The 103374-nt window shown below is 45.4% G+C and overlaps 2 protein-coding genes and 1 pseudogene across 3 annotated transcripts; all 3 read right to left on the reverse strand.

Moving 5' to 3' along the window:
• Positions 1-7254: 7254 nt before the first annotated feature.
• Positions 7255-17933, reverse strand: LOC135532518 (mortality factor 4-like protein 1; annotated as a pseudogene).
• A 1983-nt stretch (positions 17934-19916) lies between these two features.
• LOC135532521 (relaxin-3 receptor 1-like) lies at positions 19917-20983 on the reverse strand. The gene has a single exon (XM_064959999.1). The coding sequence runs from the start codon at positions 20981-20983 to the stop codon at positions 19994-19996; it is 990 nt and encodes a 329-aa protein (XP_064816071.1). The 3' UTR covers positions 19917-19993.
• A 3945-nt stretch (positions 20984-24928) lies between these two features.
• On the reverse strand, positions 24929-75151 carry LOC135532520 (E3 SUMO-protein ligase PIAS1-like). 2 transcript variants are annotated; one of them, XM_064959998.1, is made up of 13 exons: positions 74577-75151; positions 50617-50701; positions 48694-48741; positions 42208-42298; positions 38596-38730; positions 37846-37951; positions 37489-37562; positions 37012-37172; positions 32380-32516; positions 31889-32078; positions 31470-31609; positions 30584-30624; positions 24929-30452 (listed from the first exon to the last, which is right to left on the reverse strand). In XM_064959998.1, the coding sequence occupies exons 1-13, from the start codon at positions 75055-75057 to the stop codon at positions 30051-30053; spliced, it is 2091 nt and encodes a 696-aa protein (XP_064816070.1). In that variant the 5' UTR covers positions 75058-75151; the 3' UTR covers positions 24929-30050. The 2 variants fall into 2 exon arrangements, with proteins under 2 accessions (XP_064816070.1, XP_064816069.1); XM_064959997.1 differs by having other exon boundaries at positions 37846-37969; positions 74577-75150.
• Positions 75152-103374: the final 28223 nt, after the last annotated feature.

The raw sequence follows: 103374 nt of genomic DNA on the forward strand, positions 1-103374 counted from the left end.
ACCATAGGTAGAGTCGGGTTACCAGTCACTTCTCAGCCCTGTTTACATGTGTATTACCATAAGTAGAGTCTGGTTACCAGTCACTTTTCAGCCCTGTTTACATGTGTATTACCATAAGTAGAGTCTGGTTACCAGTCACTTCTCAGCCCTGTTTACATGTGTATTACCATAAGTAGAGTGGGGTTACCAGTCACTTCTCAGCCCTGTTTACATGTGTATTACCATAAGTAGAGTCGGGTTACCAGTCACTTCTCAGCCCTGTTTACATGTGTATTACCATAAGTAGAGTCAGGTTACCAGTCACTTTTCAGTCCTGTTTACATGTGTATTACCATAAGTAGAGTCGGGTTACCAGTCACTTTTCAGCCCTGTTTACATGTGTATTACCATAAGTAGAGTGGGGTTACCAGTCACTTTTCAGCCCTGTTTACATGTGTATTACCATAAGTAGAGTGGGGTTACCAGTCACTTTTCAGCCCTGTTTACATGTGTATTACCATAAGTAGAGTGGGGTTACCAGTCACTTTTCAGCCCTGTTTACATGTGTATTACCATAAGTAGAGTCAGGTTACCAGTCACTTTTCAGCCCCGTTTACATGTGTATTACCATAAGTAGAGTCGGGTTACCAGTCACTTTTCAGCCCTGTTTACATATGTATTACCATAAGTAGAGTGGGGTTACCAGTCACTTTTCAGCCCTGTTTACATGTGTATTACCATAAGTAGAGTCGGTTACCAGTCACTTTTCAGCCCTGTTTACATGTGTATTACCATAAGTAGAGTCAGGTTACCAGTCACTTTTCAGCCCTGTTTACATGTGTATTACCATAAGTAGAGTCGGGTTACCAGTCACTTTTCAGCCCTGTTTACATGTGTATTACCATAAGTAGAGTGGGGTTACCAGTCACTTTTCAGCCCTGTTTACATGTGTATTACCATAAGTAGAGTGGGGTTACCAGTCACTTTTCAGCCCTGTTTACATGTGTATTACCATAAGTAGAGTGGGGTTACCAGTCACTTTTCAGCCCTGTTTACATGTGTATTACCATAAGTAGAGTCAGGTTACCAGTCACTTTTCAGCCCCGTTTACATGTGTATTACCATAAGTAGAGTCGGGTTACCAGTCACTTTTCAGCCCTGTTTACATATGTATTACCATAAGTAGAGTGGGGTTACCAGTCACTTTTCAGCCCCGTTTACATGTGTATTACCATAAGTAGAGTTGGGTTACCAGTCACTTTTCAGCCCTGTTTACATATGTATTACCATAAGTAGAGTGGGGTTACCAGTCACTTTTCAGCCCTGTTTACATGTGTATTACCATAAGTAGAGTCGGTTACCAGTCACTTTTCAGCCCTGTTTACATGTGTATTACCATAAGTAGAGTCAGGTTACCAGTCACTTTTCAGCCCTGTTTACATGTGTATTACCATAAGTAGAGTCGGGTTACCAGTCACTTTTCAGCCCTGTTTACATGTGTATTACCATAAGTAGAGTCGGGTTACCAGTCACTTTTCAGCCCTGTTTACATGTGTATTACCATAAGTAGAGTCGGGTTACCAGTCACTTTTCAGCCCTGTTTACATGTGTATTACCATAAGTAGAGTGGGGTTACCAGTCACTTTTCAGCCCCGTTTACATGTGTATTACCATAAGTAGAGTCAGGTTACCAGTCACTTTTCAGCCCCGTTTACATGTGTATTACCATAAGTAGAGTTGGGTTACCAGTCACTTTTCAGCCCTGTTTACATATTTATTACCATAAGTAGAGTGGGGTTACCAGTCACTTTTCAGCCCTGTTTACATGTGTATTACCATAAGTAGAGTCAGGTTACCAGTCACTTTTCAGCCCTGTTTACATGTGTATTACCATAAGTAGAGTCAGGTTACCAGTCACTTTTCAGCCCTGTTTACATGTGTATTACCATAAGTAGAGTGGGGTTACCAGTCACTTTTCAGCCCTGTTTACATGTGTATTACCATAAGTAGAGTGGGGTTACCAGTCACTTTTCAGCCCTGTTTACATGTGTATTACCATAAGTAGAGTGGGGTTACCAGTCACTTTTCAGCCCTGTTTACATGTGTATTACCATAAGTAGAGTGGGGTTACCAGTCACTATTCAGCCCTGTTTACATGTGTATTACCATAAGTAGAGTGGGGTTACCAGTCACTTTTCAGCCCTGTTTACATGTGTATTACCATAAGTAGAGTGGGGTTACCAGTCACTTTTCAGCCCTGTTTACATGTGTATTACCATAAGTAGAGTCGGGTTACCAGTCACTTTTCAGCCCTGTTTACATGTGTATTACCATAAGTAGAGTCGGGTTACCAGTCACTTTTCAGCCCTGTTTACATGTGTATTACCATAAGTAGAGTGGGGTTACCAGTCACTTTTCAGCCCTGTTTACATGTGTATTACCATAAGTAGAGTCAGGTTACCAGTCACTTTTCAGCCCTGTTTACATGTGTATTACCATAAGTAGAGTCAGGTTACCAGTCACTTTTCAGCCCTGTTTACATGTGTATTACCATAAGTAGAGTGGGGTTACCAGTCACTTTTCAGCCCTGTTTACATGTGTATTACCATAAGTAGAGTCGGGTTACCAGTCACTTTTCAGCCCTGTTTACATGTGTATTACCATAAGTAGAGTGGGGTTACCAGTCACTTTTCAGCCCTGTTTACATGTGTATTACCATAAGTAGAGTCAGGTTACCAGTCACTTTTCAGCCCCGTTTACATGTGTATTACCATAAGTAGAGTGGGGTTACCAGTCACTTTTCAGCCCTGTTAACAAAACATTAGGAACACCTGCACTTTCCACAACAGACTGACCAGGTGAAAACTATGATCCATTATTAATGTCACTTGTTAAATCCACTTCAAATCAGTGTAGATGAAGGGGAGGAGACGGGTTAAAGACGGATTTTTAAATCTTGAGACATGGACTGTGTATGTGTGCCATTCAGAGGGTGAATGGGCCAGACAGAAGATTAGGGTCTTTGAACAGGGTGTGTGCCAGTTACACTATTCTGATACTGAATACTGCACTGTTGGGAAGGGCAGGTCACTCATTTCACTGTGATTGTGCATGTGCCTTGAGTGAAAACCATCTAATGGGGAATCAATGACCATTATTCAATCTCAGTCTCATCAAATCAAATCAAATCAAATTTATTTATATAGCCCTTCGTACATCAGCTGATATCTCAAAGTGCTGTACAGAAACCCAGCCTAAAACCCCAAACAGCAAGCAATGCAGGTGTAGAAGCACGGTGGCTAGGAAAAACTCCCTAGAAAAGCCAAAACCTAGGAAGAAACCTAGAGAGGAACCAGGCTATGTGGGGTGGCCAGTCCTCTTCTGGCTGTGCCGGGTAGAGATTATAACAGAACATGGCCAAGATGTTCAAATGTTCATAAATGACCAGCATGGTCGAATAATAATAAGGCAGAACAGTTGAAACTGGAGCAGCAGCACGGCCAGGTGGACTGGGGACAGCAAGGAGTCATCATGTCAAGTAGTCCTGGGGCATGGTCCTAGGGCTCAGGTCAGTTGAAACTGGAGCAGCAGCACGGCCAGGTGGACTGGGGACAGCAAGGAGTCATCATGTCAGGTAGTCCTGGGGCATGGTCCTAGGGCTCAGGTCCTCCGAGAGAGAGAAGGAGAGAATTAGAGAACGCACACTTAGATTCACACAGGACACCGAATTGGACAGGAGAAGTACTCCAGATATAACAAACTGACCCCAGCCCCCGACACATAAACTACTGCAGCATAAATACTGGAGGCTGAGACAGGAGGGGTCAGGAGACACTGTGGCCCCACCCGAGGACACCCCGGACAGGGCCAAACAGGAAGGATATAACCCCACCCACTTTGCCAAAGCACAGCCCCCACACCACTGGAGGGATATCTTCAACCACCAACTTACCATCCTGAGACAAAGCTGAGTATAGCCCGCAAAGATCTCCGCCACGGCACAACCCAAGGGGGCGCCAACCCAGACAGGATGACCACATCAGTGAATCAACCCACTCAGGTGACGCACCCCCTCCAGGGACGGCATGAGAGAGCCCCAGCAAGCCAGTGACTCAGCCCCTGTAATAGGGTTAGAGGCAGAGAATCCCAGTGGAAAGAGGGGAACCGGCCAGGCAGAGACAGCAAGGGTGGTTCGTTGCTCCAGAGCCTTTCCGTTCACCTTCCCACTCCTGGGCCAGACCACACTCAATCATATGACCCACTGAAGAGATGAGTCTTCAGTAAAGACTTAAAGGTTGAGACCGAGTTTGCGTCTCTGACATGGGTAGGCAGACCGTTCCATAAAAATGGAGCTCTATAGGAGAAAGCCCTGCCTCCAGCTGTTTGCTTAGAAATTCTAGGGACAATTAGGAGGCCTGCGTCTTGTGACCGTAGCGTACGTGTAGGTATGTACGGCAGGACCAAATCAGAGAGATAGGTAGGAGCAAGCCCATGCAATGCTTTGTAGGTTAGCAGTAAAACCTTGAAATCAGCCCTTGCTTTGACAGGAAGCCAGTGTAGGGAGGCTAGCACTGGAGTAATATGATCAAATTTTTTGGTTCTAGTCAGGATTCTAGCAGCCGTATTTAGCACTAACTGAAGTTTATTTAGTGCTTTATCCGGGTAGCCGGAAAGTAGAGCATTGCAGTAGTCTAACCTAGAAGTGACAAAAGCATGGATTAATTTTTCTGCATCATTTTTGGACAGAAAGTTTCTGATTTTTGCAATGTTACGTAGATGGAAAAAAGCTGTCCTTGAAATGGTCTTGATATGTTCTTCAAAAGAGAGATCAGGGTCAGAGTAACGCCGAGGTCCTTCACAGTTTTATTTGAGATGACTGTACAACCATTAAGATTAATTGTCAGATTCAACAGAAGATCTCTTTGTTTCTTGGGACCTAGAACAAGCATCTCTGTTTTATCCGAGTTTAAAAGTAGAAAGTTTGCTGCCATCCACTTCCTTATGTCTGAAACACATGCTTCTAGCGAGGGCAATTTTGGGGCTTCACCATGTTTCATTGAAATGTACAGCTGTGTATCATCCGCATAGCAGTGAAAGTTAACATTATGTTTTCGAATAACATCCCCAAGAGGTAAAATATATAGTAAAAACAACAGCGGTCCTAAACGGAACCTTGAGGAACACCGAAATTTACAGTTGATTTGTCAGAGGACAAACCATCCACAGAGACAAACTGATATCTTTCCGACAGATAAGATCTAAACCAGGCCAGAACTTGTCCGTGTAGACCAATTTGGGTTTCCAATCTCTCCAAAAGAATGTGGTGATCGATGGTATCAAAAGCAGCACTAAGGTCTAGGAGCACGAGGACAGATGCAGAGCCTCGGTCCGATGCCATTAAAATGTCATTTACCACCTTCACAAGTGCCGTCTCAGTGCTATGATGGGGTCTAAAACCAGACTGAAGCATTTCATATACATTGTTTGTCTTCAGGAAGGCAGTGAGTTGCTGAGCAACAGCCTTTTCTAAGATTTTTGAGAGGAATGGAAGATTCGATATAGGCCGATAGTTTTTTATATTTTCTGGGTCAAGGTTTGGCTTTTTCAAGAGAGGCTTTATTACTGCCACTTTTAGTGAGTTTGGTACACATCCGGTGGATAGAGAGCCGTTTATTATGTTCAACATAGAAGGGCCAAGCACAGGAAGCAGCTCTTTCAGTAGTTTAGTTGGAATAGGGTCCAGTAAGCAGCTTGAAGGTTTAGAGGCCATGATTATTTTCATCATTGTGTCAAGAGATATAGTACTAAAACACTTGAGCGTCTCTCTTGATCCTAGGTCCACGCAGAGTTGTGCAGACTCAGGACAACTGAGCTTTGAAGGAATACGCAGATTTAAAGAGGAGTCTGTAATTTGCTTTCTAATAATCATAATTTTTCCTCAAAGAAGTTCATGAATTTATCACTGCTAAAGTGAAAGTCATCCTCTCTTGGGGAATGCTGCTTTTTAGTTAGCTTTGCGACCGTATCAAAAAGGAATTTTGGATTGTTCTTATTGTCCTCAATTAAGTTAGAAAAATAGGATGATCGAGCAGCAGTAAGGGCTCTTCGGTACTGCACGGTACTGTCTTTCCAAGCTAGACGGAAGACTTCCAGTTTGGTGTGGCGCCATTTCCGTTCCAATTTTCTGGAAGCTTGCTTCAGAGCTCGGGTATTTTCTGTGTACCAGGGAGCTAGTTTCTTATGAGAAATGTTTTTAGTTTTTAGGGGTGCAACTGCATCTAGGGTATTGCGCAAGGTTAAATTGAGTTCCTCAGTTAGGTGGTTAACTGATTTTTGTCCTCTGGTGTCATTGGGTAGACAGAGGGAATCTGGAAGGACATCAAGGAATCTTTGTGTTGTCTGTGAATTTATAGCACGACTTTTGATGTTCCTTGGTTGGGGTCTGAGCAGATTATTTGTTGCAATTGCAAACGTAATAAAATGGTGGTCCGATAGTCCTGGATTATGAGGAAAAACATTAAGATCCACAACATTTATTCCATGGGACAAAACTAGGTCCAGCGTATGACTGTGACAATGAGTGGGTCCAGAGACATGTTGGACAAAACCCACTGAGTCGATGATGGCTCCGAAAGCCTTTTGGAGTGGGTCTGTGGACTTTTCCATGTGAATATTAAAGTCACCAAAGATTAGAATATTATCTGCTATGACTACAAGGTCCGATAGGAATTCAGGGAACTCAGTGAGGAACGCTGTATATGACCCAGGAGGCCTGTAAACAGTAGCTATAAAAAGTGATTGAGTAGGCTGCATAGATTTCATGACTAGAAGCTCAAAAGACGAAAACGTCATTTTTTTTTTTGTAAATTGAAATTTGCTATCGTAAATGTTAGCAACACCTCCGCCTTTGCGGGATGCACGGGGATATGGTCACTAGTGTAGCCAGGAGGTGAGGCCTCATTTAACACAGTAAATTCATCAGGCTTAAGCCATGTTTCAGTCAGGCCAATCACATCAAGATTATGATCAGTGATTAGTTCATTGACTAGAATTGCCTTTGAAGTAAGGGATCTAACATTAAGTAGCCCTATTTTGAGATGTGAGGTATCATGATCTCTTTCAATAATGACAGGAATGGAGGTGGTCTTTATCCTAGTGAGATTGCTAAGGCGAACACCGGTCTGCAAGTCATGAATACAAATACAGAAATAATCCTCATTATTTTGGCAGAGTACAGGTTGTCAGGGAGAATGAAGGATATTTACCATACAGAACTTGTGTAGAAACATCTTTATTACAAAATGATAGCCAACCATTACACAGCTAATGTATCCCACCAAAGACATTTCAACTCGATTGCTTTGCACAAATTGTGGTTAGCATCAAATATCCATAATTCAACACATGCAAAGTCGTTGAGGTGAAAACAGACAAACAAAAACCCCAGATCCGATGGAATGCACAGAAACATTACAGAGCTGTTCATGGTAAAAAGTCCCCGATATTGGGAGGAAAACATGCCTGTCTCGCTTGTGTTACGTACCCAGTGGGAAAGAAAAACACTTTATATCTTAAAAGCTGCCACTGCTCCAAAAGACATAACCGACTCCAGGGAACCTCCAGAAATAGTTCAAGTGAAAAAAATAAAATAAAATCCAGTCCAGCTTTCCACTCAAACGGGTTTGAGATGGTTCCATGTAGTCTGGAAGAGGCTTGGTGTTTCCGAACGGGTCGATCGCCCCCCTGCACATTCCTCTCAGACGGCTTTCCTATGGTACTCTGGGGGCGCCACCTCGTAGTCGCTGGCACTGAAGAGGGAGGAGTTCTTCATTAGATACCTACGACACACAGGAGGAACAAGCAATAGGAGGTCAATTACCAGCCATAGAAAAATGGACAAAAACTTGGCATCTGTATTTGTAAAGGCGATCGGCCTCGATGAAGTCTAGAAATATTACAGGCTGCAGAAAAATGAGGAGCAGATCAGCTCATCCTAACAACTTATAACCTCATTTCTATTTGGACCTTTAAAACAGACTTTGTCCAGATATCCTAATGGCTGCAGACGGTTAAGGCCACATGTGTTTACAGGAAATAACGACGCGTGGAAAAGGCTAAATGAATGTGGCCTCCGTTTGAACCCATCCCAATCTACTACGGTTGTTGCAGGTTGAGGAGGATCATGATTATGGCCACATTCCCAGATGGTTTCTAGGGTACACAGACAGTATCCTGCAGATGCACGGCCAGATATTTAGGCCCACTGCAAGGAAAACATTCATGGCAGAGCAACAGTGAACAAAGGAACTGCTTCATCGGCATGACTGAAATAAGCTGTACGATGAGGCCTACTCTGGAATCCAATGGTCTTGATACCACTCTAAGGAGAAGTTATCACAAAGTCTGTCAGTGTCAAGACCGAGCCCTGACAGCGAGATGAGGACAGCAGCATTTCACGGTCAGTGGGCTACGTTTTCAACGGTGAAATCCTTCTGATGAGAATATATAAATATGATAGGCCAGCCAGGTTAGGGAATGCTCTGCCAAGCCAGACATTCAATTTCACGAGTGGGGATGAAGGAGAGGCGTCTTACTTGAGAAAATCCTGCAGGTAGTTGAGCAGCAGAGCCAGGCTTTTCTCATCCAGGGGAGTGTAGGCCAGCATGGAGCCAATTCTCACTGCACAACACAAAGAACTGCACTGTCAGGGACCAGATTTAACCATATGTACACAGACATTAATCTATATTAGCATTGGCTGATATTTGAATAAATACTGTCTCAATGCAGGTGTGGACAGATGACGGTTCACTGAAACTCTCCCATGGAAACTGCTATACAGTTTTATTTAAATCTGTGAAGAGTGTTGTGACTTTGTTAAATGCACTCCTTAATAAATTGTGATTTCATTTTATTTATCATTTCAAAATAAAATAAAATGTTATTGGTCACACACATTTAGCAGATGTTATTGCAGATGTAGAGAAATGCTTGTGTTTCTAGTGCAGTAATATCTAACAATACACACTAATCTAAAAGTAAAAGAATGGAATTAAGAAATATATAAATATTAGGATGAGCAATGTCAGAGTGGCACAGACTAAAATACAGTAGAATAGAATACAGTATATATGAGAAATATGGAAACATTATTAAAGTGGCCAGTGATTTCAAGTCTATGTATATAGGCTCAGCAGCCTCCAAGGTGCAGGGTTGTGTAACCGTGTGGAATCCACCCGAATGATGGCTATTTAACAGTCCGATGGCCTTGAGATTGTAAACACAACCTGCTTCTGACTGCACCACCCAATTGACGCTTGGCGTTTGCCCTTCAAGTGTTTGACACAGCCATTGATGACACAAACGCTTTTCTAAATGGTTCTTCATCGACTAACCTCAGTTCAACCTGGCTGGGAACGAGACGCTTTCTCAAATGTCCCTGGCACTTTGCCCATCTGATGATCACACCGGTTGAGATCAGAATCCCAATTGTCCGTAGTTAAAGATCCGCTCAATGTTAATTAACTAACTAATGGGATTCTGGATGCAATTTGTGGCAACGGTAGACGCTTAACTTTCTGGCCTTCCCTGGGTATTACACATTACACATTCTCCTACACCCCAGTGACTCCAGAAAGTTCACTTTCATCCCTGTGATAATGGCCGATAATGAAATCTATTAAAGTGTCCTTCATTAGCAATATGGCTGAAGATGAGCTTTCATGGGTGCTGTGACGGTGCACCAATGACAGAGCAGTGAACAGTCTTAAGGCTCTAATAACTAAAGAGAACCATTTCCCCCCTGGGTCCTCACCTCTCCCAAAGAGAACCATTTGCCCCCTGGGTCCTCACCTCTCCCAAAGAGAACCATTTGCCCCCTGGGTCCTCACCTCTCCCAAAGAGAACCATTTGCCCCCTGGGTCCTCACCTCTCCCAAAGAGAACCATTTGCCCCTGGGTCCTCACCTCTCCCAAAGAGAACCATTTGCCCCTGGGTCCTCACCTCTCCCAAAGAGAACCATTTGCCCCTGGGTCCTCACCTCTCCCAAAGAGAACCATTTGCCCCTGGGTCCTCACCTCTCCCAAAGAGAACCATTTGCCCCTGGGTCCTCACCTCTCCCAAAGAGAACCATTTGCCCCTGGGTCCTCACCTCTCCCAAAGAGAACCATTTGCCCCTGGGTCCTCACCTCTCCCAAAGAGAACCATTTGCCCCTGGGTCCTCACCTCTCCCAAAGAGAACCATTTGCCCCTGGGTCCTCACCTCTCCCAAAGAGAACCATTTGCCCCTGGGTCCTCACCTCTCCCAAAGAGAACCATTTGCCCCTGGGTCCTCACCTCTCCCAAAGAGAACCATTTGCCCCTGGGTCCTCACCTCTCCCAAAGAGAACCATTTGCCCCTGGGTCCTCACCTCTCCCAAAGAGAACCATTTGCCCCTGGGTCCTCACCTCTCCCAAAGAGAACCATTTGCCCCTGGGTCCTCACCTCTCCCAAAGAGAACCATTTGCCCCTGGGTCCTCACCTCTCCCAAAGAGAACCATTTGCCCCTGGGTCCTCACCTCTCCCAAAGAGAACCATTTGCCCCTGGGTCCTCACCTCTCCCAAAGAGAACCATTTGCCCCTGGGTCCTCACCTCTCCCAAAGAGAACCATTTGCCCCTGGGTCCTCACCTCTCCCAAAGAGAACCATTTGCCCCTGGGTCCTCACCTCTCCCAAAGAGAACCATTTGCCCCTGGGTCCTCACCTCTCCCAAAGAGAACCATTTGCCCCTGGGTCCTCACCTCTCCCAAAGAGAACCATTTGCCCCTGGGTCCTCACCTCTCCCAAAGAGAACCATTTGCCCCTGGGTCTTCACCTCTCCCAAAGAGAACCATTTGCCCCTGGGTCTTCACCTCTCCCAAAGAGAACCATTTCCCCCTGGGTCTTCACCTCTCCCAAAGAGAACCATTTCCCCCCTGGGCCTTCACCTCTCCTAAAGAGAACCATTTCCCCCCTGGGCCTTCACCTCTCCTAAAGAGAACCATTTCCCCCTGGGTCTTCACCTCTCCTAAAGAGAACCATTTCCCCCTGGGTCCTCACCTCTCCTAAAGAGAACCATTTCCCCCTGGGTCTTCACCTCTCCTAAAGAGAACCATTTCCCCCTGGGTCTTCACCTCTCCTAAAGAGAACCATTTCCCCCTGGGTCTTCACCTCTCCTAAAGAGCTCAATCACCACAACGTTAGACTCCTGAGATTCAAACGGAAATATTTGTTAAAAGTTCCAGTCCAGAAACTACTTCCGATCCTCCTCATTCAGACAGCCCCCCCCCGTGGCTACGTACCAAAAAGCCGGAGCAGGTGTGGGCCCCCGTAGACCTGGGACATGGGTGTGTCGGGGTGATCCGCCAGTATCTCTGCATACTGGGGCCTCTCAAACTTATAGAGCAGCTGAGTGCCCAGCATGACGTTGAAGTACTCCTGATCCCTGCCACCACCTCGTTCACAGCATACTCCCTGAGGGGAACCAGGACAGGAGACATAAGGCAACAGGCACTGCTGAAGTGTTCACAGCTAGAGCTGAATGAATGCGTGATGCCTGGGTTGAACTTCACCAAGCAAGCGAATTACAGCTATTCCACTTTGATAAGCAGATACAGGCCAGGCTTGTCTGGTTTCTAGTCAGATGACCTTCTTCATTGTAACTTCACTCGTAATGCAGCATCGAGAGGGGTGTGGGTTTACTCACTTGCTTTCTGAAGTTCCTCTTGATTTCTTATAGCTTGCATAGTCCTCCAAGACACTATCCACATTCTTTCTCGCGGGCAGGTGAAAAAGCTACAATTCAAGAAAAATGTCATGTTTACGTGTTTGTCAAGCACCTCATAAAATAAGCTTAAAACACAAACAAAATCCTGTAAAGAATGAACTTGTAGAGAAAGCCTGTCTTGCCATTAAATAGTTGGCATCTTCTGACCATGGTAAGACAGCAGGGTTGGGGTCAATTTGAAGTGACGGCAGCCAATTCAGGAACTGAAATTCCAATTCAATAATAAAAATTATTTTCAATTACTTCTCAATAAAACTTAAAAGTAAAACTATTCATTTCAAATGTTTTTTTTTTCCTCTCAATATTTGAAGTTTAAAATTCAAATTCCCGAATTGACCATTTTCAATTGGAATTGAGCCCAACCCTGATAGACGGCTGTCTAGACCCCCACCTGCTTCTGTCTGGTAATAAGGTCCCAGTCATCCACAAGCCAGGGCTTCAGCTCCTCAGGAATCTTCACCTTGACCTCCACGCGGTTGATGAATGTCTCCTCCTGGTTACAGTGAAACCAAATGGAACAGTCAGACTCATTTACAATAAGAGATGTGAAAACCAGTAAAAAAATAAGCCCTGGGTCTTGTTAAAAAACACAATTCCCATCTGTGATTGGCTGACTGCTGCAGGACATATGTAACTGGAGCTGTTGTTTCAGAGTATGAGAGGACAGGCCTGCTGTATGTGAGAGACAACACAGAGTACGGGCCTGCTGTACGTGAGCGAAAACACAGAGAACAGGCCTGCTGTACGTGAGCGACAACACAGAGAACAGGCCTGCTGTACGTGAGGGACAACACAGAGAACAGGCCTGCTGTACGTGAGGGACAACACAGAGAACAGGCCTGCTGTACGTGAGGGACAACACAGAGAACAGGCCTGCTGTACGTGAGGGACAACACAGAGAACAGGCCTGCTGTACGTGAGGGACAACACAGAGAACAGGCCTGCTGTACGTGAGGGACAACACAGAGAACAGGCCTGCTGTACGTGAGGGACAACACAGAGAACAGGCCTGCTGTACGTGAGGGACAACACAGAGAACAGGCCTGCTGTACGTGAGGGACAACACAGAGAACAGGCCTGCTGTACGTGAGGGACAACACAGAGAACAGGCCTGCTGTACGTGAGGGACAACACAGAGAACAGGCCTGCTGTACGTGAGGGACAACACAGAGAACAGGCCTGCTGTACGTGAGGGACAACACAGAGAACAGGCCTGCTGTACGTGAGGGACAACACAGAGAACAGGCCTGCTGTACGTGAGGGACAACACACAGCATCCATAGGTGGACATACACTCTCCACAGTTGGGTCGCAACGAGCCCTCTTCTTCCGCGGTGGCTGTGGCATCTCTCCTGTGCTGGTACCTTCTCCAGCCGCTGGTGCTGCACAACGACAAATGGGACAGACACACAATCAAACTCTATCCACAAAGAAATGTTAAAGGGTTCATTTAACTAGTAGCAGAAACTAGTGGGACTAACACTAACTAGTAGCAGAAACTAGTGGGACTAACACTTTTACTAGTAGCAGAAACCAGTGGGACTAACACTTTTACTAGCAGCAGAAACTAGTGGGACTAACACTTACTAGCAGCAGAAACTAGTGGGACTAACACTAACTAGTGGCAGAAACTAGTGGGACTAACACTTTTACTAGTAGCAGAAACCAGTGGGACTAACACTTTTACTAGTAGCAGAAACCAGTGGGACTAACACTTTTACTAGCAGCAGAAACTAGTGGGACTAACACTTACTAGCAGCAGAAACTAGTGGGACTAACACTAACTAGTGGCAGAAACTAGTGGGACTAACACTTTTACTAGTAGCAGAAACTAGTGGGACTAACACTTTTACTAGTAGCAGAAACTAGTGGGACTAACACTTTTACTAGTAACAGAAACCAGTGGGACTAACACTTTTACTAGCAGCAGAAACTAGTGGGACTAACACTTACTAGCAGCAGAAACTAGTGGGACTAACACTAACTAGTGGCAGAAACTAGTGGGACTAACACTTACTAGTAGCAGAAACCAGTGGGACTAACACTTTTACTAGTAGCAGAAACTAGTGGGACTAACACTTTTACTAGTAGCAGAAACTAGTGGGACTAACACTAACTAGTAGCAGAAACCAGTGGGACTAACACTTTTACTAGGAGCAGAAACTAGTGGGACTAACACTTTTACTAGTAGCAGAAACTAGTGGGACTAACACTAACTAGTAGCAGAAACCAGTGGGACTAATACTTTTACTAGGAACAGAAACTAGTGGGACTAACACTTTTACTAGTAGCAGAAACCAGTGGGACTAACACTTTTACTAGTAGCAGAAACTAGTGGGACTAACACTTTTACTAGTAGCAGAAACCAGTAGGACTAACACTTTTACTAGCAGCAGAAACTAGTGGGACTAACACTAACTAGTAGCAGAAACTAGTGGGACTAACACTAACTAGTAGCAGAAACTAGTGGGACTAACACTAACTAGTAGCAGAAACTAGTGGGACTAACACTAACTAGTAGCAGAAACTAGTGGGACTAACACTTTTACTAGTAGCAGAAACCAGTGGGACTAACACTTTTACTAGTAGCAGAAACCAGTGGGACTAACACTTTTACTGGTAGCAGAAACTAGTGGGACTAACACTAACTAGTAGCAGAAAAAAGTGGGACTAACACTTTTACTAGTAGCAGAAACTAGTGGGACTAACACTTTTACTAGTAGCAGAAACCAGTGGGACTAACACTTTTACTAGTAGCAGAAACTAGTGGCAGAAACCAGTGGGACTAACACTAACTAGTAGCAGAAACCAGTGGGACTAACACTTTTACTAGGAGCAGAAACTAGTGGGACTAACACTAACTAGTAGCAGAAACTAGTGGGACTAACACTTTTACTAGTAGTTGAAACTAGTGGGACTAACTTCTACTAGTAGCAGAAACCAGTAGGACTAACACTTTTACTGGTAGCAGAAACCAGTGGGACTAACACTTTTACTAGTAGCAGAAACTAGTGGGACTAACACTTTTACTAGTAGCAGAAACCAGTGGGACTAACACTTTTACTAGTAGCAGAAACTAGTGGGACTAACACTTTTACTAGTAGCAGAAACTAGTGGGACTAACACTTTTACTAGTAGCAGAAACCAGTGGGACTAACACTTTTACTAGTAGCAGAAACTAGTGGGACTAACACTTTTACTAGTAGCAGAAACTAGTGGGACTAACACTTTTACTAGTAGCAGAAACTAGTGGGACTAACACTTTTACTAGTAGCAGAAACTAGTGGGACTAACACTTTTACTAGTAGCAGAAACTAGTGGGACTAACACTTTTACTAGTAGCAGAAACTAGTGGGACTAACACTTTTACTAGTAGCAGAAACTAGTGGGACTAACACTTTTACTAGTAGCAGAAACTAGTGGGACTAACACTTTTACTAGTAGCAGAAACTAGTGGGACTAACACTTTTACTAGTAGCAGAAACTAGTGGGACTAACACTTTTACTAGTAGCAGAAACTAGTGGCAGAAACCAGTGGGACTAACACTTTTACTAGTAGCAGAAACTAGTGGCAGAAACCAGTGGGACTAACACTAACTAGTAGCAGAAACCAGTGGGACTAACACTAACTAGTAGCAGAAACCAGTGGGACTAACACTAACTAGTAGCAGAAACTAGTGGGACTAACACTAACTAGTAGCAGAAACTAGTGGGACTAACACTAACTAGTAGCAGAAACTAGTGGGACTAACACTAACTAGTAGCAGAAACCAGTGGGACTAACACTAACTAGTAGCAGAAACCAGTGGGACTAACACTAACTAGTAGCAGAAACCAGTGGGACTAACACTAACTAGTAGCAGAAACCAGTGGGACTAACACTAACTAATAGCAGAAACCAGTGGGACTAACACTAACTAATAGCAGAAACCAGTGGGACTAACACTAACTAATAGCAGAAACCAGTGGGACTAACACTAACTAGTAGCAGAAACCAGTGGGACTAACACTAACTAATAGCAGAAACCAGTGGGACTAACTAACTAGTAGCAGAAACCAGTGGGACTAACACTTTTACTTACTCTTTAGTTTTGTCTTTTTCGCTTTCCTGAAGAAAAAAAAGATTGCATTAAAAGGCGCTGTTCAATTCTTTTTTGTGAAGGTTTGAAAGTAGGTCCAACTTTTAAGACGGGATCAAACTTACAGATCAACATTTTTCTGCTGCACAGCAGCAATCTTCTTGCTCGGTGCTACACCCCTCATCTTTCCCTCAACATCATAATGCCTGTAAGAGGAAGGAACACCGCCAAGAAACCAGGCCATGAACTACAACAACCTTCAAAAACACTTGTTCTAACATTTCCGTATGATCATTTTAGTGCTTACAAGTAAATGCACCGTGGGCTGCAAGTATTGTATCATAGGTGCTATATACATAAAGATTACTATTGTGGTTCATGATTAAAATAAGTGGAATCACTTTTTATGTTCTCCCATCTTCGAGTCATCGTCGGCATTTCTGGGGAGACATTGATTGACATATAGAATCTCATTGTTGTATTTCGTTCAATGGCAGCTTGAATACAATGTTGACACAGTAGGTACATTCCATACACTAAAACACTGCCCCCCCAACACAAAGTCTGTCTGTAATGAGATGAACTCACTGATTAGCCTTTTGAAGCTCTTTTTGTTTCTGCAGGTTGCTGTCCACATATTTGAGAACTCTGCTTTCAGGAACCCATTCATCCCAGCTAAAACAGAAAGAAATCAACCACATTCAGATTTCTGACCATTTATTTTTATTGAATCAATACAAGAATGTTAGGTCTGTGGCTGTGCGGGAAGCATTCATAAAAAAATGTTCATTCTAAAAAAAAGATGGGTCCATAGCTAACAGTACTGTCTAAATAGAGACAGTACTGGTCCTCTGCAGCTCAAAATGTTAGAGCAGCGTTTCACAAGGGGTGTACGTTTTGGTTTTTGCCCTAGCACTACACAGCTGATTCAAATGAGGAACTCCTCATCAAGCTTTGATCAATGGAATCCCCATGGGGGTCCCCAAGATTTTGGGTAACGCTCTGTTAGAGTACGTTACTTGCAACGCCAGAATAGTGGATTCAAGTCCCAGGACCACCCATTCATAAAAAACGTATGCACCATAACGAAGTCACTTTAGATACACGTGCCTTATTTGAAAAGCCAACAATGCAAAAATGACTCACTTTTTGTTCCATCCACTGTAATGAATGAAGTACTTAATTTGCTTCTCCTTGATATTGGTTTTCACAGCCTGAAATACAACAACAATCATTACGAATTGTAATAAATATGACTTTAGGTTTAGGCTACTGCAAATGGTGTATTGTTTAGTAAACACGAGCCGAAAGCCATTCAGATTGGTGGAATGAATCTAAACCCACCTTTGCTTCGTAAAGCAATGGCCCATGAAAACACAGAACTCTTTCACCTAAAAACAGAAGAAATAGACAAATGCTGGATGGTTATATTAAACCGTGAACACCAGTGGTTGGCTAAGGTGTAGCTAAATGTATTTCGTTGATATGTAGCCAACGTATAAAACAAATACAATAGAAACACAATTGCATAGTTAGCTAGCTAGCTACATTTGCTATTCAAGCCAAGGCCCTTGGCAAGGGATTGTTTACCCGTTAGCAATTAGCTAACGTTGGCTAGGTAGCTTATTGTTTCAACACAGCCAGTTAGAGCAACCAGTCTAGTTAGTTGGCTGAATGAATACGAAAGGTACGTGTATTAGTACACTACTTATGGTAGATGACATTAAATTATTCATGCAATTTTCAAATTGATGAGATCTCTAGCTAGCATGTAGCAGTGTTTTAGCTAACGTTAACTGGCTAACGTGCTCTGCGCGAGAAGCGCCATACCGTCGATGCCTTTTCACTCACGAGACGACAGGGTCTAGCTACGTTTCTAATTTTCACAGTTCATCATCACGGTGCACATTACCTTCTTGAAATTTAGGTTTAGGGTCCTGTTTTGGCGCCATTCACAGACTCAACTGTTCGGATCTCTGAATGATCAAATTCGTGCATTGCCAGCTTCCATTTCTTCCTGACACAACACGGCAAAGGGCTCTTCTCTCGACGCGCGCAGCCTGGCAGCGCGGTCAGGTGACCACGGTATCGCACTGCGCTGGGGCGGCCCCTGCGGACCACACCGGACATGATCATTGTTTTGTGAAGGGAACCGTATTCATTTACTTTATTTTAACCTTTATTTAACTAGGCAAGTCAGTTAAAAACACATTATTATTTACAATTACATCCAGGCCAAACCCTAACGACGCTGGGACAATTGTGCGCAGGCCTATGGGACTCTTACTTGAGTTTATTTAGTACATATTTTCTAAACTCTATTTCTTGAACTGCGTTGTTGGTTAAGTGCTTGTAAGTAAGCATTTCACTGTACACATTTTGTATTCAGAAAGTGACAATGTTTTTCCCCTAGTTCTGCCAATGAGAATCCTGTACCAGATCTGGATGTATGTTTAGATTATTATAATAAATATTTTAATTTAACTCAGTTAAGAACAAATTCTTATTTACAATGACGAACAACACCGGTCAAACCCGAATGACGCTGGGCCAATTGTGTGCCGCCCAATCACAGCCGGTTGTGATACAGCATGAAATCGAACCAGGGTCTGTAGTGACACCTCCTACCTAGCACTGAGATGCAGTGCCTTAGACCGCTGCGCCACCCAGAAGCCCTGTAGGGTACTAGGCTGTTTAGAATATTCATACAATCTTAACATGAATTGGTTATTTCAGCCACTAACTAATAAATCAGCTATTGATCTTGTATCTCATGTGATGGTACACAGATGGCTGTGGCCAAGAAGTTTGAAGATCATGAATAAGTTAATTCATTAGTCTGAAGAGTATAACACACATATCAATCATTCTGTCCTGACAAATAGGATAGTAGGTCAATATCAAACTGAGATTAAATGTTTTATTGATATGGGTCAAGTATGTGATGCATAAGTGTCGCCTATTGGCACAATGCCTCTCCCCTATTTGACCTAGATAGTTTGTGTCTATGCATTGATATGGAGGCAACGTGGTGCCTTTTTAAAAATGTATGTAGTTATGTCCTTGAGCTGTTCTTGTCTAATGATGTTCTGTATTATGTTATTCTGTGATATGTTTCGTGTTGAACCCCAGGAAGAGTGGCTGCTGCTTTTGCAACATCTAATGGGGATCCTAATAAAATATCCCCAAATACCAAATAGATAGGCATGTTAAGCAATAAATGCAGTGTTTTCGATGTAAAATGCATTGTTTGGGAAATACATAGGCCTACCGGTAAAAGCTGTCATCAACTATCAAGTTGTACTCGTAACACTGCTTGTGGGCTTCAGAGAGAAAATTACAATTTACAGTAATCGGTGTCAAGACGGTCATGTTTTTCGTTGTCCATTTTGACATGAAACACAATGATGCAATCATTAAGGCAACGGGGTGAGATTAAATATATGGATGTTTATTTTGCATGAACACAATTTAAGCAATATGGTTATCTGTTATCATAGGCATAATATTTACACTTCCCTCCCACTGCATGTAATTTGTGACAAATGCCATTGCACACAATGAAGACTAGACGTGCAGCTGTGAAGGAGAACATAGGATCATGGGTACGTTTATCTCCACTAGGCTACAATTATGATGGAATGATAAAGACACTATCTAGTCTGCCTCTGTGTCTCTATCGTTTAATGATGACTTTCCGGTTTTTCTGTCGTTTAATGATGACAGTCCAGGTGGTTCCCCTATCGTTTAATGATGACTGTCCGGGCGGTTTCTCTAACGTTTAAAGATGACAGTCCGGGCGGTTTCTCTATCGTTTAATGACGACTGTCCGGGCGGTTTCTCTATCGTTTAATGATAACTTTCCGGGAATAAAACAGCACTTGGATAGGAGGAATCATAACAGGCAGAATTGCCTCATGCGCAATTTTAGTAGCCATTATCATTGTATCATTGTGACCGTTTGTTTTAGTGCTTGTCCATGCCTGTTTTGTGATTTTTTTTCCACCAACAGAACATACTGCATTCGCCTATTACAGTACACCCATGTCGTGCGCCCTATAGGGTACATTATGCAACAGGGAGCGCGTGCGTAATGGCAACGGCAACCGATTCTTCCACTGCGTAAAGTGACTATCCGCCATATAACAAATCTTTCAGTTTCTTTCTAAACTCTTCCCTCATTAGGCAATAAATTACAGGGTTTAGACAGCTATTGGCGTGCGCAAGGCAGACTGTCACAGGGAATACGTAAGTGTGAACTAGGTAGTACGATTTATCCCAATGCACAGCATTCAATTTCACAAGGACGCCCCAGAATGTGATGGCGTGATTTGGCATCCAGCAAAGAAAGAAGGAGAGCACGACGATGGTGACAGATTTGGTGACTTGTGATGTCCGTTTGGTGTTTGTTTTCATACTACGGTTGCGGACGAATCGCAAAAGCATGATGTAGCTGACTGAAACAATGGCCATGGGTAAAACAAATGCAAATATAATTTTCTGAAGGTGATAAACTGCTAACCAATATTGTCCATCAGGGAACTTAAGCAAACATAGTTTTTCCCCCGCTACATTTGTCACGGTTGAGAACATGGATGTTGGTGCAGTCGCAATTGTTGCGGATACCCAAAGAACCACGCTAATCCATTTGGCAGAGCAGGACTTTTGCCTAGTTCGGTCCTTTAGAGAGGAGGCGACGGACCAGTATCGGGTGACGCTCATTGCAGTCAGAAAGAACACGCTCGCGTACATGTTCATAACCGTGACGGAGCTGATGATTTTGCACATGGCGTCTCCAAACGGCCAGCTGAAGTCAAGTGCGGTGTCCACTGCCCAGAACGGTAGAGTCAATACAAACTGGAAGTCCGTCACTGCCAAGTTAAGTACAAAGAAGTTGATTCTGGATTTTTTCCGCTCTTGTTTCACTCTGATAAAGAACAGCACCAGTAAGTTGCCCACCAAGCCCACAGCGCACACCACCGAGTAAACGACGCAGATGAACACCCTCAAAATCGGAGTCCCGTCCGCTGTCACGTCGATGTCCTCTATGCTACTGAACCGGTCCAGATCCGTCAAGGACCGATTCAGTAGGCCTACACTGCTGTTGTTTCCTTCAGTCATCGTTTCTATTATTAAATTCAAGTGATTCATGTAGGCTATCCAACTTCAAATCAGGGTTGGAGTCGCTCACTCTGCTTCCAATACATCCTCAGGTTAGTTTGAAATGATAAGAGCGCAGCGATTGCTATGCGCCATTCCCATCATCGCATAATCACACACATTGACAATGTAGCTGTCTTGGTGGGGTCGCTCAAAGCGTCTTGACAATTGCAGTTCTTACAGGATTTATATTGTGACCGCTTCTAGATGCCCTGCCCTGAACGCACAAGGATTGGTGACAATGTTTGATTGACATTAGGCTATATCCTATATTCCCTATTTGCATCACTTTCTTGATATTGACCAATTGGCTACGCTGGAAGTAATGGGTTTTTATAATGGAATAAAATGTTTTTCTGGGCAATAGTGATTTGGCTACTCACCGAGAAATAAATGACCGGTAGGCTTAAACCTAATAAATACTATTGTATTGATTGGAAACATTATTTAGATCTTTCATCGACCATCCCATGTAGAGATCAGCGGAGGCTGCTGAGGGGAGGACGGTTCATAAAAATGTCTTGGAAAGGCGCGAATGGAATGGGACCAAACCATGTGTGGTTTTTATAAACATCCATATATTTAATCTCATCCCGTTGCCTTAATGATTGTATTATTGTGTTTCATATCAAAATGGACAACGAAAAACATGACAGTCTTGACACCGATTACTGTAAATTGTCAATTTCCCTCTGAAGCCCACAAGCAGTGTTACGAGTACAACTTGATAGTTGATGACAGCTTTTACCGGTAGGCCTATGCATTTCCCAAACAAAATGCATTTTATATCGAAAACACTGCATTTATTGCTTAACATGCCTACCTATTTGGTATTTGGGGGTATTTTATTAGGATCCCCATTAGATGTTGCAAAAGCAGCAGCTACTCTTCCTGGGGTTCAACACAAAACATGAAACATAACACAGAATGACATAATAGAGAACATCATTAGACAAGAACAGCTCAAGGACAGAACTACATAAATACATTTTAAAAAGGCACCACATAGCCTTCATGTCAATACACACAAACTATCTAGGTTAAATAGGGGAGAGGCGTTGTGCCGTGAGGTGTACGAGATGGAAGGAAGTTCCATGCAATAAGGGCTCTATATAAAACTGTACGCTTACTTGAATTTGTTCTGTATTACAGACACAGAGTGTTAAGACATTAACGTATCCTACTGGATATTCTAGAAGCATTAATGATTAATTGAGGTCTTTATCTCCACACGTGAGGAGCGCGTGTAAATAATTAGCATTTTATTATAATTCCAAATGCTATGTAATGGAATCCTTTGATCTTCATGTCCCTCTTTGGAGCCGTCAGCCGTCTTCCATCGGTAACCCCGACACGGCCGACCCACGGTTACCCCGACACGGCCGACCCACGGTTACCCCGACACGGCCGACCCACGGTAACCCCGACACGGCCGACCCACGGTAACCCCGACCCACGGCCGACCCACGGTTACCCCCCCGAAACGGCCGACCCACGGTTACCCCGACACGGCCGACCCACGGTTACCCCGACACGGCCGACCCACGGTAACCCCGACACGGCCGACCCACGGTTACCCCGACACGGCCGACCCACGGTAACCCCGACACGGCCGACCCACGGTTACCCCGACACGGCCGACCCACGGTAACCCCGACACGGCCGACCCACGGTAACCCCGACACGGCCGACCCACGGTTACCCCGACACGGCCGACCCACGGTTACCCCGACACGGCCGACCCACGGTAACCCCGACACGGCCGACCCACGGTTACCCCGACACGGCCGACCCACGGTTACCCCGACACGGCCGACCCACGGTTACCCCGACACGGCCGACCCACGGTAACCCCGACATGGCCGACCCACGGTTACCCCGACACGACCGAACCACAGGGCTGTACCAAGGCCGTGAGTTCAGGTGAGACATTTCTAATTGTATTTCTTAATTGTACTCTTCAAAGTCAAAACTTCAACAAAAAATAAGAATATAATTTTTTTTAACGAAAGAAAAGTTTAGGTAATCTCCATCTCCTTGGAACTGTTCAATAGTCAAGTCCAAGATCATAGATGTTGACGGCACCATCTCCAAAGCCTCCATTCAACCCAAAGTAGCAAGGCCGTGGTGCATGTGGGTGATGTTTCAACCCAAAGTAGCAAGGCCGTGGTGCATGTGGGTGATGTTTCAACCCAAAGTAGCAAGGCCGTGGTACATGTGGGTGATGTTTCAACCCAACATAGCAAGGCCATGGTACATGTGGCTGATGTTTCAACCCAACGTAGCAAGGCCATGGTACATGTGGGTGATGTTTCAACCCAACATAGCAAGGCCATGGTACATGTGGGTGATGTTTCAACCCAAAGTAGCAAGGCCATGGTACATGTGGGTGATGCTATCTACCATCCTACAGCACTCTGCCCTCTATACCAGTGATGGCCTCAGCATTGCATCTGTAGCCAAGCAGAGGAAGAAGGGAAGCAGCTGCTTCTAAATCACACTGGAGAGCAGTCCTTCCTCTTCACTCCAACCCAATCTACCCACCCCAACACAATTCCCTTCTCTCACACCAATCCCTTTCCCTCACACCAATCCCTTTCCCTCACACCAATCCCTTTCTCTCACACAATTCCCTTCTCTCACACCAATCCCTTTACCTCACACCAATCCCTTTCTCTCACACCAATCCCTTTCTCTCACACCAATCCCTTTCCCTCACACCAATCCCTTTCCCTCACACCAATCCCTTTCCCTCACACCAATCCCTTTCTCTCACACAATTCCCTTCTCTCACACCAATCCCTTTACCTCACACCAATCCCTTTCCCCTCCCCCAATCCCCATAATTGAATCTTCAGAAAACGTTTTGTCAATACATTTGAATGCGTTCGGTTTTCGATTGGAACCACAATAAATCTCAAATTAGGGGAATTTTCATTGTCACTTTAAAGATAAATCAATGGATTTATCATCAGAGATCATAGAACTCACCACAAATACAAGTATATACTAGTTCAACTACTTGTCAATCAATAACTGAGTAACTTTAATTAAACTGAGGCAACTGAGCCAGAGAAGCAAGCAGGAGGGCAACAATGACCGTCAGAAACTTTTAACAATACCAAAAGATTGCCAATGCAGTTCTAGTATCTCCATATTTTGACACAAGCCTTCCCACACATGGCTCCTCCTAGACGGAGTAGTGTGCATAGTTATGACGTTTCCCTGCATGCTGCTATAAGCTGTTGGCTTCCATAACGAATATGATCCTTTTAAATCTGTTCACTAATATGTGGTGAAGTATTTCCATCACATAATGTAACTTCTAGAATAGAATAATGTAACTTCTAGAATAGAATAATGTAACTTCTAGAATCGAATAATGTAACTTCTAGAATAGAATAATGTAACTTCTTGTCATTGCATCCCACTCCTTTGAGGCGTTGCTACATTAGTGACTAGTTGTACCCAAGAGTGTTGGGTACTGTTGGAGCTAGGAACACAAGCATTTCTCTACACCTGCAATAACATCTGCTAAATATGTGTGTGTGACCAATACAATTTGATTTGATTTAGACTCTGCCTCGTCTAACGCGGACTACAAAATGAGTGTCTACTGCCACCCAGTGTATGGTTGTGGTAATAACATACCCTATTGTATATTCATGTATTTTGTAAGCCACTTATTGGCAGTGGAAATTAAACATGTTACCATTCCACATGAGTATTTAATACTGTATGTATATGTTCCTGACAAAGAGGTTAAAAACGCCACAGATCAGATTCCATTTTGACAAGCTAATATATGGTACACATAAAATCGTGACGAGAGACAAGGAACAAAATATGGATGATCGCATACCTTCAATCTATTTGTTTGTGAACTAAAATGAAGATAAAACCCAGTTAACAAAAATGCTTTTTATTACATCTAAACTCCTATACATTAGACAGAAAACATTCAATAAGTAAACCATTTCTTCCAACGCAAGTAATAAATATTCTGTTTTCACCTAGTACTCTCTACAAACTGACATCGGTCTACTGTACAACGTTCCATGTTCCTTGAAAAGCCGTTTCATTCTCTGTTTGGAAATGTGAAAGCAGAACCCGGGGGTTAAGGCAGTGAGGGCAGCTGTCAACTTATTCGCTCCTGAAATTCATTTAGTAAATTTGACCTTTTTTTAGGTTGAAGTCCAATTTATTGTACAGCTTTTCTTTTTAAAAATATATAAATTAATTTCATCTGATGTTTTTGGATGATGCAAAAACACAAACTAACACTGGAGGAACTGACACTGTTGAAACACATGGGATTGGGTGGGGGGGGGGGTGATACGGACATCATAATATTACCAATGGGGGGAGAGTGGGAGAGGACTTCACAATAAGGCCATTCCACGCCCATGTTAGGCTACACATAGCATTTGAAATGGGAACACATTCTATGATGTCTGCTCTCACCTCGTCTTAAAAACCAACAAAAAGAGATCACAGAGATCTAGAGCAATGACATCAACAACGAATCTGAAACAAAAAGAAACTCGATCATCTAAATAAATAAAGACATTTCTGATTGGGTCAACTCTTAACCTCCAACCCCAAATCTTAGTCTCACTTTGTTGGTCTACCCTAAACGAGGGTTACCTAAGACCAGCGCTTCCCAAACTCTGTCCTCACACACACAGACACACATCCATGAAAATCAAACAGGTGTAAAAATAGATCCGATTTATATATATATGTATATATTACAAAATAAATAAAATACTGCACAACATTGTTTATACAGAGAGGACATTTTCAAAACACGTCTGATGCTATCAAAGAGTCAATCAGTTAAGAGTAGGAGAGGGGGGGGGGCAGGAAGGTCTCCATATCGACTGGCTGCAAAGTAAACCTACTAGTTGCTCTGGTTCAGGATACTAGATGGAGAGTGATTGGGGAAGCTGTCACAAGCAATTATCTATCCCAAGAGGGGAAAGCTAATTAGGCTTGAAGTGAAGAGCTGTGGAAGAGAAGAGGACTGAAGCACAAACACCTTGAGAGAATGACACTGCAGAAAAGCCTGACTGGCTACAAAGACACTCCGCAGAATGACCTCACGCTCCCTCTCTCTCTCTCAAAAGCATCTGTTTTGACTGTAGGTGACTGTGATGATTGTGACTATCACTGAAGCAGGGATTTTTGGAAAGTTGTAAAATTCAGTACAGTAGCCTGAACAAACCCTGTATTTTACTTTCATATTGTCTATGTTGGCGGAAAACTGATTCAGCAGGAAAAAGTGACAAACATGGCTGTCATTGTTTCGATCCCGACACATTCTTTACTGTCTTCTGAAAGAGCTTTACATGGCAGTCGTTGACTTCCAATGACTATAGAGTCTCCTGTATATTTAACCAGCAGTGACTGTTGAGTCTGCGCTTAGTTTCTATACCTTTATATCCTGACTGGTAATTCACTCATTCTATTATAGTTACATGTTCACTGTGTAAAGTCCTCTGTCTGTATTCTGGCTCTATAGTCTATCACTCGAAGCATCATTTCACCATGTCACATTCTGACTGAGTCAATGACAATGACACAAATATTAATTTCCACAAAGTTTGCTGCTTCAGTGTCTTTAGATATTTTTGTCAGATGTCAATATGGAATACTGAAGTGTAATTACAAGCATTTCCTAAGTGTCAAAGGCTTTTATTGACAATTACATGGCATGCTGTCAATTAACTTCTGGGCCACATCCTGAATGATAGCAGCCCATTCTTGCATAATTAATGCTTGGAGTTTGTCAGAATTTGTGGGTTTTTGTTTGTCCACCCGCCTCTTGAGGATTGACCACAAGTTCTCAATGGGATTAAGGTCTGGGGAGTTTCCAGGACATGGACCCAAAATATCGATGTTTTGTTCCCCAAGCCACTTAGTTATCACTTTTGCCTTATGGCAAGGTGCTCCATCATGCTGGAAAAGTCATTGTTCGTCACCAAACTGTTCCTGGATGGTTGGGAGAAGTTGCTCTCGGAGGATGTGTTGGTACCATTCTTTATTCATGGCTGTTTTCTTAGGCAAAATTGTGAGTGAGCAGAATATCAGTCTGTCCCTGATGTTTTTCCTGGAGAAAAGTGGCTTCTTTGCTGCCCTTCTTGACACCAGGCCATCCTCCAAAAGTCTTTGCCTCACTGTGTGTGCAGATGGACCTGCCTGCTGCCATTCCTGAGCAAGCTCTGTACTGGTGGTGCCCTGATCCCTCAGCTGAATCAGCTTTAGGAGACGGTCCTGGCGCTTGCTGGAATTTCTTGGACGCGCTAAAGCCTTCTTCACAACAATTGAACCACTCTCCTTGAAGTTCTAGATGATCCGATAAATTGATTGATTTAGGTGCAATCTTACCGGCAGCAATATCCTTGCCTGTGAAGCCCTTTTTGTGCAAAGCAATGATGACGGCACGTTTCCTTGCAGGTAACCATGGTTGACAGAGGAAGAACAACGATTCCAAGCACCACCCTCCTTTTGAAGTTTCCAGTCTGTTATTTGAACTCAATCAGCATGACAGAGTGATCTCCAGCCTTGTCCCCATCAACACTCACACCTGTGTTAATGAGAGAATCACTGACATGATGTCAGCTGGTCCTTTTGTGGCAGGGCTGAAATGCAGTAGAAATGTTTTTTGGGGATTCAGGTCATTTGCATGGCAAAGAGGGACTTTGCAATTAATTGCAATTCATCTGATCACTCTTCATAACATTCTGGAGTATATGCAAATTGCCATCATACATACTGAGGCAGCAGACTTTGTGAAAATTAATATTTGTGTCATTCTCAAAACTTTTGCCCACAGTTGAGTTGGATGGAAACTGCCTCTCAAATTAGCAATATCCCCATAGCATTTATAACACAGTAGATATGTCTGTCTTTATCTCTATGGGGTTACTCCCCTCCATCTCTACGGGGTACTCCTCTCTGCTATGACTTTAGCTGGAGTGTCTCACAAACAACCAGGTGAAAACAGAGAGGAAGAGTGTGTGATAGGTGGAGGATACTTGACTTAAAGCAATGTAGCGCCCAGATACACATGCACTCTGTGGGTTGAGTTCATTTTTGGTTTTGTGCAAAAGGTGACAAATGTGGTTGAATAAGCAAAACCAAAGCAAAAACAACAGAATCTAACGAGGTTTCAAATAAAAGCATAAAAAAGTAAAAGTATTTCTCAAGTTAAATAGGCATTCTGTGTCTACCATAGTTTTCATAACCATACAAATGTGAAAACATTTTCTGCTAAAATGTTGTCAAATTGAAATATTGTGCATAATGATAATGACTGCACAGATGGTCAATTGAAGGGGGGTGAAAGGCCCAATGCAGCCGTTTATATATCGATATCAAATCATTTCTGGGTAACATGAAGTACCTTACTGTAATAGATGTCCATAAAAATGGGCAAAAATGGCTTTTTAGGAAGAAAAACCCCCACTCTAAAGCAAGAATTTTGCCGAGACTGGTTCGGGAGTGGTCTGAGTGGGAAGGGGGGAAACTGAACACGAGCTGTTATTGGCAGAGAGGTTTGGAAGTCTCTTTGCTATTGGTCTAGCAACCAATTTACCACATGGTGATGTCACCATGTAAAGAGGGGAAACTGAAAACGAGCTGTTATTGGCAGAGAGGTTTGGAAGTCTCTTTGCTATTGGTCTAGCAACCAATTTACCACATGGTGATGTCACCATGTAAAGAGGGGAAACTGAAAACGAGCTGTTATTGGCAGAGAGGTTTGGAAGTCTCTTTGCTATTGGTCTAGCAACAAATTTACCACATGGTGACGTCACCATGTGAAGCCGAAATTCCCGCCCAAACAAACCTGCTGATTACAAGGTCCTGTGTAGATTATTTTCATCCAGCAACTATCAGGAAATAAAACTGATTTACGTTTTTTTCTCACACTTTCACCATGTTAGTTTCATCAGCCATTATGCACTTTGAGAAAAACACCTGGAAACAGAATTCTGACGGCACTGTCCCTTTAACAGAGACGAAAATCAGAAATGTCTAATATCACCCACCCAGCTATACACTCCCCACAGCATCAACCTGAAGTCCTTAGGGAATGCATGTTCACGTCATTTAGCAGATCCACTTATCTAGAGAGACTTATTCATATATATCTTACATATAACTTAGAACGCAGAATAACAAAACAAATTATACAGTAACAAACAAGTCAACCAGGGAAAAGATATTGTCTTGGAGAACAAATTAAACTGTGATTTCAAAAATGAAGAGTAGAGAGAGATCGATAAGTTGAAAATGTCAAGAGGTAATGCCATGAATGTGTGAGGAAAATCCCCATCAGATCTAACAGGATAAAAACCAAAGAAAAGTAAATGAGATATTAAAGTTCATTTTATCGAGGGGAAACGTACGTATAGCTGTGTGGATACATCTTCAGTCTCCACTTCAAAATAGCAACTGAAGTTATTTACGGGACAGAATTTTTTTCCAGTTAATTAATATACAAAAGTAAAAAGAGAAAATATACTTTTTGTTCTCTGTACACAGCGTTACTCTTTTCCTACAAAAAAAACAACAACCTTCCTCCGTTTTTGCACGGCTAGCGTTTCTGGTAGCTATCGGCAGGGAGCTGATCTAGGTCCAGTCTGTCGACTTCAGAGATGAAACCCATAGACCTCTCTGATATCAGTCTAGTGGAATGATGTCAGGGAGCCAGATACCAACCGGTAACTGTTCTGGAGTCAGTCTAGCAACACTAGGTGCCAATCCCATCCATCTGTGGGGTGTGACTTTATAACTGTTCCTGGGTCAGCCCAGTCAAACGACACCTCGGGACCGGCTCCGCCACAGACAGGTATTCCACTGTTCTGGAGTCAGCCTTAACGACACAACTAAAAACCAGAGCTGTAGACTGGGTGGGACCGTTAAACTGTTTCTGCGTCAGTTTAGTAGTCATGACTGCATCCTCCATTAAACAACCAACAAGCCCTCTGTGTTTCGGAGTCAGTCGTCGAAAACGAAATCGTCAGTCTAGTGAGATCACGTCGGGGACGGCCCCATAGAGGGCTGCGGCCGCCGTCACATCAGCACTGGACCGACCTCCTACGCCGGGGTGTGTGTGTGAGTGCGTGGGGTGTGTGTGTGAGTGCGTGGGGTGTGTGTGAGAGTGCGTGGAGTGTGTGCTGTGAGTGTCTCTCAGACTGCTAGAGGACACTAGGCTACTGCTGCTGCCACCACTGCTGTTTCCTCCACCATCACCACCGTTGACGGGCGCCAGCGAGCCAGAGGAGGGCGCCCCAGATTGGTCCAGGAACAGCTGGGAGGAGGACGAGGAGGAGGTGGTGTAGGGACGGAAGTGGTTGAGGAGCAGCTCGTGGTCGTCTGAGGCCGAGGCAGCGGCGGCGGCGGCCATCACCATGTTGTAATGCTTCAGAAGAGGACAAACAGGTACATTCACTTATATTCATCTTGTTACCAAACCCAAGTTCTGGGGACATCTTTAGAGGCTATAGTGTTGACTTCAGGAGGCCTACAGGGGGGGTTCCATCTAAAACATACCTGATGATTGTCCCCTTGTAGAAAGGAGAAGAAATTCAGATCTGTGAATAAAACAATGAACCAAACACAACATACGGTCATTCCTTTTATTCACAATGAACCATGATCAGTACAGGTTCTACTGACTCAGACAAGTTAGTGTGGACTGGATACAGGGACATACTGGTCTCCACAGACCCTGAGGAGACTCCTGAAGAAACGTGTCGAGGCAGTGTGTTGTACTAGGTTGGTGTGTGTGGTTGCGTGTGTGTGGTTGTGTATGTGTGAGTGTGGTTGTGTATTTGTAGTTGTGTGTGTGTGGTTGTGTATTTGTGGTTGTGTGTGTGGTAATGTGTGTGGTTGTGTGTGTGTGGTAATGTGTGTGGTTGTGTATTTGTGGTTGTGTGTGTGGTAATGTGTGTGGTTGTGTATTTGTGGTTGTGTGTGTGTGGTTGTGTATTTGTGGTTGTGTGTGTGGTAATGTGTGTGGTTGTGTGTGTGGTAATGTGTGTGGTTGTGTATTTGTGGTTATGTGTGTGGTTGTGTATTTGTGGTTGTGTGTGTTTGTGGTTGTGTATTTGTGGTTGTGTGTGTGGTAGTGTGTGGTAATGTGTGTGGTTGTGTATTTGTGGTTGTGTATTTGTGGTTGTGTGTGTGTGGTAATGTGTGTGGTTGTGTATTTGTGGTTGTGTGTGTGGTAATGTGTGTGGTTGTATATTTGTGGTTGTGTGTGTGGTAATGTGTGTGTGTGGTTGGATATGTGTGTGTTACCTGTGAGCTGGTTTGGGGCGTGGTAGTGTGTTACCTGTGAGCTGGGTTTGGGCGTGGTAGTGTGTTACCTGTGAGCTGCGTTGGGGCGTGGTAGTGTGTTACCTGTGAGCTGGGTTGGGGCGTGGTAGTGTGTTACCTGTGAGCTGGGTTGGGGCGTGGTAGTAGGGACGGTAGTCCTGGATGAGGGGAGGTACAGGGGGGATGTAGCTGGTGTCCACAGACGGCATGCTGGGGGTCCGGCTCACTGGGGACACCTGGTGGTGCAGGTTCAACACTCTGCAAACAAACACACACACACACAGCACAGAGAAAGAGAGACAGACAGAGAAAATATTAACACACACAGAGGAGTGTGAGAGGTGTGTGAGAGGTGCGTGAGATGAGGGGTGAGAGAGGGGTGAGAGGTATGAAAGGGGTATGAGGGGTGAGAGGGGAGGGAAGGGAGAGAGGGAAGGGAGGGGCGGGAGGGGAAGGAGAGGTGAAAGGGTTGAGGTAGGTGAGAGGGGCGAGGGGGGTGAGATTGGTGTGAGGTGTATTGGTGGAGGTGGGCCTCACCCCTTGTTGACGATGGGAGGCGAGGTGGGGGACAGGGAGGGGCAGGGCCTCTTGAGGGACGGTTGGTCATCATCGTCGTCCTCTGAGGAGCTGTCCAGGGTCAGGTCGATCACCTCCACCTTCATCCTACTACTGCCCCCGTTGTGGGACGACGAGCTCCTCTGTTCCCCTACCGCCGACCGATGCAAGCCTGGGGGAGAGAAACATGGGAAACAATCAAATCAATATAGCTAGCATATTTTGCAGTGATTTACACACCCCAGCCTAGAGCAAGTGGCAACACAGTGGAATAGTCATGAGACATATAGCGTAATGATAACAAACCAGAATAATATAATCTAACACAACAAGAGACACTGGGTTTGCAGCCTGTTGTTCCAGCACTGTTCTAACACACATTCTGATACAAGGTCCACAGAGTAGTGGAATCAGGTATGTTAAAAGCTGCAGGGCTGGACCAAAAGCCTGCCCTTACACACCGCCTCTCTCACCTTCCAGTCCGTTGCTGTAGGAGGCTGACGAGACCTCCTGTACTTCCTTCTTTGTCCTCATGGGGGCCCAGTAGCCATCCTCCTTAAACTGGATCTCATCACAGTCTACACAGCTGTTCAGGATCTCCATAAACAACCTGGACAAGACAGACACACAGAAACAACAGTGTGAAGGTATACTGTACATGCAATGTCTTCACGTTGTGTTACAGTCATTGAGTATGGTGTTATTCACGTTGTGTTACAGTCATTGTGTGTATGGTGTTATTCACGCTGTGTTACAGTCATTGTGTGTATGGTGTTATTCATGTTGTGTTACAGTCACTGTGTGAATGGTGTTATTCATGTTGTGTTACAGTCATTGTGTGCATGGTGTTATTCACGTTGTGTTACAGTCATTGTGTGTATGGTGTTATTCACGTTGTGTTGCGGTCATTGTGTGTACGGTGTTATTCACGTTGTGTTAAAGACATTGTGTGTACGGTGTTATTCACGTTGTGTTAAAGACATTGTGTGTATGGTGTTATTCACGTTGTGTTACAGTCATTGTGTGTAAATACATCTATACACTACAGATTGTATAAAATAGAAAAGACCATCTGAATCTCTCATGTAGGAATGAATAGTGTGGACTTGTATACAGTATAACTGAATAGTGTGGACTTGTATACAGTATAACTGAATAGAGTGGACTTGTATACAGTATAACCAAATAGAGTGGACTTGTATAACTGAATAGAGTGGACTTGTATACAGTATAACTGAATAGAGTGGACTTGTATACAGTCTAACTGAATAGAGTGGACTTGTATACAGTCTAACTGAATTGAGTGGACTTGTATACAGTCTAACTGAATAGAGTAGACTTGTATACGGTATAACTGAATAGAGTGGACTTGTATACAGTATAACTGAATAGAGTGGACTTGTATACAGTATAACTGAATAGAGTGGACTTGTATACAGTATAACTGAATAGAGTAGACTTGTATACAGTATAACCGAATAGAGTGGACTTGTATAACTGAATAGAGTGGACTTGTATACAGTCTAACTGAATAGAGTGGACTTGTATACAGTATAACTGAATAGAGTAGACTTGTATACAGTATAACTGAATAGAGTGGACTTGTATACAGTATAACTGAATAGAGTAGACTTGTATACAGTATAACTGAATAGAGTAGACTTGTATACAGTCTAACTGAATAGAGTGGACTTGTATACAGTCTAACTGAATAGAGTGGACTTGTATACAGTCTAACTGAATAGAGTGGACTTGTATACAGTCTAACTGAATAGAGTGGACTTGTATACAGTATAACTGAATAGAGTAGACTTGTATACAGTATAACTGAATAGAGTGGACTTGTATACAGTATAACTGAATAGAGTGGACTTGTATACAGTATAACTGAATAGAGTGGACTTGTATACAGTATAACTGAATAGAGTAGACTTGTATACAGTATAACCGAATAGAGTGGACTTGTATAACTGAATAGAGTGGACTTGTATACAGTCTAACTGAATAGAGTGGACTTGTATACAGTATAACTGAATAGAGTAGACTTGTATACAGTATAACTGAATAGAGTGGACTTGTATACAGTATAACTGAATAGAGTAGACTTGTATACAGTATAACTGAATAGAGTGGACTTGTATACAGTCTAACTGAATAGAGTGGACTTGTATACAGTCTAACTGAATAGAGTGGACTTGTATACAGTATAACTGAATAGAGTGGACTTGTATACAGTATAACTGAATAGAGTGGACTTGTATACAGTATAACTGAATAGAGTAGACTTGTATACAGTATAACTGAATAGAGTGGACTTGTATACAGTATAACTGAATAGAGTGGACTTGTATACAGTCTAACTGAATAGAGTGGACTTGTATACAGTCTAACTGAATAGAGTGGACTTGTATACAGTATACCTGAATAGAGTAGACTTGTATACAGTCTAACTGAATAGAGTAGACTTGTATACAGTCTAACTGAATAGAGTAGACTTGTATACAGTCTAACTGAATAGAGTGGACTTGTATACAGTCTAACTGAATAGAGTGGACTTGTATACAGTATAACTGAATAGAGTGGACTTGTATACAGTATAACTGAATAGAGTGGACTTGTATACAGTATAACTGAATAGAGTAGACTTGTATACAGTATAACTGAATAGAGTAGACTTGTATACAGTATAACTGAAAAGAGTAGACTTGTATACAGTATAACTGAATAGAGTAGACTTGTATACAGTATAACTGAATAGAGTAGACTTGTATACAGTATAACTGAATAGAGTAGACTTGTATACAGTATAACTGAATAGAGTAGACTTGTATACAGTATAACTGAATAGAGTGGACTTGTATACAGTATAACTGAGAAGGTTGTTTTTGTACATACTGTAGGTCAACTAGCGGAATCCCGTCCTATGGTTGGATGTGACTATCTGGATTCAATACCATTTCATGTTTGAAGAACACAACCACAGACCGTTCAACTCAACAACCCCCCAGCTAAGCACAAATTCATGCTGCTTATCAACTATTCTCAACTTCCTGTTTATTTTGATCACTGCTCACTGAAAATGTCACCCTATGGTTTATATTGAATTTGTGCAGAAAAATAAGCTGGTTGCAACTGGAGCCATGTAAAGAAATGTTGGGCTACACATGTTAAACCCATCAGGTCTGATGTGACCATTAAAGTCTGAAACTGGGCACAGAAAAGAAACAAACTAAACCCAGAGGAACATACAGTGGCCAGTTCCCGGATGATGTGCTTCTTTCCAGCCTAAAATTAAGAAAATCTGCACAAAATTGTAGGGGCAGACTCCACCACAAGTCTCTGTGATACGGTGTAATAACATAGATGTATACAGTATACACAGGGCCTTCACAAAGTATTCATACCCCTTGACTTATTCCACATTTTGTTGTGTTACAACCTGAATTCAACATGGATTAAATAGAGTTTTCCCCACCTCACCCATACACACACACAATACCCCATAATGACATCACAATACCCCATAATGACATCACAATACCCCATAATGACATCACAACACCCCATAATGACATCACAACACCCCCTAATGACAAAGTGAAAACATGTTTTTAGACATTTTTGCACATTTATTGAAAATGAAATACAGAAATATCTCACTTACATAAGTATTCACATCCCTGAGTCAATACTTTGCAGGAGCTCCTTTGGCAGTGATTACAGTAGAGTGTTTCTGTGTAAGTCTCTGAGATTTACACACCTGGATTGTGCAACATTTTTTCCATTATTCCTTTCAAAATTCTTCAAGCCCAGTCAATTGGTTTTTAATCATTGCTAGACAACCATTTTCAGGTCTTGCCATAGATTCTCAAGTAGATTTAAGTCAAAACTGTAACTAGGCCACTCATGAACATTCACTGTCTTCTTGTTAAGCAACTCCAGTGTAGATTTGGCCTTGTGTTTTTGTCCTACTGAAATGTGAATTCATCTCTGGTGGAAAGCAGACAACCTGGTTTTCCTCTAGGATTGTTCCTGTGTTTAGCTCCATTCAGTTTATTTGTTATCCTGAAATACTCCCCCAGTCCTTAACGATTACAAGCATACCCATAACATGATGCAACCACCACTATGCTTGAAAATATGGAGAGTGGTACTGAGTAATGTGTTGTATTGAATTTGCCCAAAACATAACACTTTTTATTCAGGACAAAAATATAATTGCTTTGCAACATTGTTTGTATTATTACTTTAGTCCCGTGTTGCAAACAGGATGCATGTTTTGGAATATTTTTATTCTGTACAGACTTCCTTCATTTCACTGTCATTTAGGTTAGTATTGTTGCGTACCTACAATGTTGTTTTCTCCAATCACAGCCATTCAACTCTGTAACTGTTTTATAGTCACCATTGGTCTCATGGTGAAATCCGTGAGCGGTTTCCTTCCTCTCCGGCAACTGAGTTAGGAAGGACACCTGTATCTCTGTAGTGACTGGGTGTATTGATACACCATCCAAAGTGTAATTACTAACTTTACCATGCTCAAAGGGATATTCAATGACTGCTTTTTTATTTATTTATTTTTTACCTATCTACCTATAGGTGTCCTTCTTTGCCAGGCATTGGAAAACCTCTCTCGTCTTTGTGGTTGAATCTGTATTTGAAATTCACTGCTCGACTGAGGGACCTTACAGATAATTGTATGTGTGGTGTACAGAGAGGAGGTAGTCATTCATGTTAAACACTATTATTGAGTCCACGCAACTTATTATGTGACTTGTTAAGAACATTTTTACTCCTGAACGTATTTAGGCTTGCCATGACAAAGGGGTTTGAATACTAACTGACTCAAGACATTTCAGCTTTTCATTTTTGATTAATTACTACAAATTTCAAAAAAACATACTTCCACTTTGACATTATGGGGTATTTTGTGTAGACCAGTGACAATTCAAAAAAAATAATGTAATCCATTTAAATTCAGGCTGTAACACAACAACATGTGGAATAAGTGAATGGGTATGAATCCTTTCTGAAAGGCCCGTAGGACCACTATGTTCTGTATTAAATAGAGACACTAAGAGCTGGTACAGGCTTGTGGGTCTCACCCGTCAATGATGAGATGTTCGTAGGGGGCTTTCTTATCACAGACGGGACAAACCCAGGTGGGTTTCTTCTCATTCATCTGGATGTACAGCGTAGCGTCAAAACACTGCAGGTGGGAACACGTCAGCGCCCGGCACGGGATCATCAGACGCATCTTACCCAGCTACACACATACACACCGGACACACACACACACACACACACACACACACACACACACACACACACCAGACACACCAGACACACCAGACACACCAGACACACCAGACACACACACCAGACACACACACACACCACAGACACACACACACCACAGACACACACACACCACAGACACACACACACCAGACACACACACACGCACACACACCAGACACACACACACAGTAGTTAAACGGTGATAGGGGTATTGAGACAAGTCGGGACACACACAGTAAAGCACAGTAATAGGGGTATAAAGACAGAGTGTGTGTGTTTACCGGACAGAGCAGCGACACACGCAGGCTGGTGGTGGCGATTTCACTGTCTGGATCTGCGGTTAGCTTCTCTTTGACTGCAGGGGGACAGAGAACAGCATGAAGAAGAAGCAGCAATCATGACCACCTATACAAGACCTGCACAACCTTCTACAGTACATGACCACTTCACATGGAATATCGTACAGAGCGCCATGACAACACAGAACGAGACGCCTGGTTTATACAGGCCAGAACTCAACATGTAGCGAGATACACGTGTCATGGACCCGTTCAGCCAGGTCCATAGATCCATACATTTAACCTAGCATGCTAACAGTGCTAACAGTGTAAACAGTGCGTCGTCCTGGCAACCCTTACTGAGTGCTCTGGAATGGTCTGGGTTCCGGATGCCTTTGGACCGTAGTCTCTGCAACAGTACTGTGGACGACTGCTGCTTGACCAGGTACACCGCCATAGAGTAGCTCTGAAAACACAGAAGGTGCTGTAGGGTTGTTAAAATCACTCTCTTTTTCATCCGGATCACTGCACTTTTATTCATGTGTTTTTGCCCCACTGTTCTTACCAAACCAAAACATTATTTATACAGAGCATTTCTTACAGGAGTAAAGTCTAAGTGCTTAAAACATCAAATAAATTGGCCTCCCGAGTGGCGCAGACGTCTAAAGGCATCTGTATCGCAGTGCTTGAGGCACCACTATAGACCCGGGTTCGATCCCGGCCGGTATGTCCTTGTCCCATCGCGCTCTAGCGACTCCTGTGGCGGGCCGGGTGCAGTGCACGCCGAAACGGTCGCCAGGTGTACGGTGTTTCCTCCGACACATCGGTGCGGCTAGCTTCCGGGTTAAGCGAGCAATGTGTCAAGAAGCAGTGCGGCTAGGCGGGGTCATGTTTCGGAGGACGCGTGGCTCTCGACCTTTCGCCTCTCCCGAGTCCGTATGGGAGTTGCAACGATGGGACAAGACTGTAACTACCAATTGGATACCAGGAATTTGGATAGAAAAGGGGGCAATAATAAATAAATTAAAACATTTAAAACATTAAATTATAAAAAAATATATAAAAATACAACAAAAAATAATAATAAAAAAGGTCAGAAAGATTTCTTACCCTTCCAACCTCTGAGGTCCAAGACACCACGACGGTGTTGGGGACTGTGGTGGATAGTCTGACCACTGAGGTAATGTTGATGGGCCGGCTGGGGCGCTTCGGCTCCACACCGTTTTTCGTTGGAGGAAGATAACCCTGAGAGGGGGGGGAGAGAGGGATAGAGAAAGAGAGAGGGAGGGAGAGAGACAGGTGAGGGAGGGAGAAAGATGGGGGGAGAGAGGGAGAGAGACAGGTGGAGGGAGGGAGAGAGAAGGGAGAGAGACAGGTGGAGGGAGGGAGAGAGGGATAGAGAAAGAGAGAGGGAGGGAGAGAGACAGGTGGAGGGAGAGAGAGAGAGAGGGAAAAGTCACACCACATGTCAATCAAATGTTTATAGTAATTGAAGGTATGGTTTGTGTGTAACCAGCAGTACTGTACAGTGTGTAACTAGCAGTACTGTACAGTGTGTAACTAGCAGTACTGTACAGTGTGTAATTAGCAGTAACTAACAGTACTGTACAGTGTGTAACTAGCAGTACTGTACAGTGTGTAACTAGCAGTACTGTACAGTGTGTAACTAGCAGTACTGTACAGTGTGTAGCTAGCAGTACTGTACAGTGTGTAACTAGCAGTACTGTATAGTGTGTAACCAGCAGTACTGTACAGTGTGTAACTAGCAGTACTGTACAGTGTGTAAATAGCAGTACTGTACAGTGTGTAAATAGCAGTACTGTACAGTGTGTAAATAGCAGTACTGTACAGTGTGTAACTAGCAGTGACTAACAGTACTGTACAGTGTGTAACTAGGAGTACTGTACAGTGTGTAACTAACAGTACAGTACAGTGTGTAACTAGCAGTACTGTACAGTGTGTAATTAGCAGTAACTAACAGTACTGTACAGTGTGTAATTAGCAGTGACTAACAGTACTGTACAGTGTGTAACTAGCAGTACTGTACAGTGTGTAACTAGCAGTACTGTACAGTGTGTAACTAGCAGTACTGTATAGTGTGTAACCAGCAGTACTGTACAGTGTGTAACTAGCAGTACTGTACAGTGTGTAACTAGCAGTACTGTACAGTGTGTAACTAGCAGTACTGTACAGTGTGTAACTAGCAGTGACTAACAGTACTGTACAGTGTGTAACTAGGAGTACTGTACAGTGTGTAACTAACAGTACAGTACAGTGTGTAACTAGCAGTACTGTACAGTGTGTAACTAACAGTACTGTACAGTGTGTAACTAGGAGTACTGCACAGTGTGTAACTAGCAGTACTGTACAGTGTGTAACTAGCAGTAACTAACAGTACTGCACAGTGTGTAACTAGCAGTACTGTACAGTGTATTAACTAACAGTACTGCACAGTGTGTAACTAACAGTACTGTACAGTGTGTAACTAGGAGTACTGTACAGTGTTTAACTAACAGTACAGTGTGTAACTAACAGTACTGTACAGTGTGTAACTAGGAGTACTGTACAGTGTGTAACTAACAGTACAGTGTGTAACTAACAGTACAGTGTGTAACTAACAGTACTGCACAGTGTGCAACTAACAGTACTGCACAGTGTGTAACTAACAGTACAGCACAGTGTGTAACTAACAGTACAGTGTGTAACTAACAGTACAGTGTGTAACTAACAGTACAGTGTGTAACTAACACTACTGCACAGTGTGTAACTAACACTACTGCACAGTGTGTAACTAACAGTACAGTGTGTAACTAACAGTACAGTACAGTGTGTAACTAACAGTACAGTGTGTAACTAGGAGTACTGTACAGTGTTTAACTAACAGTACAGTGTGTAACTAACAGTACTGCACAATGTGTAACTAGGAGTACTGTACAGTGTGTAACTAGCAGTACTGTATAGTGTGTAACCAGCAGTACTGTACAGTGTGTAACTAGCAGTACTGTACAGTGTGTAACTAGCAGTACTGTACAGTGTGTAACTAGCAGTACTGTACAGTGTGTAACTAGCAGTGACTAACAGTACTGTACAGTGTGTAACTAGGAGTACTGTACAGTGTGTAACTAACAGTACAGTACAGTGTGTAACTAGCAGTACTGTACAGTGTGTAACTAGGAGTACTGTACAGTGTGTAACTAGGAGTACTGCACAGTGTGTAACTAGCAGTACTGTACAGTGTGTAACTAGCAGTAACTAACAGTACTGCACAGTGTGTAACTAGCAGTACTGTACAGTGTATTAACTAACAGTACTGCACAGTGTGTAACTAACAGTACTGTACAGTGTGTAACTAGGAGTACTGTACAGTGTTTAACTAACAGTACAGTGTGTAACTAACAGTACTGTACAGTGTGTAACTAGGAGTACTGTACAGTGTGTAACTAACAGTACAGTGTGTAACTAACAGTACAGTGTGTAACTAACAGTACTGCACAGTGTGCAACTAACAGTACTGCACAGTGTGTAACTAACAGTACAGCACAGTGTGTAACTAACAGTACAGTGTGTAACTAACAGTACAGTGTGTAACTAACAGTACAGTGTGTAACTAACACTACTGCACAGTGTGTAACTAACACTACTGCACAGTGTGTAACTAACAGTACAGTGTGTAACTAACAGTACAGTACAGTGTGTAACTAACAGTACAGTGTGTAACTAGGAGTACTGTACAGTGTTTAACTAACAGTACAGTGTGTAACTAACAGTACTGCACAATGTGTAACTAGGAGTACTGTACAGTGTGTAACTAGCAGTACTGTATAGTGTGTAACCAGCAGTACTGTACAGTGTGTAACTAGCAGTACTGTACAGTGTGTAACTAGCAGTACTGTACAGTGTGTAACTAGCAGTACTGTACAGTGTGTAACTAGCAGTACTGTACAGTGTGTAACTAGCAGTGACTAACAGTACTGTACAGTGTGTAACTAACAGTACAGTACAGTGTGTAACTAGCAGTACTGCACAGTGTGTAACTAACAGTACTGCACAGTGTGTAACTAACAGCACAGTGTGTAACTAACAGTACAGTGTGTAACTAACAGTACAGTGTGTAACTAACAGTACAGTGTGTAACTAACAGTACTGCACAGTGTGCAACTAACAGTACTGCACAGTGTGTAACTAACAGTACAGCACAGTGTGTAACTAACAGTACAGTGTGTAACTAACAGTACAGTGTGTAACTAACAGTACTGCACAGTGTCTAACTAACAGTACAGTGTGTAACTAACAGTACAGTGTGTAACTAACAGTACAGTACAGTGTGTAACTAACAGTACAGTGTGTAACTAGGAGTACTGTACAGTGTTTAACTAACAGTACAGTGTGTAACTAACAGTACTGCACAATGTGTAACTAGGAGTACTGTACAGTGTGTAACTAACAGTACTGCACAGTGTGTAACTAACAGCACAGTGTGTAACTAACAGTACAGTGTGTAACTAACAGTACAGTGTGTAACTAACAGTACTGCACAATGTGTAACTAGGAGTACTGTACAGTGTGTAACTAACAGTACTGCACAGTGTGTAACTAACAGCACAGTGTGTAACTAACAGCACAGTGTGTAACTAACAGTACAGTGTGTAACTAACAGTACAGTGTGTAACTAACAGTACAGTGTGTAACTAACAGTACAGTGTGTGGAGTTGTGTTTCTTACCGGGAGGTTGCATGGCTTCCCGTTCACCTTCACACACAGATTGGGCGGAAAGTGGTCTTCCTGAGGACAACTCGTCTCAGAGAGACAAAACCTGCACACACACACACACACACACACACACACACACACACACACACACACACACACACACACACACACACACACACACACACACACACACACACACACACACACACACACACACACACACACACACACACACACACACGTCAACCATAATGGGCATATTGCAATGAAGAATGGCCACTAGATTATGGTCAGGGTTATGTTTCCACCCACTAAGACAGATGTCAGGGTTATGTTTCCACCCCCTAAGACAGATGTCAGGGTTATGTTTCCACCCCCTAACCCCTCCCTAAGACAGATGTCAGGGTTATGTTTCCACCCCCTAAGACAGATGTCAGGGTTATGTTTCCACCCCTAAGACAGATGTCAGGGTTATGTTTCCACCCCTAAGACAGACGTCAGGGTTATGTTTCCACCCCCTAAGACAGATGTCAGGGTTATGTTTCCACCCCCTAAGACAGACGTCAGGGTTATGTTTCCACCCCCTAAGACAGATGTCAGGGTTATGTTTCCACCCCCTAACCCCTCCCTAAGACAGATGTCAGGGTTATGTTTCCACCCCCTAAGACAGATGTCAGGGTTATGTTTCCACCCCCTAAGACAGATGTCAGGGTTATGTTTCCACCCCCTAAGACAGATGTCAGGGTTATGTTTCCACCCCCTAAGACAGATGTCAGGGTTATGTTTCCACCCCCTAAGACAGATGTCAGGGTTATGTTTCCACCCCCTAAGACAGATGTCAGGGTTATGTTTCCACCCCCTAAGACAGATGTCAGGGTTATGTTTCCATTGTGTTCGTGGTTGGGCTGGTCGTTTATAAACATGGTTTTGTTGTGTTCGTGGTTGGGCTGGTAGTTTATAAACATGGTTTTGTTGTGTTCGTGGTTGGGCTGGTAGTTTATAAACATGGTTTTGTTGTGTTCGTGGTTGGGCTGGTAGTTTATAAACATGGTTTTGTTGTGTTCGTGGTTGGGCTGGTAGTTTATAAACATGGTTTTGTTGTGTTCGTGGTGGGGCTGGTAGTTTATAAACATGGTTTTGTTGTGTTCGTGGTGGGGCTGGTAGTTTATAAACATGGTTTTGTTGTGTTCGTGGTTGGGCTGGTAGTTTATAGTAACATGTTCTATGTTGTGTGGTTATAAACATGGTTTTGTTGTGTTCGTGGTTGGGCTGGTAGTTTATAAACATGGTTTTGTTGTGTTCGTGGTTAGGCTGGTAGTTTATAGTAACATGTTCTATGTTGTGTGGTTATAAACATGGTTTTGTTGTGTTCGTGGTTGGGCTGGTAGTTTATAAACATGGTTTTGTTGTGTTCGTGGTTAGGCTGGTAGTTTATATGTTCTGACAGGACGACAAGGCCTGTGGTACTGAAAGACTATGTCTGAATTGGAAAGAAATGTGTTATGGAGGGTCATTTCCTATTGTTTGGAAGTTGATATCGTAACCATAGAAACAGATACAAAGTGCTTTGTTCTATAATGATTTTTAAATTGAGCTTCACACAGTTGCTGTAATCCATATCACTTTCATTTACACCGTGGTAATTCATTAACACTTAGTCTTCAGTGGCCTTACTTTATTTTCACAGAAGATATATAAATCATTTGGCTTAGTAATTGTCTGTAATTAAACGTGTTATCTAAATCATTGTATTTGACATAGGCTACATTTACAGTCTAATCATTATATTTCAGTTGTAGGCTGTTGTCATATTCTTTAATTCCTGTTTTTCATATTTCCATTTTGCGGTTCGTGATAGGATGTTATGTCGTTTGGGTGGGAGTCTGTCTAGTATAAATCATGGTAACAGTCACTTCCTCTGTCTAGTATAAATCATGGTAACAGCCATTTCCTCTGTCTAGTATAAAGCATGGTAACAGCCATTTCCTCTGTCTAGTATAAATCATGGTAACAGTCACTTCCTCTGTCTAGTATAAATCATGGTAACAGCCATTTCCTCTGTCTAGTATAAAGCATGGTATCAGTCACTTCCTCTGTCTAGTATAAATCATGGTAACAGTCATTTCCTCTGTCTAGTATAAATCATGGTAACAGCCATTTCCTCTGTCTAGTATAAATCATGGTAACAGTCACTTCCTCTGTCTAGTATAAATCATGGTAACAGTCACTTCCTCTGTCTAGTATAAATCATGGTAACAGTCACTTCCTCTGTCTAGTATAAAGCATGGTAACAGTCACTTCCTCTGTCTAGTATAAATCATGGTAACAGTCACTTCCTCTGTCTAGTATAAATCATGGTAACAGTCACTTCCTCTGTCTAGTATAAAGCATGGTAACAGTCACTTCCTCTGTCTAGTATAAATCATGGTAACAGTCATTTCCTCTGTCTAGTATAAATCATGGTAACAGTCACTTCCTCTGTCTAGTATAAAGCATGGTAACAGTCATTTCCTCTGTCTAGTATAAATCATGGTAACAGTCATTTCCTCTGTCTAGTATAAATCATGGTAACAGTCACTTCCTCTGTCTAGTATAAAGCATGGTAACAGTCATTTCCTCTGTCTAGTATAAATCATGGTAACAGCCATTTCCTCTGTCTAGTATAAATCATGGCAACAGTCACTTCCTCTGTCTAGTATAAAGCATGGTAACAGTCACTTCCTCTGTCTAGTATAAATCATGGTAACAGCCATTTCCTCTGTCTAGTATAAATCATGGTAACAGTCACTTCCTCTGTCTAGTATAAATCATGGTAACAGTCACTTCCTCTGTCTAGTATAAATCATGGTAACAGTCACTTCCTCTGTCTAGTATAAATCATGGTAACAGCCATTTCCTCTGTCTAGTATAAATCATGGTAACAGTCATTTCCTCTGTCTAGTATAAATCATGGTAACAGCCATTTCCTCTGTCTAGTATAAATCATGGTAACAGTCACTTCCTCTGTCTAGTATAAATCATGGTAACAGTCACTTCCTCTGTCTAGTATAAAGCATGGTAACAGTCACTTCCTCTGTCTAGTATAAATCATGGTAACAGTCACTTCCTCTGTCTAGTATAAATCATGGTAACAGTCACTTCCTCTGTCTAGTATAAAGCATGGTAACAGTCACTTCCTCTGTCTAGTATAAAGCATGGTAACAGTCACTTCCTCTGTCTAGTATAAATCATGGTAACAGTCACTTCCTCTGTCTAGTATAAAGCATGGTAACAGTCACTTCCTCTGTCTAGTATAAATCATGGTAACAGTCATTTCCTCTGTCTAGTATAAATCATGGTAACAGTCATTTCCTCTGTCTAGTATAAATCATGGTAACAGTCACTTCCTCTGTCTAGTATAAAGCATGGTAACAGTCATTTCCTCTGTCTAGTATAAAGCATGGTAACAGCCATTTCCTCTGTCTAGTATAAATCATGGTAACAGTCACTTCCTCTGTCTAGTATAAATCATGGTAACAGTCATTTCCTCTGTCTAGTATAAAGCATGGTAACAGTCACTTCCTCTGTCTAGTATAAATCATGGTAACAGCCATTTCCTCTGTCTAGTATAAATCATGGTAACAGTCACTTCCTCTGTCTAGTATAAATCATGGTAACAGCCATTTCCTCTGTCTAGTATAAAGCATGGTATCAGTCACTTCCTCTGTCTAGTATAAATCATGGTAACAGTCATTTCCTCTGTCTAGTATAAATCATGGTAACAGTCACTTCCTCTGTCTAGTATAAATCATGGTAACAGTCACTTCCTCTGTCTAGTATAAATCATGGTAACAGTCACTTCCTCTGTCTAGTATAAAGCATGGTAACAGTCACTTCCTCTGTCTAGTATAAATCATGGTAACAGTCACTTCCTCTGTCTAGTATAAATCATGGTAACAGTCATTTCCTCTGTCTAGTATAAAGCATGGTAACAGCCATTTCCTCTGTCTAGTATAAATCATGGTAACAGTCACTTCCTCTGTCTAGTATAAATCATGGTAACAGTCATTTCCTCTGTCTAGTATAAAGCATGGTAACAGTCACTTCCTCTGTCTAGTATAAATCATGGTAACAGCCATTTCCTCTGTCTAGTATAAATCATGGTAACAGTCACTTCCTCTGTCTAGTATAAATCATGGTAACAGCCATTTCCTCTGTCTAGTATAAAGCATGGTATCAGTCACTTCCTCTGTCTAGTATAAATCATGGTAACAGTCATTTCCTCTGTCTAGTATAAATCATGGTAACAGCCATTTCCTCTGTCTAGTATAAATCATGGTAACAGTCACTTCCTCTGTCTAGTATAAATCATGGTAACAGTCACTTCCTCTGTCTAGTATAAATCATGGTAACAGTCACTTCCTCTGTCTAGTATAAAGCATGGTAACAGTCACTTCCTCTGTCTAGTATAAATCATGGTAACAGTCACTTCCTCTGTCTAGTATAAATCATGGTAACAGTCACTTCCTCTGTCTAGTATAAAGCATGGTAACAGTCACTTCCTCTGTCTAGTATAAATCATGGTAACAGTCATTTCCTCTGTCTAGTATAAATCATGGTAACAGTCACTTCCTCTGTCTAGTATAAAGCATGGTAACAGTCATTTCCTCTGTCTAGTATAAAGCATGGTAACAGTCATTTCCTCTGTCTAGTATAAATCATGGTAACAGTCACTTCCTCTGTCTAGTATAAATCATGGTAACAGTCACTTCCTCTGTCTAGTATAAAGCATGGTAACAGTCACTTCCTCTGTCTAGTATAAATCATGGTAACAGTCACTTCCTCTGTCTAGTATAAATCATGGTAACAGTCACTTCCTCTGTCTAGTATAAAGCATGGTAACAGTCACTTCCTCTGTCTAGTATAAATCATGGTAACAGTCATTTCCTCTGTCTAGTATAAATCATGGTAACAGTCACTTCCTCTGTCTAGTATAAAGCATGGTAACAGTCATTTCCTCTGTCTAGTATAAAGCATGGTAACAGTCATTTCCTCTGTCTAGTATAAAGCATGGTAACAGTCACTTCCTCTGTCTAGTATAAATCATGGTAACAGTCACTTCCTCTGTCTAGTATAAATCATGGTAACAGTCACTTCCTCTGTCTAGTATAAAGCATGGTAACAGTCACTTCCTCTGTCTAGTATAAATCATGGTAACAGTCATTTCCTCTGTCTAGTATAAATCATGGTAACAGTCACTTCCTCTGTCTAGTATAAAGCATGGTAACAGTCATTTCCTCTGTGTAGTATAAAGCATGGTAACAGTCATTTCCTCTGTCTAGTATAAAGCATGGTAACAGTCATTTCCTCTGTCTAGTATAAATCATGGTAACAGTCATTTCCTCTGTCTAGTATAAATCATGGTAACAGTCACTTCCTCTGTCTAGTATAAAGCATGGTAACAGTCATTTCCTCTGTCTAGTATAAAGCATGGTAACAGTCACTTCCTCTGTCTAGTATAAATCATGGTAACAGTCACTTCCTCTGTCTAGTATAAAGCATGGTAACAGTCATTTCCTCTGTCTAGTATAAAGCATGGTAACAGTCACTTCCTCTGTCTAGTATAAATCATGGTAACAGTCACTTCCTCTGTCTAGTATAAAGCATGGTAACAGTCACTTCCTCTGTCTAGTATAAAGCATGGTAACAGTCACTTCCTCTGTCTAGTATAAATCATGGTAACAGTCACTTCCTCTGTCTAGTATAAAGCATGGTAACAGTCATTTCCTCTGTCTAGTATAAAGCATGGTAACAGTCACTTCCTCTGTCTAGTATAAAGCATGGTAACAGCCACTTCCTCTGTCTAGTATAAATCATGGTAACAGTCACTTCCTCTGTCTAGTATAAAGCATGGTAACAGTCACTTCCTCTGTCTAGTATAAAGCATGGTAACAGTCACTTCCTCTGTCTAGTATAAAGCATGGTAACAGTCACTTCCTCTGTCTAGTATAAAGCATGGTAACAGTCACTTCCTCTGTCTAGTATAAATCATGGTAACAGTCACTTCCTCTGTCTAGTATAAAACATGGTAACAGTCACTTCCTCTGTCTAGTATAAAGCATGGTAACAGTCACTTCCTCTGTCTAGTATAAATCATGGTAACAGCCATTTCCTCTGTCTAGTATAAATCATGGTAACAGCCATTTCCTCTGTCTAGTATAAATCATGGTAACAGTCACTTCCTCTGTCTAGTATAAAGCATGGTAACAGCCATTTCCTCTGTCTAGTATCTAGGCTGGCTTGACATGGTAACATCCACATAGTGGTTGTAGTATAGTGGGAGGATATATATTGATCAGGACCCACATAGTGGTTGTAGTATCGTGGGAGGATATGCAGTATATTGATCAGGACCTACAAAGTGGTTGTAGTATAGTGGGAGAATATGTATTGATCAGGACCTACATAGTGGTTAATAGAATCCTACTACAAGTAGAACAATGAGTTCTATCAACTGACCGTAATTGAACTTGTACTGTGAAGTCACATTTGGTCCCCGAGATGTCCCTGAAAAACACAGACGGACATTAAAGGGTTGGTAGGGTACATGGTAGGGTAGAGGATAGGTAGGGTAGAGGGTAGGTAGGGTACATTGGTAGTATAGAGTACGTTGGTAGGGTAGAGGGTTGGTAGGGTACATGGTAGGGTAGAGGGTAGGTAGGGTAGAGGGTAGGTAGGGTACATTGGTAGTATAGAGTACGTTGGTAGGGTAGAGGGTTGGTAGGGTAGAGGGTTGGTAGGGTACATGGTAGGGTAGAGGGTTGGTAGGGTACATGGTAGGGTAGAGGGTAGGTAGGGTACATGGTAGGGTAGAGGATAGGTAGGGTAGAGGTTAGGTAGGGTACATTGGTAGTATAGAGTACGTTGGTAGGGTAGAGGGTTGGTAGGGTACATGGTAGGGTAGAGGGTAGGTAGGGTAGAGGGTAGGTAGGGTACATTGGTAGTATAGAGTACATTGGTAGGGTAGAGGGTTGGTAGGGTACATGGTAGGGTAGAGGGTAGGTAGGGTAGAGGGTAGGTAGGGTACATTGGTAGTATAGAGTACGTTGGTAGGGTAGAGGGTAGGTAGGGTAGAGGGTAGTATAGGGTACATGGTAGTAAAGTGTATATGGTAGGGTAGAGGGTTGGTAGGGTACATTGGTAATATAGAGTACGTTGGTAGGGTAGAGGGTTGGTAGGGTACATGGTAGTATAGGGTACATGGTAGTAAAGTGTATATGGTAGAGTAGAGGGTTGGTAGGGTACATTGGTAGTATAGAGTACGTTTGTAGAGTAGACGGTTGGTAGGGTACATTGGTAGTTTAGAGTATGTTTGTAGAGTAGAGGGTGGGTCGGGTACATTGGTAATATAGAGTACGTTGGTAGGGTACATGGTAGTATAGTGTATATGGTAGGGTAGAGGGTAAGTAGGGTCCGTTGGTGGGGTAGAGGGTAGGTAGGGTATGTTGGTAGGGTACGTGGTAGTATAAGGTACATGGTAGGGTAGAGGGTTGGTAGGGTAGAGGGTTGGTAGGGTACGTGGTAGTATAAGGTACATGGTAGGGTAGAGGGTAGGTAGGGTCCATTGGTAGGGTAGGTGATAGGGTACATGGTAGTATAGGGTACATGGTAGGGTAGGGTACATGGTAGTATAGGATACATGGCAGGGTAGAGGGTAGGTAGGGTACCTTGATAGGGTACATGGTAGTATAGGATACATGGCAGGGTAGCGGGTAGGCAGGGTACGTTGGTAGTATAGGGTACACGGTAGAGTAGAGGGTAGGTAGGGTAGAGGGTAGGTAGGGTACGTTGGTAGGGTACATGGTAGTATAGGGTACACGGTAGAGTAGAGAGTAGGTAGGGTAGAGGGTAGGTAGGGTAGAGGGTAGGTAGGGTACATGGTAGGGTAGAGGGTAGGTAGGGTAGAGGGTAGGTAGGGTACATTGGTAGGGTAGAGGGTAGGTAGGGTACGTTGGCACCGTGCTTCTACACCTGCATTGCTTGCTGTTTGGGGTTTTAGGCTGGGTTTCTGTACAGCACTTTGAGATATCAGCTGATGTACGAAGGGCTATATAAATACATTTGATTTGATTTGGTAGTATAGGGTACATGGTAGGGTAGACGGTAGGTAGGCTACGTTGGTAGGGTAGAGGATAGGTAGGGTACGTAGGTAGGGTACGTTGGTAGGGTACGTTGGTAGTATAGGGTACATGGTAGGGTAGAGGGTAGGCAGGGTCCGTTGGTAGGGTACATGGTAGTATAGGGTACACGGTAGTATAGGGTACACGGTAGGGTAGAGGGTAGGTAGGGTACATGGTAGTATAGGATACATGGCAGGGTAGAGGGTAGGCAGGGTATGTTGGTAGGGTACATGGTAGAGCAGAGGGTTTGAGTGTCTCTTACATTGAGCTGCTAATCTGTTGGACTTGCTGCGGCGTTAGTGCGAACGCAAAACACGTTTCCTGAAACCGCTGGCTGTTGTCCGATGCTGCAGAAAGAGAGAGCGAGACAGAGAGAGCGAGAGAGAGAGAGCGAGAGAGTGAGTCGGAGACAGAGAGCGAGAGAGGGAGAGAGCGAGAGAGGAGGTACTGGTTAGTGATAAGTGAGGGGAACTGTAGAGGACAGTGAACAATCAGAAGAACAATCTGGCCTTTATGGCCATGTCCTTTTATAATCTCCACCCGGCACAGCCAGAAGAGGACTGGCCACCCCTCAGAGCCTGGTTCTTCTCTAGGTTTATAATCTCCACCCGGCACAGCCAGAAGAGGACTGGCCACCCCTCAGAGCCTGGTTCTTCTCTAGGTTTATAATCTCCACCCGGCACCGCCAGAAGAGGACTGGCTTCCCCTCAGAGCCTGGTTCTTCTCTAGGTTTATAATCTCCACCCAGCACAGCCAGAAGAGGACTGGCCACCCCTCAGAGCCTGGTTCTTCTCTAGGTTTATAATCTCCACCCAGCACAGCCAGAAGAGGACTGGCTTCCCCTCAGAGCCTGGTTCTTCTCTAGGTTTCTAATCTCCACCCAGCACAGCCAGAAGAGGACTGGCCACCCCTCAGAGCCTGGTTCTTCTCTAGGTTTCTAATCTCCACCCGGCACAGCCAGAAGAGGACTGGCCACCCCTCAGAGCCTGGTTCTTCTCTAGGTTTATAATCTCCACCCAGCACAGCCAGAAGAGGACTGGCCTCCCCTCAGAGCCTGGTTCATCTCTAGGTTTATAATCTCCACCCAGCACAGCCAGAAGAGGACTGGCCACCCCTCAGAGCCTGGTTCCTCTCTAGGTTTCTAATCTCCACCCGGCACAGCCAGAAGAGGACTGGCCACCCCTCAGAGCCTGGTTCTTCTCTAGGTTTCTTCCTAGATTCCTGTCTTTCTAGGGAGTTTTTCCTAGCCACCGTGCTTCTACATCTGCATGGCTTGCTGTTTGAGGTTTTAGCCTGGGTTTCTGTACAAGCACTTTGTGACATCAGCTGATGTAAAAATGACTTTTTAAATACATTTGATTGATTGAACAGAGGCTTAGTCCCTTTTCAGTGAGAGGTCTGTTCACTCAACCGATCAGACAATACAGGGTCCTCTACCCACAACAGGGATGGTTGTTCTTCACACCAGTTATCCTCCAGACAGACTTCTCAAAACAAAACTGGCTACCAGGAACGCTCTGAGAAAAGGAGGGGTGTGCTATCTTGTCATCGATGCCAGTAGAAATGGGGGCCTCAGCAATACGGAACGTGTAATATAGTCAATTGGTAGGGTGACAGTACAGTTTGAACCTCGCACGGGCAGAGATCCTAAGAAAAACACAGATCAAAAGACCGTTTTGTCTCGTCGTCATTCACCTCCTCAACAAACTGGGTCCTTGTACAGCCTTGGGCTTGGTGGAGTGGTGTAGTGCAACAGAGGGGCGCCGAAGTGCTGCCTGGGGGGGCTTACGGAGTGGGAGAAACAGCCCTGTATGAAGACAGACTGTGGGGGTAGTACGGTCCCAGCCTGTAGTTCAGCTGTAAACCGTCCAGTCTTTGTGCTGACAGAGTTGTGAGACCGATGATGTCACTGTAGATGACCAAACAAAGGACCTGTCGTGTGTGTGTCTGGTGTTTGTGTGTGTGAGACTGGTGAGTGTGTGTGTGTCTCTAGGTGAGCAGGTGTGTGTGTGTGTCTGGTGAGCGTGTGTGTGTGTGTGTTTGTGTGTGTCTGGTGAGCGTGTGTGTCTGGGTGTGTGTGTGTGTCTGGTGAGCGTGTGTGTGTCTGGTGAGCGTGCGTGTGTGTGTGTGTCTGGTGTGTCTGTCTGGTGAGCGTACGTGTATCTGGTGAGCGTGCGTGTGTCTGGTGTGTGTGTCTGGTGAGCGTGTGTGTCTGGTGAGCGTGTGTGTGTGTATGTCTGGTGAGTGTGCGTGTGTGTGTGTGTGTGTGTGTGTGCGTGTGCGTGTGTGTGTCTGGTGAGCGTGTGTGTGTGTGTGTGTCTGGTGAGTGTGCGTGTGTGTGTGTGTCTAGTGAGTGTGCGTGTGTGTTTGGTGAGTGTGTGTGCGTGTGTGTCTGGTGAGCGTGTGTGTGTGTGTGTGTCTGGTGAGTGTGTGTGCGTGCGTGTGTCTGGTGAGTGTGTGTGCGTGTGTGTCTGGTGAGCGTGTGTGTCTGGTGAGCGTGTGTGTGTGTGTGTGTCTGGTGAGCGTGTGTGTGGTAAGCGTGCGTGTCTGTGTGTCTGGTGAGCGTGTGTGTGTCTGGTAAGAGTGTGTGTGTGTGTATGTGTGCGTGTTAAGCGTGTGTGTGTGTGTGTCTGGTGAGCGTGTGTGTGTCTGGTGTGTGTGTGTGTGTGTGTGTGTGTGTGTGTGTGTGTGTGTGTGTCTGGTGAGCGTGTGTGTGTGTCTGGTGAGCGTGTGTGTGTGTGTGTGTGTGTCTGGTGAGCGTGTGTGTGTGTCTGGTGAGCGTGTGTGTGTGTGTCTGGTGAGCGTGTGTGTGTGTGTCTGGTGAGCGTGTGTGTGTGTGTGTGTGTGTCTGGTGAGCGTGTGTGTCTGGTGAGCGTGTGTGTGTGTGTGTGTGTCTGGTGAGCGTGTGTGTGTGTGTCTGGTGAGCGTGTGTGTGTGTGTGTGTCTGGTGAGCGTGTGTGTGTCTGTGTGTGTGTGTGTGTGTCTAGTGAGCGTGTGTGTGTCTGGTGAGCGTGTGTGTGTGTCTGGTGAGCGTGTGTGTGTGTGTGTCTGGTGAGCGTGTGTGTGTGTCTGGTGAGCGTGTGTGTGTGTGTCTGGTGAGCGTGTGTGTGTGTGTCTGGTGAGCGTGTGTGTGTGTGTGTGTGTCTGGTGAGCGTGTGTGTCTGGTGAGCGTGTGTGTGTGTGTGTGTGTCTGGTGAGCGTGTGTGTGTGTGTCTGGTGAGCGTGTGTGTGTGTGTGTGTGTGTCTGGTGAGCGTGTGTGTGTGTGTGTGTGTGTCTGGTGAGCGTGTGTGTGTGTGTGTGTGTGTGTGTGTGTCTGGTCAGCGCGTGTGTGTGTGTGTGTGTGTCTGGTGAGCGTGTGTGTGTGTGTGTGTCTGGTGAGCGCGTGTGTGTGTGTAACCTACAGAACATTTTGGCCAGAGAGCTTCAGCTGCTCATCTCCTCACATCACAGGAGCTGAAAGCTGCTCATCTCCTCACATCACAGGAGCTGAAAGCTGCTCATCTCCTCACATCACAGGAGCTGAAAGCTGCTCATCTCCTCACATCACAGGAGCTGAAAGCTGCTCATCTCCTCACATCACAGGAGCTGAAAGCTGCTCATCTCCTCATATCACAGGAGCTGAAAGCTGCTCATCCAAATCAGAAACATGTGGTTGGTGGGAGCAGCATTCACCTGACGATAAGACCTTTTATGTTGAAGGAGGTTGAAATGGATTTACTGTCAAAGGGAGGCTACCTGTCCATTAACGTCCCCTGATGAGTTCCAGTGTGATGGAACATGTTCACAGAGTTACCTGACTGAATGGACCAGAAGCAACCATATCAAAGACTTCACTAAGTTACATTCATATAAAGAAAATCAGTCAATTGAAATACATTCATTCAGGCTATAATCCATGGATTTGACATGACTGGCAATATCAGATATGCATCTGTTGGTCACAGATACCACAGATACACATCTCCTTCACATAGAGTTGATCAGGCTGTTGATTCTGGCCTGTGGAATGTTGTCCCACTCCTCTTCAATGGCTGTGCGAAGTAGCTGGATATTGTACACGCTGTCGTACACGTTGATCCAGAGCATCCCAAACATGCTCAACGGGTGACGTTTGGTGAGTATGCAGGCCATGGAAGAACTGGGACATTTTCAGCTTCCAGGAATTGTGTACAGATCCTTGCGAGATGGGGCTGCGCATTACCATGCTGAAACGTGAGGTGATGGAGGCGAATGAATGGCACGACAATGGGCCTCGGGATCTCATCTCGCTATCTCTGTGCATTAAAACAGCTATTGAAAAAATGCAATTGTGCTCGTTGTCCGTAGCTCATGCCTGCCTCATACCATAACCCCACCATGGGGCACTCTGTTAGCAAGGTTGACATCAGCAAACTGCTCACCCCCACGACGCCATACACGCGGTCTGCGGTTCTGACTTACTGTCAAATTCTCTTAAAAGAAGTTGGATGTGGCTTATATTAGACAAATTAACATTCAATTGTCTGGCAACAGCTCTGGTGAACATTCTTGCAGTCAGCATGACAAAATACACGCTCCCTCAAAACATGAGACATCTGTGGCATTGTGACACTGCACATTTTAGAGTGGCCTTTTGTCCCCGGGCACAAGGTGCACCTGTGTAATGAGCATGCTGTTTAATCAGCTTCTTGATAGGCCACACCTGTCAGGTGGATGGATTATCTTGAAATGCTCACTAGCAGGGACGTAAACAAATTTGTGCACAACATTTGATATAAATACGCTTTTTGAGCGTATGGAACATTTCTGGGGTCTTTTATTTCAGCTCATGAAACGTGACCAACACGTTTATAATTTTGTTCAGTGTAGTTACCTGATTGGCTGGACAGGATAAAGCAGATCGTTCAGGGCCAATCACACGGAGAGGATTCAGGCTGCAACTATACTGACAACAGCTTAACTGGCTTCCTTTTGACCCCCCCCCCCCCCCCCCCACACACACACACACACACACACACACACACACACACACACACACACGTTAAATGATCACAGAGTAATATGAGGGAACTCTTGACGGTGGTAATTACTTTCCGTTTAGGATGATGGGGGCGGGGAGGGGAGAGGGACCAACCAAGAAGACCCCCCACTAGACGATTCCCAAGGCCCAACCACCAGGTTCCCCAACTCATCTGCATTAACAGAGAACAATCTGTTTTTCACCACCTGTCTGTTAAAATGGGTCTGTGGTTCTCTTTCCACCACCTGGGGTGCAATTAGAGATGAGAAGGGGTGTGAGGTGGATGTACCACAGCCCCCAGTCTGCTACAATACTAGATGGTAGAAAGAATACAAACATCCATGTGATCCTCGAGTGCAGCAGTTGGTTCCTAACAATGGTCTTCTTCCTCCCGGGCGCCCAGGCTATAAATAGACTGTTATTCTCTCTTCCCGCTCGCTCGCTCTCTCTCTCTCCCCCCCCCCCCTCCCCTCGCTCAATCTTCAGCATCTGATTTGTTCCAGCCATTGGCTGCAGAGTGAGGGGTGTGTTTCTACGTTACTGATGGAAAGGCAAAGGGTTAACACACACACACACCTCCATCTATCAGATCTATACTGATCGGCTGCTTCTGACAGCAAAAGCATAGCAAACACTGTTCCTAGATCAGCTCTTATGGTAAAAGGAGTGTGGGCTCACATCTGTACCTTTTCTTTCTGGGGTGAATGTGTTCTGGAGTCAGTTCTGGTTTAGAGGAGGAGATGAGAGGGAACTATATGCTAGGGAGAATCTGTTCTGGAGTCAGTACTGGCTAAGAGGAGGAGATGAGAGGGAACTATATGCTAGGGAGAATCTGTTCTGGAGTCAGTACTGGCTAAGAGGAGGAGATGACAGAGAACTATATGCTAGGGAGAATCTGTTCTGGAGTCAGTACTGGCTAAGAGGAGGAGATGAGAGGGAACTATATGCTAGGGAGAATCTGTTCTGGAGTCAGTACTGGCTAAGAGGAGGAGATGACAGGGAACTATATGCTAGGGAGAATCTGTTCTGGAGTCAGTACTGGCTAAGAGGAGGAGATGAGAGGGAACTATATGCTAGGGAGAATCTGTTCTGGAGTCAGTACTGGCTAAGAGGAGGAGATGAGAGGGAACTATATGCTAGGGAGAATCTGTTCTGGAGTCAGTACTGGCTAAGAGGAGGAGATGACAGGGACCTATATGCTAGGGAGAATCTGTTCTGGAGTCAGTACTGGCTAAGAGGAGGAGATGAGAGGGAACTATATGCTAGGGAGAATCTGTTCTGGAGTCAGTTCTGGCTAAGAGGAGGAGATGACAGGGAACTATATGCTAGGGAGAATCTGTTCTGGAGTCAGTACTGGCTAAGAGGAGGAGATGACAGGGAACTATATGCTAGGGAGAATCTGTTCTGGAGTCAGTACTGGCTAAGAGGAGGAGATGACAGGGAACTATATGCTAGGGAGAATCTGTTCTGGAGTCAGTACTGGCTAAGAGGAGGAGATGACAGGGAACTATATGCTAGGGAGAATCTGTTCTGGAGTCAGTACTGGCTAAGAGGAGGAGATGAGAGGGAACTATATGCTAGGGAGAATCTGTTCTGGAGTCAGTACTGGCTAAGAGGAGGAGATGACAGGGAACTATATGCTAGGGAGAATCTGTTCTGGAGTCAGTACTGGCTAAGAGGAGGAGATGAGAGGGAACTATATGCTAGGGAGAATCTGTTCTGGAGTCAGTACTGGCTAAGAGGAGGAGATGAGAGGGAACTATATGCTAGGGAGAATGAGAGCCGCTCTAGTTCTTCAGTGGTGCAAAGACCAGCTGGAGTCTATTAGCTAGTCAGTGGCATCATCCCATTGTTTTATACATTACAATACACACACGTGCACGCTCACACAGACACACGAGATCTGGTACTAATCACTCACAGAAAGGAGCCAAAACGGTTTAGCTCCTCTCACTGTCACCCACGGTAACAGACCGCTCCGTTCAGCTCCACCACGGTAACAGACCTCTCCGTTCAGCTCCATCACGGTAACAGACCGCTCCGTTCAGCCCCACCACGGTAACAGACTGCTCCGTTCAGCTCCACCACGGTAACAGACCGCTCCGTTCAGCCCCACCACGGTAACAGACCGCTCCGTTCAGCTCCACCACGGTAACAGACCGCTCCGTTCAGCTCCACCACGGTAACAGACCGCTCCGTTCAGCTCCACCACGGTAACAGACCGCTAGGTTCAGCTCCACCACGGTAACAGACCGCTCCGTTCAGCTCCACCACGGTAACAGACCGCTCCGTTCAGCTCCACCACGGTAACAGACCGCTAGGTTCAGCTCCACCACGGTAACAGACCGCTCCGTTCAGCTCCACCACGGTAACAGACCGCTCCGTTCAGCTCCACCACGGTAACAGACCGCTCCGTTCAGCTCCACCACGGTAACAGACCGCTCCGTTCAGCTCCACCACGGTAACAGACCGCTCCGTTCAGCCCCACAACGGTAACAGACCGCTCCGTTCTGCTCCACCACGGTAACAGTCCGCTCCGTTCAGCTCCACCACGGTAACAGACCGCTCCGTTCAGCCCCACAACGGTAACAGACCGCTCCGTTCAGCCCCACCACGGTAACAGACCGCTCCGTTCAGCCCCACCACGGTAACAGACCGCTCCGTTCAGCTCCACCACGGTAACAGACCGCTCCGTTCAGCCCCACAACGGTAACAGACCGCTCCGTTCAGCCCCACCACGGTAACAGACCGCTCCGTTCAGCCCCACCACGGTAACAGACCGCTCCGTTCAGCCCCACCACGGTAACAGACCGCTCCGTTCAGCCCCACAACGGTAACAGACCGCTCCGTTCAGCTCCACCACGGTAACAGACCGCTCCGTTCAGCCCCACAACGGTAACAGACCGCTCCGTTCAGCCCCACCACGGTAACAGACCGCTCCGTTCAGCTCCACCACGGTAACAGACCGCTCCGTTCAGCCCCACCACGGTAACAGACCGCTCCGTTCAGCTCCACCACGGTAACAGACCGCTCCGTTCAGCTCCACCACGGTAACAGACCGCTAGGTTCAGCTCCACCACGGTAACAGACCGTTCCGTTCAGCTCCACCACGGTAACAGACCGCTCCGTTCAGCTCCACCACGGTAACAGACCGCTCCGTTCAGCCCCACCACGGTAACAGAACGCTCCGTTCAGCTCCACCACGGTAACAGACCGCTCCGTTCAGCTCCACCACGGTAACAGACCGCTCCGTTCAGCTCCACCACGGTAACAGACCGCTCCGTTCAGCCCCACCACGGTAACAGACCGCTCCGTTCAGCTCCACCACGGTAACAGACCGCTCCGTTCAGCTCCACCACGGTAACAGACCGCTCCGTTCAGCTCCACCACGGTAACAGACCGCTCCGTTCAGCTCCACCACGGTAACAGACCGCTAGGTTCAGCTCCACCACGGTAACAGACCGCTCCGTTCAGCTCCACCACGGTAACAGACCGCTCCGTTCAGCTCCACCACGGTAACAGACCGCTCCGTTCAGCTCCACCACGGTAACAGACCGCTCCGTTCAGCTCCACCACGGTAACAGACCGCTCCGTTCAGCCCCACAACGGTAACAGACCGCTCCGTTCTGCTCCACCACGGTAACAGTCCGCTCCGTTCAGCTCCACCACGGTAACAGACCGCTCCGTTCAGCCCCACAACGGTAACAGACCGCTCCGTTCAGCCCCACCACGGTAACAGACCGCTCCGTTCAGCTCCACCACGGTAACAGACCGCTCCGTTCAGCTCCACCACGGTAACAGACCGCTCCGTTCAGCCCCACCACGGTAACAGACCGCTCCGTTCAGCTCCACCACGGTAACAGACCGCTCCGTTCAGCTCCACCACGGTAACAGACCGCTCCGTTCAGCTCCACCACGGTAACAGACCGCTCCGTTCAGCTCCACCACGGTAACAGACCGCTCCGTTCAGCTCCACCACGGTAACAGACCGCTCCGTTCAGCTCCACCACGGTAACAGACCGCTCCGTTCAGCTCCACCACGGTAACAGACCGCTCCGTTCAGCTCCACCACGGTAACAGACCGCTCCGTTCAGCTCCACCACGGTAACAGACCGCTCCGTTCAGCTCCACCACGGTAACAGACCGCTCCGTTCAGCCCCACCACGGTAACAGACCGCTCCGTTCAGCCCCACCACGGTAACAGACCGCTCCGTTCAGCTCCACCACGGTAACAGACCGCTCCGTTCAGCTCCACCACGGTAACAGACCGCTCCGTTCAGCTCCACCACGGTAACAGACCGCTCCGTTCAGCTCCACCACGGTAACAGACCGCTCCGTTCAGCCCCACCACGGTAACAGACCGCTCCGTTCAGCTCCACCACGGTAACAGACTGCTCCGTTCAGCCCCACCACGGTAACAGACCGCTCCGTTCAGCTCCACCACGGTAACAGACCGCTCCGTTCAGCTCCACCACGGTAACAGACCGTGTAGTGAGGAGGGGAGGGGTTGTGTGTAGTAGGGGTGGGGGGGAGTCGGGTTGTGTGTAGTGAAGGGGGGGTTGTGTGTAGTGAGGGGGGTGGGAGGGGTTGGGTTGTGTGTAGTGAAGGGGGGGTTGTGTGTAGTGAGGGGGGTGGGAGGGGTTGGGTTGTGTGTAGTGAAGGGGGGGGTTGTGTGTAGTGAGGTCAGGTGTTGTTTTGTCTACTGAGTGAAGAGGTGGTTTGCGTTGAGGGATTGGGTGTGTATTGACTAGTGAGAAGATTGTGATGAGTCAATTTGTCTCTTTGTGTGTGTGTGTGTGTGTGTGTGTATATGTGTGGTCACAGCCTTCTGGGGTCTGCATGGTGTGTCATGAAAATATCCATGTTGATGAAAACAAAACACATGAAGTTATGTAACGCCAACGTTGTGCGTTCCAATAACAATTCCTCCTTGGCCCTTAAAGAGCAGAGTTAAGGTACTTCCACAGGCCTCTTCAACCTGTTCACACATCTGCCACCTTCTCAGGGATCTGTTGTGCCAGATGTGGTGGGGGGCAGCCATCTTGTTTGACCAGATGTGGCGGGGGGCAGCCATCTTGTTTGACCAGATGTGGCGGGGGGCAGCCATCTTGTTTGACCAGATGTGGCGGGGGCAGCCATCTTGTTTGACCAGATGTGGCGGGGGCAGCCATCTTGTTTGACCAGATGTGGCGGGGGCAGCCATCTTGTTTGACCAGATGTGGCAGGGGGCAGCCATCTTGTTTGACCAGATGTGGCGGGGGCAGCCATCTTGTTTGACCAGATGTGGCGGGGGCAGCCATCTTGTTTGACCAGATGTGGCGGGGGGCAGCCATCTTGTTTGACCAGATGTGGCGGGGGCAGCCATCTTGTTTGACCAGATGTGGCGGGGGCAGCCATCTTGTTTGACCAGATGTGGCAGGGGGGCAGCCATCTTGTTTGACAGATGTGGCAGGGGGCAGCCATCTTGTTTGACCAGATGTGGTGGGGGCAGCCATCTTGTTTGACCAGATGTTGTGGGGGCAGCCATCTTGTTTGACCAGATGTTGTGGGGGGCAGCCATCTTGTTTGACCAGATGTGGCGGGGAGCAGCCATCTTGTTTGACCAGATGTGGTGGGGGGCAGCCATCTTGTTTGACCAGATGTTGTGGGGGCAGCCATCTTGTTTGACCAGATGTGGCAGGGGGCAGCCATCTTGTTTGACCAGATGTGGTGGGGGGCAGCCATCTTGTTTGACCAGATGTGGCGGGGGCAGCCATCTTGTTTGACCAGATGTGGCGGGGGCAGCCATCTTGTTTGACCAGATGTGGCGGGGGCAGCCATCTTGTTTGACCAGATGTGGCGGGGGCAGCCATCTTGTTTGACCAGATGTGGCGGGGGCAGCCATCTTGTTTGACCAGATGTGGCGGGGGCAGCCATCTTGTTTGACCAGATGTGGCAGGGGGCAGCCATCTTGTTTGACCAGATGTGGTGGGGGGCAGCCATCTTGTTTGACCAGATGTGGCGGGGGCAGCCATCTTGTTTGACCAGATGTTGTGGGGGCAGCCATCTTGTTTGACCAGATGTGGCGGGGGCAGCCATCTTGTTTGACCAGATGTTGTGGGGGCAGCCATCTTGTTTGACCAGATGTTGTGGGGGGCAGCCATCTTGTTTGACCAGATGTGGCGGGGGGCAGCCATCTTGTTTGACCAGATGTGGTGGGGGGCAGCCATCTTGTTTGACCAGATGTGACGGGGGGCAGCCATCTTGTTTGACCAGATGTTGTGGGGGGCAGCCATCTTGTTTGACCAGAGAGTTTAGAGACATTTCAGGAATCGTACTCTATGTGTTTTCAACAGTCCGCACTGAGGAAGGCTATATGAGGAGTCTACAAGACCCAGAATCCACAAAAACAAAAGGACACCTCTGTATTTCAATACAAACATCTCCCCCTCCCACTCATGACTTTCAAAGAAACATTCAAAGGAGAAAGTCTCAGAAATATTTATTATTCATGGAATGCTCATCAAATTTGAAATAGTCCAACATTATTTCCCAAGAATATGGTGATTAAAATCATGTATAATGTATGCATGCCACATTGATATCCATAATGAACACAGAGGCATGGCTCCCTGGCAGAGGATGATGGTGTTGATGATGAAGAGTTTAGAGCCTATTTAATGAGCAGAGCCGCGCGGGTCCTCAGTTGCTACATTAACCAGTCTTTACAGAGGGGAGCTGGGGTAACTGGAGGCCAACAACATGTACTGATAAGACTTAGGACATTACAGGCCTTCAACAGGAGAACAGGCTGACTGCACAGACTGGAGGGAGGGGGGAGGGAGGGAGGGAGGGAGGGAGGGAGAGGAGGGGGAGGGAGAGGAGGGGGAGGGAGAGAGGGGGAGGGAGGGAGGGAGAGGGGGAGGGAGGGAATGGGTAGAGTGAGGGACGGAGGGAGGGGAGTGAACTGAATTGAGTGAGGGAGAGGGGGTTGGAGTGGGTAGAGGAGAGAGGGAGGGAGGGAAGAAAGAAAGAGAGTGAATTGAATGAGGGAGGGAGAGGAGAGAGGGTGGGAGTGGGTAGAGTAGAGAGGGAGGGAGTGGGTAGAGTGAGGGAGAGGAGAGAGATTGAATTGAGTGAGGGAGGTGTGTGTAGAGTGAGGGATAGAAGAGAGAGATTGAATTGAGTGAGGGAGAGGAGAGCAGGAGGGAGTGGGTAGAGTGAGGGAGAGGAGAGAGAAAGGGAGGGAGAGGGAGCTGGGATAGGGTAGAGAGAGGCAGGGCAAAGATAAAGAGTGGGGGATGGGAGAGAGAGGCACAGCCAGAGAGGGGGAGGGGTGGGAGAGAGAGAGAGAGAGGCACAGCCAGAGAGGGGGAGGGGTGGGAGAGAGAGAGAGAGAGGCACAGCCAGAGAGGGGGAAGGGTGGGAGAGAGAGAGAGAGAGAGAGAGAGAGGCACAGCCAGAGAGGGGGGAGGACAAGGCAGCTAGAGATAAACAGAGTGAGAGAGTGAGAGATGGAGGGAAACAGAGCCAGCGATAATCAGGGAATGCAAGAGTGAGTGAGAGAGAGAGAGAGTGAGAGAGAACTCTAATGATAGACAGAGGGAGAGAGAGTGGGGGAGGGGTGGGCAAGATAACTAGCAATAAACAGAGAGGGGTGGGGTTAAGGGAGGGGGGCAAGAGAGCTAATGATAGACAGAGAGAGAAATGAATATAACTATAGATGAACAGAGGGGTAGAGAGAGGGAAGAGAGGCAAAGAGCTAGAGATGAAAAGAGAGAGGGGGAAGAGAGAGGCATAGAGCTACAGATGAAAAGAGAGAGGGGGAAGAGAGGTATAGAGCTAAAGATGAACAGAGAGAGGGGGAAGAGGCATAGAGCTAGAGATGAAAAGAGAGAGGGGGAAGAGAGGCATAGAGCTAGAGATGAGCAGAGAGGGGTAGAGAGAGGGAAGAGAGGCATAGAGCTAGAGATGAACAGAGAGGGGGAAGAGAGGCATAGAGCTAGAGATGAACAGAGAGAGGGGGAAGAGAGGCGTAGAGCTAGAGATGAAAAGAGAGAGGGGAAAGAGAGGTGGAAGAGAGGCATAGAGATAGAGATGAAAAGAGAGAGGGGGAAGAGAGGCATAGAGCTAGAGATGAACAGAGAGAGGGGGAAGAGAGGCATAGAGCTAGAGATGAAAAGAGAGAGGGAAGAGAGGCATAGAGCTGGAGATGAAGAGAGGGGGGAAGGGAGAGACATAGAGCTAGAGATGAAAAGAGAGAGGGGGGAGAGAGGCATAGAGCTAGAGATGAAGAGAGAGAGGGAGAAGAAAGAGGTAGAGCTAGAGATGAAAAGAGAGAGGGAGAAGAGAGGCATAGAGCTAGAGATGAACAGAGAGAGAGGGGGAAGAGAGAGGAATAGAGCTGTAGATAAACCGAGAGAGGGGGAAGAGAGAGAGGGGAAGAGCTATAGATAAACAGAGAGAGGGGGAAGAGAGGGAAGAGAGACGAATAGAGTTATAGATAAACAGAGAGATGGGGAAGAGAGAGGGAAGAGAGAGGAATAGAGCTATAGATAAACAGAGAGAGAGGGGGAAGAGAGGAATATACAGTGCCTTGCGAAAGTATTCGGCCCCCTTGAACTTTGCGACCTTTTGCCACATTTCAGGCTTCAAACATAAAGATATAAAGCTGTATTTTTTTGTGAAGAATCAACAACAAGTGGGACACAATCATGAAGTGGAACGACATTTATTGGATATTTCAAACTTTTTTAACAAATCAAAAACTGAAAAATTGGGCGTGCAAAATTATTCAGCCCCTTTACTTTCAGTGCAGCAAACTCTCTCCAGAAGTTCAGTGAGGATCTCTGAATGATCCAATGTTGACCTAAATGACTAATGATGATAAATACAATCCACCTGTGTGTAATCAAGTCTCCGTATAAATGCACCTGCACTGTGATAGTCTCAGAGGTCCGTTAAAAGCGCAGAGAGCATCATGAAGAACAAGGAACACACCAGGCAGGTCCGAGATACTGTTGTGAAGAAGTTTAAAGCCGGATTTGGATACAAAAAGATTTCCCAAGCTTTAAACATCCCAAGGAGCACTGTGCAAGCGATAATATTGAAATGGAAGGAGTATCAGACCACTGCAAATCTACCAAGACCTGGCCGTACCTCTAAACTTTCAGCTCATACAAGGAGAAGACTGATCAGAGATGCAGCCAAGAGGCCCATGATCACTCTGGATGAACTGCAGAGATCTACAGCTGAGGTGGGAGACTCTGTCCATAGGACAACAATCAGTCGTATATTGCACAAATCTGGCCTTTATGGAAGAGTGGCAAGAAGAAAGCAATTTCTTAAAGATATCCATAAAAAGTGTTGTTTAAAGTTTGCCACAAGCCACCTGGGAGACACACCAAACATGTGGAAGAAGGTGCTCTGGTCAGATGAAACCAAAATTGAACTTTTTGGCAACAATGCAAAACGTTATGTTTGGCGTAAAAGCAGCACAGCTCATCACCCTGAACACACCACCCCCACTGTCAAACATGGTGGTGGCAGCATCATGGTTTGGGCCTGCTTTTCTTCAGCAGGTACAAGGAAGATGGTTAAAATTGATGGGAAGATGGATGGAGCCAAATACAGGACCATTCTGGAAGAAAACCTGACGGAGTCTGCAAAAGACCTGAGACTGGGACGGAGATTTGTCTTCCAACAAGACAATGATCCAAAACATAAAGCAAAATCTACAATGGAATGGTTCAAAAATTAACATATCTAGGTGTTAGAACGGCCAAGTCAAAGTCCAGACCTGAATCCAATCGAGAATCTGTGGAAAGAACTGAAAACTGCTGTTCACAAATGCTCTCCATCCAACCTCACTGAGCTCGAGCTGTTTTGCAAGGAGGAATGGGAAAAAATTTCAGTCTCTCGATGTGCAAAACTGATAGAGACATACCCCAAGCGACTTACAGCTGTAATCGCAGCAAAAGGTGGCGCTACAAAGTATTAACTTAAGGGGGCTGAATAATTTTGCACGCCCAATTTTTCAGTTTTTGATTTGTTAAAAAAGTTTGAAATATCCAATAAATGTCGTTCCACTTCATGATTGTGTCCCACTTGTTGTTGATTCTTCACAAAAAAATACTGTTTTATATCTTTATGTTTGATGCCTGAAATGTGGCAAAAGGTCGCAAAGTTCAAGGGGGCCGAATACTTTCGCAAGGCACTGTAGCTATAGATAAACAGAGAGATGGGGAAGAGATAGGAATAGAGCTATAGATAAGAGAGAGGGGGAAGAGAGGAATATAGCTATAGATAAACAGAGAGAGGGGGAAGAGAGAGAGGGAAGAGAGAGGAATATAGCTATAGATAAACAGAGAGAGGGGGAAGAGAGAGGAATAGAGCTATAGATAAACAGAGAGAGGGGGTAGAGAGAGAGGGAAGAGAGAGGAATAGAGCTATAGATAAACAGAGAGAGAGGGGGAAGAGAGGAATAGAGCTAAAAAATAAACAGAGAGAGGGAAGAGGGGGAAGAGAGAGGAAGGGCTATAGATAAATAGAGAGGGGGAAGAGAGAGGGGGAAGTGAGGAATAGAGCAGAGAGATAAACAGAGAGAGGGGAGAGAGAGGAATAGAGCTATAGATAAACAGAGAGAGAGGGAAGAGAGAGGAATAGAGCTATAGATAAACAGAGAGAGAGGGAAGAGAGAGGAATAGAGCTATAGATAAACAGAGAGAGAGGGAAGAGAGAAAGAGAGGGGGAAGAGAAAGAAGAGGGGGAAGAGAGAAGAGAGAAGGAAGAGAGAGAGGGGGAAGAGAGGAATAGAGCTATAAATAAACAGAGAGAGGGAAGAGAGAGGGGGAAGAGAAGGAAGAGAGAAGGGGAAGAGGAGAATGGAGCTATAAATAAACAGAGAGAGGGGGAAGAAAGAGAGAGGGGAAGAGAGAGAGAGGGGGAAGAGAGAGAGAGGGGGGAAGAGAGAGGAATAGAGCTATAAATAAACAGAGAGGGGAGGAGAGAGAGAGAGGGAAGAGAGGAATAGAGCTATAAATAAACAGAGAGAGGGAAGAGAGAGGGGGAAGAGAAGGAAGAGAGAAGGGGAAGAGGAGAATGGAGCTATAAATAAACAGATAGAGGGGGAAGAAAGAGAGAGGGGGAAGAGAGAGAGAGGGGGAAGAGAGAGAGGGGGAAGAGAGAGGAATAGAGCTATAAATAAACAGAGAGAAAGGACGAGAGAGGGGGAAGAGAAGGAAGAGAGAAGGGGAAGAGGAGAATGGAGCTATAAATAAACAGAGAGAGGGGGAAGAGAGAGAGGGGGGGAAGAGAGAGGAATAGAGCTATAAATAAACAGAGAGGGGAAGAGAGAGAGGGGAAAAGAGAGAGAGGGGGAAGAGAGAGGAATAGAGCTATAAATAAACAGAGAGAGGGGGAAGAGAGAGAGAGGGGGGAAGAGAGAGAGAGGGAAGAGAGAGAGAGGGAAGAGAGAGGAATAGAGCTATAGATAAACAGAGAGGGGGGAAGAGAGAGGAATAGAGCTATAGATAAACAGAGAGAGAGGGAAGAGAGAGGAATAGAGCTATAGATAAACAGAGAGAGAGGGAAGAGAGAGGGGGAAGAGAGAAAGAGAGGGGGAAGAGAAAGAAGAGGGGGAAGAGAGAAGAGAGAAGGAAGAGAGAGAGGGGGAAGAGAGGAATAGAGCTATAAATAAACAGAGAGAGGGGGAAGAGAGAGGGGGAAGAGAGAGAGAGGGGAAGAGAGAGAGGAATAGAGCTATAAATAAACAGAGAGAGGGAAGAGAGAGGGGGAAGAGAAGGGAGAGAGAAGGGGAAGAGGAGAATGGACCTATAAATAAACAGAGAGAGGGGGAAGAGAGAGAGAGAGGGAAGAGAGAGAGGGGGGAAGAGAGAGGAATAGAGCTATAAATAAACAGAGAGGGGGAAGAGAGAGAGGGGAAGAGAGAGAGGGGGGGAAGAGAGGAATAGAGCTATAAATAAACAGAGAGAGGGGGAAGAGAGAGAGAGGGAAGAGAGAGAGGGAAGAGAGAGGAATAGAGCTATAGATAAACAGAGAGGGGGGAAGAGAGAGGAATAGAGCTATAGATAAACAGAGAGAGAGGGAAGAGAGAGGAATAGAGCTATAGATAAACAGAGAGAGGGGGAAGAGAGAAAGAGAGGGGGAAGAGAAAGAAGAGGGGGAAGAGAGAAGAGAGAAGGAAGAGAGAGAGGGGGAAGAGAGGAATAGAGCTATAAATAAACAGAGAGAGGGGGAAGAGAGAGAGGGAAGAGAGGAATAGAGCTATAAATAAACAGAGAGAGGGAATAGAGAGGGGGAAGAGAAGGAAGAGAGAAGGGGAAGAGGAGAATGGAGCTATAAATAAACAGAGAGAGGGGAAAGAGAGAGAGAGGGGGAAGAGAGAGAGGGGGGAATGAGAGAGGAATAGAGCTATAAATAAACAGAGAGAGGGAAGAGAGAGGGGGAAGAGAAGGAAGAGAGAAGGGGAAGAGGAGAATGGAGCTATAAATAAACAGAGAGAGGGGGAAGAGAGAGAGAGGGGGAAGAGAGAGAGGGGGAAGAGAGAGAGGGGGGGAAGAGAGAGGAATAGAGCTATAAATAAACAGAGGGGGAAGAGAGAGAGGGGAAGAGAGAGAGAGGGGGAAGAGAGAGGAATAGAGCTATAAATAAACAGAGAGAGGGGGAAGAGAGAGAGAGGGGGAAGAGAGAGGAATAGAGCTATAAATAAACAGAGAGAGGGAAGAGAGAGGGGGAAGAGAAGGAAGAGAGAAGGGGAAGAGGAGAATGGAGCTATAAATAAACAGAGAGAGGGGGAAGAGAGAGAGAGGGGGAAGAGAGAGAGGGGGGGAAGAGAGAGGAATAGAGCTATAAATAAACAGAGAGGGGGAAGAGAGAGAGGGGAAGAGAGAGAGAGGGGGAAGAGAGAGGAATAGAGCTATAAATAAACAGAGAGGGGGAAGAGAGAGAGAGGGGGAAGAGAGAGAGGGAAGAGAGAGAAGAGAGAGGAATAGAGCTACAGATAAACAGAGATAGGGAAGAGAGAGAGAGAGAGGGAAGAGAGAGGAATAGAGCTATAGATAAACAGAGAGAGGGAAGAGAGAGAGAGGGGGAAGAGAGAGAGAGGGGAGAGAGGGAAGAGAGAGAGGGAAGAGAGAGAGGGGGGAAGAGAGAGAGGGGGGAAGAGAGAGAGAGGGAAGAGAGAGAGAGAGGGAAGAGAGGAATAGAGCTAGAGATGAAAAGAGAAAGAGAGGCATATAACTATAGATAAACAGAGAGAGGGAGAAGAGAGAGGGAGGGGAGAGAGGAATAGAGCTAGAGATGAAAAGAGAAAGAGAGGCATATAACTATAGATAAACAGAGAGAGGGAGAAGAGAGAGGGAGGAAAGAGAGGAATAGAGCTAGAGATGAAAAGAGAAAGAGAGGCATATAACTATAGATAAACAGAGAGAGGGTGAAGAGAGAGGGAGGAAAGAGAGGAATAGAGCTAGAGATGAAAAGAGAAAGAGAGGCATATAACTATAGATAAACAGAGAGAGGGAGAAGAGAGAGGGAGGGAAGAGAGGAATAGAGCTAGAGATGAAAAGAGAAAGAGGAATATAACTATAGATAAACAGAGAGAGGGAGAAGAGAGGGAGGGGAGAGAGGAACATAACTATAGATAAACAAAGAGAGGGAGAAGAGAGAGGGAAGGAAGAGAGGAATAGATCTATAGATAAACAGAGAGAGAGAGAGGAATATAACTATAGATAAACAGAGAGAGGGAGAAGAGAGGGAGGGGAGAGAGGAACATAACTATAGATAAACAGAGAGAGGGAGAAGAGAGAGGGAGGGAAGAGAGGAATAGATCTATAGATAAACAGAGAGAGAGAGAGGAATATAACTATAGATAAACAGAGAGAGGGAGAAGAGAGAGGGAGGGAAGAGAGGAATAGAGCTATAGATAAACAGAGAGAGAGAGAGAGGAATATAACTATAGATAAACAGAGAGAGAGAGAGAGAGAGGCTCCCCTCGGTCCATCTGGGAAGGCAAATGAATTAATCAAGCTGCTTCATTACTGTCCTTCCATTATTATTAGGATAAAGAGGGTCATCTCCTCAAAAACTACGGCTGTGGATGATTCATTACCACACCGTGCAGGGAAGGAATCAGGTCTTCAATGACTGAAAGCAGCTCCATTCTCTACCTCAGGCTGTTCTCTCTGCCTGGGGGACACGTGTGATTGAAATGCATTATTTATTTGAATGGGTCACTGTTTTTTTATGAGGTTTGGTAAGAGTTTGTGTGGAGGAGCGTGTGTGTGTGTGTATATATATGTGCCTAACAGTCACATGATGGGGGAGGCACAGGTGTATGGCTGTAGGATTTCATCACACAACACAGCACGTCAAAACGAGAGCGATGGAGAGAGGAGAGATGTGGCGAGAGGACAGTGTTGTGGGCAGTGTGTTTGTACATGCAACCGGAGGCAAATGAATCACAATCTGGTATCCTACTCCATCAAAATGCTAATGTAGGAAAATGTAGACATTTCCATATATTTGCAGAGAAGTTGGTGCAGGTTGAAAGGGGAGGTGTTTTATCATACAAGGTGCAGTGGGGTGTGATGCAGCATTTGCATATCTAATAGAACGGGACATTTCAAAATAAAGAGCAGTGTTGAGATGCAACTGTACACGTTATTATAAATAGGTTACTTAGAAAGACAGAGGATGCACAGCCTAAGAGGTCTAAAAATATTTCTGTATAGCTCCGTATGGTCCCGTATGGTCCCGTATGGCTCCGTATGGTCCCGTATGGCTCCGTATGGTCCCGTATGGCTCCGTATGGCCCCGTAAGGCTCCGTATGGTCCCGTATGGCTCCGTATGGTCCTGTATGGCTCCGTATGGCTCCGTATGGTCCCGTATGGCTCCGTATGGTCCCGTATGGCTCCGTATGGTCTCGTATGGCCCCGTAAGGCTCCGTATGGTCTCGTATGGCCCCGTAAGGCTCCGTAAGGCTCCGTATGGTCCAGTATGGCCCCGTATGGTCCCGTATGGCTCCGTATGGTCCCGTATGGCCCCGTAAGGCTCCTTATGGCTCCGTATGGTTTCGTATGGCCCCGTAAGGCTCTGTATGGTCCCATATGGCTCCGTATGGCCCCGTATGGCTCCGTATGGTCCCGTATGGCCCCGTATGGCTCCGTATGGTCTCGTATGGCCCCGTAAGGCTCCGTATGGTCCCGTATGGCTCCGTATGGCCCCGTATGGCTCCGTATGGCCCCGTATGGCTCCGTATGGATTCCGTATGGCTCCGTATGGCCTCGTATGGCTCCGTATGGCTCCGTATGGTCTCGTATGGCTCCGTATGGTCCCGTATGGCTCCGTATGGTCTCGTATGGCTCCGTATGGTCCCGTATGGCTCCGTATGGTCTCGTATGATCCCGTATGGCTCCGTATGGTCCCGTATGGCTCCGTATGGTCCAGTATGGCTCCGTATGGTCTCGTATGGTCCCGTATGGCTCCGTATGGTCCCGTATGGCTCCGTATGGTCCAGTATGGCTCCGTATGGTCCCGTATGGCTCCGTATGGTCCAGTATGGCTCCGTATGGTCTCGTATGGTCCCGTATGGCTCCGTATGGTCCCGTATGGCTCCGTATGGTCCAGTATGGCTCCGTATGGTCCCGTATGGCTCCGTATGGTCCCTTATGGCTCCGTATGGTCCAGTATGGCTCCGTATGGTCCAGTATGGCTCCGTATGGATTCCGTATGGTCCCGTATAGCTCCGTATGGATTCCGTATGGCCTCGCATGGTCCAGTATGGCTCCGTATGGTCCAGTATGGCTCCGTATGGTCCCGTATGGCCTCGTATGGTCTCGTATGGCCCCGCATGGTCTCGTATGGCCCCGCATGGTCTCGTATGGCCCCGCATGGTCTCGTATGGCCCCGCATGGTCTCGTATGGCCCCGCATGGTCTCGTATGGCCCCGCATGGTCTCGTATGGCCCCGCATGGTCTCGTATGGCCCCCAGTTGGTAGAGCATGAATCATTATTATATTAACGTGGAACTGACGCCGTTTTAGCAACAATGAATTCTTGTTAAAATATGTTCATATACGCCCCCAGTAAGAATATGATGCCTGCTTCTAAATGGACTGATAAGCACATAGATATTAGCATTTTCAGATGTTCCCACTTCATTAGCATTTGTGAAAATTCTACACTAATATATAGAGGGAAAACAGCTGTGCATTTAAACAATTAACACTGCAGTAAATAAAACCTATTGTCCAGACGATACAGACTGGAGCACCATAGCCAATCAGTGACACAGTAGGCCTTTATGCAAATCAGCCATTTTTCACACAGGCCTGCTCCCATCATTCACTTTGAACTGGACTGTGTGTTTACAGGCAGTAGGGCCTGACATCATTCACTTTGAACTGGACTGTGTGTTTACAGGCAGTAGGGCCTGCCATCATTCACGTTGAACTGGACTGTGTGTTTACAGGCAGTAGGGCCTGTCATCATTCACGTTGAACTGGACTGTGTGTTTACAGGCAGTAGGGCCTGACATCATTCACTTTGAACTGGACTGTGTGTTTACAGGCAGTAGGGCCTGACATCATTCACTTTGAACTGGACTGTGTGTTTACAGGCAGTAGGACCTGACATCATTCACTTTGAACTGGACTGTGTGTTTACAGGCAGTAGGGCCTGCCATCATTCACTTTGAACTGGACTGTGTGTTTACAGGCAGTAGGACCTGACATCATTCACATTGAACTGGACTGTGTGTTTACAGGCAGTAGGGCCTGACATCATTCACTTTGAACTGGACTGTGTGTTTACAGGCAGTAGGGCCTGACATCATTCACTTTGAACTGGACTGTGTGTTTACAGGCAGTAGGACCTGTCATCATTCACTTTGAACTGGACTGTGTGTTTACAGGCAGTAGGGCCTGACATCATTCACTTTGAACTGGACTGTGTGTTTACAGGCAGTAGGGCCTGACATCATTCACGTTGAACTGGACTGTGTGTTTACTGGCAGTAGGGCCTGACATCATTCCCTTTGAACTGGACTGTGTGTTTACAGGCAGTAGGGCCTGACATCATTCACTTTGAACTGGACTGTGTGTTTACAGGCAGTAGCAACAGCGTGACTTTGGATCATTAGAAAACATTCACCAAAATCCACGAGTCTTCTTACATTTGGGAACTTTACAGTCCAATTGATCAAACAACCATGAAGTTGTGAAAAGGGTCAATAGTCAGAAGAGGTGGTTTTGCAACACTACACATACCAATCCACAGACACCAGCCACCCACAGACACTAGCCACCCACAGACACTCGCCACCCACAGACACTAGCCACCCACAGACACTAGCCACCCACAGACACTAGCCACCCACAGACACTAGCCACCCACAGACACTAGCCACCCACAGACACTAGCCACCCACAGACACTAGCCACCCACAGACATTAGCCACCCACAGACATTAGCCACCCACAGACACCAGCCACCCACAGACACTAGCCACCCACAGACACTAGCCACCCACAGACACTAGCCACCCACAGACATTAGCCACCCACAGACACCAGCCACCCACAGACACTAGCCACCCACAGACACTCGCCACCCACAGACACCAGCCACCCACAGACACTAGCCACCCACAGACACTAGCCACCCACAGACACTCGCCACCCACAGACACTCGCCACCCACAGACACTCGCCACCCACAGACACTCGCCACCCACAGACACTCGCCACCCACAGACAATAGCCACCCACAGACACTAGCCACCCACAGACACTAGCCACCCACAGACACGAGCGACCCACAGACACTAGCCACCCACAGACACTAGCCACCCACAGACACTAGCCACCCACAGACACTAGCCACCCATAGACACTAGCCACCCACAGACACCAGCCACCCACAGACACTAGCCACCCACAGACACTAGCCACCCACAGACACTAGCCACCCACAGACACTAGCCACCCACAGACACAGCGACCCACAGACATTAGCCACCCACAGACACTAGCCACCCACAGACACTAGCCACCCACAGACACTAGCCACCCACAGACACTAGCCACCCACAGACACGAGCGACCCACAGACATTAGCCACCCACAGACACTAGCCACCCACAGACACTAGCCACCCATAGACACGAGCGACCCACAGACACTAGCCACCCACAGACACTAGCCACCCACAGACACTAGCCACCCATAGACACTAGCCACCCACAGACACCAGCCACCCACAGACACTAGCCACCCACAGACACTAGCCACCCACAGACACTAGCCACCCACAGACACTAGCCACCCACAGACACTAGCCACCCACAGACACTAGCCACCCACAGACACGAGCGACCCACAGACATTAGCCACCCACAGACACTAGCCACCCACAGACACTAGCCACCCACAGACACTAGCCACCCACAGACACTAGCCACCCACAGACACTCGCCACCCACAGACACTCGCCACCCACAGACACTCGCCACCCACAGACACTCGCCACCCACAGACAATAGCCACCCACAGACACTAGCCACCCACAGACACTAGCCACCCACAGACACTAGCCACCCACAGACACTAGCCACCCACAGACACTAGCCACCCACAGACACTAGCCACCCACAGACACTAGCCACCCACAGACACCAGCCACCCACAGACACTAGCCACCCACAGACACTAGCCACCCACAGACACTAGCCACCCACAGACACTAGCCACCCACAGACACTAGCCACCCACAGACACGAGCGACCCACAGACATTAGCCACCCACAGACACTAGCCACCCACAGACACTAGCCACCCACAGACACTAGCCACCCACAGACACTAGCCACCCACAGACACGAGCGACCCACAGACATTAGCCACCCACAGACACTAGCCACCCACAGACACTAGCCACCCATAGACACTAGCCACCCACAGACACTAGCCACCCACAGACACTAGCCACCCACAGACACTAGCCACCCACAGACACTAGCCACCCACAGACACTAGCCACCCACAGACACTAGCCACCCACAGACACTAGCCACCCACAGACACTAACCACCCACAGACACTAGCCACCCATAGACACTAGCCACCCACAGACACCAGCCACCCACAGACACTAGCCACCCACAGACACTAGCCACCCATAGACACTAGCCACCCACAGACACCAACCACCCACAGACACCCTTACCTAGACTGGTGGGTTTGATGAGCTCGTCCAGCATATCGTAGAAGGGCAGCCTCTGCAGCTTGACGTCTGGGTGCACCGGATGCAGGGTGGCCGAGGTGGGCAGGTGGTGCGCCAGCCCGCTGAGCTCATGCTTGCCAGACCCCAGCAACGAGATGGGCAGCAGGGCAGCCGGCGAGGGTACTCCCCCGTGCCCGTGGCCCTCATACGCCAGCTGGCTGAGGCCGGCAGGTAGGGTGGCGGAGCCCCCTCCTCCCGAGGCAGGGTAGTGTGGTCCGGGCAGGACCAGCTCTGAGGGAGAGCCCATCTTGGTGGGGAAGCGTCTGCAGTACAGCTCCTTGATCTTCATCTGCACGGCGGGGCTGCAGCCGGATTTCAGGAGATGCAAGGCCATGGTTAACAGCTCATGTTTTCGCCCGTGTTTGTTGCGGCCCGCGTAACCTAGCAGAACCTGCAGCTCTGAAACACGCAGGCTCATCACCATTTGCTGTGGAGAAAGAGAGAGAGACAGAAGAGAGAGAGAAGAGAGAGAGACAGAGAGAGAAGAGAGAGAGACAGAAGAGAGAGAGACAGAGAGAGGAGAGAAGAGAGAGAGACAGAAGAGAGAGAGACAGAGAGAGGAGAGAAGAGAGAGAGACAGAGAGAGAAGAGAGAGACAGAGAGAGAAGAGAGAGAGAGAGAGAAGAGAGAGACAGAGAGAGAAGAGAGAGAAGAGAGAGACAGAGAGAGAAGAGAGAGAAAGAGAGAGAAGAGAGAGACAGATAGAGAAGAGAGAGAGAGAGAAGAGACAGAGAGAGAAGAGAGAAGAGACAGAGAGAGAGAAAGAGAGAGAAGAGAGAGAGACAGAGAGAGAAGAGAGAGAAAGAGAGAGAAGAGAGAGACAGATAGAGAAGAGAGAGAGAGAAGAGACAGAGAGAGAAGAGACAGAGAGAGAAGAGAGAGAGACAGAGAGAGAGGAGAGAGACAGAGAGAGAAGAGAGAGACAGAGAGAGAAGAGAGAGACAGAGAGAGGAGAGAGACAGAGAGAGAAGAGAGAGACAGAGAGAGAAGAGAGAGACAGAGAGATAGTAGTAGTAGAGAGAGAGAGGCATAGGTCACGATCAGATGAGCTCCTGCATTTTTCAGCATTTTCTTTAAAAAAGATAGATTAGGAGTAAGATAAACTTGGATTTTGTGTCAGGAACACACACTGGATTCTACCCTCTACAACATTACCCCCACTTCAAATCAAAACTTAAAACCTACAACCTGATTTTGGACGGAATTACCTGGAAGGTTCACAACGACCAAGATGTATTTCTCTATACAGCAAATTCTCTGGAAAACAACAGAAACCTGAAAACCCCATCCAACCTGGAACTGAGTGAGTAATGTTTAGTCTGAAACTATATTTTATTTCCAAAAGCCAAGAAGAAAAATACACAACATTACTTTATAAGGACTGAATTCTAGCATAATTCTGCCAAGCTTGATACAGCTTCAACTAGCACCGACGTGTCAAGTGAGAGGTGTCAAAGCCCATTAGCCAAACAATGGCAGGAGAGTCACATAGTCTACCCCAACCAATTGGAGAGGCCTTAGAAGCTCCCTCCCGCTGTTCAGAGGTAATTAAAATACAGTACCCTTTGCATGTAAAGAATGATAAGGCAAGAAAAGATTACAAAATGAAGCTCCTTATGGAAAATCAAGAGACACTTTTTGCTATTACAAAACTGGGAACATCAGCAACCTTATCTTCCACACAAACCATCCCCTGGCATGGCACAGTGCTATATTAGCACACTACCCCTTTGTTAAGAGAGGGGGGGTTAAAGAGGGGTGGAAACTCAGAATACTTGATAACGAGGACTCTGAGTCAGGTAATATAAATATCTATAAGTCCAGAACAGTTATGGTACAGGGTAACCCCAAACAGTTTCAGCTGGACTTTCACCTAATCAAAGAATAAGCCCAGCAGGAGAAGCTCTCCCTTGATAAAGATACCCCCACACCGAGCGGGTCAGACCAGACCTCTTCATTATGTAACCCCACAGACGAGCAACCCCCAGTGGAGAGTCAACCTCCCAGCACAGATTACCACTCCCTCATTGAAATGAAGGACAAATTCACCCAGCTGGAGATAAGGCAGGTGGAGCTGGAACAGCAGGTGATTACACTTCAGTCAGCACAGACCCAGACAACAGCCCAGCACAACAACAGCCCCTTAACCAGACCCGGAGAGCTGGAGGTGGACAGAGACATATCTGCACTTTGGACAGTGGTGAGACAACTACAACAGGAGAAAGAGGAGCAGAACAGAGCACTAGAGGAGAGTATCAGACTTCTGGTGGAGGAGAGGTTGAGGAGGATGGAGGAGAGGGTGAGGGGGATGGAGGAGAGGTTGAGGGGGACGGTGTGTGACAGAGAACAACTCACTAGAGAGGTGGCCACCTCCACAGAGAAGCCAGCAGAACAGCCCACCTCAGCACCCAACAAAAGTCTCGACACCACATCAGAACAGTCCACACCAGACCCTGACCATAGAGTCGACATCACAGCAGAACAGACAAATGAAGAACCCCAAGCCCAGCGGCTCTCACCCCCTCTGAGCACCCCCTGTCAGCCACCCTGATAGCCCTTCTGACAACCCCCCCACACCCACTGAGGACAAACACAAGACACAGATTGTACTACTTATGGACTCAAATGGGAAATATATAGAAGAAAAAAAACTTTTTCCCAAACACAGTGTGTCTAAACTCTGGTGTCCAAACACCCAGCGCGCCCGAGACCTTCTGTCTGAGGCCAAACTAGGCTCACCCAGCCACATAATAATACACACAGGCACAAACGACCTGAGAGCACAGCAGGAAAGGGTGGCCACAGCACTGAAGGGAGTGATTGAAAAGGCTTCTTCTACTTTCCCCAACGCACAAGTGGTTATCTCCACCCTGCTACCACGAAAAGACTTCCACCCTGCCACAATACAGCGGGTAAACGCAAGTATTTCCCGTGACTGTGCCTCAAAACCAAACATTTTCCTGGCCCACCACTCCACCCTGGACTTGAACAGCCTCTATGACCAGGTCCACCTCTACAAGGCAGCAGTGCCCACCTTTGCCCGAACTCTAAAGGACATCGCTCTCAAACGTATCCCCAACACTTCACACAGGAGCAACAGATCAATAGACACCCCACCCAGACCAGCGAGACACCCTCCCAGACCTGCAGGACCCCCCCCCTGGACCTACACATAGAGGACCCACGCCAAGAGGAATTACATCCAGGCCACCGCACACCCAGACACATCCACACCCCCACCAATCAACACCCCCCCACGTCAACCATGCCCACACCCCATTTAGGCCCCCACGGATCAGACCTATGCCTCTCCTGCCCACCCCATGCACCCCACCCCCGCAAAGAGGGCCTCAACATGGAAGCCACACGTACGCCCAGGTAGTGAGTGGGCAAACAGTCTCAACCCCCACTCTCACACTCGTCCAAGCCAATGGCATGTACCAGATGCTCAGCAGGCTCTGCTCACACTTACTGGCCTGAGGCCAAACCATGACAAACAACATCGGACACTCTGGAACAAAAAGCCTTCACTATATCATCCTGGAATATCCAAGGCCTGAGGTCATCTGCCTTTGGCCTGAAGAGGAGAAACACGGACTTCACCAAAGAAATCGGTAATACAGACATTGTCATCCTGCAAGAAACCTGGTATAGAGAAGACAGACCCACTGGTTTCCCTCGAGGTTACAGAGAGCTGGTAGTCCCATCCACCAAACTACCAGGTGTGAAACAGGGAAGGGACTCAGGGGGTATGCTAATTTGGTATAGAGCAGACCTAACTCACTCCATTAAATTAATCAAAACAGGAACATTCTACATTTGGCTAGAAATTCAAAAGGAAATTATCCTAACAGAGAAAAATGTCCTCCTGTGTGCTACCTATATCCCCCCACTAGAATCCCCATATTTTAATGAAGACAGCTTCTCCATCCTGGAGGGGGAAATCAATCATTTCCAGGCCCAGGGACATGTACTAGTCTGTGGCGACCTAAATGCCAGAACCGGACAAGAACCTGACACCCTCAGCACACAGGGGGACAAACACCTGCCTGGAGGTGACAGCACTCCCTCCCACATATGCCCCCTAGGCACAACTATGACAGCATAACCAACAAAAACGGGTCACAACTCCTGCAGCTCTGTCGCACGTTGGGAATGTACATAGTCAATGGTAGGCTTCGAGGGGACTCCTATAGTAGGTACACCTATAGCTCATCTCTTGGCAGTAGTACTGTAGACTACTTTATCACTGACCTCAACCCAGAGTCTCTCAGAGCGTTCACAGTCAGCCCACTGACACCCCTATCAGACCACAGCAAAATCACAGTCTACTTAAACAGAGCAATACTCAATCATGAGGCATCAAAGCCAAAGGAACTGAGTAACATTAAGAAATGCTATAGATGGAAGGAATGCAGTTTGGAAACCTACCAAAAAACAATTAGGCAACAACAAATTCAATCCCTTTTAGACAATTTCCTGGGTAAAACGTTCCACTGTAAAAGTGAAGGTGTAAACTTGGCAATAGAAAATCTTAACAGTATATTTGACCTCAGCTTCCCTATAAAATCTAAAAATCTCAAATAGAAAACCGAAGAAAATTAACAACAATGACAAATGGTTTGATGAAGAATGCAAAAATCTAAGAAAGAAATTGAGAAACCTGTCCAACCAAAAACATAGAGACCCGGAAAACCTGAGTCTACGCCTTCACTATGGTGAATCACTAAAACAATACAGAAATACACTACGGAAAAAGAAGGAACAGCATGTCAGAAATCAGCTCAATGTAATTGAAGAATCCATAGACTCAAACCACTTCTGGGAAAATTGGAAAACACTAAACAAACAACACGAATAATTATCTATCCAAAATGGAGATGTATGGGTAAACCACTTCTCCAATCTTTTTGGCTCTATAACAAAGAATAAAGAGCAAAAACATATACATGATCAAATACAGATCTTAGAATCAACTATTAAAGACTTCCTGAACCCACTGGATTCTCCATTACATTGAATGAGTTACAGGACAAAATAAAAACCCTCCAACCCAAAAAGGCCTGTGGTGCTGATGGTATCCTCAATGAAATGATCAAATATACAGACAACAAATTCCAATTGGCTATACTAAAACTCTTTAACATCATCCTTAGCTCTGGCATCTTCCCCAATATTTGGAACCAAGGACTGATCACCCCAATCCACAAAAATGGAGACAAATTTGACCCCAATAACTACCGTGGAATATGCGTCAACAGTAACCTTGGGAAAATCCTCTGCATTATCATTAACAGCAGACTCGTACACTTCCTCAATGAAAACAATGTACTGAGCAAATGTCAAATTGGCTTTTTACCAAAGTACCGTACAACAGACCATGTATTCACCCTGTACACCCTAATTGACAACCAAACAAACCAAAACAAAGGCAAAGTCTTCTCATGCTTTGTTGATTTCAAAAAAGCCTTCGACTCAATTTGGCATGAGGGTCTGCTATACAAACTGATGGAAAGTGGTGTTGGGGGTAAAACATACGACATCATAAAATCCATGTACACAAACAACAAGTGTGCGGTTAAAATTGGCAAAAAACACACAGATTTCTTCACATAGGGTCGTGGGGTTAGACAGGGATGCAGCTTAAGCCCCACCCTCTTCAACATATATATCAACGAATTGGCGCGGGCACTAGAAAAGTCTGCAGCACCCGGCCTCACCCTACTAGAATCCGAAGTCAAATGTCTGCTGTTTGCTGATGATCTGGTACTTCTGTCACCAACCAAGGAGGGCCTACAGCAGCACCTAGATCTTATGCACAGATTCTGTCAGACCTGGCCTCTGACAGTAAATCTCAGTAAGACCAAAATAATGGTGTTCCAAAAAAGGTCCAGTCACCAGGACCACAAATACAAATTCCATCTAGACACTGTTGCTATACATACCTTGGCCTAAACATCAGCGCCACAGGTAACTTCCACAAAGCTGTGAACGATCTGAGAGACAAGGCAAGAAGGGCATTCTATGCCATCAAAAAGAACATAAATTTCAACATACCAATTAGGATTTGGCTAAAAATACTTGAATCAGTCATAGAGCCCATTGCCCTTTATGGTTGTGAGGTCTGGGGTCCGCTCACCAACCAAGACTTCACAAAATGGGACAAACACCAAATTGAGACTCTGCACGCAGAATTCTGCAAAAATATCCTCCGTGTACAATGTAGAACACCAAATAATGCATGCAGAGCAGAATTAGGCCGATACCCACTAATTATCAAAATCCCGAAAAGAGCCGTTAAATTCTATAACCACCTAAAAGGAAGCGATTCCCAAACCTTCCACAACAAAGCTATCACCTACAGAGAGATGAACCTGGAGAAGAGTCCCCTAAGCAAGCTGGTCCTGGGGCTGTTCACAAACACAAACACACCCTACAGAGCCCCAGGACAGCAGCACAATTAGACCCAACCAAATCATGAGAAAAAAAAGATAATTACTTGACACATTGGAAAGAATTAACAAAAAAACATAGCCAATCCAATTTTGATAAACTCCCATATCTACTGGGTGAAATTCCACAGTGTGCCATCACAGCAGCAAGATTTGTGACCTGTTGCCACGAGAAAAGGGCAACCAGTGAAGAACACACACCATTGTAAATAGAACCCATATCTATGCTTATTTATTTTATCTTGTGTCCTTTACCATTTGTACATTGTTAAAACACTGTATATATATAATATGACATTTGTAATGTCATTATTGTTTTGAAACTTCTGTATGTGTGATGTTTACTGTTAATTTTTATTGTTTATTTCACTTTATATATTCACTTTATATATTATCTACCTTAATTGCTTTGGCAATGTTAACACGTTTCCCATGCCAATAAAGCCCTTGAATAGAATTGAGAGAAGAGAGAGAAGAGAGAGGAGAGACAGAGAGAGAAGAGAGAGACAGAGAGAGATACGGAGAGAGATACAGAGAGAGAGAGAGAGAGAGAGAGGAGAGATACAGAGAGAGATACAGAGAGGAGAGAGACACAGAGAGGGATACAGAGAGAGGAGAGAGATACAGAGAAAGATACAGAGAGGAGAGAGAGAGAGATAAAGAGAGATACAGAGAGAGAGGAGAGAGAGAGAGATACAGAGAGAGAGAGAGAGATAGAGATACAGAGAGGAGAGAGAGAGACAGGGGAGGGGAGGAGAGGGAAAGAGAGAGAGAGAGAGAGAGAGAGAGAGAGAGAGGGGGAGAGGGAGAGGGAAGAGAGAGAGAGAGTGTGTGTGTTTAGTTAGGCTAAATGAAACGAGTCTACAAAACTCTTGAAGTACTCCTTGCTTAAACCAACAAAAGGTGCGAGGAGACTTACCTGGTCGGCGTAGCGTGAAACATGGACAACAGCGTAGGAGTAGTCTAATGATAAGTTGCCTCACACAGAAGAGCTTTAACTATCATTGCCAGTTTGTGAAGATCTAACCACAAGAAGAATCCATGAAGGGAACGCAATGCGCCATTATTCCATCACGCAAGAAGATATACATTACACCTAAAAACCAGTTAACATTAATATACTGTAGAAGCATACACAACATCAATTTAACTTTTATTTTTTTATTTTACCTTTATTTAACTAGGCAAGTCAGTTAAAGAACAAATTCTTATTTTCAATGACGGCCTAGGAACAGTGGGTTTACTGCCTGTTCAGGGGCAGAACGACAGACCTTGTCAGCTCAGGGATTTGAACTTGCAACCTTCCGGTTACTAGTCCAACGCTCTAACCACCCAGGCTACCCTGCCGTCCCTCCACTCTAACCACCCAGGCTACCCTGCCGCCCCTCCACTCTAACCACTAGGCTACCCTGCCGCCCCTCCACTCTTACCACTAGGCTACCCTGCCGCCCCTCCACTCTAACCACTAGGCTACCCTGCCCCCCTCCACTCTAACCACTAGGCTACCCTGCCACCCCTCCACTCTAACACACTAGGCTACCCTGTGCTACCCTGCCGCCCCTCCACTCTAACCACTAGGCTACCCTGCCGCCCCTCCACTAACTACCAGGCTACCCTGCCGCCCCTCCAATCTAACCACCAGGCTACCCTGCCGTCCCTCCAGTCTAACCACCCAGGCTACCCTGCCGCCCCTCCACTCTAACCACTAGGCTACCCTGCCGCCCCTCCACTCTAACCACCCAGGCTACCCTGCCACCCCTCCACTCTAACCACCCAGGCTACCCTGCCGTCCCTCCACTCTAACCACCAGGCTACCCTGCCGTCCCTCCACTCTAACCACCCAGGCTACCCTGCCGCCCCTCCACTCTAACCACCAGGCTACCCTGCCGCCCCTCCACTCTAACCACCAGGCTATCCTGCCGCCCCTCCACTCTAACCACCAGGCTACCCTGCCGTCCCTCCAGTCTAACCACCCAGGCTACCCTGCCGTCCCTCCACTCTAACCACCCAGGCTACCCTGCCGCCCCTCCACTCTAACCACCAGGCTACCCTGCCGCCTCCACACGTCTTATTCTATGCATTCTTGCAGTTGTTTCACCTTGTTCCCCTCAACAATAGTCCTACTGCTTTAGACTGGGCAGCCAAATAGCTTCATTTTGATTGATGATTTTGAATTTTCATGGCGCAGACGAAGCTAAATCCATCAAACGAATGTAAACGATGTGATACAGGCCTAGTTTCCACTACAGATAATGTGTAAACGATGTGATGCAGGCCTAGTTTCCACTACAGATAATATGTAAACGATGTGATGCAGGCCTAGTTTCCACTACAGATAATGTGTAAACGATGTGATGCAGGCCTAGTTTCCACTACAGATAATGTGTAAACGATGTGATACAGCCCTAGTTTCCACTACAGATAATGTGTAAACGATGTGATGCAGGCCTAGTTTCCACTACAGATAATGTGTAAACGATGTGATACAGCCCTAGTTTCCACTACAGATAATGTGTAAACGATGTGATACAGGCCTAGTTTCCACTACAGATAATGTACAGATAATGTGTAAACGATGTGATACAGCCCTAGTTTCCACTACAGATAATGTGTGAACGATGTGATACAGCCCTAGTTTCCACTACAGATAATGCATAAACGATGTGATACACCCTAGTTTCCACTACAGATAATGTGTAAACGATGTGATGCAGGCCTAGTTTCCACTACAGATAATGTGTAAACGATGTGATACAGGCCTAGTTTCCACTACAGATAATGTGTGAACGATGTGATACAGGCCTCGTTTCCACTACAGATAATGTGTATAAACGATGTGATACAGGCTAGATACGCATCACCAGCTCTCTCAGAAGGGTTGATGCAGGCCTAGTTTCCACTACAGATAATGTGTAAACGATGTGATACAGGCTAATACGTATCACCAGCTCTCTCAGAAGGGTTGATGCAGGCCTAGTTTCCACTACAGATAATTACATGAGGCGAGGGTGTGTGATGAATTTCAATGAAGTGTTATCAGACCAGGTTCCTACCAGTACGACCTGTGGACTGGAACCAGTTCATGAGTGAGCTGATACTAATTTCATGCTAATGAGATGCAAATTGTATATTATCTACAATAATGAAATGCCCATGCATATTAATAATGTCTGTTCTCCATGCTGTGGGTGGACATTCGAGCAACTAACATCTCATTTGCTCTTGGGAAGAATTGCCAGGGACCTCAGAATACGATTCTTAGGTGCCGAGGCAGACAGCGTTAATTTCATCAACAAAAATATTGACTATAATATAAAACAGACCCAGAAAAAATATATAAAGGCAGACAGAGAAAATGACATGACAAAAATCAGACTACTAAATGGACTGGACAAGAGTTTCTGGAACGATTGAGCTCTTTTCAGTGATAAGATCAATTAATATTAGCAGCCCAGATGTGCAGCGCATTTGGCAGTGGAAAAACGTCACACCCAGCACACACAGCCTACATCAGCTGGTGAGCTGCAGGGGAGCAGTATTGAGTTTAATAGTAAAACAACAGTCTGGCTATGTTTTTCTCTCTCTTGAGTAATCTAGAAAAAAGTAGGCGGTCTTTGAATTTGTAGTGACGCTCAACCCCTCCCACTTTTCTCACTGTGTTCCATATGGAGGTTTTATAGACAATGCCACCACGTCTCCCTCTTTTCCTCTGCGAACTGATTGATTCTAGACCTTAGGCCACCGTTCAAAACACATGACCCATAATACTGCCGCTCTATTGGAGGGCCACATTTTATATTCATAAAGCATATCATGGGCCATTCTAAAGCTAGGCTACTTGCGGACTGGACCGTTAACCATTTGTTTAGGCTTCACCTTGTCCAGTCATGTTACCACATTAACTCGCTATAGCTAACAACCTGGGGAACGCAATGTTATGGAACATTCAGAAAGAGGCTATGTAGAACACAAACATGCCTCTCTGACATGTTGAATAAGGAATTACGCCGGCTCTATTCATGGCATTTCTATGTGCTCCGTTCGAGAACGTGACCCTGGTAGCATTACCAGTAGCCTACTGAACGTGACCCTGGTAGCATTACCAGTAGCCTACTGAACCCTGGTACCATTACCGTACCCTGGTACAATTACCAGGAGCCTACTGAACGCATTACCAGTAGCCTACTGAACGTGACCCTGGTACCATTACCAGTAGCCTACTGAACGTGACCCTGGTACCATTACCAGTAGCCTACTGAACGTGACCCTGGTACCATTACCAGTAGCCTACTGAACGTGACCCTGGTACCATTACCAGTAGCCTACTGAACGTGACCCTGGTACCATTACCAGTAGTCTACTGAACGTGACCCTGGTACCATTACCAGTAGCCTACGGAACGTGACCCTGGTACCATTACCAGTAGCCTACGGAACGTGACCCTTGGTACTATTACCAGTAGCCTATGGAACGCGACACTGGTACCATTACCAAATCACTGAAGCTGGAAACTCATATCTCCCTCACTAGCTTTAAGCACCAGCTGTCAGAGCAGCTCACAGATCACTGTACCTGTACATAGCCCATCTGTAAACAGCCCATCCAACTACCTCATCCCTATACTGTTATTTATTTTGCTCCTTTGGACCCCAGTATCTCTACTTGCACACTCATCTTCTGCACATCTATCACTCCAGTGTTTAATTGCTAAATTGTAATTATTTCGCCACTATGGCCTATTTATTGCCTTTACCTCTCTTATCCTATCTCATTTGCACACATTCTATATAGACATTTTCTATTGTATTATTGACTGTATGTTTGTTTATTCCATGTGTAACTCTGTGTTGTTGTTTGTGTCGCACTGCTGTTGGGGAGTAATCAGAATTGGAAGGTAACATAGGTAAGATGTTTTATATTCATCATATGTTTGTAAGTTACTTCTCATCAGAATGTTGTTTTTGTATAATACTGTGGCGGGGTTGCAGTTATCTGTTCTCTGTCAAGACTAAGTTGCTTGGGCCGGAGAGAGGGGAGAGGTCAAGCGTGTATCTCTTGGCTCCACAATGTCTGTGTGCCAGTCAGTGTGTCTCTGTGATCTTGTCAAGATAGGATGGATTTAATATATGCCTGTTGATATGGAGGATTGGTTTATGGTTCTGAGTTTGAGAAAAGAACATAGTTTAGGAGACAAAGCTGAACAATAAATTATGTGTCTTTGCTATAGAGGATCTCAGTAACAATGTGTGAGGGACTCTCAGAGAATTAATTGATAGACACTGAATTGATCGGAGAGTCACAGGGTTGTGATAGAGCTCATATAATTAAAGATGGACTTTGTGATAACTAATTCTGACTTGTGTGTGGTTTGCTCTCATGATTTGGTAAATAGAGGAAATTTCCGCGACACTGCTTTGCTTTATCTTGGCCAGGTCGCAGTTGTTCTCAACTAGCCTACCTGGTTCAATAAAGTGAAAAAATAATAATAATAATAATAACTAGACTAAATCCTTCAAATGTCAAAAATGTGACATGATGATATTTTAGTCAAAATGACAAACACTAAATAAAATAAATTTTCTTGACTCTGTATGCGATTCGATGTTCCAGACATATTTCTCACCAAATTTCTGCTTCCATGATCAGTCATGGAAATAAAATGTGCTGAAAACAAATTGGCTCCCAATTAAAAAATAATATGGACAACAAGTTATAAAGTAAAAGTTCACGTGGTGTTTGTTTATAAGCACACAACAACAAGACCGGAGGCGTGTGAGTCTTTCACTGTCGTGCAGCACGCGCCAGGTGATCTAATTTTCAGACTGGAATTCACAACTAAATGTTTGCCAGCTAGATATCTTATAACGATTAAGTTAACTTTCTAGAATGTGCTAAATGCTCTGCAGTTGTGCATTTGATTTGCTAATTTGGTAGCCAGTGAGCTATCTGGCGAAGTGGTAGCTTCTTCCAAAAATCAAGTATTCTGTTGATAACAGCATTGTATCCCCTCGTGGATCACGAACCTGGCTAATATTCCTTTAGTGCAGCAAACTGAGTAGCATTTGGAAGTTACTTGTATAGTTTAGGTCAGAAACTGTACAAAATGTTTGCAATGCGCTCGTTAGTATTTAATTAGCATCCTCTATGAGGATTCCTTAGTAGTTGTTAGCATTTAGTTAGCATCCCATGAGGATTCCTTAGTAGTAGTTAGCATCCTATGAGGATTCCTTAGTAGTAGTTAGCATCCCATGAGGATTCCTTAGTAGTAGTTAGCATCCTATGAGGATTCCTTAGTAGTTGTTAGCATCCTATGAGGATTCCTTTAGTAGTTGTTAGCATTTTGGTAAATTACACTTTTTGGGCTTTGAATATTAGCACTTTTTAAATAAATACCTGCAGTCAACTTATGCACAAGGTCCAGCACAAGCTTCATTATGAGGTTTACCGATACTGGGTTTCCCAAAACAGCAGTTTGAGACAGTCACACATTTTTTTTTACAAAGAAGAACAAGAAAAGCTTATAGAGGTGAGTCACTCCTGCAGCGCAACTTAAGTGAGGTGATAATGTGTGGTTCTGAAAGGCTGAGGTAGCAGGATAACGCTGGGTGGATCAGGGCTGTTTCAGACAACACCGGGTGGGTGTGGAATGAGAGGTGACAGGTCCACTGAGCAGCAGCTGTGTGCTTTCTTATGGAAAACAGCCCTCAGAAGCTCTAATGTAATAGGTTACATAATAATCAAATATATGGGTAAAATAGCAGATATGATGGCAGCACATAAGTCAACGTGACAGGCACACGCAGCACACACCCCGAGTATAACAAACGCCCTGGGCGTGGAATATTGGAGACTTGGATAGCCACCTTCATATCATTTATCTTAATGACAAGGGAGAGATAAAACCAGTGATTAAAACACAGAGCACTAAAACCTCCCCTGAGCTGCTACCCCCCCACACACACACTCCCAGTAGTCAACCACATACACTAGGCTGAAGAGTGTGTGTGAGAGAGAGAGGGGGAAAGATAGATAGAGTGCGAGAGACAGTGCTGTTTCTCATGCCAATAAAGCCGATTGAATTGAGAGCGAGAAAGAGATTGAATGTGTGCATCTGTCTTTCTGAAATCTCTCATAACCCAGCTACCACTGACACTAGCCCTAGAAACCCTAACTGTAGCTTAGCATAGCCCAGCTACCACTGACACTAGCCCTAGAAACCCTATCTAACTTTAGCTTAGCATAGCCCAGCTACCACTGACACCAGCCCTAGAAACCCTATCTAACTTTAGCTTAGCTAAGCCCAGATACCACTGACACAAGCCCTAGAAACCCTAGCTGTAGCTTAGCATAGCCCAGCTACCACTGACACAAGCCCTAGAAACCCTAACTGTAGCTTAGCATAGCCCAGCTACCACTGACACAAGCCCTAGAAACCCTAACTGTAGCTTAGCATAGCCCAGCTACCACTGACACAAGCCCTAGAAACCCTAACTGTAGCTTAGCATAGCCCAGCTACCACTAACACAAGCCCTAGAAACCCTAACTGTAGCTTAGCATAGCCCAGCTACCACTAACACCAGCCCTAGAAACCCTAACTGTAGCTTAGCATAACCCAGCTACCACTGACACAAGCCCTAGAAACCCTAACTGTAGCTTAGAATAGCCCAGCTACCACTGACACCAGCCCTAGAAACCCTAACTATAGCTTAGCATAGCCCAGCTACCACTAACACCAGCCCTAGAAACCCTAACTGTAGCTTAGCATAACCCAGCTACCACTGACACAAGCCCTAGAAACCCTAACTGTAGCTTAGCATAGCCCAGCTACCACTGACACTAGCCCTAGAAACCCTATCTAACTTTAGCTTAGCATAGCCCAGCTACCACTGACACCAGCCCTAGAAACCCTATCTAACTTTAGCTTTCTGAAATCTCTCATAACCCAGCTACCACTGACACTAGCCCTAGAAACCCTAACTGTAGCTTAGCATAGCCCAGCTACCACTGACACTAGCCCTAGAAACCCTATCTAACTTTAGCTTAGCATAGCCCAGCTACCACTGACACCAGCCCTAGAAACCCTATCTAACTTTAGCTTAGCTAAGCCCAGATACCACTGACACAAGCCCTAGAAACCCTAACTGTAGCTTAGAATAGCCCAGCTACCACTGACACCAGCCCTAGAAACCCTAACTATAGCTTAGCATAGCCCAGCTACCACTAACACCAGCCCTAGAAACCCTAACTGTAGCTTAGCATAACCCAGCTACCACTGACACAAGCCCTAGAAACCCTAACTGTAGCTTAGCATAACCCAGCTACCACAAGCCCTAGAAACCCTAACTGTAGCTTAGAATAGCCCAGCTACCACTGACACTAGCCCTAGAAACCCTAACTGTAGCTTAGCATAGCCCAGCTACCACTAACACCAGCCCTAGAAACCCTAACTGCAGCTTAGCATAACCCAGCTACCCCTGACACCAGCCCTAGAAACCCTAACTGTAGCTTAGCATAACCCAGCTACCACTAACACCAGCCCTAGAAACCTTGTCTAACTGTAGCTTAGAATAGCCCAGCTACCACTAACACCAGCCCTAGAAACCCTAACTGTAGCTTAGCATAGCCCAGCTACCAATAACACCAGCCCTAGAAACCCTAACTGTAGCTTAGAATAGCCCAGATACCACTAACACTAGAAACCCTAACTGTAGCTTAGCATAGCCCAGCTACCACTACTGCCAGCCCTAGAAACCCTAACTGTAGCTTAGAATAGCCTAGCTACCACTAACACTAGAAACCCTAACTGTAGCTTAGAATAGCCCAGCTACCACTGACACAAGCCCTAGAAACCCTAACTGTAGCTTAGCACAGCCCAGCTACCACTGACACTAGCCCTAGAAACCCTATCTAACTTTAGCTTAGCATAGCCCAGCTACCACTGACACCAGCCCTAGAAACCCTATCTAACTTTAGCTTTCTGAAATCTCTCATAACCCAGCTACCACTGACACTAGCCCTAGAAACCCTAACTGTAGCTTAGCATAGCCCAGCTACCACTGACACCAGCCCTAGAAACCCTACCAGCCCTGAAACCCTATCTTTAGCTTAGCATAGCCCAGCTACCACTGACACCAGCCCTAGAAACCCTATCTAACTTTAGCTTAGCTAAGCCCAGATACCACTGACACAAGCCCTAGAAACCCTATCTAACTTTAGCTTAGCATAGCCCAGCTACCACTGACACCAGCCCTAGAAACCTATCTAACTTTAGCTTAGCTAAGCCCAGATACCACTGACACAAGCCCTAGAAACCCTAACTGTAGCTTAGCATAGCCCAGCGACCACTAACACCAGCCCTAGAAACCCTAACTGTAGCTTAGCATAACCCAGCTACCACTGACACAAGCCCTAGAAACCCTAACTGTAGTTTAGCATAACCCAGCTACCACAAGCCCTAGAAACCCTAACTGTAGCTTAGAATAGCCCAGCTACCACTGACACTAGCCCTAGAAACCCTAACTGTAGCTTAGCATAGCCCAGCTACCACTAACACCAGCCCTAGAAACCCTAACTGTAGCTTAGCATAACCCAGCTACCACTGACACCAGCCCTAGAAACCCTAACTGTAGCTTAGCATAACCCAGCTACCACTAACACCAGCCCTAGAAACCTTGTCTAACTGTAGCTTAGAATAGCCCAGCTACCACTAACACCAGCCCTAGAAACCCTAAATGTAGCTTAGCATAGCCCAGCTACCACTAACACCAGCCCTAGAAACCCTAACTGTAGCTTAGAATAGCCCAGCTACCACTAACACTAGAAACCCTAACTGTAGCTTAGCATAGCCCAGCTACCACTACCGCCAGCCCTAGAAACCCTAACTGTAGCTTAGAATAGCCTAGCTACCACTAACACTAGAAACCCTAACTGTAGCTTAGAATAGCCCAGCTACCATTGTGACACTAGCCCTAGAAACCCTATCTAACTTTAGCTTAGCATAGCCCAGCTTCCACTAACACCAGCCCTAGAAACCCTAACTGTAGCTTAGAATAGCCCAGCTACCACTAACACCAGCCCTAGAAACCCTAACTGTAGCTTAGCATAGCCCAGCTACCACTAACACCAGCCCTAGAAACCCTAACTGTAGCTTAGAATAGCCCAGCTACCACTAACACTAGAAACCCTAACTGTAGCTTAGCATAGCCCAGCGACCACTAACGCCAGCCCTAGAAACCCTAACTGTAGCTTAGAATAGCCTAGCTACCACTAACACTAGAAACCCTAACTGTAGCTTAGAATAGCCCAGCTATCACTAACACCAGCCCTAGAAACCCTAACTGTAGCTTAGAATAGCCCAGCTACCATTGTGACACTAGCCCTAGAAACCCTATCTAACTTTAGCTTAGCATAGCCCAGCTATCACTAACACCAGCCCTAGAAACCCTAACTGTAGCTTAGAATAGCCCAGCTACCACTAACACCAGCCCTAGAAACCCTAACTGTAGCTTAGCATAGCCCAGCTACCACTAACACCAGCCCTAGAAACCCTAACTGTAGCTTAGAATAGCCCAGCTACCACTAACACCAGCCCTAGAAACCCTAACTGTAGCTTAGAATAGCCCAGCTACCACTGTGACACCAGCCCTAGAAACCCTAACTGTAGCTTAGCATAGCCCAGCTACCACTAACACCAGCCCTAGAAACCCTAACTGTAGCTTAGCATAGCCCAGCTACCACAAACCCCTAAAAGGGAACCCAAACCGGCTGGCGCGCGTGCGCCATCGTGCACTTGCTAGCTAATTTGTTCTATTTACCTAGCTTGCTGTTGCTAGCTAATTTGTCCTGGGATATAAACATCTAGTTGTCATTTTACCTGAAATGCACAAAGTCCTCTACTCCGACAATTAATCCACACATAAAAAGGTCAACCAAATCGTTTCTAGTCATCTACTCCTTCCAGGATTTATCATCTTTGAACTTATATGGTGATTGGCATCTAGACTTTCACAGTATTACCATGACGACCGGCAAAACTGTTAGTCTTTCAATCACCCACGTGGGTATAACCAATGAGGAGATGGCACGTGGGTACCTGCTTCTATAAACCTAACTGTGGCTTAGCATAGCACAACACAGAACTGTACACATATGTCCCCCCTTTACCACACTGCGGATGTGTAACATTCCTCCACTGACCTGAAGAAAAGTGAGGGAAAACAAATGGAGACAAAAACACTGGAGCCAGAGGAGGAGAGACAGAAGGACAGAGCACTCTCTCTCTTTTCCTTCCATCACATTTTATAGGAGGCCTGGCCTGACTCATCATACAAGGCCCAATCATCATAGTTACAGTAATCATCAGGACACTGTTTGAAAGGAGGTCTGGTGTGGTTTTAGCCAACAGGCCAAAACATCTGATGTCACACAGTCCTTTAGGCCATGCTGTGAGAGGAGTGATGGGTCCAGACTCCAGGCGTGTAGCATCAATCCTAGTATCGTGAGGATTTAGGCTATACAGCTATTAGCAAGGCCTACAACAGTGTTCCCAAAACTCCATCCTCAGGAACCCAAGGAGAGCACATTTTGGTTTTCGCCCTAACACTACACAGCTGATGATCGAAGCTTGATGATTAGCTAATTATATGAATCAGCTGTGTAGCGTCAGGGCAAAAATCAAAAGGGGCCCACCTGGGGGTCTCCAGGACCGAGTTTGGGAATCGCTGGCCTTATTGAGTAAGTCACACTTCACTCTGTCCTCTATTTTTACTGCAGCACATAGGCTACACTTCTTGTGCTTTCCTTATAAAATAATGGAAATGTGTATGATAAACCAGTAAGCACACAGAAGATTCAGACGCATAAATTCTAATTTAATCCAGCATAACATACTGATATCATATCTGACAGCATAGTAACGCCCTCTGGCATTTCTGGCTCCAGCATTTCAACTTTGATTTCTGGTCACACAGATGGGGTCTTAGAAAACGCCTTCAATAACACAGAACAACACACATGTTGAAGACCTCTGCTAACTCATATTAACATCTACATAGCACACTAAAGAAAAGTAAAGGTATGACATATTTTACTATGTTACTGGTATGAATGTACAGACTGGTTTGAGTTTTTCACTTGACCTTCTATAAAAAGGAATTTAAATGATTGGTTTGTTAAATGGATACTCTGCTACTTGAGTCATCGCTCTCTCCCTCAATTAAATTAAATTCAAGGGCTTTATTGGCATCGGAAACACATGTTGACATCGTCAAAGCAAGTGAAATATATCAAACAAAAGTGAATTAAACAAAAAAGGAACAGTAAACATTACTCACAAAAGTTCCAAAAGAATAAAGAAATTTCAAATGTAATATTTAAGCAATAAGGCACAATGCGTCTTGCCTAAGAACAACCCTTAGCAGTGGTATATTGGCCATATTCCACTAACCCCCAAGGTGCTTTATTGCTATTATAAACTGGTTACCAACTTAATTACAGCAGTAAAAACAAATGCTTAGTCATACCCGTGGTATACAGTCTGACATACCACGGCTGTCAGCCAATCAGCATTCAGGGCTCTAACCATCCAGTTTAAAACATATATATATATATATATATATATATATATATTTATATACAGTGTTGTAATGATGTGCAAATAGTTAAAAGTTAAAAAGGGAAAATAAATATGGGTTGTATTTTCAATGGTGTTTGTTCTTCAATGGTTGACCTTTTCTTGTAGCACAAGGTCAAACATCTGGCTGCTATGATGGCACACTGTGGTATTTCAACCAAGAGATACAAGAGTTTATCAAAATTGCATTTGTTTTTTAAATTCTTTGTTGGTCTGTGTAATCTGAGGGAAATATGTGTCTCTAATATGGTCATACATTGGGCAGGAGGATAGGAATTGCAGCTCAGTTTCCACCTCATGTTGTGGGCAGTGTGCACATAGCCTGTTTTCTCTTGAGAGCCAGGTCTGCCTATGGTGGTCTTTCTCAATAGCAAGGCTATGCTCACTGAGTCTGTACATAGTCAAATCTTTCCTTAAGTTTGGGTCAGTCACAGTGGTCAGGTATTTTGCCACTGTGTACTCTCTGTTTAGGGCCCAATAGCGTTCTAGTTTGCTCAGATTTATTTTGTAAATTCTTTCCAATGTATCAAGTAATTATCTTTTTGCTTTCTCAAGATTTGGTTGGGTCTAATTGTGTTGCTGTCCTGGGGCTCTGTGGGGTGTGTTTGTGAACAGAGCCCCAGGACCAGCTTGCTTAGGGGACATTTATTCAGGTTCATCTCTCTGTAGGTGATGTCTTTGTTATGGAAGGTTTGGGAATCGCTTCCTTTTAGGTGGTTGTAGTACGTAACGACCTTTTATCGATCTTGATAATTACTAGGTAATTAGGCCGATACATTATTTGGTGTTTGACGATGTACACAGAGGATATTTTATCAGAATTCTGCATGCAGAATAAGTTCCCACTCTCCTGAGTAACACTGACCAACACTTTGGTTCCTACCCTGTCACAGTAATACCTCCACAGAGATCCTATTAGTATAATAATTCCTAATTCCCTGGCTTTTTCATTGGTTGTCATGTCAAACACCGTATTCAAAGTGACCACTTTTACATTCTAACTATAGAATTATGATAATCATCATTATATTTCCAGGATTCCAACAGCTCAAGTGTTTTGATCTAAATCGCAAATTGCGATATTTGGTTAAAGATCAGGCTAGATTTTTTTGCCCATTTCGTGCATCTCTACATGGCAGTGTGAAACTTTTTGTTGAAGTTTGATTGAACAGTGTAAAACAATCAGAATGGAGAAAGGACCAATGAAATCCCATAATGTTTGTGTTGCCACCCAGGCGTCATGCACAACTCATGAAGCAAATTTAAAACTTATATTATTTAAAATACCATCAAATGTGAAGAAAAAAACCCGGGTGATATGATATTTTGGCCATATCGCCCTATACTAAACTATTTTCACCTCTACTGTCCTGAACTGTCCAGTCCTGCACTGCACTCGACTGTGCTCTACTCTGCTGTCCAAACTTGTGAAACAGATTTGGTGGGGTCAGGACAACCCAAATTTGGTCATAACGTCCGCACAGTTCTACCAGTAAATGTGTCTTGGTAAAATGTTCAGTGGAAATGTTAAAAGTCGTCATTGTGCATAGAGTTGTATGGTTAAGTCGTCATTGTGCATAGAGTTGTATGGTTAAAAGTCGTCATTGTGCATAGAGTTGTATGGTTAAAAGTCGTCATTGTGCATAGAGTTGTATGGTTAAAAGTCATCATTGTGCATAGAGTTGTATGGTTAAGTCAATCATTGTGTTAGTTTGTAGGGTTAAAAGTCATCATTGTGCATAGAGTTGTATGGTTAAGTCGTCATTGTGCATAGAGTTGTATGGTTAAAAGCCGTCATTGTGCATAGAGTTGTATGGTTAAAAGCCGTCATTGTGCATAGAGTTGTATGGTTAAAAGTCATCATTGTGCATAGAGTTGTATGGTTAAAAGTCGGCATTGTGCATAGAGTTGTATGGTTTGTTTAACGTAGCAATCATTAGTTGTTTGTTCGTCATACATTTAAAGTGAAAAATCAGCGTCTCAGCGTCTGTTACCTTGGAAATGCCCTTATGTATTTTCTATTGGTTGAGGGGAGTAGGGGAGGGAAGGAGGGTGAAGGGGGAGGTGAGGAGGGAAGGAAGGAGGAGGGAAGGAGCACTGGAGAGGGAAGGAAGGAGAGAGGGAAGGAGGGAAGGAGGGGAAGGAAGGAGAGTAAAGGGAGGGAAGGAGGGAGAGTAGGGTGAAGGAGGGGGAGAGAGGGAAGGAGGGTGAAGAGGGATGGAGGAGGAGAGAGGGGAAGGGTCAGGGGTGAGGAGGGAGAGGAGGGTGAAGAGGGAGCTGGAGTGAAGGAGAGAGGGAAGGAAGTGAGTAGGGGAAGGAAGGAGAGAGGGAAGGGAAGGAGAGGAGCGCTGGAGAGGAGGGTGAAGGGAGGGGAAGGAAGGAGAGAGGGAAGGGGAAGGAGGGAGGGAAGGAAGGAGAGAGGGAAGGAGGGAAGGAAGGAGAGAGGGAAGGAGGGGAAGGAAGGAGGAGAGGGAAGGAGGGAAGGAAGGAGAGAGGGAAGGAAGGAGAGAGGGAAGGAAGGAGAGAGGGAAGGAAGGAAATAAGGAAGGAAGGAAGGAACTGGAGAGGTAAGGAAGGGAAGGAAAGCACTGGAAGGAAGGATACAAGCAGTGGAGCTCCCAAAACAAATTAAATTCTCCACAGCTCCTGTGAAAACAGAGGCAATCATGAGGAGCGCTGGAGAGGTAGGGTGAAGGAGCAGGGGTGAGGAGCGCTGGAGAGGTAGGGTGAAGGGGCAGGGGTGAGGAGCGCTGGAGAGGTAGGGTGAGGTAGGGTGAAGGGGCAGGGTGAGGAGCGCTGGAGAGGTAGGGTGAAGGGGCAGGGGTGAGGAGCGCTGGAGAGGTAGGGTGAAGGGGCAGGGGTGAGGAGCGCTGGAGAGGTAGGGTGAAGGGGCAGGGGTGAGGAGCGCTGGAGAGGTAGGGAGAGGTAGGGTGAAGGGGCAGGGGTGAGGAGCGCTGGAGAGGTAGGGTGAAGGGACAGGTGTGAGGAGCGCTGGAGAGGTAGGGTGAAGGGCAGGGGTGAGGAGCGCTGGAGAGGTAGGGTGAAGGGGCAGGAGTGAGGAGCGCTGGAGAGGTAGGGTGAAGGGGCAGGAGTGAGGAGCGCTGGAGAGGTAGGGTGAAGGGGCAGGGGTGAGGAGCGCTGGAGAGGTAGGGTGAAGGGCAGGGGTGAGGAGCGCTGGAGAGGTAGGGTGAAGGGGCAGGGGTGAGGAGCGCTGGAGAGGTAGGGTGAAGTGGCAGGTGTGAGGAGCGCTGGAGAGGTAGGGTGAAGGGTCAGGGGTGAGGAGCGCTGGAGAGGTAGGGTGAAGGGGCAGATGTGAGGTAGGGTGAAGGGGCAGAGGTGAGGAGCACTGGAGAGGTAGGGTGAAGGGTCAGGTGTGAGGAGCACTGGAGAGGTAGGGTGAAGGGTCAGGTGTGAGGAGCGCTGGAGAGGTAGGGTGAAGGGTCAGGTGTGAGGAGCGCTGGAGAGGTAGGGTGAAGGGTCAGGTGTGAGGAGCACTGGAGAGGTAGGGTGAAGGGGCAGGGGTGAGGAGCGCTGGAGAGGTAGGGTGAAGGGTCAGGGTGCTGGAGAGGTAGGGTGAAGGGTCAGGTGTGAGGAGCGCTGGAGAGGTAGGGTGAAGGGGCAGGGGTGAGGAGCAATGGAGAGGTTGGGTGAAGGGGCAGGGGTGAGGAGCGCTGGAGAGGTAGGGTGAAGGGGCAGGAGTGAGGAGCTCTGGTCTGGGACAGTATAAGAGCCTATAGCAGCCTACTATTTAACAGAACTGAGTAGCCTAGATATGGCCAGCGACACCAGTCTATTCACTACTTACACACTGATATCCATGTCTGGGTCAGCAGAGACCATAGCTCTAAGACATCTATGCAACGTAAGCCCTGGTCTATTTGCATGTAGGCCAAGCATCAAAACGTACAATAGGCCAAGCATCAAAACGTACAGTAGTACAATAGGCCATTTAATTAAGTTCAACAACAAAAAACGCTGCAGATGAGAAGATATCACCAAATGTGAACTCCACAATGTAACTATATGGAATATAGAGCACGGAGAAAAACTAAGGACTGCTGCTGTGGCAGCTTTGATTCTTCAGCAGAACACCAGAGTTCAGTGGAGAGTTGCCCAGAGCTACAGACAGAGCTACAGAGAACTACAGACAGGGCTACAGACAGAGCTACAGACAGAGCTACAGACAGAGCTACAGAGAGAGCTACAGAGAGAGCTACAGACAGAGCTACAGAGAGAGCTACAGACAGAGAAAGCTACAGAGAGAGCTACAGAGAGAGCTACAGAGATACAGACAGAGCTACAGACAGAGACACAGACAGAGATACAGACAGAGAGTTAGAGAAAGAGAGAGACACATACAGAGCTACAGACAGAGACACAGAAAGACACACAGACAGACAGAGAGTTAGAGAAAGAGAGAGACACATACAGAGCTACATACAGAGAGAGAGGGCAATCACACCAGCAAGATTAGTGACCTGTTGCCACAAGAAAAGGCCAACCAGTGAAGAACAAACACCATTGTAAACACAACCCATATTTATGTCTATTTATTTTCCCTTTCATACTTTAACTATTTGCACATCATTACAACACTGTATATATACACATATGACATTTGAAATGTCCTTATTATTTGTGGAACTTTTGTAATGTTTACTGTCATTTTTTTTGTCTATTTCACTTTTGTTAATTATCTATTTCACTTGCTTTGGCAATGCAAACATACATTTCCCATGCCAGTAAAGCCCTTGAATAGAATTGAGAGACAGAGATCAGACCTATGCCCTCCTGCCCACCCCATAATGCCCCCAGTCCAGCAAAGAGGGCTTCAACATGAAAGTCACACAGATGGCCTGAGGTCATCTGCCTTTGGCCTAAAGAGCAGGAACCTGGACTTCACCAAAGAAATGAGAAATACAGACATAATCATCCTACAAGAATCATGGTATAGATGAGACGGACCCACTGGTTGCCCTTCAGGTTACAGAGAGCTGATAGTCCCATCCACCAAACTACCAGGTGTGAAACAGGGAAGGGACTCAGGGGGTACGCTAATTTGGTAGAGAGCAGCCATAACTCACTCTATTAAATTGATCAAAACAAGAATATTTTACATTTGGCTAGAAATTCAAAAGTAAATGATCTCAACAGAGAAATGTCCTCCTGTGTGCTACCTATATCTCCCCAATAGAATCCCCATACTTGAATGAAGACAGCTTCTACATCCTGGAGGCGGGAAATCAATAATTTCCCAGCCCAGGGACATGTACTAGTCTGTGGTGACCTAAATGACAGAACTGAACAAGAATCTGACACCCTCAGCACACAGGGGGACAAACACCTACCTGGAGGTGACAGCATTCCATCCCCCATGTGGCCCCGTAGGCACAACTACGACAACATAACCAACAGAAACAGGTCACAACTCCTGCAGCTTGGTCACACGCTGGGTCTGTACATAGTCAACGGTAGGCTTCGAGGGGACTCCTATGGTAGGTACTAGAGGTCGACCGAATATGATTTTTCAACGCCGATACCGATTATTGGAGGACCAAAAAAAGCCGGTACGTATTATATTTTGGTTTCATCTGACCATATGACATTTTCCCACTCTCCTTCTGGATCATCCAAATGCTCTCTAGCAAACTTCAGACGGGCCTGGACATGTACTGGCTGAAGCAGGGGGACACGTCTGGCACTGCAGGATTTGAGTCCCTGGCGGCGTAGTGTGTTACTGATGGTAGGCTTTGTTACTTTGGTCCCAGCTCTCTGCAGGTCATTCACTAGGTCCCCCGTGTGGTTCTGGGATTTTTGCTCACCGTTCTTATGATCATTTTGACCCCACGGGGTGAGATATTGCGTTGGAGCCCCAGATCGAGGGAGATTATCAATGTTCTTGTATGTCTTCCATTGCCTAATAATTGCTCCCGCAGTTGATTTCTTCAAAACAAGCTGCTTACCTATTGCAGATTCAGTCTTCCCAGCCTGGTGCAGGTCTACAGTTTTGTTTCTGGTGTCCTTTGACAGCTCTTTGGTCTTGGTTATGGAGTTTGGAGTGTGACTGTTTGAGGTTGTGGACAGGTGTCTTTTATACTGATAACAAGTTCAAACAGGTGCCATTAATACAGGTAATGAGTGGAGGACAGAGGAGCCTCTTAAAGAAGAAGTTACAGGTCTGTGAGAGCTAGAAATCTTGCTTGTTTGTAGGTGACCAAATACTTATTATAATACTTACTTTTTTCCTCATTTTGTCTGTCATAGTTGAAGTGTACCTATGATGAAAATTACAGGCCTCATCTTTTTAAGTGGGAGAACTTGCACAATTGGTGGCTGACAATATTTTTTTGCCCCACTGTAGCTCTGTCTTGGCAGTAGTATTGAAGACCACTTTATCACTGAACTCAACCCAGAGTCTCTCAAAGTCAGTCCACTGACACCCCTATCAGACCACAGCGCAAAATAGCACTCTACTTGAACAGAGCAATACTCAATCAAAGCCAAAGGAACTGAATAATATTAAGAAATGCTATAGATGGAAGGGAAGTAGTGTGGAAACCTACCAAAAAACAATTAGGCAACAACAAATGAAATCCCTTGTAGACAACTTCCTGGACAAAACGTTCCACTGTAATAGTGAAGGTGTAAACTTGGTAGTGGAAAACCTAAACAGTATAGTTGACCTCTCAGCTTCACTATCAAATCTAGAAATTTCTAAAAGAAAACCTAAGAAAATTAACAACAATGACAAATGGTTTGATGAAGAATGCAAAAACCTAAGAAAGAAATGGAGAAACCTATCCAATCAAAAACACAGAGACCTAGAAAACCTGAGCCTACGCTTTTACTATGGCGAATCACTAAAACAATACAGAAATACACTACGGAAAAAGAAGGAACAGCACGTCAGAAATCAGCTCAATGTAATTGAAGAATCCATAGACTAACCACTTCTTGGAAAATTGGAAAACACTAAACAAAACGAAGAGTTGGTGCCCTCACACATTGACTCTGTACCACTACCACCTGTATATAGCCTCTCTACTGTAATTTTACTGTTTATGTTGTTTTTTTTCTTTACTTATCTATTGTTCACCTAATACCAATTTTTTATTAAAAAAGTCACTGTTGGTTAGGGCTTGTAAATAAGCATTTCACTGGAAGGTCTACACAAGGTTGTATTTGGCGCACATAGCCGAGTGGTGAGAGCGTTGGACTAGTAACCGGAAGGTTGCAAGTTCAAACCCCCGAACTGACAAGGTACCCATCTGTCGTTCTGCGCCTGAACAGGCAGTTAACCCACTGTTCCTAGGCCGTCATTGAAAACAAGAATTTGTTCTTAACTGACTTGCCTAGTTAAATAATGATAAAATAAAATAAAAAAATAAAAAACGTGACAATTGAAATGATTAAATATACAGACTCCAAATTACAATTGGCTACACATAAACTCTTTAACATCATCCTCAGCTCTGGCCTTTCCCCGGATATTTGGAACCAAGGACTGATCAACCCAATGTACAAAAGTGGAGACAAATTTGACCCTAATAACTAGAGTGGGATATGCGTCAACAGCAACCTTGGGAAAATCCTCTGTTTTTCATTAACAGCAGACCCGTACATTTCCTCAGTGAAAACAATGTACTGAGTAAATGTCAAATTGACTTTTTACCAAATTACCAAACGACAGACCACATATTCACCCTGCACACCTAATTGACAAACAAACCAAAACAAAGGCAAAGTGTTCTTCTGCTTTGTTGATTTCAAAAAGCTTGACTCAATTTGGCATGAGGATCTGCTATTCAAATTGATGGAAAGGTGTGTTGGGGGAAAAACATACGACATTATAAATCCATGTACACAAACAAGTGTGCGGTTAAAATGGGCAAACATTTATTCCCACAAGGCCGTGGGGTGAGACAAGGATGCAGCTTGAGCCCCACCCTGTTCAACATATATATCAACAATTTGGCAAGGGCACTAGAAAAGTCTAAAGCACCCGGCCTCACCCTACTAGAATCTAAAGTCAAATGTCTACTGTTTGCTGATGATCTGGTGCTTCTATCCCCAACCAAGGAGGGCCTACAGCAGCACCTAGATATTCTGCACAGATTCTGCCAGACCTGGGCTCTTGACAGTAAATCTCAGTAAGACAAAAATAATGGTGTCCCAAAAAGGTCCAGTTGTCAGGACCACAAATACAAATGTAATTTAGACACAGTTATCCTAGAGCACACAAAAAACTATACACACCCCGGCCTGAACATCAGTGCCACAGGTAACTTCCACAAAGCTGTGAACGAGCTGAGAGACAAGGCAAGAAGGGCATTCTTTGCCATCAAAAGGAACATAAAATGTAACATACAAAGTAGGATCTGGCTAAAAATACTCAGGTATAGAACCCCTCGCCCTTTATGGTTGTGAGGTCTGAGGGTCCACTCACCAACCAAGACTTCACCAAATGGAGACTCAGCATGCAGAATTCTGCTAAAATATCCTCAGTGTACATCGTAAAAACACCAAATAATGCATGCAGAGCAGAATTAGGCTGATATCCACTAATTATCAAAATCCAGAATAAGAGCCGTTAAATTCTACAACTACCTAAAAGGAAGCGATTCCCAAACCTTCCATAACAAAGCCATCACCTACAGAGAAATGAACCTAGAGAAGTCCCCTAAACAAGCTGGTCAACAGAGCCCCAGGAGAGCAACACAATTAGACCCAACCAAATCACCAGAAAACAAAAAGATAATTACTGAGTAAAATCTGAGTAAACTAGAATGCTATTTGGAACTAAACAGAGAGTACACAGTGGCAGAATACCTGACCACAGTGACTGACCCAAAGTTATGGAATGCTTTGACTATGTACAGACTCAGTGAGCATAGCCTTGCTTTTGAGAAAGGCCACCGTAGGCAGGCTCAAGAGAAGACTGCCTATGTGCACTGAGTCTGTACATAGTCAAAGCTCTTATCCAGACTTAACACACAAAATGAGGTGGAAACTGATCTGCACCTCCTACCAAATGTATTAGAGACACATATTTCCCTCAGATTACACAGTACAGATCCACAAAGACTCCCATATCAGAGAGAGAGGCAGGGAGGGAGATTTAGAGTGGCGGGGAGAGGAGATTGAGTGAGGCAGGGAGAGGAGATTGAGTGAGGCAGGGAGCAAGAGAGAGCGGGGGGAGGGGTAGAGAGAGGGAGGGAGAGACAGAGCAGGAGAAAAACTGCGAGGGGGAGGAAAGGAGATGAGAGAGACAGAAATAAAGAAAGGAAGAGGGAGGGAGCAGAAAAACAGAGTGAGGCAGAGAGAAGAGTGGTTAGTGGTTAGTGATAATAGTGAGGGGAGGGGAGAGAGAGAGAGGTAGTGGTTAGTGATAATAGTGAGGGGAGAGAGAGAGAGAGAGAGATAGTGGTTAGTGATAATAGTGAGGGGGAGAGAGAGAGAGAGATAGTGGTTAGTGATAATAGGGAGAGGGAGAGAGAGAGAGATAGTGGTTAGTGAATAGTGAGGGGAGAGAGAGAGGTAGTGGTTAGTGATAATAGTGAGAGGAGAGAGAGAGTAATGGTTAGTGAGAGAGAGGTAGTGGTTAGTGATAATAGTGAGGAGAGAGAGAGAGAGAGGTAGTGGTTAGTGATAATAGTGA

Source organism: Oncorhynchus masou, unplaced genomic scaffold (assembly GCF_036934945.1).
Source record: "Oncorhynchus masou masou isolate Uvic2021 unplaced genomic scaffold, UVic_Omas_1.1 unplaced_scaffold_1891, whole genome shotgun sequence".
In the NCBI taxonomy this organism is placed as follows: Eukaryota; Metazoa; Chordata; class Actinopteri; order Salmoniformes; family Salmonidae; genus Oncorhynchus; species Oncorhynchus masou.

What these genes read in the sequence shown, in the direction of transcription:
- LOC135532521 (XM_064959999.1), bottom strand. Translation starts at nt 20,983, where the DNA reads ATGACTGAAGGAAACAACAGCAGTGTAGGCCTACTGAATCGGTCCTTG.
- LOC135532520 (XM_064959997.1), bottom strand. Translation starts at nt 75,057, where the DNA reads ATGGTGATGAGCCTGCGTGTTTCAGAGCTGCAGGTTCTGCTAGGTTAC. An exon ending in AGACCATTCCAGAGCACTCA is followed by an intron (nt 37,563 to 37,845) that starts GTAAGGGTTGCC and finishes GTCCCCCTGCAG; the next exon opens with TCAAAGAGAAGCTAACCGCA. An exon ending in GTGTGTCGCTGCTCTGTCCG is followed by an intron (nt 37,173 to 37,488) that starts GTAAACACACAC and finishes GTATGTGTGTAG; the next exon opens with CTGGGTAAGATGCGTCTGAT.